The 116,140-nt window shown below is 45.3% G+C and overlaps 2 protein-coding genes across 5 annotated transcripts; one reads left to right on the top strand and one right to left on the bottom strand.

The window, feature by feature from the left end:
- Positions 1-31,591: 31,591 nt before the first annotated feature.
- Positions 31,592-37,320, top strand: LOC310671962 (exendin-3-like). The gene is made up of 6 exons (XM_083428383.1): positions 31,592-31,649; positions 32,301-32,342; positions 32,907-33,015; positions 34,209-34,361; positions 35,500-35,553; positions 36,881-37,320. Exons 3-6 carry the CDS (start codon positions 32,915-32,917, stop codon positions 36,888-36,890), a joined length of 318 nt encoding a protein of 105 aa, XP_083284509.1. The 5' UTR covers positions 31,592-31,649; positions 32,301-32,342; positions 32,907-32,914; the 3' UTR covers positions 36,891-37,320.
- Positions 37,321-49,076: 11,756 nt separating this feature from the next.
- Positions 49,077-115,732, bottom strand: SLC4A8 (solute carrier family 4 member 8). Of its 4 annotated transcripts, none has more exons than XR_014507990.1 (25): positions 115,539-115,721; positions 108,473-108,554; positions 99,775-99,903; positions 98,877-99,012; positions 95,794-95,954; positions 88,193-88,378; positions 83,278-83,366; positions 80,965-81,122; positions 77,401-77,488; positions 76,109-76,255; positions 74,802-74,905; positions 72,590-72,764; positions 71,311-71,444; positions 69,573-69,818; positions 67,413-67,518; positions 63,663-63,824; positions 61,777-61,890; positions 58,670-58,831; positions 56,516-56,767; positions 55,630-55,698; positions 55,095-55,268; positions 52,330-52,485; positions 51,001-51,116; positions 50,222-50,405; positions 49,077-49,362 (listed from the first exon to the last, which is right to left on the bottom strand). XR_014507990.1 is itself a non-coding variant. In XM_083427356.1 (25 exons), exons 1-24 carry the CDS (start codon positions 115,590-115,592, stop codon positions 50,330-50,332), a joined length of 3,276 nt encoding a protein of 1,091 aa, XP_083283482.1. In that variant the 5' UTR covers positions 115,593-115,732; the 3' UTR covers positions 49,077-49,362; positions 50,308-50,329. The 4 variants fall into 4 exon arrangements, 2 of the variants coding, with proteins under 2 accessions (XP_083283482.1, XP_083283483.1); XR_014507991.1 differs by lacking the exon at positions 115,539-115,721 and adding an exon at positions 113,853-114,169; XM_083427356.1 differs by having other exon boundaries at positions 50,308-50,405; positions 115,539-115,732.
- Positions 115,733-116,140: the final 408 nt, after the last annotated feature.

Here is a 116,140-nt window from a genome sequence, read left to right as displayed (position 1 = left end):
GGTCCAGGAATCAGCGTGTTTTTACATGAGTAGAATGTGTCCTTTTGTTTAAAATGCATCTCTGTGTTATTTGTGGGGCAGAGGAATTCGTTCATATATATTTTTCAAAATATAGTCTGGCCCACCACATGGTCTGAGGGATGGTGGACCATCCCATGACCAAAAAAGGTTTCTGACCCCTGATGTAAACCATTATAAAGATGATAATGACATTTGCAAATTAAAAGTGTTTAAGATATATAAGACACTTGGGCTGATTAAAGAAATCTCAGTTTATTAACCATACAAGTTTTTGGTCAACTAGTCAATTAATTCATCATGCAAATCTGCATAAATTTACGTATTAGTGAACCCACATAGAAGAAGAACAAGAAGAGCAGCAGACTTTTACTTGTTTTTGGATCAAAAGCGAGGAATCTTTTTAAGACCAAGGGCCACATTTCCTCATGGGGCCCCTTCCAGGCCAGTAGTGGGTGGGGCCAGAAGCAAAAGTGGGTGGGTCAATGGATATGACTGTTTCCTTCACACAGTAAACTAAACTATGGCCATGTAGAAACATAGGTTTCTATGCTCTCCACTCTACATACGTACTCACATATCTTCCACCAAGCCATGCTAAAGGTCTAATAAGAATTCATACAGGATTTATACAGTCCAGCCAGGCAAAAGCACTCACATGGGGCATGTCTGGTTTGTCTCCTGAGGGCCAAACAGAAAGGCTGGGAGGGCAAAATTTATGGTAGCTCCCAGTCCTGGAGTTCCCCAAACACACAACATCTTAGAAGCACACAACATCTTAGAAGAAGTCTTCCATTACGTGTGCCAGAGAAATGGAAATACATTTTTCTTAGGGTGGCAACTTACCATTTAGGTAAGTTCCTGTATTAAAATAAGAAACCATTGTCTTAACCTCTGCTTCCTGATTAACCAAGGGCACCTGTTTAGTCAATCAGAAGTATTTTAATCCATTATCTTGTCTGATTAATCAGTTATAGTTTGAAGCCACAAACAGATGGGCAGATACAGAAAGAGGTATGTAAGGCCTATGGCTGTGGAGAAAGACAGTCTATATTATACACACATGTGGAGAATGCCTGTCATATGGGACAGGCTGGAGGGGTATGGATCTCTGTATCTTCTGAGCTCACCGCTGCATTGCACTGTTCTGTATCAGGGATTCTTAACACTCCTTTTCACACAATCCAGAAGTGTGCCATTTTCTGTGCTACACACATTCATGCAGGGAGCATCACTGTTATATTTTTTTCTGACACAAACAAAGTACATGGGTGATTTAGTGTTGTAGAAGACAACTGGGATGTACTGAGCACACTGTGAGCTGTTAAACTGGGAGGTGTCAAGGAGCAATTTTGTGGGACTGAATTCTGTCCAGCAGGATCTGAGCTCAAGAGTACTCTCTCTCCCTCGGCAGTTTCTGGCAATTCGTATTCAGAAGCATACTGGCCATAATATGGGGAGAATATTCAACTCTAATGATTGAAGGTTGAGCATGGACTCAGCTGGAAAGACTGGCTTACTATAGCAACAGCAGAGAGGTGTCTTGCAACATCTTGGCCTGATGTCAAATGTAATAATGCTGTTCACATATCTTTTCAGGCCAAATAGAGTTATGCACCTGCTCTGGGCTATCTGTATTAATTAAAATCCCTGGAAAGGACACATAAATCAAAAGCAGTTGAATTGAATCATATATGGTACAACATCATTCATTGTGGGTTCAGGCACAGTTGAGCCATGCGTGGCGGGACTAAGGCATGGTGAAATTGCAATGAACACAATACAACACAATACAACTCCCATTGTTCAGCCCAGACACTGAGGTCCAACGCCGAGGGCCTTCTGGCGGTTCCCTCCCTACAAGAAGTGAGGTTACAGGGAACAAGGCAGAGGGCCTTCTTGGTGGTGGCACCCACCTTGTGGAATGCCCTTCCATCAGATGTCAAGGATATAAACAACTATCTGACTTTTAGAAGACATCTGAAGGCAGCCCTGTTTGGGGAAGTTTTTAATGTTTGAAGTTTTATTTTGTTTTTAGTCCTCTGTTGGGAGCTGCCCAGAGTGGCTGGGGAAACCCAGCCAGATGGGTGGGGTATAAATAAATTATTATTATTATTATTATTATTATTATTATTATTATTATTATTATTTACAGATGTCAGCAGGTTTTGGCACAGGCATTGGGTGTATATCCAGAATCAACCAACCCGCTGCTGGTTGATTATCTGGCAGATTAATCAAGGTTAAAAACCACCCTATGACGTTCATCAAATTAGGGCAACTCCCCAAGATCACCATTTTGTGAGTGCTTTAGCCCATAAGCCCCTGTCTGGGCATCTGGACAGAAGCTCCTCCCCCTGAATCCCCTTAACAGGATACCTTGATTCCTTGGTACAGCGCCCCATTATCAAATATGATTCCAGGGTGCTAAATCACCCAGCCTCCCAGTTGCAAAATCATGTGCTGCATTGCCCTGTGAAGTTTCTTCCATACACGGTTGACTTGTACTAGTTCCGTGGCTCCCCAACAGTTCTGCCCTACCAAACATTCTGACCGCACCATTGTCACTAGTGAGTGTGCTACGTGCAGTGCCTAAAGGTCCACTGCTGCTGCAATGGTGAGGTCAATGCCTTTCCGGCACTCCTGACTGAACGATCTGAGCATCCAGCAGGCCCACCACTGTGATGTGAGATGTCAGAAAAAGGCATCAAGCTGTCCCACATCATACCACTCCAGCCAAGCCATGTTAAATGTCCAAACCAGCGTGTTGGCCCCACCATGTCAATTTACAACATAGCAGTGCCCAATGCCCAATGCTGTGGCCTCAGATCCACACTCCCTTGTGTGCCGCACCAGAAACAAGGCCATCAACAGGAAGGATTAAGCATTGAGGCTATTTCAGGTCTAATCTAACTCTTGTAGGTGGAGGAACGCCAACAGCCTCCATCTGAAAGCTGTGGTGGTTGCCCCACTGTGGAACAAATGGGCAGCATAATCCATGGGGTTATCACTGCAAGTGAGGAGAGCCTTCCTTAGAACTCCTGTGAATTGACTCTTTGTTAAACGAGCTCCATTGGTGTGGATGAGGCAGGGCCTGTGGGCCTTCTGGCCAGAAACCACTTGGTGTTGACCACAGGGCAAGCTTCAGCATGAGGAGAGGCTTTCATAGACAGCATGCCCCCCCTTGCCAAACTGGTTGGCCTTAGAAACCTGGATCCACACCCTCAGGGAAGTCTTAGCAAGCTGTAGGTCACTTAGTAGGAGTAGGGACAGCAGAAGAGCTGGCCATGGAGAGCCCACCAAAATGAGAGGGAGCAGGCCACACAAAAAAGCTTGGTCTCATATTCTGACCAGCAGATGGTGTCCAGTATTCCCCTTATGTCCCTAAAGAGGTCACATGTAATTGGTCTCCTAGTGTCTGAGGCTGGAGAGTGGTACCACTGCCAACCCTTGAGCAGCCTGACTACATGGAAGTTGTTTCAGAGGGCAGGTCTTGATGGCTAACCCTAGTTCCTTAAGAGAGACAAGGTATTGCAGAACATCCTCAGTGTGGTGTAGTGGTTAAGAGCGGTAGTCTCGTAATCTGGGGAACCGGGTTCGCATCTCCGCTCCTCCACATGCAGCTGCTGGGTGACCTTGGGCCAGTCACACTTCTCTGAAGTCTCTCAGCCCCACTCACCTCACAGAGTGTTTGTTGTGGGGGAGGAAGGGAAAGGAGAATGTTAGCCGCTTTGAGACTCCTTAAAGGGAGTGAAAGGCGGGATATCAAATCCAAACTCTTCTTCTTCTTCTTCTCATCCTATGTGACCCAGGCCTGCCCCACGTGCAGCCTAAATGTTTCAAAGGAAGCCCAAGCCCTGGATTATGGATTGCAATACTCCCTGCATCGTGGTGTGCTTCCAAGTGCCCACAGATCCACGGGAAAAGGCTTTGGCTCCAGCTGAGCCCTGAGTGCCAGAGCCCAAAAGTGATCCTTCTGAAACTGCTATGCTGTTGTGGAGGCCTGGAACAAAACTGGCTGAAAAGGAGATGTTAGCCAGCGAACACTGAACCCCTTGAATCTAGTCAAGCGCGGTGTGCGCCCAAAACATCACCATTAGCATTTCGAGAGCCAGTGTGGTGTAGTGGTTAAGAGCGGTAGACTTGTAATCTGGTGAACCGGGTTCGCGTCTCCGCTCCTCCACATGCAGCTGCTGGGTGACCTTGGGCCAGTCACACTTCTTTGAAGTCTCTCAGCCCCACTCACCTCACAGGGTGTTTGTTGTGGGGGAGGAAGGGAAAGGAGATTGTTAGCCGCTTTGAGACTCCTGAAGGGGAGTGAAAGGCGGGATATCAAATCCAAACTCTTCTTCTTCTTCTTCATGTGTTGCCCTCTATAAAACCTATTGACACATACTTTCCTGCACACTAATCAGGCTATCGTGCCTATAAAAATTAATAATGCAATAAACGTTAAGTGGTTATGAGTCAGACCAGACTCTAAGAACGAGAAATGCTTAGTAGTTCTGTGTTTCCTGCTCCATAACAAGTCACTTAGGCTGCACTCCTGTACACAATTACCCGGGAATAAGCACCATGGAAATTAAAGGGGCTTACTTCCGAGTAGACAGGTATAGGATTGTTATAGTGTTGTCCTGCTCAGCACATTGAGCCCCCGTCAAATGACATTGCTGCAATGGCATTCCTCATCCCGATCCCCTGTAATTCACATCTTACATCCAGCTATTTTAAACTTACTTAAAATCATGACGCATTCCATATCCTATCATCATGAAATGGTGGACTCACATTATTTGTGTTTACATTCACCAAATGTAATAAACCTATATCACTCTTTAATAAATTTATCTGATTTTGGCACAGTGTGCTACTCTGATTTCATGAGTTGATTTTTCCATATATGTTATATGCCATATCTGATCATACTAATAGCTTAAGGTTGCTTGCTTCAAATCTTTCCAAAACCAAAGATCACTGTCTGCTTCTTCCTCTTTAACCAGTTACAATTCTATAACAGGAGCTGTGCTCCCATGACTGCTAAATTTGCTCAGGAACCTTCAACAAGAAACTATGTCAAAAGCTGTTTTGAGAGTCCAAGTTGATCATGTCTATGAGTTCAGCCTTATCCACATGCTTGACATCATTTTCTATGAACTATGAAAGGTTACTAGGGAACGGCTTGGCTTTGCGGAAGCCGTAATGATGATTCTTCTTCATTATTCATTTATTTATTTGTGTGTCACTTCCCGAAGACACTAACAGCAATAACAATAATTACAAAATAATAACTCAGTTTCCAAAACGTTATACCAAAATGAAACCCTCACCTCCAACTGACCTGAGTTAGATATAAGTTGGGACCTTTTCAATCATAGCAATCAGTTGTACGTGCCAATTCATCTCTACCCACAACTTTGGTAAAATAATATGCAAGTTCATTTATTTAAAACATTTATACCCTGCCTTGCATAAGTGAGCCCAAGGCAACTGACAACCTAAGTTAAAACAATGACTTAAATGCATCTACGTGTAGGCATGTAAATGCGTCACGCCGCAATTTGGCAATGCCAGCTGAGCAGCAGGAATGACTCCTTTGTCACAGAGAGGCCATGACTAGTGAAGTATCAGGTCTTCTAACCTCTGCAGGGATGTGGAATGGTTTGATTAGGATGTCCAGCTTGCAGAGCCTGGTTTCCAGAATGCCTTTGAGGGGTTTTCTGCTGGCTGTCCTGTTAAAGCCCCAGCTGGCTTCAGACAGGGGAAATGAGTCAAACCATAATAATCATGAGAGCCCTCAGTAGCACGTTCCTGCCTCCGGAGCTCCACGCTGACTCTTTCTCTGTGATATGCTGGTCTTAGGTAGCCATGTGCAGGAAGTTATTTTGGTTTTTAACTTTAATGTAAGGGAGCACATCCCACAATATTTATTGGTTTGTTTTATTCACCCAGTGCTTTTCAAGCTGCACTGGCTCCCGATAGAGTACAGGGTCAGATTTAAGGTGCTGCTTTTGACCTTTAAAGCCCTTCACGGCCTAGGACCCTCGTACCTACGGGACCGCCTCTCCTGGTATGCCCCACGGAGAGCCTCAAGGTCCATAAATAACAACACCCTAGTGGTCCCAGGCCCTAAGGAAGTTAGATTGGCTTCAACCAGAGCCAGGGCCTTTTCAACTCTGGCCCCGGCCTGGTGGAACGCTCTGCCTCATGAGACCAGGGCCCTGCAGGATCTGATTTCTTTCCGCAGGGCCTGTAAGACAGAGTTGTTCCGCCTGGCCTTTGGCTTGGAGCCAATTTGATTCCCTCCCTCCCTCTCTTTCTTTTTTCTTTCCTTTACCTCCTGCGATGAGGCTACATTTTAATATTTTAATGTTCCATTATTTTAATGTTGTATTTTACTTTTGTTTTTAAGTTGTAATCATTCATCTTGTTTTTATTATTGCTTGTAAGCCGCTCTGAGCCTGGCCTTGGCTGGGGAGGGCGGGGTATAAATAAAAAATTATTATTATTATTATTATTATTATTATTATATCCTGCCCTTGAACCTGAAGGTTCCCAGTGTGGCTTGCAACATATCAGAAAAACGCATCATCAGCATAATAAGTTTTCATTAAAAATAAACCCTTTCTAAATAAATAAAACAGTGATTCAACATTCCAAGAGAGAGAGAGAGAGAGAGAGAGAGATGAGTACTTTTAATCAGTTGCCCCTATAAGCCTGAAGTAACAGAAACAGCTTACCCGGCTCTTAGCCGGATGTCTGGAACTTTTTTTTGTTTTTATTTTTTTTAAAGAATGGCAAACTGCCACATGCAGTGCCTTACTTGGATGTGTCTGGAGTCTTGGAAGCTTGACTACCCTACGTTCTCCTACAAATGGACCTTGAGCTTGTTTGGAGGTTCTAGCAGGGGAGTGCAGCTATCGTATACCCTTGACCGAAGAACGGTACACCAGTGGCGTAGCGTGGGTTGTTAGCACCCGGGGCAAGGCAAGTAATTTGCACTCCCTAACCCGTGGATTTGCGCCCCTTAACCCTAACCCCCAGATGTTGCGCCCGGTGCGGCCGGGCCCCCCTGCACCCCCCACGCTACGCCACTGCGGTACACTCCTTCTATCTGGGATGGTCGTCCTCTTCCACCGAGCGTGCAGCTTCAGGAGGGACACACATGGAGCGGTGAGGGAGGTAGGGGACACCCGCCTAGCCAGCCAGATCAGCCGAATCAACCCTGGCTATCAATGGGGTGACAGATGTCGCAGCCAGATCGCCCTCACATCCCGGATGTCTGGAACTTATTAATGTAGGGAGCAGCAGTGTTTCCAGTGGGAGGGATTTCACATCTAATAAAGAAGGAACTACTGTAGTGAACTACAGATGCTGATGGAACCACAAGCAGATCTCAAGGTAGAGATTGACAATAGTGGAAAAGAAGCCCTTCAATGCTTGGGACCCAAGTCATGTACGGGTTTTATACATGATAACTGGCACCTGAAATAGGGCCGAGTAGTGAACAGGCATCCAGTGACACATACATGCCATGAGGCCTGAAGTGCTAGTAGATTCTAAAATTCTGCTACTTCATTAAACTGTCTCATTTGACATTCCTTTCTATACAATTTCAGTGGGGTTAGGCACATTACCTGTCTTATGAGAACTTTTGTTGTTTAGTCGTTCAGTCGTGTCCAATGTTTCTGCATCTTTGTTGGCAAAATATCTGCTTCAACCACATTGATTTTGATGGCTCAGCTGATTTATTTTAAGAGATGGAAACTTCTAAACAAATCAAGAGGGGATTTTTTAAAAAAAATTGCTTTAACTACTTACACAGCTGATCCGAAAAATAAAAAACATGTTCATACCTGCATATAGATGTTGTCTTCTCCTGCTGCCACCTGGCAGAATATAATATGGAATGGTTCTTTTACAGCAGAATCACTGGAGTTCACATTAGCCTCCTAGAATTTAAAAGCAATCAACACACCTTCTTTTGTTTTTACAGATCTCGGCGCAAGTGCTTTCCCAGGCTTCTCTGTAGAAATGGCATCCCACAAATCCACAATTCCTTCCCTGATTGGCTAGGGGTTTCAAATCCTTTGTCTGTTGGTCCACAATGGGCTACCATCATGAAAGAGGGTTCACATGACCACCACCACCCAAAAGTGCATGTCATGGTGGTCCTCAGAGGCAGGACTACTGGTGTGGGACATCTGAGGCAGGACATCATGTGACATCACCCGTCAAACCCTAGGAGACCAATCAAACCCTAGAGGGAGTGTGATTATGTTTTATTACTTCACCACCAGCTTGAGGAAGTAGTAAATAAACTGGGCTGTGACATGACATGACATCACTGCATCATGTATTCCTTTGCCCTGTTTTGCTATTGGCTACCACATGGCGATGTCATATCCCTTGTTTCCACTACTGTATGTCCCATGAACAGTGGCCAAGAAAGCTGCTCAGGTGCCTGGGGCAGGACACCAAGGGACAGGCTGAACCGCCCGGTGACACACGTGTGATATCCGTACGGACTGCGCATGTGCGGCATCCCATATGGAGTGTGCATGCGCAGCAACCATACGAGCTGCCAAGCGTGTGCACTCCATATGGGATGCTGCACATGCACACTCTGTATGGACTGCCGCTCCCTTGTGGCGGTCGTATGGACTGTTGCTTGCCCACGTCCGTACGGGCTGCCGCTTGCACATGTGTGGCATGTGTGGCATCCCGTACGGACTGCGCACGCGGAACAGCCTGTATGGATGGTGCATGAGAGTGGTGCCCATACGGACTGCGCACGCACTCAGCCGCTCTACAGCTGGGGAGAGGCAGGGGCCATCTTGTCACACACACCCCGACTGGCACCAGGGGTGGCCTGCCTCTTCTGCCCCCCACTTTTTATGCCCCTGGTGGGGCGCACCAAAAGTCCTCCAGAGTCTGCCTGCCTCCCTACTCAGCCGCCCTACAGCTGGGGGAGAGGCAGCGGGTGGACTGTTTGGGCAGCGTGGAGCCTGTGCGTGCCCAAGCCACCGTGTCTGTCCCAGGAGAGACGTGTGGCTCGGGTGCACCGCAGGCCCCACAGTGAGTGCCGCCCGGCATTTTGTCACCCCCTCAGTGGTGACACCCGGGCCGGCCTGCACCTATCGCACCCCCTTCCTCCGCCCCTGTTCATGCAGAGAAAGGAGAACAACATGCATGAACCTGCATTTTTGGTCATGTCTAATCCCAGCCTTCGTAACAAAGAACAGTCCAAACACTTCTTGTGAGTGATGAAAGGCAAAGGGGGTAAAAATATGTTCCCATCAGGGCAACCCCTCCAAAACTAATACACAATTGTGGCAGCTTAATCCTTTCAGAGACCACACTACTGTGTAGCCTGCACTTGAGTTTCGATAGCACAGCTTCTATCACCTCTTTGTGTTATGTTTACTTTAAAGGGGACCCAAACACCTGCGTTTTGAATGAATCAATTGTGCTAACGTGCGGAGAGTGCTTTTGCCTTTTAATCGCATCACGCTGCCTAATGACATCAAGCTCTGATAAAAATTGTGAAATCGCTGCTTCCTCATGTGTTATTTTCATGGTTCAGGCTAACCTGTTCCCTTCACTCCCTCTCAGGCAACCTGATATGTGAACAAACACTTATCTCTGATGTTGTTTTTGCCTCGTAGCAACAAATATCCAAGACACAAAAAAAGGAGGCCTATGTACGATATTGAAATTGCTTTAATCTAATTTGATTATTGGGCATTAGATGACTTGCACTCCATCTGCTCTATACAATTAAAGCAGTATCATACCACTTTAAATAGCTTCTGCCAAAGAACCCTGGGAATTGTAGTTTGCTAAGGGTGCTGAGGAGGGACGCGGGTGGCGCTGTGGGTTAAAGCCTCAGCGCCTAGGGCTTGCCGATCAAAAGGTCGGCGGTTCGAATCCCCGCGGCGGGGTGCGCTCCCGCTGTTCGGTCCCAGCACCTGCCAACCTAGCAGTTCGAAAGCACTCTCGGGTGCAAGTAGATAAATAGGGACTGCTTACTAGCGGGAAGGTAAACGGCGTTTCCGTGTGCGGCTCTGGCTCGCCAGAGCAGCGATGTCACGCTGGCCACGTGACCCGGAAGTGTCTTCGGACAGCGCTGGCCCCTGGCCTCTTTGAGTGAGATGGGCGCACAACCCTAGAGTCTGTCAAGACTGGCCCGTATGGGCAGGGGTACCTTTACCTTTACCTTTTAAGAGTGCTGAGACTTGTTAGGAAACCCCTATTCCTCTCACAGAGCGGCAATTCCCAGAGTGGTTTAACCATCAATACCTCTTTCCCAGGACGCAGGTGGCACTGTGGGTTAAACCACAGAGCCTAGGACTTGCCGATCAGAAGGTCAGCGGTTTGAATCCCTGCGACAGGGTGAGCTCCCATTGCTCGGTCCCAGCTCCTGCCCACCTAGCAGTTCAAAAGTAGTCAAAGTGCAAGTAGATAAATAGGTACTGCTCCGGCGGGAAGGTAAACGGCGTTTCCGTGCGCTGCTCTGGTTCGCCAGAAGCGGCTTCATCATGCTGGCCACATGACCCGGAAGCTGTACACCAGCTCCCTCAGCCAATAAAGCGAGATGAGCGCCGCAACCCCAGAGTTGGTCACGACTGGACCTAATGGTCAGGGGTCCCTTTACCTTTACCTCTTTCCCAAGAACTCTTGGAACTGAGTACCAGCAACTCATTCTTTACCAAATTGGGTCCTCCCTTAAAGAGGGCAGGTATTGTAGTGAGACCTGGAAAACCGACACCCTGTGTTGTGGGTGGGTATGATTGGTCAGCCACAACACCTGATTGGTAAGTCCCTCAAAGCTGGGTGCAATCTGGCCAATGGGACACAGTCCAAACAGTTTGAGGGACCTATTTATGCCCATGCACGTGACCTAGAGCTTCCTCTTTCGGCACGTGCATTCGGAATACCCGCCTACCTCTCCCTATTTTTAGGGCTTTGCACTAGACCTTGCTATGCCATCATGTGTTGTCTTTTGTTGGGACAGGGGCATGGCAGGAATATCCCCCAATTGGCTGATTGGCTGTTGCCATTTGGGTTTCGCCTGCCATGTAGCAAATGGTCAAAACTTGTAAGGTTGTGGATAGGCTCTGGTTCAGGTGATGGGGTGGGAGAACGCTCTCACCATCCCTATGTGAAGGGTATTCCATTAAAGGAACACAGGGACTTGATGGTTTGGTCAACCCCTGAGAGGGGGTTATGCCCGTGCCTGAGTCCAGGGGGACATTTGGGTGGCGGAGTTAGCCTGTTCCCGGCTTCCCGCTTATCCCGGTGTTCACCCTTGGCTGACTTATGCTGGAACCCTGGGTCAGCGCTACCTGCATGGCAGAGAGCTAGTCGAACCAGAGCCTATGCAACCAGTCACTTTCTGTAATCAATAAAGTTGTGGCCTAAATGCTGCCAAAAACCAAAACCAAAATTTGAGTCAAGTGTGAATTTATTTAGGGGGGCGGTTTCTGGGTCTGAACACGCAAAAAGACAAAAGCAACAAAACCAAAAAAGCACACTGCTGTAGGCTGCCTATCACGTAGCAAAATGAAGTATAGTTACTACCCACTAAAGAGGTTGTGTTTATGTAATGCAAAAATTGTTAGGTCAGATAATGTGAAACAGAGTCATCGCCCGCTCTGTTTGGAACAGAATATACCAATTAGTAGTCAACCCTAGATGAGTACTGGCACTTGGTATTCAAATTAATTTCAATCTGCCAACACAAGCGCGGAAATCGTAATGGACCAGTGACGTGGGGCCAAATAAAATCACTCTCCTCTCAAGCTGAACAACTTATGAAGGACAAACAGCTAGAATCAACCCCCGATAACGTGCTTCTCTGTCTTATCTCCTGCCTTAATATGAATTCCATGTTTGTTCTCATTTTCTGCCTCTCCTTTTTTCCCCTCTCGGCCACCGCCCCCATTGGCGGTGCTGCAACAACAACATCAAATCTATGGGAATCCTTTGCAAAAACCCTCAATGTTTCTTCCTTTTGTTTATCACAGCAGGTATCTGTGGGTGAAATTCTTGGCTCTTGCCTTATCCCTGTGTGCCATGACCCATCTGATATACAAAATGATACCTGGTTTTACTCTTCCCTACCTCAAAATGATTCTCTTCGCACTCTTGGCTACTCCGCTTACTCCACTTGGGGTACTCAGGTGCGCAAGCGCCCCACCATGGCCGTGGACCTATTAACCCCGTACGTTGCGACATATAACATGACATGCGCACGTATGGTGAACTGCACTAAGAATAACTGTGTAAGAATGAGCAAGGATAACTTTAACTGCTCTTCTTATGTAAATATTTCCTATGTATATAAATACACTGAGTTGCCTGCAGGATGGTTCTGGTCCTGCCCAGGTTACACATTCAATTACATTCCAGCAAACATTACCCATGGAACTCCCTGCTGCTTGAGTCGGTTGTCCATCATTTTACCAAAGAAACAACATCTATCCCGCCCTAGACATCGCCGCTCTGTTGAATTGACTAATGATTGTGATGATTCTGTTTCTCTTCCCAGTAGATCTGAATATATTTCTTTAGCCGTATCCCTCCTAGGTGTTCCAGGCTTGGCGGTACGGAACAGCCAGAACATTAATGCACTGGCCTGTTCTGCAGCAAAAATTATTAATTTCACATCAAACGCTCTCCACCTACTAAATACAGAACAGAGCGAGATACAACACGGACTATTGAAAAATCGTGCTGCTATTGACTATCTCCTGATGCTTCATCATTATGGCTGTGAACAAGTTGATGCGATGTGCTGTTTCAATATTTCTGACAATTCTAAGGCCGTCAGACAGCAAATCTCTCACCTGCAAAACCTCACTCACCACATTAAACAGGACGTTGGATTCTCCAGCCTCTGGGATTCATTCACCCAGTGGCTCACCAGCTGGCTGCCAAACTTAGACTGGCTCCGCAAACTCTTTCAATACGCTATTGTTATTATATGCATTTTAATTTTGTTATGCTGCTTCATTCAATGCATTCCTAGTCTCATACGTCTCTGGTTTCAACTCTTCTCCCCCCCTCTACCTCCGCAAAAACTCATTGCCGCCCACTTTACTAAGTGGCAGCAACAACAGTAGCTCTTGGAAGTAAATAGGAGCAAACTTATTTTGGGCATGCGTCGGCAAACCACGTATCCCGAAATATTTTTGTTTTCTTACCTCCACTAGTGAAACAAATACCTTCTATATAATAAAAGAAAGGGGGAGATGTAGAGTGGGTTTTCTTGATCCCTGTGTATGCCTAGAAAGGGATTCCTTCCCCCCCCCCCCTTTTGGTCTGTGTCTGTCTGTTCCCTTGCATATCTCAGAGACGCTGCGTAGGTGAAAAGCCCCACTTTGTGCCTTCTGTGTCCGGCCCTGGTACGGAAAGATCCTTAAGCTTAGCTGATGTCATGACCCCCTAATCTAACTATAAACTTCCCATGTTTATTACCACAGACTAGAAGAATGTTAAGTGCACTCTTATAATCCCTGCGTAAGACATCCCTATCTATCTTAGGTTGTTATCTTAGGTTGTTATGTTCTTGTGCTCTCTCTCTCTGTATCCATATTGATGCGTATGTTCTATGTATGTAATATGTGCGACGCTTGAACGTTACCCACGTTGCTCGCTGCATCCAATCAGCACCTAGCATATATGGTGCAATTGACCCAATATACAATAAAAGGGACACTCTTAGCCTCCGGCTTTGAGACGCCTCCCAGATGTACACCTCCGACTCTGCTGCCAGTTATTTCCAACCCAACAATATATCAACTAATTCTAAGAATCAGAATACATATTTATGCTTTTACTGTTTTATATTAACATAACATACACCATGTACTGTAACATTTCTGACTATGGACGACAGGGCACAATACACACACCCTTCACCATTCTGAGAAAACCCCTTAATCCCAATTATATTTCATTTTACAAAAAGAAAAACATACACCAATAAATAAATTTTAGAAAGGGGGCACACAGACACACAAAGCGTTTTAAAAATAAAAACCAAGACTCCTTGCGCTCCACATTACGCCCCCTTTCTGCCCTCTGCCTGCCCCTCAGAGCTGTAACCGCCAGTACGTTTGTAAAAATAAGATATACTATTCATTGTATTGAATTGTAGATTTCAACAAAAGTAGCTCATAAAGTTCAACGGAAAAAGTAGAAGACCCTGTTGATTGCCAACACCTGTTACTCGAATCAGTATTGTGCTTGTCCATATAACTCCACTCTGTAAAAGTTGGTGCTTACAGCAGCTACTACTATGCTATAAGATCCACTGTCCTGTGATATCATATATGGTATGTATGGTTGTTGACGGTTTTTATATTAATTTTGCTGTAAAAATGTGTGAGATTACGATATTGTATTGTTTTGCATTACCTAGAGTTTGTACTACTGATGAAGCCTAGAATGGCGAAACAAGGCTAGTATTCCGGAAATCCTTGTCTTAGACTCTGTGAAAGGATTCTGTGGAACTGCAACAACCTTTCGTGTGGATTGTTGGACTCTATGAACAGACAGGTGGAATAGACATTTTCACATACATGGACCTTATGCATAAACTGGTTAGAGAATGAACTGATCCACTGGGTCTTCTACTTTTTTCATTGAACTTTATGAGCTACTTCTGTTGAAATCTACCATTCAGTACAATGAATAGTACCGTATTTTTTGCTCTATAAGACTCACTTTTTCCCTCCTAAAAAGTAAGGGGGAATGTGTGTGACTCTTATGGAGTGAATGCAGGCTGCACAGCTATCCCAGAAGCCAGAACAGCAAGAGGGATTGCTGCTTTCACTGTGAAGCGATCCCTGTTGCTGTTCTGGCTTCTGAGATTCAGAATATTTTTTTTCTTGTTTTCCTCCTCCAAAAACTAGGTGCATCTTGCGGTCTGGTGCGTCTTATAGAGCAAAAAATACGGTATATATTATTTTTTCAAACGTAGTGCCAGTAACGCCTTGTGTGTTTATTGAATGTTTCACGTAACCAGAGGTTTGTTGTTGTTTTGCCCCTCAGAGCTGGCACATCACACAGGGCTGGACCTCAGCGGCTGCAGCCTTTCCTCCTCCTTCTCCTCCTCCTCCTCCTTGCCCGCTCTCCAGCAGCTGCTACAAGCTGCCCAAGGGAGGAGGCCAGTAGTGGCAGCCATGGAAAAGCCATGGAGAAGCAACAGGACGTTCTCTCGCAGCAACCCCTGCAGCTGCTGTCACCTCATCCTCCTCCCTGAACTCGGCAGAAGCAGCACCGGCAAGGGAAACTGAGGCACACCGTGATCAAATCAAAAGCCGGGATGGCTCTTGCAATTCTGGGACTCTCCCTGGAAAATTGCCCCACACGAATGATGAGTGTGCCATAAAATGTTCCCAGAATCCTCTGCAACGTGGGAGAATTTATGTGGCAGGAGTTCCTTGGCGAATTAATTGATTTGGGAAGGATTCTGAAATCCCTGTTCTAAGAAATGAGTCACCTCTGTGTACATAGCAAAATACTGTTTTGCTGGGCAGTTCTAGTAAACTTTCCAGTCCAAGGTTTTAACATAAAAGACCTTTTGTATGCGAGGAAAATATAGTGAGACAGACCCAAGGGTCTCCACACATTTTGGGCGGATGGAATATATTTCCAGTCATCTTTTCCTGATGCTATTGAATATTAGATGTTTTGCCTTCATTTTAGCATTCCAGGCATGAATAGATATGGGGGGCATATTGGGTGATCATACGTTCCTTCTTCCTGATTATCTTTGTTCCTCAGCTCCCAACACGTGACCTTTGCTGGCAGCAACCAAAAGCTTCGGCCTTCTGCCTACATTAAATTTCACTGTGTTTCTGCCCTCAGGCCTTGCCTGCTGTAAGGCTCCTTTGTTCAGCTGGCACATAAAGGCCTGGGAGGTAAATCTAGCTGGGGCTGAACAGGTCTTTCAAGGAGATGTATTAACCTGAGTTGGGGCCAAAAAGAAAATAACAATCCTTACTGGACATTCCAGCTGAGCTGAGCTGGTTTTTGCAGCAAGCATTACACAACAGTGACGCAGAGTGATTTTAGGGGAATCACAAAGTCCTATCACATACCGCATTGCGGGGTGGGGCAGGGAGCACACAAAATGTTTCATGGGTATACCTTAGCTCTTAAATGAGGACTGATGCAATATCTTTCACCCCATCAGAGAAAGAGGATGAGGAGCACAGAGAAAGCTGAAAAATGAGTGGACCATTACAAAGGATGAAAGATGGGAGGATCCATGCAGGTCCAAGGAGAGACACATGTGGATGTGCTGTGTGAGGATGAAGGTTGAAGAAGTTTCCCTGAGAATCCATTGCAATGTTCGCTGTGTCGTCTGATATGTTCACCCACAACACATAGGGATGGGGAGGAAACAGGAAAGCAAATAAATTCGGGCATCCATTCTTTATGAAGTTAGACAAATGCTGAGACCCTATCTGCCCGCGGATTGTCTAGCCAGAGTGGTGCATGCTCTGGTTATCTCCCGCTTGGACTACTGCAATGCACTCTACGTGGGGCTACCTTTGAAGGTGACCCGGAAACTACAACTAATCCAGAATGAGGCAGCTAGACTGGTGACTGGGGGCGGCCGCCGAGACCACATAACACCAGTCTTGAAAGACCTACATTGGCTCCCAATACGTTTCCGAGCACAATTCAAAGTGTTGGTGTTGACATTTAAAGCCCTAAATGGCCTCAGCCCAATATACCTGAAGGATCGTCTCCACCCCCATTGTTCTGCCCGGATGCTGAGGTCCAGCGCTGAGGGCCTTCTGGCGGTTCCTTCACTGCGAGAAGCAAAGCTACAGGGAACCAGGCAGAGGGCCTTCTCGGTAGTTGTGCCCGCCCTGTGGAACGCCCTCCCACCAGATGTCAAAGGAAAAAACAACTACCAGACTTTTAGGAGACATCTGAAGGCAGCCCTGTTCAGGGAAGTTTTTAATGTGTGACATTTTAATGTTTTTTTAATCTTTGTTGGAAACCGCCCGGAGTGGCTGGGGAAACCCAGCCAGATGGGTGGGGTACAAATAATAAATTTCTATTTTTATTTTTATATTTATTTTTAATCAGGAAGAATGGACACCAAGAAGCCAACTCTGGGAGATGAGGGCAGTTGGTCCTAGCCATGCTAGATCACACACACACACCCTCTTTCCAGCAGTCAAATGGAACAGGTGCTAAAAGCACCTGCCACATATTCTGTGAAATAGTTCTAAATTCTGGGATCTGGTTTCCAGCTTCCTGTCAAGACTTAACTCCAAGGGATTCCAGCTGAGATTTGGGGCAGCTGTATGGATTTAAATCAACGCATTTAATTAATTGCTTAATCAACTAACAGGATTTATACACTGCTTAATTGAACCTCTAAGCAGTTTGCAAAAATAGGTAAAACATACATTAAAACTATCAGTAAAAGTTAAAAAATAAGTTTTTGAAAAATATAAATATAAATAAAATCAACAGATTAAAAACTTAACTTACAAACCAAAGGGACAGTTTTAAAAAATAAATCCATAATGGCTGGGTCTGAAAGGGTCTGAACAGCTGGGTAAGATTGCCTTTGAGTAAGACTGTGCTGTGTGTATGTTTGACCAGCATGTCTATTTTTTCAGTGCCTGGAATTGACATGTCAACTGTCAGCGAAGGAACTTCTCTGACATCAGCACTGTGACAGTAGCAGCAGGTAACACCCATCACAATGCTGATTTTTCTGGATAGTAGGTGTGAAAGGAATCATAGAATCATAGAATCATAGAGTTGGAAGAGACCACAAGGGTCATCGAGTCCAACCCCCTGCCAAGCAGGAAACACCATCAGAGCACTCCTGACATATGGTTGTCAAGCCTCTGCTTAAAGACCTCCAAAGAAGGAGACTCCACCACACTCCTTGGCAGCAAATTCCACTGTCAAACAGCTCTTACTGTCAGGAAGTTCTTCCTAATGTTTAGGTGGAATCTTCTTTCTTCCACCTAAATGGAAATGTTGTCTTAATCCCAGTGCTGCACACTTGCTGCTGCTAGGGAAGTATTGTCCAAGAACTGCAACCTCCTGTGTCCAACAGAGAGGATTATCATCTAACTGCATTGTTCTGACCAACTGTTGGTCCTGAACAAGAAAAATGTGAAACCATTGGCTTTGTTTTGGGAGGCCATCCTTCAGTCTGGTGGTATGTGAGGAAGCACAAGACAGCCATGTGTTATCTGGGGATGCTGAAACCACCACCATCTCCAGACCCTCCACCACCCCAGTAAATAGCAGCAGGGACAACCCATCCTCTTTCACTGCCTGAGACAAAAGGTGCCTTCCCACCACCCCACCTCCAGAAGCCTCGCTTACTCACAAGACCTCACCAGAAGCCACTGCCACTATTCAGCAGGCAACTATTTCCACTCAGTCACATCACAGCAAATTCTGCCCTCAAACTCAGGCATTGTCCTTCTAACTATCTAAGAAATAGAGGAGGGGCCCCACTCATTTGCTCTCTTAATGGCCCATCACCTTTCCTTTGTTCTCTTAATGGCCTATCGCCCAAGTGATCACCTGAACACAGAAAGCTAGCCTGGCCTGTTTAGCTTTTAACACTTGCTGGAGCCAGGGATTAGAATTGTCTGGCACACACAAACTCATAACAATATATGCATAACGAGTGGGTGTGGGCATGTTTAGAGAGAGTATATACTATATACTGTGTGCGTGCGTGCGCATGTATTTAGAGTATATATTATATATTCAGTGTGTGTGCGTGTACTGTGGAGTGTGTATATATATCATATATACACAGTGTGTGTATCTGTGTATTTAGAGTATATATTATATATTCATTTTGTGTGTGTGTGTGTGTAATTTTCCTGTATAAATAAAAATATAAGGTGTCATCATGCTCTGCCAAGTTCTGTCATCTTTGCTGTTGAAAATTATACCTAACACGACACCACACCCACTTAAAACTCCTGCCAAAAATCTTGGGCTCCACACTATGACCAGGCATGGGATTCAGGTTTGCTCTAGTAACAGCCCTGTGTTAATGCACAAAGGAGTGACAAGTGGGTACTCGCCGCTCCTCTGTCTTGCTTGCACAGTCCATCTGCATATCAGGGACTGGACTCAAGAGGGCGAGAGGGAGGGGGAATGGTGGAAATCACACGCACCCTTCTCCTGACGCTGCAGGAGAAGAGGAATGCAGCATTGATTTACAGCAGGAGTTTGAGGCAAGTCACTGTTTGGATACTGCCGGGGAGACAGGGGGCATCAGGCAGGCATTAGGGGGCGCTAGGGCTCTCCTGAAGCCTGGAGAGCGAGAGGGGTTGGTGCGCACCGACTCCCCTCGCTCTCCAGGCTTCAGCGAAAGCCTGCATTCGCCCCATAGGACGCACACACATTTCCCCTATAGGGCGAAAAATACGGTATATCCTACAAGTCACAGCTCAGAGATAGGCGAACAGAAGAGTTGGGAAGTGTTAGAAGAAGGGGGGGGGAGGAACTGCAGCAGGGCAGCCAGTTGACACGTTGTCACTGGAAAGTATTTCTGATCCCCCTTCTCCCAGCACTCGACGTTCGTTAAGAGTGCAGGAACAACAGAATCTAAGACATTTGACCACCAGCGGCCACCATAAAGGGAGATGCTGTTGCTAGGAAGGGGGGGAGGAGCCCAGCTTGGAGCACCCCCATAATTAGGGCAGACAGCATTCCTTTGTCTCTCATTGTTATGATTGATTAAACTACTGTATTTTTTGCTCTATAAGACTCACTTTTTCCCTCCTAAAAAGTAAGGGGAAATGTGTGTGCTTCTTATGGAGCAAATGCTCCATGCGCAGCTATCCCAGAAACCAGAACAGTAAGAGGGATTGCTGCTTGTTGTTCTGGCATCTGAGATTCAGAATATTTTTTCCTTGTTTTTCTCCTCCAAAAACTAGGTGCGTCTTATGGTCTGGTGCGTCCTATAGAGCGAAAAATACGGCAATTAAAAAGGACTTTTATCTTGTTTCTCTGCTTCTTGCTGCCACCGGGGAAGGAACAGCATTGCAGTTCCCATCAGCCACTCTGGGAAATACTCTGAAAGGGTGTGAGTTGTAGCGTAGCCACATCTGGAGGGCCAACGCTTCCCCACCCCTGTTTCATACCCATAAAAGTTGTAAAGGGAACTCCACGAGCCATTTACAGACCCAGACTTTTTTGTGCCCTGAAGTCCACATTCACTTTTGACCAAACCTCTGGGAGCCACAGGGCAGCAGCTGGTGTAGTCACCCCAGACTCCCGTGCACACTCTCACTAGCACACACAATAGGCACACATCCTCAGGGCACAAACAGGATGCACACTGGCAGACACACAATGGCACACAGCCTCCCCTTCTCAGCTGATCCATGCAGATGTCAGTGCCGGATTTACGTATAAGCTAAACAAGCTATAGCTTAGGGCCACAAAAAAAGTTAAAGGGGGAAAAACTGGATGTACATTTCCAAAATATAAGATGAAAAACAAATAAAATAAAACCTACATACAGCAACAGTGTTTTGTGTTGTGTAACCTCCTATGATATAAGAATTGGACCCCGCCTGCTAGCCTGCTCCGTAAAATATCACTGGTTTGCTCATTTCTATATTATTATTATTATTATTATTATTATTATTATTATTATTATTTATACCCCGCCCTCCTGAGCCAAGGCCGGGCTTAGGGTGGCTAACAAGCAATAATAAAAACAAGTTGAATGAATACAACTTAAAAACAAGATTAAAATAGAACATTAAAATATTGAAACATTAAAATATTAAAAATGCAGCCTCATCACAGGAGGAGAAAGGAAAGCCAAAAGCCAAAAGCCAGGTGGAACAACTCTGTCTTACAGGCCCTGTGGAAAGAAATCAGATGCTGCAGGGCCCTCATGAGGCAGAGCATTCCACCAGGCCGGGGCTAGTGTTGAAAAGGCCCTGGCCCTGGCTGAGGCTAATTGACTTCCTTAGGGCCCGGGACCTCTAGGGTGTTGCTATTTATGGACCTTGAGGCTCTCCGTGGGGCATACCGGGAGAGGCAGTCCCATAGGTACGAGGGTCCCAGGCCGTATATAGTATATATATAGGGTGCCTACATTCTGCATGGACTGGCTGAACGACAACATGTGCAAATGGTTTTAGATACCTATTTAGGTCCATAAATTACCATATAGCATATATTCAACACAAAAAACAGTGACAATTTGTTGTTGACAAAGGACAGCTGGACATATAAAGGGCCCCGTTGCCTTCAGTAGCTTAGGGCCTCATCAAACCTAAATCTGGCCCTGTGCAGGCCAACTCATTAGTCTCATGAGTGGGGAGGAGGCTATTTGCATCCTTACAGGGATGCTGAGCTCTGCACACACCACAGCTGGGTCTACTTTTTCATTTTTTTAATGCCAGCCCCACCAAAATAGAGAGGGTATCGTTGGGCTAGGGGAAAAACCTTGGGTTAAGCTTCTGTGCAAGGGCCACACCTGCTCTAGATCAAGAATGACAGTTGTCCAAAACATACCAGAAAACTCGTGGTGTAAGGTTGCCAGATTTTTTTCAATGAATCCAGGGACACTTTTCAACTTCCTACTAAATAGATCTGGACCATAAAGAAGGCTGATCGCCGAAGAATTGACGCTTTTGAATTATGGTGCTGGAGGAAACTCTTGAGAGTCCCATGGACTGCAAGAAGATCAAATGCATCCATTCTTAAGGAAATCAGCCCTGAGTGCTCACTGGAAGGACAGATCGTGAAGCTGAGGCTCCAATACTTTGGCCACCTCATGAGAAGAGAAGACTCACTGGAAAAGACCCTGATGTTGGGAAAGATGGAGGGCACAAGGAGAAGGGGACGACAGAGGACGAGATGGTTAGACAGTGTTCTCGAAGCTACAAACATGAATCTGACCAAACTGCGGGTGGCAGTGGAAGACAGGAGTGCCTGGGTGCTCTTGTCCATGGGGTCACGAAGAGTCGGACACGACTGAACGACTAAACAACAACAACTAAATAGATGGAATTTGTCAGGGGACTGATTTGTAAATCCAGGGATGGTCCCTGGGAAACAGGGACACCTGGTAACCATATACTGGTGTGTCATATAATGCAAATAAATTTAATCTTCACCTTCATGGATCACTGCCTTGCCGTGGCGAAGGGGCTTGAATAACTCAGAGAAGCTATGAGCTATGCCGTGCAAGGCCACCCAAGATGGACAGGTCATAGTGGAGACTTTTGACCAAACGTGATCCACCTGGAGCAGGAACCGGCAAGCCACTCCAGTATCCCTGCCAAGAAAACTCCATGGACAAAGTCAACAGGCATATAAAAGTTATGATGCTGGATGCTGGAAGATGAGCCCCTCAGGTCGGAAGGCGTCCAACATGCTACTGAGGAAGAGCGGAGGGCAAGTACAAGTAGATCCAGAGCTGATGAAGCGGCTGGGCCAAAGCCGAAAGGACGCTCAGTTGCAGATATGCATGGAAGCGAAAGGAAAGTCCAATGCTGTAAAGAAAAATATTGCATAGGAACCTGGAATGTAAGAACCATGAACCTTAGTACTACTTGGTACTTTTGAAGACAGGAGTGCCTGGCGTGCTCTGGTCCACGGGGTCACGAAGAGTCGGACACGACTATACGACTAAACAACAACAAATTAAACGTTTTAAAACCTCTGAGGATCTGAAAGCACTTACCGTATTTTTTGCACCATAACACTCACTTTTTTCCTCCTAGAAAGTAAGGGGAAATGTCTGTGCGTGTTATGGAGCAAATGCCTGCGGGTGGCGGGGGGATCTGCTGCAGTCGTGAGCAGAGGATCCATAGTTCCCCTTCCTTCCCTCCTCCATGGTTACAAAGCATGGATCCACATGGATCCTCAGGATTTTTGTATTGGGCTACTCCAAACTCACTGTCAGATCACATGTCTGTGGCCACAGCATGAACCACAAAAATCATATATCTACTATTTCATTTAGAATATTTTTTTTCTTGTTTTCCTCTAAAAACTACGTGTGTGTTATGGTCTGGTGCGTGTTATAGAGCGAAAAATACGTTAGCTCTAGAGGAAGCTGCCCGCCGCATCTCTGCATGATTTACTGTTCAGGCCTTCCAACCAGCCTCACCCGGGCATGGAGCCTTTTGCCCCCTCTCCGTTGCAGATGCGACGGAGAGACAAACGACACATGGCATTAAATGTGTCACTTGGAGCTGCATGAATCATCATTAATCTGTAAATAGCAGATGCCAAGGGGCTGTGACTGATCGAGACTGGGACCACAGCGCACTGGGAAGGGGGATTAACCCTTTCCTCCCTTATCAAAGCCCCAACAACTCTACCACCACAAAAGCCTTTATTTGGTATAGGACGGCGGCTTCCACTGGGGCCAACACCAGCTTTCTTCCTCCCACTAATTACCAGCTTCCTTCGGAGAGATGGATTTTCACCGGGGTCATGATGCACAGGAAAACTATTCAATCTGTGTCATTTCCCTGCTGCCATAATACCACCCCTCTGGCTCAGAACACCCCATGGCTGCATTTTGCTCTTTAGAATAAAGACAGGCATGTGCCAATGTATTTTTCTTCTATATTCTCTTTTTCCAACTCCGTACAGAGGTCTGCTCTGTGTTTTGGCTGTACTGTGGAGACACCTTGTGGAGAAAGAATAATATTTTTCCTTAGCACACCTACAGCATGAAAGCAATTTGGATGGTTGCTTTGTTTTGTTTTAATGCTTTGTAAAATCTGCTTTAGAAGGGATGATTCCCCCCTTTCTATTTGTTATAATAGCATTCTCTCTCTCTCTCTCTCTCTCTCTCTCTCTCTCTCTCTGTCTCTCTCTCTCTCTCTCTCACACACACACACACACACACACACAGAGAGAGAGAGAGAGAGAGAGAGAGAGAGAGAGATTCAAATGACTTTTTAATTGAATTTATATACTGCCCAATACCCAGGAGTCTCAGAGCAGTTCACAGAATAAAATCAAGATATAAAACCACAAAATGTCCTTGAATTTATATACTGCCCAATACCCAGGAGTCTCAGAGCAGTTCACAAAATAAAATCAAGATATAAAACCACAAAATACATAATAAAAATGAAAACAACAACCCAATCGCCCCGCCCCCCCCAAAAAACCCCACATTTTAAAAGGGCATAGGATGTAAATCAGATCAACCAAAGTCCTGGTTAAAAAGGAATGTTTTTGCCTGGCGCCGAAAGGTGTATAATGAAGGCGCCAGGCGAACTTCCCCAGGGAAAGCATTCCACAGATGGGGAGCCACTGCAGAGAAGGCCCATTCTTGTGTCGCCACCCTCCGCACCTCTCAAGAAGACACACGAAGGAGGGCCTCAGAAGATGATCTCAGGGTCTGGGCAGGTTCATCTGGAAAGAGGTGGTCCTGGGGGTATTGTGGTCCTGAACCATTTAAGGCTTTATAGGTCAAAACCAGCACTTTGAATTGGGCCCGGAAACTAATTGGTAGCCAGTGCAGTTGGGCCAGGATCAGTGTAGTATGCTCAAACCGTCTTGCCCCGGTGAAAAACCTGGCCGCTGAATTCTGCAGCAGCTGAATTTTCTGATCCGCCTTCAGAGGCAGCCCTATGTATTTGCTTGAATGTTCAGAAACAATGCTCAAAAGCTGAACTTCTTCTCCACCAACCCTCATTTCTTTCTCAATCCACCAGCGTATCTGGGACGTAGAATTACAATGCCACATGAGCAAAATGATCAAACATCCAGCAATAAGGGACCATGGGAGAGGTTTCTCTCCAGCTAACTATCTGTCAGGTCTACAGATACCCAAATATAGACGGTCTTTTACCCTCGCCAGATTTAACGTTCTCCCTTCTGCCTTTCTTCAGGGCAGATTTGAGGGTAAACCATACACAACACGGGTCTGTCCTTGTGGCTCGTTGGAAGTTGAAACTGCTTCACATGTACTATTACGTTGTCGTCTTTATGAGGATATACGTTTGACTTTTATTACACCTGTTTTGCAAAAGTTTAGGAAAGAATCAGAATACCATAGTCTAAAACTACTGCTAGAGGACAAGAAGCCCAAGATTACATTAAATGTAGCTAAATTCTGTGCGTCTGCAATCAATCGCAGGAAGCAAGTGGTATCCCACAATGCCCAACCCCCTAAATGTTAGTTACAGGGGGCACGTTAACAATTAATTTTAATTTTTATATTTAAATCCTTGTCATTGTCATATTGTCCCTTGCATTTCTGATATTTTTATGATTTGTGATATTGTGTGTGTTGAAGCTGGTCTGTGACCGTATTAATAAATTCAATTCAATTCAATTTCTCAAAGGAAGAAGAAGAAAAAGGAAGAAACAGCAGCAACAGCTTAACTCTGGTGAAGGGGACAAATGTAGTGCAATCCCACATATTGATCTTGCATTTTTCGACCATCAGTATATGGGAAAAGAAACCACATTCAAAAATTATGAAAAGTCAAAGGAAATTTCAGTATTTTCCCTAATATGACCATCTTGGCAGATGTATTTTCCCCAGCACAATAGATTCTCATATATTAATCTCACTTGGCTGGTGTCTTTTTTGTAAAGTTTTAAATTTTATTTCATTTTATAATGTATATAAAACAGAGGGGACAGACAAAAATTAGAAGACAAAAAACAAAATTATAAAATAGGCACATAGAATGAGTAGTTGCCCATGAGTTAAAACAACAAAGTCCAAGTATGGAATAACAACATTATCAGATCATAAAGTCTAGTTCCAGGCTTGTGACGAGGGCTGTCTGAAAATGATGCTTCTGCTGTATATGTCATAATGGAATGCCAAAACATTTAAAAAGTGTCAGGAGGGTCTAGTCCTTGCCAAAATCTCAAATTCAGAGTAATTTTCTCCATTACAGTGGTACATCGGGTTAAGTACTTAATTCGTTCTGGAGGTCCGTTCTTAACCCGAAACTGTTCTTAACCTGAAGCACCACTTTAGCTATTGGGCCTGCCATTGCGCAATTTCTGTTCTCATCCTGAAGCAAAGTTCTTAACCCGAGGTACTATTTCTGGGTTAGCGGAGTCTGTAACCTGAAGCATCTGTAACCTGAAGTGTATGTAACCTGAGGTACCACTGTATAGCTATATTCCACAGTAAGTGTAAGATCTAGGACTGTTTTCCATTGAGCTGTAATTACTATTTGCGCTGCCAGGGTCATATATAAGGTCAATTCTTTTGACAATATCAGATGCATCTTACTGCACATTTTACCCTAATATTTGCATTTTTGTACACATGACTTGGCTGGAGAACTGTACTGCAAAATTCAGATAAGTGCAAATTTCAAAACGGTTGTCTTTCAGTTTACATAGTGTTTCGTAAAGTAGGTAGATTTGCTTTAAAATGCAAACTGAATGTAAATTTTCACCCATCCCTACAACTGGCTGGCTGGTCCTGTCCCTAAACAGCAGCTCTTATTTGAGAGTAATGAAGAGAGCTTTATTGAGTCAAATAATAGTAAAGGCCCAGCAACAAGCACTGGGTACACAAGCCAGGATTCCAAGGTAAGCAGGAAAGGCAAGCAAAGCAGAACTGAACAGAGGCAATGAAGATGTCCCAACAAGTTATCATACTCCTCTCTCTATGCTTACAGAGGTGGAGTGAAGTGAGCTAACTGACAGAATTCTCACACAGGTGCACATTCAAGTGTGTGTTTCACCTGAGTGGGTGCATCTAATTCCACCTACATAGGTGGCATTGCTGCTCCTCTGACTCCAGTTCTGCCACCTCCTCCTCCTCCTGCACAGCCCCTCCCACTGGCTGGTCAAAGTCCTCCCCTCTCCCCAATGAGGTTCTGCACTCCACAGCAGGGGCAATGGAGACAACTTCCCCCTCTCGGGCATCTGGTGTCACAAGGATGCCTGCATCCCTGGGTACCAAGCTTCCAGCCCCCCCCCCCACCCTGCTTCTTCTCCTTCAGTGTCATCCTCTTCCATCTGGGGCCACCAAAGCAGGCCAGATCCTGGCAGAACCAAGAGGTCCATGATAGAGAAGCATGTGTTCTACTACTGAGCTACAGCCATTTCCCTAAGACTTATTTACATTCAGAATTTCTGGATGCGATCTGAATTCAAATCCTGCTTGGCAAAAAGAAAGAATGAATGTATGGAGCCCAAAATCACAACGCTTCGAAATTTGCTTTGATTGCTCCTTAATCTCCAAGGGTTACCCATGTTTCCAAAAGGGGTGTTGGTTAACTTTCATTTATCTGAGCTACATGAACTTTCATTTATCTGAGACACATGAATGTCAAAAATCAGTTCTGACCCATGAATGTACGTCAACATATCTTTGCCACATACCTAGTCAGTACATTCCTAATACCTGCAAGGACCCAGAATCAAGGCACTATGTTACATCAGAGCACGTTCAACCTTATCTGGCAGCATTAATAAACAGAGAAGCTTAATCATGTCCTAAAAGATCAACACAGTTGAAAGCCCAGTTCACCAAAGGTAGTGCTAATGAACCTGTTATCCAAGTTATTTGCAATGGAAAGCTTCTTCTCATCCCACACCAGATACCCAATTAGCAGGGGTTTCTTGTACCCCACCTGGAAAGTGGTATTTTGAAAAGGGTATTAAAATAAACTCAGTGCTAGAGAGAAAAGTCTAATTACTTGGCGAGAATGGAAGCATGTCTAGCATGAAAAGTGCAGACTGCAAATGTCAGGGGAGTTCAGAATCAGAACGGCTGTCTCTGGGCTAGGACTGAAGGTGGCAACACTCAGGATGCAATGCCCAGGAGCAGAGCAAGGAACAACAGGTAAATTGCCACCTTGTGATAATTAATGGCAACACAATACCTTTTTTAAACAAACAAACAAAAAAGCTCGTGACCCGCTCTTCCCTCATTTCCCCTTGCTATGAGCTCTGGGCTCACAACGGCATTAACTCTGGACACCACAAAATGGCCGCCTTTCTTTGTTGACTGTTCTTCGCATTCTCGCTTGCTGCACTCTATGCCTGGGTCTACCTTCCATAACCAACATGGACGACTTCTTCACTTACCTTCTTTCTCTTTTTTTTGGCATAATTTTTATTAAGTGTTTCTATTTTTCATTTTAGAATATTCATTTAAACAACCTTAACATATCAATGACTCCCCAGTGTGGTGTAGTGGTTAAGAGCGGTAGACTCGTAATCTGGGGAACCGGGTTCGCTTCCCCGCTCCTCCACATACAGCTGCTGGGTGACCTTTGTCCAGTCACACTTCTTTGAAGTCTCTCAGCCCCACTCACCTCACAGAGTGTTTGTTGTGGGGGAGGAAGGGAAAGGAGAATGTTAGCCACTTTGAGACTCTTTCGGGTAGTGATAAAGCGGGATATCAAATCCAACTCTTCTTCTTCTTCTTCTTCTTCTTCTTCTTCTTCTTCTTCTTCTTCTTCTCTTTCCATGGTTCAGTTTGCATGCCATAGATCCCTGCATATTTTACATAAACTGAACCATTCAGTATTCCATTGTCACATCCATCAAAACTTATTTACACTGTTGAACTTATCTGAATGCTGCCAACGTTTTCAAGTATACACAATTCCCCCCCCCCATATATTGAATAAACATTTTCCAGTCTTCTTTAAACTTGTTCTTCTTGTTCTCTTATTCTATATGTTAGGCCCGCAAGCTGCCCATATTCCATCAGTTTAAGTTGCCATTCTTCTTTAGTTGGGACCTCACTCATTTTACATTTAGGGGCTAACAAAACACAGGCTGCAATAGTGGCATACATAAATAAGCCTTTTTTGACACCTAGGACTTTCCATCTGAATTATCCCCAACAAAAAGGATTTTGTGTTGTTTTTTGGAAAAGTAATTTTAAACATTTTTTTCAGTTCATTATAAATTATTTCCCAATACTCTTTTACCAAGTCCACCACATATGATAGAACGTACCCTCAGCCTCATTGCATCTCCAGCTTCACTTATCCTCTTAATCTTCAAGGATGGCCCAAAACATTTTGCTGCCTAAGGCAGAGCAGCAAATGGCTCCCCCCCCCTCCACTTCACACACATAAATCAAGGTGCGTATGTTACCCAAGACTAGCCAGGCAACTAGCCTACAAGGGTTATCCTACACCAGGGGTCAGAAAACTTTTTCAGCAGGGGGCCAGTCCACTGTCCCTCAGACCTTGTGGGGGGCCGGACTATATTTTGAAAAAAAAGATGATTCCTATGCCCTACAAATAACCCAGAGATGCATTTTAAATAAAAGCACACATTCTACTCATGTAAAAACACGCTGATTCCTGGACTGTCCATGGGCCAGATTGAGAAGACAATTGGGCCGGATCCGAACCCTGGGCCTTAGTTTTCCTACCCCTGTCATACACTTACCCTTCCTTGGTGGTAACATAACCATGTGTGCCTCTTGCTGACATCAGCCACCTGAGGTGATCACCTTACTTTGCCCAATGTTACGGCTGGACCTGCACATACCACGGTCAACATGAAGCTGAAGGAACTCCATTTGTTCATATTCCCGGTTATTTTCTAAGTGGGCTAGGAAAAGCTTCCATTATTGGTTTGCAGTCATTCCCTGTTATAGAGGGAACGGCACTGGCGGTGGCATCCTCCCTGTGGCAACCATGTCAGGAAGGGACCAGGTAATGAAGCTGAGAGAGCTCCAGGCTGGTGGCAGTAACCCTGCAGGTGGTGAACGTTGTCTCTCCCTGTCTTCTTTTCTGTTCCATTCTTTCACTGTCCTTCTTGTTGCTTATGTTTTGCTGGAAGAGAAACTGAAGGAATGTGCACTTACCTCTCTCACTTTCTCAGTATATGGGTGTGGTGGGAAGAGGAAGAGGAGACAGTTCACGGGCAACTGGCAACTAGAGTGGCCTAAAGCACTTCCAAGACTAAACTGACCACTCTTTGAAATTAGTTGGTTGATCAAATATAAGTTTCATGCTTATAATACATGGACAGCATCTTTTCCAGAGCATACAAAAGACACTGTCATTGGAAAGTACCTTCGACTGAAAGAATCTTCAAGTTACAGTAACAGGAACAGTGGAGGCAGTGGAAGCAGTGAGAGATTTTACTTTCTTGGGCTCCATGATCACTACAGATGGTGACAGTAGTCACGAAATTAAAAGACGCCTGCTCCTTGGGAGAGAGGCGATGGCAAACCTAGACAGCATCTTAAAAAGCAGAGACATCACCTTACCAACAAAGGTCCATATAGTTAAAGCCATGGTTTTCCCAGTAGTGATGTATAGAAGTGAGAGCTGGACCATGAAGAAGGCTGATCGCCGAAGAATTGATGCTTTGGAATTCTGGTGCTGGAGGAGACTCTTGAGAGTCCCGTGGACTGCAAGAAGATCAAACGTATCCATTCTGAAGGAAATCAGCCCTGAGTGCTCACTGGAAGGACAGATTGTGAAGCTGAGGCTCCAATACTTTGTCCACCTCATGAGAAGAGAAGACTCCCTGGAAAAGATCCTGATGTTGGGAAAGATTGAGGGCACAAGAAGAAGGGGATGACAGAGGATGAGATGGCTGGACAGTGTTCTCGAAGCTACAAACATGAGTCTGACCAAACTGCGGGAGGCAGTGGAAGACAGGAGTGCCTGGCATGCTCTGGTCCATGGGGTCACGAAGAGTCGGACACGACTGAACGACTAAACAACAACAGGAACCAAGATTCCTATGGTAGCTTCAAGCCTAACACATTTATTATGGGTAAACTCTCTAGACGAGAGCCCATTTAATCCATCGGGTATTGCATAAATCTTTGTTGTCAAGGGGTATATGCAGTTTGGTATAGAGCGTGGGGGAAGTTTATGGACAGTGGGGCCCAAAGGTCTCAAAATGCAAAGGTAAGCCTATCACATCTCTGTATAAATTCCAAATGAATACAAACCAAGACACTCATTCCCAACCAGTTGCCGCTAAGATCATTTCCCTTGCTTTGCTATTTTTGCACCTGAAGAATTACCTTCTGTGGTAGAAACGATGTTCCAATCTAGACTGAGTCCAAATGCAGTCACTTTGAATTTGCTAATGAATTCTCCTTTATTACCTTCATGCTGGAACCTTAGATGTTAGTAGCAGAATCCTGAGAGACAGAAATGTCTCCCCAGTAGTCTCTGAATGTTGCGGATTGGTGTTGTGGTGTGTGTTCTTTTATCTCTCTTTCCCTCTTCTTGTTGTTTTTGAAGAGAAAGGTGTTTGTAACATCACTCCTTCAGGCTCACACAGGATGTGGCCCTGCAACAATGAGACACACACACATACACACACTCCTCCAGTAAGGAAGAAGCGTGCTGTTGACTTGATCTACCTCAGCATCGTGGTGAAAACCTTGCTGAAGGCACTGCTAAGGAGTCCTGCAATGGTCACATCTTCTCTATGGACCCACTTAAAAATAGAAAAGGAAAGAAAGATCCGGTAATGATTCATAACTGGCCCATCCAACCAAAATCATGAACACCAATGACCTACCTGTCATCTTTTAGCATTCCACTAACAAGCTTAAAAACCCTGGTAAGGAATAGCATTAAGCCACAAAATCAGCTCACAAAGAGAAAGGACTCGGGATTTAAAGAGAATCTTGCGTCTTTCGGAAGGTAAGCAATATTCTCTTCAGCAGCAGCATCCGTCTGTATACGACTCAATCTATAGCACTTTAAATTAACTAATTAAATTAACTAATGACAGAGGGGTAGGAAGTCTCTATTACATTCAAAGTAGTGGAGAGAAAGGCAGATATCGGGTTTTCTAAGCTAAGTCATGAAGGAATGTGATTGCTTGCAGTTTATCCAAAGTGAGACATCTTCCTAGGTGCAAACAGCCATTCTTTTAAAGGAAATAGATTGGGGAAAGCAAGGCATTTCTGAAATGTCATTGTATAGTTGCCACTTTGGCTGGGAATGGCTTGCAAAAGCACGCATCAATAAGTTCCACTAAAATGAAAAAGGCACACATGCAAATAACAAACTCACTAAGCACTGAAATGGATGTTGTGGTCTTAAGCGTGCTTAGCTGCAAGCAAGGCTGGAGGAACAAGCGGCAGCTTTTAAGAGCACTGAAGGTGGAACGACAGAGCCACAATTTACACAGTGTACACATACATTTTCTCATTATGCTTACTTGCTCGATTTGTTAGACTCCTTTCCAAAGAGATCGAGGCAATGTGCAGCACCTCATATTGTAAAACATGTTTTTGAAAACTCCCCCCCCCCCTTTTTATTATAAAAAAGCCTGTTTTCTCCAATCAGGTTTCTGAAGAATTACAAAAACTTGTGAACAAAGGCAATAAGGTGAGTCTCTGCACAGCATGGACAATGATGCTCTCTCTCTCTCTCTCTCTCTCTCTCTCTCTCTCTCTCTCTCATACCACTTTCATTATCTAGAGAGGAAAGACTCCTCTGTCTCCATGAGTTTGGGATTGCTATGTCAGCCTCATTTGACTGAACAACATGAAATCGACTTCACATCAGCTTCTTTAGCTTCTTTAGCTTAGCTGGTGTGTGCCAACTGCAAGTTCAAATGTTCAAAATCAGAAGGCTGTGGCTAAATAAGTTCTATTCAGAGCAGACCCATCGAAATTTATGGACTTAAGTTAGTCACATATGCTAAATAAATAAATATGAAAAAAATAATAATTCCTATCGATCTACTACTCTGAGTGTGGCTAACATTAAATACAGCATAGAATCATGATTTGGATGTTTACAAACTCATTTTAAGAGTCGGGGGAGTCATCCTTTCCTTTGAACCCTTAAAAATGCATCATTGTGCCATCTCCTAAACTGGTAGGTAAATGTAACTTTTAACAACAATGATCCGATTTCTGGTTCATTTATTTGCTTGTTTTGGTGCAGAAGACCTGATGAAGAACACACAGTGGCTTTGCCTTTGTGGGCTGGTTGTTGCAGCTTTTCTGCCCGTTAGCTGGCAAATGGTCCTGAAAGATTCGACCGATGAGTCCAGGTAAGAAGCATTTAAGAATGATCGACAGAATGGAGTTGAATCACAGGGACGCAGATACTTGATGAATCCTTGTGGAAATCTGCAGAATATATTTTCAGCACTGTCACACTGACTCCTAGAAATTTGAACCCTTTTCCCAATCCTGTAACGGAGGAAATAGGACGGTCAGTTTAAGATAATATGAGGAGATTAACTGGCAACCTCTGTCCACACCCCAGTTAAAGCAGAATTTAGGAATGTATGCCAGCTGAACTATATATTACTACATACTACTGCGTTTTTCCATGTATAAGACTAGGTTTTTCCCCTAAAAAATAATGTCAAAAATTAGGGGGCATCTTATACACGATAGTGTCTCCTTCCATTTTCTTAAATCTGAGTTCCCAAAAATAGGGGGTGTCTTATACATGGGAGCATCTTATAGACGGAAAGATACGGTTTATATATACTGTGTGTTTACTTAAAACACAAGGAGATGGTACAAGTTGGTGTCCTTTGTAAGCTGCATGTGAGCCTTATTTGTGTATATAAGTTCAGGGTATGCATATGGAGGTCAAGCTCATGCCCCAGTCTGAACCCACGCAGCTTATGCACATTCAGTTTAAATTGTGAGCAGACACAAATGTAACATGCATGGGTTGTGCATGCACAATCCTTACAAACAGCAGAGTCCTGTATCGTGCAAACTAGCCTACATGGGTACTGTTTGCTTGTATGTATATCAGGTGTGTTCACAAGACCTACTGATCATGAATGTTGGGGTGGGGCCAGCAGGCATGACTATTACCACCCTGAAGATATGTGTTCTCTTGTCATGTGACGTCTGCTGTGCAGGGCTTGTGGTGGCCAGTGTTTTAAAAAACATGATGGGTGTTACTCAGAGTGGACCTCTTGAAATTAAAGGACCTAACTTAGTCTTGTTCATTAATTTCCGTAGGTTCTACTCTGTGTAAAATTAATTTTTTTGATGAGGTGTGATGTGCTATGAAGACACTCTTACTATGGTTAAAAGCAGGCATAGGCAAACTCAGCCCTCCAGATGTTTTGGGACTACAACTCCCATCATCCCTGACCACAGGCCCTGTTAGCTAGGGATGATGGGAGTTGTAGTCCCAAAATATCTGGAGGGCTGAGTTTGCCTATGCCTGGTTAATAGGTTATATAATTCTGTCCATTCTTGATTTTGGATACAGGTGGCAGTCTTATGAAACAGAAAGTGCCCATAGCTTTACATCTAATGTCAAAAGACATTCTGAAGGCACCTTTACCAGTGATTTTACTCAATATTTGGATAAAATGAAGGCCAAGGATTTTGTACACTGGCTCATCAATGCCAAACAGTACAGGTATGTGGTAGACTGCAGATCAGTTTTCCAGTCAGAGTAAAGACAAGAGGGCCAGCAGAAAGAAAGACAAAGAAGAATCAAAACCAAGGTGATTCCTGCATAACTATAAAAATACTTTCTTATGCAAGAGCAGGCAGACACAAGACTGTTCTTTGCTTTCTGCAGTAGATCAGCATAGGTTTCAGAGTCCCAGTTGTTTGACAAAAGCAAAACAGTGATTATAGTTTATTGTTCAAAGGTTTTATTCTGCTTTATTATGTTTTGTGCTTTTAAATTATGCCCTGCTTTGGGATTAGAGAGTAGTGAAAAGTAGGTAGGAAATGTTTTAATAACTTTTAAATAAAGAAAAAAGAAAACACAACTTATAATTGAATAAGCAAAAGCTTGCAATCATGATTAGAAGGAAAGTTGATTTTTCAACCTCAGTATGGTAACACTCCAGAATCAAATAAATGAGGGCGTTCTTAATCCTAAACCTGTTTATTTAACCCTACTCTTCATTGATTGAGCCTCAATTTAGCAAAATTGAATTAAATAATCTACTGGTTGAAATGTAAAAGGTTCATTTGTTGTTGTTATTATTGCTATTAATATCATCGACAATACTACTACAGCTTGATTGATAATTATTCCCAATTCAGGAACGCTCAGCAATGGGGTTATTTATCTAGCTGGTCTAATCACAATAAAATAGCTGCAGGAAAGCCAGGCTTTAGATCACGTGTAGGGAACTTTTGTTGCTGGACTACAACTCCCACCATCCCATGCTTGCTGGGACTGATGGGAGTTGTAGTTCAGCAACATCTGGATGGTCAAAGGTTATTTCCACCTACTTTTAGATGTTTGGTGATTTGGGATTGGTTTGGCTCTGTTAGGCTCCAGTCCTATGCAACAGGGGTGGAGAACACACAGTCCTTCAGATTTTATAGGATTTCAACTCCACGCTTAGTACCAGCCAGTATGGCCAATGGTCAAGGATTATGGGAGTTGTAGTCCAGTTACATCTGGAGGGCCAAAGTTTCCCCGTGTCTTACCTAAGAACAGTTCCTATTGAATTCAGAGTTCTTTCTAAGTAGTTATGCACAGGATTACACTGTTACTGTTGTTTTCATAACTGTTGCCTTATTCCTATTCACAGCTATAAAAAGAGGTTCATCAAGGAAAGTTACCCACCTGGCTTTCTCTCATTCAGGTAAGTCTTACTGCATTTGAAAACAGAACTGTTTCCGTATGACTCACATCCTCAAGACAGATAAGCTTCAAGGGTTCTGACTTTCCCTATTTCTGGAAAGAGAAGGAGAAACCAGTGCCATGCACTAGAAGTGGTCACATTTGACTGATTCAAATCCTTGTGTAATAGTAAATACTTCCCTGGAAAAATCAGACACTATGAAATACAGCCATACCTTGGTTGACGAACGCCTTAGCAGTCAATCGTTTTGGGTCCCGAATGCTGCAAACCCAGAAGTGAGTGTTCCGGTTTGCAAACGTTCTTTTGGAAGCTGAATGTCCAGTAGGGCTTCCACAGCTTCCGATTGGCTGCAGGAAGCTTCTGCAGCCTACTGGAAGCCTCGCCTTGGAAGTCGAACGAACTACCAGAACAGATTCCATTCAGCTTCCAAGGTACGACTCTACAAGTGATTTTTACCAGTCTCAGAGATGCCACTTCAAACACAGTAAACCCACGACTCACAAACATTTAATTCGTGCACATTCAGCTTTACATTCATGGCAAAAAAATTAAAAAAGAGCATGGTTCCAGGAAAAATAACAATCCCACCCACCCTTGAACCCAGTGTGTTTTGGTTTTAGACGTGATCCCCAGAACATAACCCCTGTTTAAGTTGCAGTCTTACTGTATTGGATTGTATGAGTTCATTGAATAATCTTAGGACAGTCACTGTCTGTCCACCCAACCTACCTCACAGGGCTGTTCTGTACTTGAGATTCTTACAGAAAATAGGAAACACCGTATTTTTCGCTCTATAAGACGCACCAGACCATAAGACGCACCTAGTTTTTGGAAGAGGAAAACAAGGGGGGGGGGAATATTCTGAATCCCAGAAGCCAGGACAGCCAGCGGGATCGCAGCGCAGTGATCCTGCTGGCTGTCCTGGCTTATGGGATAGCCGCTTGCAGCTTCTCCTGGGCGGGGGGGCCTTCATCCCCCTGCCTAGGAGAGGCTGCACATAGCTAAGGCTTCCCCAAGAGCCACGCTCCCTTTAAAAGCCCCAAAGAGCCGCACACACACTCCATGTGGCTCTTTAAAGGGAGTGCTGAGCAGAGCCTCCCGCCTACATTCGCTCCATAAGACTCACACACATTTCCCCTTACTTTTGAGGAGAGGAAAAGTGCATCTTATAGAGTGAAAAATACAGTAGTTCAAAACTATTTTTCTGGAAGCGGGAGGTGTGCAGCCCCCACCCGTAATTGGCCCAGGCAGCTGCTAAGGCACCCCTAAATTCCTTCTGACCTGAACTCAGTTCATCTCCTTATTCCATGATCTATCACTTTTACAGATATGCGTAAAAGGAAAAGTCAAAATACAAGAATCCCAAGTTCCCCTGCTTTGATGTCCAGCTTCAGCCGACACTGGAGTCTTTTGCTCGACATGGTCTTACCATCATTCTTTAACTCTTCATTGTTTCCAAGTTGGTGAGCTACAGGCACTTATGAAACTTGCTGCTAAAGCTGTCTGCACTAAATAATGTCACATTAAAAGTGGTTTCTTCCAGCCTCTCTCTTTTGATTTCCCCTGTGTTCCTTGGAGGTGTTTGATGTTAAAGGCGGGATTTATGGGTCAAAACAGACCAATGTAAAGGTTCTGTTTTTATAATGATGTAGATTCTAAACAGCCTGGCCTCCAATAGTTCCAACAGTCTACAACTCCAGGTTAAAGGAATGCAGTAGCAGCAGCATAATTGCAGGTGAAAGATTTAAATGATTGCTAGCTACTCATCGCCTAAGATACCCAAGCCATGGTCCATCAAAATGGGAAGCTGTGCAGGCACAGAACCTCAGCTCTGCTTCCCTATTGTACTTTGCATGTTGATAGCAGCATCTGGACTTGAGGAGGCATGTGGTCCTCACCTGTCCTGAGATTAATCCAGCTGAGGAATCACACACCTCCTTCCAGATCCAACCAGCCCCACCTGGCCAGTTAGTGAGCTGTGCTGTGTGCCTTTGCCTGTCTCAGCTTCCTAGAGTGTTCCTCCCATTCCTCCCTATGCCTTGGCGCCTGCTGTGTTTGTGGAGATGGGGACATTACCAGCTCTGGTAATTGGTCCTGCTTCTCTGGTGCCTGTGCACTGATCCCCTCGCCATCCTCTGACACCCTGTGAGTACTTTCTACGCCCCCAACCTCCTCCTCCTCCATCTGCAGCTTGTTCTAATGTGTACCAGTGGAGATGGCAGTACTGAATCGGTAGCTTGTGTCCTTCTGGCTTGCACTCTTTATAAAGATTTGAAGAGTGAGGTTACAGTGTGACGCGGCAGCTAAAAAAGCCAATGCAATTCTGGGCTGCATCAATAGGAGTATAGCATCTAGATCAAGGGAAGTAATAGTGCCACTGTATTTTGCTCTGGTCAGACCTCACCTGGAGTACTGTGTCCAGTTCTGGGCACCACAGTTCAAGGAGGACACTGACAAACTGGAACGTGTCCAGAGGAGGGCAACCAAAATGGCCAAAGGCCTGGAAACGATGCCTTATGAGGAACGGCTAAGGGAGCTGGGCATGTTTAGCCTGGAGAAGAGGAGGTTAAGGGGTGATATGATAGCCATGTTCAAATATGTAAAAGGACGTCACATAGAGGAGGGAGAAAGGTTGTTTTCTGCTGCTCCAGAGAAGCGGACACGGAGCAATGGATCCAAACTACAAGAAAGAAGATTCCACCTAAACATTAGGAAGAACTTCCTGACAGTAAGAGCTGTTTGACAGTGGAATTTGCTGCCAGGGAGAGTGGTGGAGTCTCCTTCTTTGGAGGTCTTTAACAGAGGCTTGACAACCATATGTCAGGAGTGCTCTGATGGTGTTTCCTGCTTGGCAGGGGGTTGGACTCGATGGCCCTTGTGGTCTCTTCCAACTCTATGATTCTATGATTCTATGAACCCCTCACCATCCTCTGATACCCTGTGAGTACTTTCTACGCCTCCCCAACTTCCTCCTCCTCCATCTGCAGCTTGTTCTAATGTGTACCAGTGGAGATGGCAGTACTGAATCGGTAGCTTGTGTCCTTCTGGCTTGCACTCTTTATAAAGATTTGAAGAGTGAGGTTATCACCCTTCCATTCCAGGTCACCCAACCACTGTTACAGTGTCCTTTCTCTTGGCAGATGAGCAGGTGACAGCAAAGGTTGCAAGGTTTTTAGTCGGGGCAATTAGAATAAGCTCCACTATTTGACTATTGATCCAAAACCCCAAAATGTATTTTATATAATTGACTTTTTACCTTTATCCTCTGTATACCGCATTTTGTTTGTTTTATTGCTATGGCTGGTGGCTGATGTAAATAAAGATTCATTCATTCATGTGTACCAGTTGTTGCTACACCCACCAGTGGGATCCATTTCCTCCTCCGCATTGTCCTGGCAGCTCATGACATGAATTTTCATATTGTCCCCATCTTCCTCGCTGCTGAATTGCACAAGGAATAACATTGAGACAAGGGAGGTGGGAACCGGCAGGCTGTGAGTGCCACACTTGGTCTGGCTATAGATAAGACGGCAGGGAAGTGGGGGGTGGCAGAGACCAGACTGCGTTTGGTGGGGCACAGCCCCACTCACCTACGCAGACTATCTTCCAATGTTGCATGCTTCTTCATGTATAAAGGCTTCTCCAGGGGACATAAGGCCTCTGTCTTATGCTGGGTTTCCACCCTGGGACATTTGAAAGAATATCAGAGACAAGAGTGCCTTCCAGCATATGCAGAATGCATATATCTCACCAATGAGCAACCACAGAAGGCAAGGGCTTTCACTTCTGAGGGCTTGAATCAAGGGTACAACTGACTCCAGAACTCTCTTAGTTATAAGCTATGCACACTTACCGTATTTTTCGCTCTAGAAGATGCACCCGACCATAAGACGCACCTAGTTTTTAGGGGAGGAAAACAAGAAATAAGAAGCCTCCTGAGCAAAGAGGGGGCACTCCTCCCTCTTCACTCAGGAGGCTTTGCGGGGCTATCCCTGAAGCCAAAAGAGCAAGCGGGATTGGTGCGCTTTCTCCCGACCTCCTGCAAGAGCCATGCACTCTTTAAAGGGAGCGCGGCTCTTGGGGGCTTTTCTGGGAGGTGGGGGGAGGGACAGAGCATGTGCTCTGTCCCTTCCCCCACCTCCCGCAAAAGCCAGGGATAGCTGTGTGAAGCCTCCGCAGGGCAGGGCTGCGCAGCGCTCCCTCTCACTGTTCTGACTTCTGGGATAGCCCACGAAGCCTGCATTCACTCCATAAGACACACACACATCCCCCCTTACTTTTTAGGAGGGGGAAAGTGCATCTTATAGAGCGAAAAATATGGTGCATTGAAATACGTGGGACTTGCAATGTGACATTGGGCTGGGCAGACATTTTGAACTGCAGCTCCCATCAGCCCCAGCTAGCATGACCATACTGTGTTATGGTCCAAAACATCTGGAATGTATTGAGTTAGGGACGGCTGCTGTGGATGATACATTCAGATGAAGCCTGGTGCACATCTACTTCGTTTGTGAAGTTCAATGGAAGTTGGTTTTGAGCTGCAGTGTGGATCCCCATATATTTTTAAAAGAGCAGTACCTCCTTTCAGCATTGAGGTGCTCAGTAGTTTCATGGGGGGGGGGGAGGTTACTCAGGCTCAGAGCATGCCAAAAGAGAAAGGGAAAGAGAGGGACAGTAGCAAGGAGCAATTTCAGCCAGAAGCAAAGAGGGATGCTGACAAAAATATATGAAGACAGCTCAGCCTGGCCTCTAGCATCTTCTTAATATCTATGTCTCAAGATGTTTTCTGTTGCACACAGAATCTGGCCTCTGGTAGTTCTTGTGCACTCCCAACTAAAATTGAAAGGATTGTGATGACATCACTCCTGGCAAAGTTCTCGATTTCCTGTTAAGACATCTTTGCTACGAATCCTATTGCATCACTTTTCTCAATATTCATATGGGATACATAATGCAACATTGCATCCTTGGGCTTTGCATTAATTAACCTGGAAGAGGCTTCCACTACTGGTGACTCACTAAGTGACAACCCACCTGTCATGTGCAGTGGCCTGCTGGGGTTCAATAAGCTCCCTGTTTTTACTGGTGGCCTGAGTGCGCAAACAGGAAGAGATGGATGCATCTAGCAGGGTGCCCCACATGGCTGCTGGGAGTACATCTGGCTTGGTAGGTCACAAGTTGCACAGGCATGATCTGAAAGTCCTCCGCCTGCCCAGGGACCAGGGAACTGTAAATACTGTAAATACTTTCCTTTGTGATGGAGTAAGTGTCTTATTCAACATCTTTATCAACGACTTGGATGATGGACTCAAGGGCATCCTGATCAAATTTGCAGATGACACCAAACTGGGAGGGGTGGCTAACACCCCAGAGGACAGGATCACACTTCAAAACGACCTTGACAGATTAGAGAACTGGGCCAAAACAAACAAGATGAACTTTAACAGGGAGAAATGTAAAGTATTGCACTTGGGCAAAAGAAATGAGAGGCACAAATACAAGATGGGTGACACCTGGCTTGAGAGCAGTACATGTGAAAAGGATCTAGAAGTCTTGGTTGACCACAAACTTGACATGAGCCAACAGTGTGACACGGCAGCTAAAAAAGCCAATGCAATTCTGGGCTGCATCAATAGGAGTATAGCATCTAGATCAAGGGAAGTAATAGTGCCACTGTATTCTGCTCTGGTCAGACCTCACCTGGAGTACTGTGTCCAGTTCTGGGCACCACAGTTCAAGAAGGACACTGACAAACTGGAACGTGTCCAGAGGAGGGCAACCAAAATGGTCAAAGGCCTGGAAATGATGCCTTATGAGGAACGGCTAAGGGAGCTGGGCATGTTTAGCCTGGAGAAGAGGAGGTTAAGGGGTGATATGATAGCCATGTTCAAATATATAAAAGGATGTCACATAGAGGAGGGAGAAAGGTTGTTTTCTGCTGCTCCAGAGAAGCGGACACGGAGCAATGGATCCAAACTACAAGAAAGAAGATTCCACCTAAACATTAGGAGGAACTTCCTGACAGTAAGAGCTGTTCGACAGTGGAATTTGCTGCCAAGGAGTGTGGTGGAGTCTCCTTCTTTGGAGGTCTTTAAGCAGAGGCTTGACAACCATATGTCAGGAGTGCTCTGATGGTGTTTCCTGCTTGGCAGGGGGTTGGACTCGATGGCCCTTGTGGTCTCTATGATTCTATGATTCTATGATTCTATGACTATATTTGATTGACAGGGGCAAGCCTGGATCTCAGGTTCTACCAGAGACCACACCTTTTCAGTGATATATCTATGATGTCTTGATGATGCACCCTGAGGTGTATTATGGGAAACTTTAAAATACTGAAATACTTTATTAAAATAAAGACATTGAGCATATACTGTGTGTTAATATATCCGTTTCCAGATAGTGTTTTGAAAAGGCCTTTAAAAATCCAACATCCTTTCCCAACAGAAACCATTGTCTTCTGAAAGTACACTGTAGAGAGAGTGCTTAGACAAATAAGGGCAGCTTTTATTTTCTATTTCTCCTTGTTATTTTGGGTGAATATGTAGATGACAGGCACAATCCTGACTGTCAGAATTTCATCATCAGTGACAGTCATAAACCACAAGGCAGAAGCCTGTTACTATAGAAGCAAACAGAAACTATACTATAATACTGTATATACTTGAGTATAAGCCGACCTGAATATAAGCCGAGGCACCTAATTTAAGAAGAAGAAGAAGAAGAAGAAGAAGAAGAAGAAGAAGAAGAGGAGGAGGAGGAGGAGGAGTTTGGATTTGATATCCCGCCTTTCACTCCCCTTCAGGAGTCTCAAAGCGGCTCACATTCTCCTTTCCCTTCCTCCCCCACAACAAACACTCTGTGAGGTGAGTGGGGCTGAGAGACTTCAAAGAAGTGTGACTGGCCCAAGGTCACCCAGCAGCTGCATGTGGAGGAGCGGAGACGCGAACCCGGTTCCCCAGATTACGAGACTACCGCTCTTAACCACTACACCACACTGGCTCCCTTTTAGCACAAAAAACTGGGAAAACTTATTGACTCGAGTATAAGCCAATTCACCACACCACAAACCTGGTGGTGGTGGTGGCGGCGGCAGAGGAAGAAGAACATTGGAGGAAGAAAGGGCTGCTTTTGGGCTTCTCGTTCCTCCGCCACCAACAGCGGCAAAGGCAGAGGAGGAGGAAGGAGCAGCCCGAAAGGATCCTCACTCAAGTATAAGCCGAGGGGGGCTTTTTAAGCATAAAAAATGTGCTGAAAAAGTTGGCTTATACTTGAATATATATGGTAAATAATGGTGATGGTGATTTATTTATTTATATTCTGGCCATCTAACTGTACATGCCAATAATACTTGTTTCTTATGTGAATTTAGCAAAAACCCTTTTTATCGTGCAGAAAACAAGTAGCCAGAGCCAATCTTCCAATTTTCATATTTTATTTACAACATGGAGGTTTTTTTTTTAAATTACATCTCTTACAACAAAATAAATATTTTTTTTTCTTTTATTTCTAAAAAGAAAATAATCTCTCTATTTCTACATGTAGCGATTATAGGAGGAAGGAAATACGCCAGAAAAAATGTGCCAGCACCTTTTCTTTATTTGATTCCCCTCCTTCTTCAGTAAGGATTATGAAGCACTTCATGTGGGTTGTGATTTTCAAAGAAGACAGACCCTGCCTTAAGGACTTACACAGATTCTGTTATCTAAAGCCTTTCAGACAACAAGCTTGTTGGGAGATACTGTGGAACCTGGAGTCTAGCTTATACCCCACCCCGAAACATTTGTCATCCCTGTCAGCTATGAGCCATTTCTCTCCTCCCCATCAATACTGGGGATTGCTTGGGATAAAGGCAAGGTAGTTGGCCCAACTACTTTGTGGTTTCTCTTATGAATGGCGCTAGGAAGGAACAGCTGTGTGCTCAAAGATTCTTTCCTACCAAATAATCCTAGCCAGCTGACTACCCTCCACATCGAAAGAAAGAAAGAAAGAGAGAAAGAAAGAAAGAAAGAAAGAAAGAAAGAAAGAAAGAAAGCTCTGCACCAGTGGCGTAGCGTGGGGGGTGCAGGGGGTGCCGGCCGCACCGGCCGCAACATCTGGGGGGCGCGCTCGCACTTGCAGCTCTCTGCCCCTACCTGGCTCACTCACTCTCTCTCACTGCAGTGCTGGCTGTGCGAATCCGATCCAAGCCGCCGGGTCGCCGCCCACTGTGGAGGGGAGGGTGCCAGACGTGTGGTGCGCGGTGCGGAGAGAGAGCAAGGGACTATGTGGGGGAGGGACAGTGCAGCGGGGGGGGTGCAAATTACTTGCCTTGCCCCAGGTGCTGACAACCCACGCTACGCCACTGCTCTGCACTACTCTGCCTTAGGTTGCAAAAGTTCATGTTCTAAGACTCATGTAAATCTTGACAAATTCCCCAAACTTTGAGCTAGGAAGCTATAGGAGAAGTTCAATGTAGCACTAAGCAGATAACTCCATCTACTTGCCCAATGGAACAACCAGCCTTGTCATCCCCCACAAGCTGTTCTGGCAATTCTCTGAACCCCATTATCCTAGTAGAAGTCCTTGCATGGGCCTCCACTGGCAGGGCCACGTAACTGAATGGGTGGCATTCAACAAAGTTTTACTCACCCATTGAAATTAATGGACCTAACTTAGTAATCTTTATGAATTTCAGTAGCACTACTCTGAGTGAAACATAGGTGCATACCATCCTATACATTTCAATTTTTGCAAGCAGAATCGCCAGGCTACGCCCAGCCATGCTTCGTGTTTTTCTCCTTTCCTTCTAAATTCCCATAGACAACTGCTCTTTGTTAAAAGTCTTCACTTCTTAGAGCTGGGACCTGCTTCAAGTCCAGGTTCCCCCCCCACACACACACTTTTCTTTAGTCCAGAATAATCCCCAACCACTCTGAACTATGGCTCCAGATAACTCCACAGATCCATCATACAGCAACACCTTTCTACATTAGACCAAATGAGATTGTTTCTGTCACTTTCTACTCAGTGCCCATCCACCACTCTATGATTTGGTCTTCAGATATTGTAGGGGTACCTAAAAGTTCGTGCTGCTTTCCTTAGATGCCCCTAGAGTCGAAAGAAGCTACATATCTTGGCCTCCTATCAAGATTGCCAAGCAAATATTGCAAGGTCCTTTTGCAGGGACAAGCAGGAGGTGCTTAGGGTAGAATTGAAAGGAAAGCTGCTGATTATTCATGGCATGAAAATGGAAATTTTTGTCTCTTGGCATACAAGGAGAACCATGAATAGAATGAATGCAAATGTTAACGTAGATACTCTGGTTTTTCTCGGCTTAACTTTCATGGCAGGTCAAGTGGTGGAGATTTTGAAATTCAAGTCAGAGAGGAAATTCAAAACTGCGTTTCAATAAAGTGGTGCTTGGTAGGTATAGCTCCATCCATTATTTGACCTGCAATCCAGTTAAGTTCAAGTCGCTGACACCTAGACCTTAAACCTAACATTTATTGGGAGTTCCTCTGACTTCAGTGAAATGGGCGAGCAAATGGGAATGCAACAGTGGCCCAAAACAATACAGTGGTACCCCGCAAGACGAATGCCTCGGAAGACGAAAAACTCGCTAGACGAAAGGGTTTTTCGTTTTCTGAGGTGCTTCGCAAGACGGATTTTCCTAAGGGCTTGCTTCGCTAGATGAAACGGCCCTGCCTCTCGTGTCATGGCGATGGTCACTGCACGCACACACGCTTGCTTCCCCGCTCCTCCGGCTCCCTCCCACCTTCCGGCTGACGGCCGACCTTCCGGCTGCCTCGCGCCACTGCCCACCCACCTCGTGCACTCTTCTCAGTGAGCCGTTGCCGCCAGCAGCCAGTGTTGCAGCCGGAGTCACGCTCCTGAGCCCCGCCACCCTCCAGCAGCCGCATCACGCGGTGGCCACAACGCGCGGGTGAGTCTGAGGTACCGGCTGCGGCAGCTGTCCTGCTTCTCCCCCCCCCCTCCCCGCCGTTGTCAGTGTTTAAATGCAGTGGTGCTTCGCAAGACAAAAAAACTCGCACAACGAAAAAACTCGCACAACGAAATAATTTCGTCTTGCGAGGCACCACTGTATTTCATCGGTGACAAAGGAGAAACCTGATTCTGCTACACACTATTTTCTGCCTCTGCTTTACCCTGACCAGCCAAATCCCATCACACTTATGTTCCTAATTCACCAAACTCTGCCTTGGCTCAATCCTTTACCTGGTAGGTATCATCTCGCAACCACTTGCCTTAGGTCTACTCACTAATGCTACCTGGGCATGGGACAGAATTTTTGAAATCCTAACTAGCAAATCCTAATGCTAAATGTTCTCACCAATGAAGTATCTTAAAACAATCTCAATTTTGCTTCAGAAAAAAAAAAATCACCCCAAGGTTCAGAGTGACTTGCAAACGATTTGCATCCTGTCTCCCAAACCTGCCCCCAGGTTAGAATTGGTAGGTTTACCTTGACCAATTCAGCATGCCCATTCCTGCAGGGCATTTAATGCTCTCTGTTCCCAAGGACAACAGGTGTAACCTAACAGACCTCTTGCCCACTTTCCCCCATGAAATATACCGTATTTTTTGCTCTATAAGACTCACTTTTTCTCTCCTAAAAAGTAAGGGGAAATGTGTGTGCGTCTTATGGAGCGAATGCAGGCTGCGCAGCTATCCCAGAAGCCAGAACAGCAAGAGGGATTGCTGCTTTCACTGCGCAGTGATCTCTCTTGCTGTTCTGGCTTCTGAGATTCAGAATATTTTTTTTCTTGTTTTCGTCCTCCAAAAACTAGGTGCGTCTTGTGGTCTGGTGTGTCTTATAGAGCGAAAAATATGGTACGCCTCTATTCCAGTTGTATAATCTCGTAAACCACTCTCAGCATAAGGAATTAAGCCCAGATATGGAATGTGCGCCTTTGATTTCCTGCCAGTCTTAAAGGCTGCTTACTTAAAGCATGGAATCCCTACAATTACAGCCACTTTAAAAGGGCAATACCACCACTTTGACTACCCCTCCACAGCTCCTTGTGTGCTTGTGAATGAGATGGCTTTGCTCACACCCTTGGAACACAAGACTGCAATGCAGATCTGGCAAGGATGGCAGTCAATAGTGGGAAGTGGGATTTAAGTATGTATGTAAGTGCTTGCTTCTCCCTTGCTTGCCTCTGTGTGCCATAAAAGGGCCAGCAATGCAGCACAAGAATCTGAGCCAGGGTACTGTCACCCAAAGGAAGCAGACTGTGGAAGACAGTACCTCCTGGCTCTCACCTTATCACCAAGAACTCATACTCTGAAAGAGGGATAAGGAGAGAGGACTTTTGCTCATTGCCGATCATGTTGTCTATCAATAAAAGTTGTGCTCTTCTTTTCAGTCCAGCTCTTGAGTCTCATGTCTTCATTCTGGGTCTTGATAATAATAATTTTAATATTTGTACCCCGCCCATCCAGCTGGGTTTCCCCAGCCACTCTTGAGGCAAACATTTACAAGGAAAATAAACCACTCACAACTCTATCCACCATGCTGGTTTTCTTCACATAGCCAAGAGATGAAGGAATATTGATAAGGAGAGAATTGGAGAAATGAGCAATGTAGTTTGGCTTAAGTGTCATGGAAGGGTAACAGATCTAAATTGCACTTAGATCTAGGTGGAATGAAACTGCTAAAGGTTTTCAGAATAAACTGCCACCGCTTCCTCCAAAAAAATATTGGGAGCAAGAATCGCTGCTAAGCGTCTCCATCACAGAACTTCTGTTCCAGGGTTTTCTACTGTGAAGGAATAGCTTTAAATGAGTTTTAAGCATGTGGTATTGTTGTTCCCAGCTTAGTACCCTCTTTCCCAATGAGTCCTCAATAAACACATGTCCAGCTTCTGAAAAATATCAATTTACTTGGTACAGAAAAACCTACAGGAAGAACTTGAGAAAAGACAACAGTGTTCTGTCTAGGTTGGAGAATCCTGACCTACTCACCTGGCCTATCATCCCTGCCTTGTCCCTCAAAGGTTTTGACAAAGTATGGATTGGCCAATGCAGAGAACTGCTTTATGAGGAAATCAACACACACACACAATCTGGCTCTTGGGTACAAAAAGGCAGCAGAAGTCAGGACAGATATTATTGATTTGTTCTGAAAAGTCAGCAGGCCATGCCCATCTCTTTCTTGTCTATTTAAATTTTTTAACTTCTCTGAATTTTGAGGGGCCCAGGATGGTCAGAATGCTATGCAACCAATTCTTTTGAGGTGCCAGCAGCTTTGGAAGCATAAACTACTTATGCTACCATCAGCCGCCCTGCCACATAGTCAAAGCACCAGATTGGATGGGCGAGGAAGCAGAGTGAGTCTCTGCTCTGTAGTACAGTTATGTCTCCCTCCCAGTTGCAGTAGCGGATAATGCACAGGGCCCCAATGGAGCAAACTGGTTGGTTGGCTTCCTTGAAACCTGCCCTTGGGGCACCTGAAATCATGCCATCAATTCAAATGACCAAGCATCACTTGGGGCAATAGCATTGGTCCTAGTCATCATTTCTTGGCCAATTAACACTTGGGGAGGTGATGGGAAGTTTTGTTGACCTGAAAAGGCACACAAGAACCATGCTTCTTGACCTGAAAAGGCACACAAGAACCATGCTTGAGAACCCCAATGTTCCCCAACGATAATAGAAAACAGAATAATCAAGAACCAAATTTCTGTCTAGTAGATCAATTAGCTCTGATGTTATTAATTTCAAAGGGGTAGAAGAATATCATGAACTAAGTTTCCATGCCCTGAGGCACTGCGACTCCTGGCCCAACCACCTCAAAGGCAACTTTTGATGCCTGTTGTTTTGTTCTCAATCTATGAACTCAACATTTCTGATCACATTTCTGGGCTCAACTGCTGCTCTCCCCATATCAGTCCACTTTTGCCCTCATAATACATTGGGCTGCAGGGATTTGTCAAGAGAGTGCCGATTGTGATATCAATAGCTGTTGACACAATTGCCCTTCTCTAACCTGCTAGCTCATTTACATTGCTATGGTCAATGGCTTGGTTGCTTTTACCTAGACCATGAAGATCACACACACAGACAAATCAACACAGATATGTTTGGCCCATGTCTATATTGTGACTGAAACATGTAAATGTTCTGATGAATTAGGGTTTCATCATAAAGTAGCTAAAAAAACAAAGGAATTAAAATAATGTGACTTAATTTTTTCTAAAATGAGCATTTCAGAAGGCCATTCCCCGCCCCACCTTTTCTTGTAAATTATCTCTTATCAGTTGCTTCTGTGATTCAGTGTAGAAACTCAGGCAAACCCTAATTGAACTATTTCTGCAAAGAATAAGTAAATACAAAGAATAAAAAAAGAAAATCCAAACATAGTGGTGGTGTTGTACATTCAAAGTTTAAAAGGTTAAAAAAAACAGACACTGAAGAGGGAGACTTTAAGTATGCAGAGACAGCAGTCTCTCTATAGCTAAGAAACTGCAACACGGCAAATGTACACACACATACACACACACACACACACACACACAGGCTTTAACACTGAATTTTCATTGTTTCATGTGCGTCTTGATTTGCTGGTCTGAAGATAATTAGGATGCCCACTGAAGCACACTAAAGGATATTCAAAACACTTCTGAATGGCTTTTTAATATGAACCCAGTTACTTGTGTGAAGGAAGTACTGGGGCAGTTTGTTTGCTTGCACCCTTTTCTATTGCAAAAGCATTTTTCTTCCTTGCCTGCATGTCTTGGCTCTTCCCTGAGTCATCTTCGTGTGCTGCTGCTCCTCGTCCAAAGCAGAGGGGCATGAATGGCAAAGCTGTGAACCAAAACATGCTATTAGAGATAGATTAATTCTGGACATTCTGAAGGTAGGAATCAATGCGGTTTCTTCTCCAAGCTCCATCTTCTTCTATCAAAGATGATTTAGGGTAACACAAGAGGCGAAGGGACACTGGGTGCACAACCAAGGAGGGTGACTTCTCAGAGCCCAGTAAGCACTTGCCTGGCTTGAAGGAGGAGGCATGAGGGCTCTTACAGGGTTCTAGAGTCTTCCTGTCTCCTTTGCAAAGCCAGGCAAGTGTTTACCAGGCTTTGGGAAGGAGGAGGGAGGGCTCTAGGAACTTGCCAGAGCCTTATGCCTCCTTCCCAAAGCCTTGTTTACCTGGCTTAAGCCAGAGGGTAGCTAACAGGACCAGTGGTCAGGGATGATGAGAACTGTAATCCCAAAACAGCTGGAGATACAAGTTTGGAAACCTTGGACTAGATGATCCTCACGGTCCCTTCCAGCTCTATGAATCTATGGTTCTATGACTCTAAGTCCGAGAGCATGAGAAACAGTGTCAGTTTGCCTATCAGTGACTGTCAAATGCTTGTATCCTTTGCACACAGAAATACAGTGCAAAATAGATTAGATGTGCTACCAGACAGGGAGCTCCTAGCACTACCTAATGATTGCTCCACTGTTGTAATCGAAGTGTAGCATTGCAATAGACTTTCCACAGTCCAGACGGCATAATGGTTTGTGTCTGCATGCACACTCTGCTATGTTCTGTCCACCTTAGTGAATGTGGAATAGCTGTTTGGGTAGGCTGTGTTCCAGCATGCTATTTTTAAAACACTTTATTTTGCAGGGTGGGTGTGGGTGAAATTGTTTAATGCTCTGCTCTCGCCAGTACCTTAAATTAACCACTCTAGCTGGCTGGCTTGAAGATTGCATGGGTAAGTACAGGTCCAGGGTCACTGTACAGCGAAATCTCCATACCTCTACTCTTGATTTAGAGCATTTATTGATTCACGATGTTCTTCCACAAGATTGTTTTAGCCATTTCGTCAGTGATGTTGATATCTAAAGGATCAGGCCTGCAATAATCATTTTAGTTAGAGATTAACTCCTAGGACAGTGAAATTAAAAGCACTGCAAAATAATGCAAAGTCAAATAAGAGTTTTGTAGTACCTGAAAGACTAACAAGTATGGCCATCTTTAGATCAGTTGCAGAGCGTCCTGGTAGACTCTCTGCTATTGATCATAAAAGACTCTCTGCTATTGATCATAAAAGTGGCGATTCTTGAGGAAATCAGTTTCAAAGGGAAGCTCCAGTGTGAAACTGCTGAATTGCAATTCACCAAGAAGTTCAGCTCTGTTTATCTGTAACTGAATAGAGACAATGGTCTCCTTGCCCACTACAGATGTTAATTAACACAGCATTGCCAAGTTGAATTTCTCTCCCTGCTATTGTAAAAGGCCACTGGAACACAAAATAAGAGATATTCAAAAATAAAAGAGGAAACATGCAATTTCTGGATATCTGGAATTCACCAAAATTATAGCAAGCATTGATCACTCATTTAGTGCCATTGAATGCCCTTTTTGTGTTGATTTTACGACCTCCCCAAAGACTAATATTTTCTTTTTGACTTCACAATTTTGTGTTTTTACCCGTTTTGTGTTTTTACCTGTTGGTATTTTTTTTGGGAAGTTTTGGTGGTGGAGTTCCAGCTCCTGGTACAGTAAGAAAATTTGGCATTTGAACTACAGCTTCTTCTGAAGATTCTTTCATCCCTTCAGACTCCTGTTTGACACATAAAACTGGCGTAAGGCTGATTTGAGAAACAACACATCGAAAAGTAACATTTTATAACAACGCACGGTGAACAGGAATGTGAACTAAGCCTTAGTCTCTATGCATTCCTCTGAACATGTGAACAAAGCATACAAATATATAAAGTGTGTGTGTGTACACAGGGACCCCACTTTTTGCAAGGTTGTGCAAAGAAAGCCTGTGTGCAGTTATACAGATCCAGGGGCGGAGGAAGGGGGTGCGGTGGGTGCGGGCCACAATTCAAGGACAATTACAGTACAGTACACAGCCAGATCATCTCCCATTTAAATTCCTTGCACCGTAACTGGAATTGTGAGGCATTGACTGTCATGGTCCTGACCAAGCTGAGAGTCTGGAGGATGGATCTGGGACGGCTGAAAAAGTGACTCAGAACAAAGTTCCTGAAGATTGGAAAAACATTGCCCAGCAGAGGGCAGAACAGTTGGATATTAATTTAGATTGAACATTTGACCACTTTGAAGAATTATTGTATCGTACCTTGGTTGTCAAACGGAATCCGTTCCGGAAGTCCGTTTACTTCTGAAAATGTTCAACAACCAAGGCGCGGCTTCCTATTGGCTGCAGGAGCATTCTGCACTCAATTGGAAGCCGCAGAAGCCGAGTCAGATATTTGGCTTCCAAATAACGTTTGCAAACTGGAACCCTCACTTCCGGGTTTGCGGCGTTCAGGAGCCAAAACGTTCGACTCCCAAAGCATTGGGGAACCAAGGTATGACTGTATATACAACTGAGAGATGGCTAGCTGGAAGTCATTTGACCTTTTATCTATTTCTTTCTCATTTCCTTTCTCTTTATTCCTTTATTCCAGCGGTTTGAATCCCCACGACGGGGTGAGCTCCCTTTGCTTGGTCCCTGCTCCTGCCAACCTAGCAGTTCGAAAGCATGTTAAAGTGCAAGTAGATAAATAGGTACCGCTCCGGTGGGAAGTTTAACGGCATTTCCGTGCGCTGCTCTGGTTCTCCAGAAGCGGCTTAGTCATGCTGGCCACATGACCCAGAAGCTGTACGCCGGCTCCCTCGGCCAATAAATGAGCACCGCAACCCCAGAGTCGGTCACGACTGGACCTAATGGTCAGGGGTCCCTTTACCTTTACCTAACTTTGCTACAGCATAATCAGGTTCTGAAGGGTGGACACATACATGCAATAAATAAACCTGCTTACCTCTCCTTGCTCTGCTTGCTCTGCTTGCTCTGCCACAATCTGTGCATCGTCCAATCTTTTCTTCTTGCTCTCTGGCATAAGGTCATCAAGCCAACTGAGTTCCCGCTTTGAAAAGCAGACATCCATGAGCTTCCGTACAAAGACCAACGCCAAAACCTTGTTGTAGTAAGGAGAAGAGAAATGGGAAGGTGGGAAAAGGTAAAGAGTAATCACACTCTTAATGAGAGGATTCACCAACTGGAACAATACACAGATGAAGACAAAGGGGATAAAGGGTACCAGACAGGGGGAGAAAGACACAATTTTCTTTACTCTCCTCTTCGATGATCAAATGTTATGCAAAGATTGCCATTCTTGCTGCAGAGTTTTGTTTGTGGCAAGGAGGCCAACAGGAGAGCAAGAGAACTTCATTAATGTGTAATCCCCAAATCCCTCCAAACTAATGCCAAAGTTTTGCGTCCTTTTTGTGCCATTTTGTTTGGGGGAATACCTCTGGCTCTCAGTCTATTAACTACAGTGGTGCCTCGCAAGATGAAAAGAATCCGTTCCGCGAGTCTCTTCGTCTTGCGGTTTTTTTCATCTTGCGAAGCAAGCCCATTAGCGGCTTAGCGGATTAGCGTTATTAGCGGCTTAGCAGGCTTAGCGGTTCAGCTGATAAGCGGCTTAGCGGATCAGCTGATAAGCGGCTTAGCGGATCAGCTGATAAGCGGCTTAGCGGATCAGCTGTTAAGCGGCTTAGCGGCTTGAGAAAAAGGGGGGGGAGGAAAAAAAAACCCGCAGGAACTCGCAAGACATTTTCGTCTTGCGAAGCAAGCCCATAGCAAATTCGTTTTGCGAAGCACCTCCAAAACGGAAAACCCTTTCGTCTAGCGGGTTTTCTGTCTTGCGAGGCATTCGTCTTGCGGGGCACCACTGTACGCAGTTCTGAGTGGGGTGGAGGTACCAAACATGGGCTTTTCAGGACCAAATGGCACAAAATGAACACAAAACTTTGGCATCAGTTTGGAGGTGATTAGACAATGCCGGATTTGGGGGTGTTAACTTGGAACCCTGGTTTGCTGTGTCAATTATTCAGCTGGTGGGGAACACAAAACACAGGGTCTGTAGCACAAAAGGAAAACATCAGTTTAGTATCAGCTTGGAGGGGATCCAAAATTTTGGGGGTTACATGTTAATGAAAATCCAGCATGTTTGTAACCCAGCTCAGGCAATCAAACAATAGCAATAGTCAGCTATTATGAAGGGGTGAGGGACGCGGGTGGCGCTGTGGGTAAAACCTCAGTGCCTAGGACCTGCCGATCACATGGTTGGCGGTTCTAATCCCCGTGGCGGGGTGAGCTCCCGTCGTTCAGTCCCAGCTCCTGCCCACCTAGCAGTTCGAAAGCACCCCTAAGTGCAAGTAGATAAATAGGGACCGCTTTATAGCGGGAAGGTAAACGGCGTTTCCGTGCGCTGCGCTGGTGCTGGCTCACCAGCTGCAGCTTCGTCACGCTGGCCACATGACCTGGAAGTGTCTTCGGACAGCGCTGGCCCCCGGCCTCTTAAGTGAGATGGGCGCCCAACCCTAGAGTCGGACACGACTGGCCAGTATGGGCAGGGGTACCTTTACCTTTACCTTTATGAAGGGGAAGCCAGGGCTGCCTCTACCATGCAGCAGAGCAAAGCAACTTGCTTTAGACAACACCATGGGGACAGATGAAGGATAGATGAAGGCAGGAATTGGTGTTGCAGCAAAACTTTCAAAAGTGTTGGCCCTAGTGGGGAGGGAACCATTTAAGCTCTGCTTCAGGGATCAAAATATACTGGGCCAGCACAGGGGACAGCGAGGAACTGAATTGAATCTCCCCCCCCCAAAAAAAAATAAGGCTGATTGGAACTACTGCCAACTATTGAACTGGACTGCACACAGATGTTAGATCAGAGTCCATGTTTACATTTGTGGTGGTACTACTGACACGTTAGGGACACGGGTGGCACTGTGGGTTTAACCACAGAGCCTAGGACTTGCCGATCAGAAGGTCGGTGTTTCGAAACCCCGTGACAGGGTGAGCTCCCGTTCCTCGGTCCCTGCTCCTGCCAACCTGGCAGCTTAGTCATGCTGGCCACATGACCCAGAAGCTGTACGCTGACTCCCTCGGCCAATAAAGCGAGATGAGCACCACAACCCCAGAGTCAGTCACAACAGGACCTAATGGTCAGGGGTCCCTTTACCTTTTTACTGACACCTTCCATCCCTTCCAATTTGGTTAAACTGTGGATGGCTAAACTGCCTTCGCTCACTGGAAGGACAGATTGTGAAGCTGAGGCTCCAATACTTTGGCCACCTCATGAGAAGAGAAGACTTCCTGGAAAAGACCCTGATGTTGGGAAAGATTGAGGGCACAAGGAGAAGGGGATGACAGAGGACGAGATGGTTGGACAGTGTTCTCAAAGCTACCAGCATGAGTCTGACCAAGCTGCGGGAGGCAGTGGAAGACAGGAGTGCCTGGTGTGCTCTGGTCCATTGGGTCATGAAGAGTCGGACACGACTAAACAACAACAAACCTGTCTTCTGGTTCGACTTCTGTTATCCACTTTTCTACACTGGCTTATAAATACTGTGTAACCAAAGAAATATGCTGAGGATACAAAAGCCATTTGGGGAACAGAATTCCCATTAATAAACGGGAAAGTAAGACACAAAACACAGGCCAATTTTTACAGATGCAATCTCGGTCCACGTGATAACATTATGGCCTGTTCAGCATTTTGTTATAGGTTTTTACCATCATGGGAAAGACAATAGCAGCACGAGATGCCTTGATAGCCCAGAGAATAATGAGGCAGCTCAGCTGGATGGCAGTGAAGAGGTGCACTTTTCGCAATGGAACGTGTCGAAGATAGATGAAGTCCGGCTGGTGTTTGGTTGGCATTCCAATGAGCTTCAGGCGATCAAAGAACTAGGAAGAGCATACAACAGAATAAATCAAGCATTTGAAACAAGGCATAAATTACTATAAAGTGCCTACTTCATGAACTACCTTACACAAACCCGCATAAAATAGCTAAGGGCATTTGTTGGGAAAGATGGAGGGCACAAGGAGAAGGGGACGACAGAGGATGAGATGGTTGGATAGTGTTCTCGAAGCTACCAGCATGAGTTTGACCAAACTGTGGGAGGCAGTGGAAGACAGAAGTGCCTGGCGTGCTCTGGTCCATGGGGTCACGAAGTGTCGGACAGGACTAAACGACTAAACAACAACAACATTGTGTTGATCTGCCTCTTTTTGGCAATTCCTTGTAGTCAGTAAAATTGCATACCTGAATTCCGTCCAGGGAAGAAACACCCATGTACAGGAACACTCCATAGAGGACAGGCATAGGTATAAACTGGAAAAGGAGTACACACATCATTCCACTATTCATTTATTCATTCACTTCAAGCACTTATAAATCATACCTTCTGCCAAAATAACACTCCAAACAGCATCCAAGAACAGTAAAAACAGCATTTAAAAGCATAGTACAAAATTCATAAAGCATAAAGGCTTGGTTGTAAAAAGTCAATAGAGACAACTATAACTAATAAGCAGCAAACTTTGCATTACAAACAGATGAGTTATATATTTATTTGTGGGGCACACTTAATAGGATGCATCAACCTCTTGAAGCACAGTTCCTAGCTGTCATTCTATTGGCAAATAATATTAAATGACCCACCAAGAAAGCCTAAATCTGCCTTCTCAGCCTCTCCTCCCTGCCTCTGTGATATCTCCTGGCAACTCTTCCAACCCTTATCTTGTCAATGAAATGCAGACTGAGCAAAGACTTAGGCCGCAATCCTAACATTAGGGTCTAACTGTGCAATTGTCTACATGTCAATTTAGTAGCACATGGGAGCCGAGAGAAAGGATATTTTTGCTATTTTGAGTATAAGACAATTATCTGGCTTCAACTTAATGCAGAAAAAACTGTGCTCTAGGTACCTATAGTCTGAGGAGCAGAAGGATATAAAGCCCCCATTTAATGAGGTCATCTCTCCAAAACACCTTCTGCAAATACCATAAGTGCACTTTTGGAACAGAAATCCAGGGTTAATTGCTATTGCCAAAGCTGGTTTCTCATATTAAAACCAACACCATCTAATTTCAGTGCTTTCCCCAAAATGGGGTTATTGTCATATTGTAACCTTGAATGTTCCCTTTACCTGCAACGCACTAGTGATGAAAACCGAGAGGCCCATTAGTATAAAAATCATCAATCCAGTAGCTCTTTGCTCACGTATGCCCAGGAATTTAGGTTGCTCTCCAGGAGCTGCCACAGTGGACTCCAGTTTGAGGCTGTTCACATGACTGATGGAAAGAACAGTGGCAGCAACAAACCAAGGCAACCCCATCACTGAACACACACCAATCATGACGCCCACCGTTAGAAGGTCCAAGTGGTAGCCGCCCCCTTTCTGTGGAGATATAAGTCATTAGCAGATGGCAGCTAGAAGCTTATATATTCAGAGAGCTATCAAACACTAACAAGTTCTAGAGAAAGGCTTATCACATGTTTGAAATGCAACAGAGGTCACAGGACACCTGATGGCAAAGGTCAGGCCCTAATTCTTCATACCATGGAAGATGGTAGTAGGTAAGAAGCAGATTATCCAACCTCTGTCAGATGCAAGATTCTTTCAGTACTTTGAACTAGTTAAAACCACACACACACACAATCTCTTAGAGAGCCCACTTTCTCCCATATGTAATTTCCCATACCCTGAGATCTGCTGGGAGGTGCGGTTGGGTTTTGCAAGTTGTTTTAAAAGCAGAAAGAAATCTACTTATTTACTAAGCAGACCTATTTCAAGAAAGGCAATAAAGCTGATAAGTAAGTTTGCTAGTAAGTTTGTGGACAAACAAAAGAGGAACATTACCACCTTGATTAATTTAGAACAGGGAAAGAGATTATTAAAAAAAAAAAAGAAAGAAATTGTAACTTTGCCTTTTGAATTTTATAAAGCCGTTTATTCATCAGATAAGGTAAAGGTAAAGGTACCCCTGCCCGTATGGGCCAGTCTTGCCAGACTCTAGGGTTGTGCGCTCATCTCACTCTAGAGGCCGGGAGCCAGCGCTGTCCGCAGACACTTCCGGGTCACGTGGCCAGCGTGACAAGCTGCATCTGGCGAGCCAGCGTAGCACACGGAACGCCGTTTACCTTCCCGCTGGTAAGCGGTCCCTATTTATCTACTTGCACCCAAGGGTGCTTTTGAACTGCTAGGTTGGCAGGCGCTGGGACCAAACGACGGGAGCGCACCCCGCCGCGGGGATTCGAACCGCCGACCATGAGATCGGCAAGTCCTACGCACTGAGGTTTTACCCACAGCGCCACCCGCGTCCCACAATTCATCAGATAACCTAGATCTAATGAGGGCATTATGTGTGATCTGGATATACCTAAGATTAGCAGTGCAGATGAGGATATGTTAAGAAGTGGATATGGAAGAAAATGTGAGACAGGTTATCTGTTTATTGGAACAACCCAATAAACTGTTGGTTTCCAAGCAATTTTATAACAGATTTTTGTAAGACTAATACTTATCACAGAATTCTTAAATAATTATCAGACACATTCCCATTTTTCAAACACTTGAAAAAATGAAAATTCACTCTTATTTTTAAAATAAAATAAGTGGTCATATTGGCCACTTGTGGAATTTTTCTAAATATATTAATCACCACCAGAGTTTAGAAGCAGTTGGGCTTCAGTTCACAATATGAGAAAAGGAATAAATGTAATTGCTGAAAGTGAATATCAGCAGAAACAAGCATGAATTATGTGTTCCTGTGTGTCAGGAAGGCATTTGATTGAGTCGAAGGACAGTTTTTATTCATTACATTGTAAAAATGTAGCAGCATGAGATGTGCACTTCCCCAAACCTGAAGATTAGGATGACAAAGAATATATATATATATATAATACCTGCAAGCAAGAGGTTGCATCCAGTTGTACATTGCAATCCTAAACATGCCTACTCAGAAGCAAGGCCCATTGAGATTAATGAGATTTACTCTCAGCTAAGGATGGGAGTAGTAATGTTTTAGTCCCATTAAAATCACTGAGGCTTACATTAGTCTAATGTGCTACTAACTGCAATGGGACCAAAGCACTGATTAAAACCAGTGGGTGGCATTCAACTAAGTTTTACTCAGAGCAGTCCCACGGAAATGAAAGAACACGACTAAGTATCTTTCATCTGAGCCTTTTAATGCCATCACAATGCTGCTGTCCTAGTAGGCAGCATGATTATACATCTCATATCATAGTAATATAAATAAAAGTATTGCAGACTTCAACAAGCAAAGTATACCATTACCTTAAGCTTATGTTCCTTCCTGTTCACAATAACTGCAGTGATCTGCTGGTCCATAAATATCAGTATGGTGCACAGCAGAGCTGGGATGATAGCTGCTGCTACTGTCCACCCGGGATTGTCACCAACTGGACTAATGAGCCACCCACGGTCGTCTCTTGTTGGCTGCAGAATAATACACAGTGTTGGTGCACTGCACACTCTCAGCTGCTATTCTTCTTGGTGTCCTGAAAATTCTAGGATGTCACAGCACGCTGCACAACAGCCTCGCCTATGGCTCCCCATCCTAAATTTAAAAATGCTCTCCATATGCTTGGGGTGTCAGACATTTGGATATGACCCTAAGGATTCACAGTTTTGAGACACTCATCAGATCAGATACACATATCCTGGCAATAGGCCTATGCCCTATAAAATACAGTGGTAGCTCGGAACTCGAACGGCTCCATTGCAGAACGTTTCGGTTCCCGATAGCCGAAAACCCGGAAGTGCTCCAGTTTTTGAATGTCCCTCGGAACTCAAACATCCGACGCAGCTTCCACTGAGAGCAAGAACCAATCAGAAGCTGTGGCTTGGAACCTGAACGTTTCGGAGGTCGAATGGTCTTCCGGAACAGATTACATTCGAGTTCCAAGGTACCACTGTAACTACTTCTCGTGTCAATATAGTGACCAACTTGATCCATGCAATACAGCACTCTTCCTCAATCCATCGCCTTCCACATGCTGTTGAGTTCCAGCTCCCATCAGCCCCTTCCAGCATGGCCAATAGCCAGAGATTATGGAAGTTCCATCTTAATTGGGCAATGTGCATTTTATACTGGAGTCAACATAAAAAGGTAAAGGTAAAGGACTCCTGACAGTTAAGTCCAGTCGCGAATGACTCTGGGGTTGCAGTGATCATCTCGCTTTACTGGCTGAGAGACATGTGGCCAGTATGACTAAGCCGCTTCTGGCGAAACCAGAGCAGCGCATGGAAATGCAGCTTACCTTCCTGCCAGAGCGGTACCTATTTATCTACTTGCACTTTGGCGTGCTTTCGAACTGCTAGGTTGGCAGGAGCAGGGACCGAGCAACGGGAGCTCACCCCGTCGTGGGGATTCGAACCGCCGACCTTCCAATCGGCAAGCCCTAGGCTCAGTGGTTTAGACCACAGCACCACCCGCATCCCGTAGTCAATATAGAAGAGATCAATTGTCAACCTTGGATGTACTAAATACGATAACAGACACAATATTATTGGTAAATACTGTATGATATAATATAAAATAAATAAAATAAGGAAGTTGCCATCAAAAACATATGGAGGGCACCTGGCTGAAGAAGGCTACAATACAACAAGAGGCCTGGGTGACCAGAGAGAGGTATGGGAAGAAAAAGAGAGGACAGAAGACATACTCTGGTGCTGTATTTTATAAGCCATGCAGCAACCCCTGCAGTCAGTAATCCTGACCGGTTACTTTTGTCTAGTAACAATACTCATAGGCAGTGGTTTTCAAACTTTGATCCTAGCAACAATGGGAAACCCTCAGAAAATTGGTGGAGGTTCTCACTGATAAGGTGGGTAACAGAAGCCAAACGACCCAAAAGACAGCCAATTTGCCATCTTTCCCTATAACACACACCTGGAGAGGATTCTTGATCTGTGTACTCTAGAATAAGCTGAAGATTCATCCGCAACATGTAGGGATCCCACAGCTGGCCATGCTGTGGTTCCTTAGCACTGTGGTGGGGAGGACATTTGAATACCACCACTTTAGGGAATGTGGGGTGGAGCCACATGCCAAGTTCAGCAGAGGGCTTTAGGTTTCGCAAAACAAAACGTTAATTGCAGAGAAGAATAAACATGGTCCCCTGAATCCACCCTTGGGGTGTTTTTCTTAAGGTGGCAAGACACAAATATTTTACCATGCACAAGCATCTTTCAAGCATTTTCAGTTATGATGGGACCGTCTGCAACCTTTGCTTGTTTCCACAGTGTCGCTTCTGCCTTGGCTGGACGACAGAGCCACCAACTTCTAATTCCACAATTCTTTAGCACTTTCATCTTTCTGCTTTCCACTCTGCTTTTAAACACCCACCTGCTTATTTCAAGCCTGGAATTCTTCTCACCTCCTGTACTCTACACCTTGCCTCATTGTCCGGTAATCTACCTATGCCCAATCGGGGCAGATGTCCAGGGCCCCTCTCAGGAAAAGGTATAGGAATACTGCAGGGATGACTTACCAAATTTTGAAGTAGTAATAATAATAATAATAATAATAATATTTATACCCCGCCCTCCCCAGCCAAGGCCGGGCTCAGAGCAGCTTACAAGCAATAATAAAAACAAGTTGAATGATTACAACTTAAAAACAAAATTAAAATACAACATTGAAATATTGAAACATTAAAATCTGACCCTGTACTCTACCGGGAGCCAGTGCAGTTTAAAAAGCACTGGGTGAATATGCTCCCATGGCAGAGACCCCGTGAGGAGCCTCACTGCAGCATTCTGCACCCGCTGGAGTTTCTGGGTCAGCTTCAAGGGCAGCCCCGTGTAGAGCGAATTACAGTAGTCAAGCCTGGAGATGACCGTCGCATGGATCACTGTGGCCAGGTCAGGGCGGGAAAGGTAAGGGACCAACTGCTTGATGCGGCGAAGTTGGAAAAATGTCGCCTTGGCTGTTGCTGTAACTTGCGCCTCCATGGAAAGGGAGGCGTCAAGGATTACACCCAAACTCTTAACGGAAGGCAATGGCACTAATTGGGCCCCCGCTAGAGAAGGGAGTTGGTCCCTCATCCCCATGCCATCCCAACCCAGCCATAGGACCTAAGTGTAGTAATACACATTACTATCCTGGTGATGTCTAAGACATTTAAGCCCAGAGTCTAAAATTACCTAGCTGCATCTCTCTGCCCCATCCACTGCAAATAGTAGACACAACTCCCAAACCTCAGTTTCCCCCTATGCACATTTAGCTATGAAATATCACTTGTCCCCCAGAAGAGAGACAGAACCTTGTATGGTGCTGTCCTCTTCTGCCCCAATCACATAGACATACCTTATTTTCCATACCAAAAAGCGCTTAAGAAACCACATCAAATCTATCATCAAAAAAAGGTGCCTACCTTGAAGACCCTGGGAACATGTAGCTTCGGTGATGGGATTCCAACTAAGTAGTCAATTAGAACCATGATAGCAATGGTAATGAAAATAGCAAAATCACCTACTGTTGAACGAATCTATCGCAAAAAAACAAAAACAAGAGAGGGCTCAGCAAGAGGATATATGTTGGTTATCAGAGCACTTAGCAGGCTAATTAGTATGCTGATGGCTGAGACAGGGGCTGAAAAGGACTGCAGGCCAGAAAGCCTTGAGTTAAGCCGCCTCACCGCAATGCAGGACTGTTTGCACACTATCCTATTTGCAAATTAATGCACATAATCCAGAACACAGTGCAGTATGAGAGGCACTGTGGCGTAGTGGATAGAGTGTCAGACTGAGACCTTGGAGGAAGGGTTCAAATTCCCACTCAGCCATGAAGCTCCCTGGATGATGACTGTAATGGTTCTAGGGGTTGCTCGTGCGTAAGTTGCCACCACTCCTGGCTAGGTTACCTGGTTGAACCCTTTCTGTCTGGACAGCCTCAAGTTTCGTGGCTGCCTCAGTCGCTGGCAGGATCCGTCAATGGGCATTTCTTGAACCTCTTCCAGCATAAAAGCTGTTTGACGCCCAGTCTTCTCCTACTCTCCCTGCGCCGAAGTCTTCTGCGCAGGGAGGGTGTGGGCAGCGGAGTACCCGTACTCTCTCCGCTGGTCTCCGGCGAGGAGTCCTGGAGCCACCTCTCCGATTCCCCCATCTGCCCCCCTTCTCCACTGGTGTTACGCTGATTTCCTTCCCCAGCGGATGGGCTGCCTCTCTCTTTGCTGGGACCCTCTCCGGCATCCCTCTGGAGCCTTCTCTCCGCCTCCAGCTCCGATGGCAGTTCCCTGACAATGACTTTCTCTCAGCTTAACCCACCTCACAGGAGGCAGAGAATTATGCACACCACCTCGGAAGACGGGTGGGGTGTAAATGCATAAATAAAATAATTAAATAAGTTAGCAGAAGGCAAGACTAGGTGGATGCTCAAAAATGCCCTAAAAGCAGGAGGGCCAAGCCACATACTGCAAATGCAGATGGGGAGGTTACAAAACCAGCCTAGGTGGGGCAACATTCACAGAAGATGCTTTGTCTATCTGAATCCCGATTACAGCTCAAAATGCAGGAAAAAGCTGAGCACATAACCCAAGCCAGTAAAATGTCTCGTTTAGTTCATTAGTTCCTTCATGCAGCCCAAAGTCTCTGCACTCAGTAGCAAATGGCATAGTGAGGTGATGTGCCTCTGTTCACCTGGTCTCCTGTCAGTCACAGTTCTGTTGCTGACCAGGAAATAGAAGAGGAAGGGAGGTGGTGACAAGGTCATCATGCCAACCTCACTGCCGCTTTGTCACATGTCCCCTTTTTCCAGGACACACCCTCTTTCTCATGGGCATGTAAAATGAGAGTCGCCATAGCGATCCACAGCTAAAAGTAGAAGTTGGCAAATGTGTCCTCTGTTTTGCTCTTCGTAATATGGCAACCCTAACGTTGCCCCTGATACCTGACCCTCACCTGCTGCTGCTGCTGCTTATTGTATCTGCTATAACTCTGTACTCTGCCATTGTGAAAGAGAGAGAAGCAATGTCCCTCCTTTGCCATTGCTCCAGATACTGGCCACAAACAGGGCCACCTTTTGGCCCTCCCCATGGTAAAAGCCAGGTGCCTTAATTTACCCGACAGGGTAGAGGTGAAGATAAGCAGAAAGCCCACCCCCCCCCCAAAAAAAAAAATCCAGCCTGTCCATGTGACCAGGGTAATGTGGTAATTATGCAGAACAGAGAAAAATAATTCAGCCAGTCATTGTTACACAGGGTAGACAGCGTACATTTGCCAGGGTTTGAATTTGCTGTGCTCACTGCTGCTATCTACTTACTCTTTTTGGGAAATAGCTACTGGTCTTAAATTTCTTCAGCGTACTCGACAGGATAAAGGTGGTAAAAAACAAAATGCAGCACCAGAAATGAACATCCGGGGTGAAAGGGCCATCAACGCCACATGAAGGTCCTGTGAATTCTCCAAGCATCTTCCGGCATTTCTGAACAAACAAGTGTAATCAAAGCATTGAAAAGAAAGCCCAGGCAGCAGGCATGGTAACATCAGTGATTATTAGATGCAATGAACATTTGAATAAATTAAAGGTAAAGGTAAAGGGACCCCTAACCATTAGGTCCAGTCGTGGCTGACTCTGGGGTTGCAGCACTCATCTCACTTTATTGGCCGAGGGAGCCGGCGTACAGCTTCCGGGTCATGTGGCCAGCATGACTAAGCCGCTTCTGGCAAACCAGAGAAGCGCACGGAAATGCCGTTTACTTTCCCGCCAGAGTGGTACCTATTTATCTACTTGTACTTTGACGTGCTTTCGAACTGCTAGGTGGGCAGGAGCTGGGACCGAACAACGGGAGCTCACCCCGTCACAGGGACTCAAACCGCCAACCTTCTGATCGGCAAGCCCTAGGCTCTGTGGTTTAACCCACAGCGCCACCCGTGTCCCCTTGAATAAATTAGGGCTGCTCAATTTGAATACTAAACTTGCAGCAGGGGGGAGATGTGGCTCTCCGGATTGCTGGGCTCCCAACTCCACTCATCCTCAACCAGCATGGCCAAGGGCCAAGGATTGTGGGAGCTGTAGTCCAACAATCAAGGTGGGCATAGGTTGGCAATCCCTACCAGGTAAGAATGGGCAGAATGAAGTTGAAATAAAGCCTCCATTTGGGCTAAATGTGATACTCTACTATTCAACATTTCTTGGGTGGGAGAATCCCAAGCCCACAATCCTTAAATGTGCAGAACATGTTTGGCATTTAATACCATGATAAAGTTGGGCCATGATCAAGTTTGTAATGGTTCAGATCCTTACTTTAAAAAAGTAAGGGCAAGGGAGGGGTGAGGACATTAAATATAATAAGGAACACTGGTGTGGACACTTCCTAAGCATTAAAGCTGGATGCCAAAGAATCAGTAGAGTAGCCCACAACAGCTCTTCCAAAAGACGAGCCTTTCCCAAATATTAAAACTGTTGTATGAACAGGCAAATGGTCTGCATGGGTCCAATCAAGCACACTATTAGCTCATAGAACTTTAAATGGACTATTACGATTCCACCGTACAAAAGGGGGCAACTTGGTTCAGCCCATTTTAGAACTTTATAAGACCAGAGCATTGCCAAAGTTGTTATATGAAGCACCACTGCGGGCCATGGCCAATTTAGACTCACTGCAGAGAGCTCAAAATAATTATTCGCGCAGGCTCCTGTCAGTCCTTGTTTCTACAAAAATAGCACTACTCCATGCAGAACTGGGTGTAATGCCTATTAAAGCTAAAGCCATTAGACTAGCTCTGATTTTTAAGCAGATATCAGAATATTTCATAAAAACGTTTGAAGATATGGCTCCCAACTTGTGGAAACGTGAAATTCAGCTTGCTGCCACAAGCTTGGGACTCTCTGCCCCCTTTCTTGAGAGAGCTAAATAATGCTCCAAAGGCTGGGAGACACTGAGATGCAATCTCAAGTGGTTGAGATCAACATCTGTCAATCGAATAAATTCTATGCTTCTTTTATCCCATTGCACCCATCCCTGCCAAGATATCTGGCAGATTTACCAAATGTTAAAATGAGGACAGCCTTCACACAGGCAAGACTAAATGTCGTTCCTTTAGCAGAGAGGTTAAGAATTCCTAAGAAAGGTAGAATTTGTGGCTGCAACTCTGTATCAATGGAAGGCATAACTCATGTACTCCTTGAGAGCCCTTTCTATGATGATCTCAGAAACAATTACAGTAGTACCTCGCAAGACGAATGCCTTGCAAGACGAAAAACTCACAAGACGAAAGAGTTTTTTGTTTTTTGAGTTGCTTCACAAGACGAATTCCCCTACGGGCTTGCTTCGCAAAACGAAAAAGTCTTGCGCCTTTTCCTTAAAACCGTCAATGCATTCCTATGGGAAACCGTGCTTCTCAAGACGAAAAATTCACAAGACGAAAAAACTCGCAGAATGAATTAATTTCGTCTTGCGAGGCACCACTGTACATCCACCCATTGACATAGCTGTCAACTTTCGGATTTGAAAATAAGGGATCAGCAGCCTCACCTGTCCCAGAGACAGTCTACGGGATATCTAACCATCCGGGATAGCAGCGGGAAGCAGCAGGAAACAGCGCTGAAATAAGGGAATTTCCCACAAAAAAAGGGAAGGTTGACAGCTATGCCCATTGCCAAGATCGCAGAAGGGAAGGTCGTCTCTTTCAAAGACCTGTTTTTTGCTGTCAGGTGTTGAGAGATATACAGTGGTACCTCATTTTAAGTACTTAATTCGTTCCGGAGGTCCATTCTTAACCTAAAACTGTTCTTAACCTGAAGCACCACTTTAGCTAATGGGGCCTCCTGCTGCCACTGCGCCGCCAGAGCACGATTTCTGTTCTTATCCTGAAGCAAAGTTCTTAACCCGAGGTAATATTTCTGGGTTAGCAGAGTCTGTAACCTGAAGCGTATGTAACCTGAAGCGTATGTAACCCGAGGTACCACTGTATATCCTTTAGAACATTTAAATTTCTTGTTAAGGCTTTGCAGATTTGTGTAACAAAGCTTGAGGGGGGAACGGGAAGTGATTTATCCATTAGGGGTCAGGGAGTAGAAATGTAAACCATTATTAGTAGCAGTATTCCTGTTATTATTATTATTATTTTATGTGTGTGAAGGCTGCTTGCTAAACACAATAAACCAAACTGACTAACATAGGTTGGAAATTGTTGAAACAAATAAATAAAACAGTGGCTTAAACAAGGTTCAGACAGGTTCCGTCAGCAGTTCATCAAACTTAATTGTCTTGTAATATGTGAACAAAAAGCCAAAACCATTTTTTTCTCAAACAGTTCTTTTCCAGCAATGAAGGAACATGCTTTTTATTTTTAAAATGCTATGTTTCCATATTTTCTTTTTGCAAATACAGTGGTACCTCAGTTTATGTCCTGTTTACGAACGATTCAGTTTACGAACTCCGCAAAACCGGAAGTAGTGTCCCAGTTTGCAAACTTTACCTCGGTCTAAGAATGGAATCCGAACGGTGGAAGGGCACTGGCGGTGGGAGGCCTCATTAGGGAAAGTGCACCGTGGTTTAACAATGGTTTTGGTTTAAGAACAGACTTCCGGAACGTATTAAGTTCGTAAACCAAGGTACCAGTGTACATATTTTACTACAACAGTTCTGCTGCAACCCACTGAAAGCTAATGTAGTGCAGGCATCCCTTCCAGATGTTTTGGCCTACAACTCCCATTATCCCTAGCTAACAGGACCAGTGGTCAGGGATGATGGGAACTGTAGTCCAAAACATCTGGAGGGCCGAAGGTTGGGGATGCCTGACGTAGTGAATTAGTGGGAGTGTCAGACAAGGATCAGAGAAGCCTGGCTTCAAATTAGCACATAGCCATGAAGTTCCTTGGAAAAGTTCCTTGGAGGAAAGACAGGATTGTAGTAACTGTAGACAAGAACTTTAAGGGTACACATGTAAAAAAAAAAGTGCTAAGATTATTGGTTTAATAAATGCTGATCTAATCAATTGGTAATGCTGTGCTACAGACATCAACCCATCTCCAATGGGGGCGGGTTTGCAAAGACCAGAGACTTACGGAGACTGTAAGATTAGCCCATGTGACAGCTGAAGGAATGATGTTGTTTTCTTTCCAGTACTTCAGGGTCTCATTGCTGGGATTCACTGGGGCTGAACACCTGCAGCTGACAGGCAAAGGAAACGGTTAATAAAGCACCCTGAGAATGTCTCAAAAGACAGCCTTGTTTACATCCCAAAGCAAAATGGCATATCCATTGGGGATGGAGTGGGGAAAAACACAAAGACCGTATTGTTCCATTTGTGGTAAGCACCTCCATTCGGAAAACATTTACTGTACTTGGGAATCATTCCCACAATTGAGACTTAGTTCTGCCCAAATCCTTCGTGAGAGGAGAAACTCAACGGAACTGCCTTTAACTACATGGCCTGAACTGGTGGCTCTGCCTTCCCTCTTCGATTTTACTTCCATGTCTGGATGGATCACGTGACCACTTTACAAACCGGTAGCTCCTCATTAGTACAGTCATACCTTGGGTTACAGACGCTTCAGGTTGCGTTTTTTCAGGTTATGGACCGCCGAAACCCAGAAGTATCAGAACGGGTTACTTCCGGGTTTCAGCAGCCGCGCATGCGCAGAAGTGCTAAGTCACACTTTTCGCATGTGCATAAGCACTGAATCACAACCTGCGTGTCCACTGTACAAAGCTTCAGTTAGCTCCAGACCACTGCTGGAGCAATATTCTAGTCTCCTGGTCATGGCTGCTGCCTTTATGCAGCCAGAATGGTCCTAATTCCCTGTCTGAACTCTAGTTTCACTTTCTTGATCCTCCCTGCAGACTCCACCTGCAACAGAAGTGCTGGCAGGTATAACAATCAGTAAATAAATGGGACACACAAGAACCCCCTTGAGAAATAGGTTGAGGAATGCACCCTATGCCACAGTATGGGTAGCAGAATTCAAAGTGTTGCTGCTGACCTTTAAACAGCCTTGGCCCAGTATACCTCCACCCCCATCATTCAGCCCGGACACTGAAGTCCAGCTGCGAGGACCTTCTGGTGGTTCCCTCACTGTGAGAAGTGAGTTTACAGGGAACCAGGCAGAGGGCCTTCTCAGTAGTGGTACCCGCCCTGTGGAATGCCCTCCCATCAGATGTCAAGGAAATAAACAACTATCTGACTTTTAGAAGACATCTGAAGGCAGCCCTGCATTGGAAAGTTTTTAATGTTTGATGGTTTATTATGTTTTTATATTTGTTGGAAGCAGCACAGAGTGGCTGGGGCAACCCAGCTAGGTGGGCGGGTATGAAAATAACAACAACAAGCAGCAGACTCCACCTGGAACAGATGTGCTGGCAGATATAGGTAAAGGTAAAGGTACCCCTACCCGTTCGGGCCAGTCTTGACAGACTCTAGGGTTGTGCGCCCATCTCACTTAAGAGGCCGGGGGCCAGCGCTGTCCGGAGACACTTCCGGGTCCCGTGGCCAGCGTGACAAAGCCGCATCTGGCAAGCCAGCGCAGCACACGGAAACGCCGTTTACCTTCCCGCCAGTAAGCAGTCCCTATTTATCTACTTGCACCTGGGGGTGCTTTCAAACTGCTAGGTTGACAGGCGCTGGGACCGAACGACGGGAGCGCACCCCACTGCGGGGATTCAAACCACCAACCTTTCAATCGGCAAGCCCTAGGCGCTGAGGCTTTTACCCACAGCACCACCCGCGTCCCGCTGGCAGATATAACAACCATTAAATAAACAGCACACACAACAACCCCCTTGAGAAATAGGTCAAGGAATGCACCCTTTGCTACAGTATGGGCCATGGCTAATAAGTCCCCAAAATGCTTATAAATTAACCTTTATAAATTGAAAATGCCACTATCCATACCAGAGAGAGAAAGTGTGGGTCTGTGTATATGTGTAACTGTACAGCATAAAAATCCCTTGAATGACCTCTGTTATCGTCTTCACTAAATGAGCTCCATCCAACTAAAATTTCCTCCACTGCCTCCAATATATGAATGGACTGATATAGGTGTGTTTTTATTATGGTGTGTCATTTCAGTGAATCTATCCTGCACTTGAACTTGAACTTGCTGGGGGCAATGCCTTTGCTTCCCAGTTCTGTGCAGCAGACATTCTCGGAGCACTCAGTGAATTCAAAGAAACTAAATGAAAAATCAATAGGTCACATTTAAACAAGAAGAGCAACAGTAACTCACTAATACAAGCTCAGTTGATCAAGATCCGTGTGCATATGAAATGGGTAAGTTCTCCCCAACTTAATCAGTTTCTCTAGAGACTCATAGATGAAAATGATACAGATCAAAGAGGCAAACGCTTCTTCTGTAAAGCGAGTTATGTGGCACACAAGGCAGCTGGCATCGGTTGCTACAAGGAGGACGCACATGAATGTAGTCCACAGGCCAATGCAAGTTCGCAGAGAGAGATAATTTAGGTTATAGTCTCTGCAAAAAAGAAAAAAAGAAAAAAGATCAATTTAGACTCTCTCCATTGCAGAACGTATTTAATTCAAACCCATAATCAGAACAGAAAAAAGCTGCGATGCAATATAGAGTTAAGTAAATGATCCTAAAATGCTAGTGACTCTGTTTTGCTTTGTGGCCAAACTCTACCATCCTTAAACGGTAAAGGTAAAGGACCCTTGAACAGTTAAGTCCAGTTGAATTCAACTATTGATTACACAGGTAATAAATATTATCTCAAGCCACAATGAACCCTTTTCAGTGGCGTAGCGTGGGTTGTCAGCACCCGGGGCAAGGCAAGTAATTTGCGCCCCCTAACCCGTGGATTTGCGCCCCCTAACCCTAACCCCCAGATGTTGCACCCGGTGCGGCCGGCCCCCCCTGCACCCCCCACGCTACGCCACTGACCCTTTTAATCACAGATGACATCGCTTTATCTTCTGCCACTTTTTGAAAGTTTAGAGGCCCAACGCAATGTGAATAGGGCTCTCCGCGTGTGTCTTTTCCACTGGATGTGGACCACATTGTATGATGAAGGACTGGAAACAAATTAATTTAATTAAATAATTGAACTTCCAAAGTTCAGCATCTTGGTTGATGGCATTCAACCATTTCTGTGAGAGTAAAGAGGAGGGGGGCATTGTCCCTCTCCAGTTGTTATTGTTATTATTATTATTATTAGTGGTTGTTGTTGTTGTTTAGTCATTTAGTCGTGTCCGACTCTTCATGACTCCATGGACCAAAGCACGCCAGGCCCTCCTGTCTTCCACTGCCTCCCGCAGTTTGGTCAAACTCATGCTGGTAGCTTCGAGAACACTGTCCAACCATCTTGTCCTCTGTCGTCCCCTTCTCCTTGTGCCCTCCATCTTTCCCAACATCAGGGTCATTTCCAGGGAGTCTTCTCTTCTCATGAGGTGGCCAAAGTCTTGGAGCCTCAGCTTCACGATCTGTCCTTCCAGTGAGCACTCAGGGCTGATTGCCTTCACAATGGATGCGTTTGATCTTCTTGCAATCCATGGGACTCTCAAGAGTCTCCTCCAGCACCAGAATTCAAAAGCATCAATTCTTCGGCGATCAGCCTTCTTTATGGTACAGCTCTCAATTTAATAAAATAATAATAATAATAATAATAATAATAATAATAATAATAATAATTTATTAAATTCATTCACAGATATCAGGGCAATTCACAACATAAAACTTAGGGGACAACATAGCAAATCATGAGTAGCAAAATCATGGCAGGTTGCCATTTTCCATTTCCCACATCACTTGCCCCCCTGGCTTGCTATGCATCACGATTAGCCCCAGATCACACCAAAGCAGGGAAGTGGGGTAAGGGGAGAAACATTAGGTTCATTCACCAGACCAACCGACCGCCCTCTCTCTGTCTCTGTCTATCTCTGTCTCTCCTCCACGTCCTTTTGTCAAACTATAAAAATTGTTTGCCCCTTAAGAGAGCACACAGCCTTACTTGCAGAACTTGAATAAAATCTTCTCGAAGACCAGTACCGGCCCAGTACTTCCCAAGATGGTGAGAGGTTGACCAGCAAAGAGGGAATACACCACCCCAGTCATCGAGGCTCCAAGCAAGGATTCTATTGCACTCTGCAGGTGTGAACAGGTAAAAACAGAAGGGTGGCCATGTTGAGTCAGATTATTGGTCCATTCAGCTCACCTAACTAACTCCAGATTCTACAGCGGAGGCGAAGTTAGAACTTTCAGAGATTCAGATACCTATAGAACAGCCTCCGTGTTTTGGCGTCTTCGGCATTCTCTTTGCAATGATTGCTTGATTGTCTCACCACCACCACATGTTTCTTTTAACAGAGTTTGCGGTGAGTGGGGGAGTAACAGCAGTATAAAGAAAAATCACCCTTTCCCTAGAAATACCGTATTTTTTGCTCTATAAGACTAACTTTTTCCCTCCTAAAAAGTAAGGGGAAATATGTGTGCGTCTTATGGAGCGAATGCAGGCTGCGCAGCTATCCCAGAAGCCAGAACAGCAAAAGGGATTGCTGCTTTCACTGTGCAGCAATCCCTCTTGCTGTTCTGGCTTCTGAAATTCAGAATATTTTTTTTCTTGTTTTCCTCCTCCAAAAACTAGGTGCATCTTGTGGTCTGGTGCGTCTTATAGAGCGAAAAATACGGTAGGCTAACTGTGTGGAGATAGATAGCTCAAGAAGCAATTTCAAATAGCACCAGTTTTCAGGTTCAATAGCCCTCAGCCTCTGCTTCCTCACACTCCTTATTATTATGGATCAACTTACTGTCACCCTTTAATTTATATTCGGACTCATGAATGTCCTTTAAGTATTGCATTCTGTCTATAAGTCTAGTAAATCAATTAAAAAGGAAGTCCGACCACTGAGCATTTTCTGACTGAATACAAAGCATGGTTGGAAAGTGTTCAGAGGCCATCTGTCAAGGTGTGGAATCCTAAGTACATACCCTCACCCTCTGTTCTAAAAGAGATTATGGAGAATGTGTCTTCTGTAAAAAATGAACACCTGAAGGGCCACATTCTCCTGGGGGTATAAAATTCCATAACTTCAGAGATGTGTCACTGGCCACACAAACTGAGTGATGAAGTCTGTCACAGTGAGATAAAAACATTGGCTCTATTAATGCTGAACAGCACACAGACCTGAAATGTAGAAGAGCAGCAGTTAAGTTAAATGCTTGCTGCTTTTTTGCAATGCTACCTAGGAATTATCCGTAACACATGAAAGGAGAGGGGGAAACTTTCTTACTATTTCTCCCTCTGTTGCTTCTCCAAGCAACCCCCCAAAGGTGATCACAGGAGACATGCAGGCACAGTACAGGAAGAGGAAGGAAGCTAAGCACTGCAAACTCATAGCATCTTTATAGTCGCTCCAGTACCAAGGAACCTTCCGTTTCACATCCAAGATCAAGCCACCAAACAGCCTGCAAAGAAAATACAGGGAGATCAGCTGATGGACTATATGGAATTGGCGGAAATGACTGGCAGAATCCGAGACCAGGGAGAAGAGTCGGTGGAAGAAGATTGGAAAAAAATTCAAAGTATATTTACAGAAATATTGCAAAATTAATGAATGTTAGAAGAATGCTGGAACGAAGTTATATGGTTTTAGCAGAAATGTTATAAAGAATTAAGTAAAAACTGACTGTTAAGGGGTTAAAGTGGAAAATTTAAAGTTAGATTGTGTTAAGATAAATTTTAGAACAAAAAATTGAAAAAGATGGAAAGGATTTGCTGAAATAGCTAATTGAACTAGAATACAAAAAAGGGAGGTGTGAGGAGGTCGATGAAACTAGTAAATGAAAGGTAAAGATATGGAATATTGGATGTGTTTTTAAATTTTATTTTGTTTTTCTTGTTTTTTCTGTTGTTTTTTTCTTATTTTTGATGTATTGCTTGTTAATTTTTTTACTGGTTTTTTATTGTTTTTTTTTTCTTTCTTTTCTTACTTTCTCTTTTTCTGTAACTATTAAACTTTTAATAAATACTAGTTTTTTTAAAAAAAGAAAATACAGGGAGATCAACAAGAAAAAGGTGGGCAGATACATCATTTGATTTCCACAAAGGAAGTTAACAAAAGAGGGACAGAGGCATAGTTGAAAGTGGTATGATTGTAGTGTTAGTCGTGCCCATCCAATTATCATGTCAGGTTCTGTAAAAATCTTATTTCACCCCAAATGAGTGTGGGGTGAAAGGTGTAGGTGTGTGGGTGTGTTTTCACACGCACACACATGCAGATAGTGGGGGATGATATCTTCATCACACCACCTTAATCCTCTATAAAATTGTTGTCTATTGGCAACCAGATGACCAATTCACAAAACGAGAGTGTGAATTGTGGCTAATTTGGGCATTACTCATAAATGGGCACCTGCACTTGCTAGAATCATTTGGACTTCTGAATCTCCACTTAAAAAAAGTAATGAGGTTTACTGCTGGGCCACTTAATACTTCTAACTAGCCTCCTGACTGGGGCCCTCCATGCTATGAAAGCCACCTGGACCAATGTTTCAAAAACAGAAGTTGTACTTGTGCACCACCAACTTGTGTTGCAGTGAAGGTCATACTTTAAATTACCTGTTGTGTGACGAATTGTGGTTTATTTTGTCTGCCTTGAATCTACTGACAATTTTGTTGGGCGACGATAAACACTCTGCAAGCTCTAGTGCTATGGAAGAGGGAAGGTGGCCTTCAGCAGAAACCATTTGAGGCACCTAGAACATAGGCCTTTAGCAGAAACCATTTGAGGCACCTAGAACATAGCTTCGAATATGGAGTATGGGCAAACTTGTCGAGATGGAATCAAGGAGCTGCTAAGAAGGAAGCCCTTTGGGACTTATTTTTTGGCATCAAAAGAAATCTGCAGACAGGACAGGGAGAAGAGTTAAGAGCCTTGGATAGAAGAGCACCAGGTTGATGGACTAAATGGAACTGATAGAAAAGACTGACAAAATCCGAGACAAGGGAGAAGAGACGGTGGAAGAAGATTGGAAATTTTTAAAATTTTATTCAGAGTAATATAGCATAATTAAGGAATGTTGGGAAATGGTGGAATGAAATTATATGACTTTAGTAGAAATATGATAAGGATTTAAGTATAGATAAATTTTAAGATTTTGATGGTAAGATAAGGTTAAAATAAATTAAGATAATTAAACGATAGAAAGCAGTGAAAGATGGAAAGGATTTGCTGATTTAATTATTAACTGGAATACAAAAATGGGAGGTGGGAGGAGGTCGAGGAAATAAGTCATTGAAAGATAAAGATATGAAAAATGGATGTGTTTTTAAATGTTTTTGCTTTTTCTTGTGTGGATGTATTGGTGTGTTTTTTCTTTTATTTTTGATGTATTATCTCTTAATTTCTTTATTTTCTTTTTTTATATACTGTTTTTTTCCTTTTCTTTTGTAACTATAAAACCTTTAATAAATATTTTTTTTAAAAAAAAAAAAGAACATACCTTCCCGTTCGCTGGAGTTCAGGCCCACCATGATCATCTTCTGCGTCTTCTTGGCTTATGCTTCCATTAGGGGCTCGTGGTGTTCCCTGTAACTTTCTCTTTTCCTAATAAAGTGGGAACATTATGAACAATCCCATTAATTTCTATCCAAGGAATCAAGGAATAGTTCATTAACTGAGTGAAAGTAACTGGAGCCAATCCAGACATCAAAACAGCATTTGGGCTTGAATGGAACCAAGAAAGTGAAAATAAGGAAAGAAAGAAGCAATAGACAGTGGATTGAGTCAATCAGTGTTCTGCCGATGAAGGCATGCTATATTTATGGAGGGCTGTCCTCTGTCCTGACACTGAAGCAATCACCCAACGGGTTCATTATCTTTCTGCATAATTTCTGTAGGGTGGGAATCAAGGCGCTTTGAGATGGAATTTGAAAGAAGGAAATGAGATGGGGTTCTAGGCAAAAGGGCAGCAAGGGAGAATGACTGAAATCGTCGAAAGATATATTTGGGTGATGGAGTAGCAAATTTGCAACAAAAGACTACAAATGTGAGCCAAGTCGGCCACATTCTTCCACCATAATATGTGAACACTCCAACTCAACTCAGTGTATTCTGCTCTGACAAGTGCCTACAACTCCCATGATCCCTAGCTAGCAGGAGCAGTGGTCAGGGATGCTGGGAATTGTAGTCTCAAAACATCTGGAGGGCCGACGTTGAAGAAGCCTGGTCTAGACAGTCAGGGATGAAGAAGAAGAAGAAGAAGAAGAAGAAGAAGAAGAAGAAGAAGAAGATGATTACTGAGCCTCTAACAGGCTACATGGCTGATGAGCTGCATTCAGCTTGGCAGGTCACCGATAGTACAACTCCTTCCAGACAAAAGGGTTAGACAAAGCCAGATGCTCTCAATTATTTCAGTTCATGGTGGACAGAAAAAAAGGCCCATCCATACTAGTTCCCTTTTATTTCAGCCTGCAGCAGGTCATTTGTTTCCATTGGACAAACTCTCAAAAAGTGATGTTTACAACAGAGGTACCAAAAGCCACATCCTGTACATCATGTGCAATACCATATGAGAGACAACATGGGCCTTTCCCCTATAGTTCAATGTTCCAAAATGGCTGAACAGACTCTTCTTCAGGGCCCTAGTGTGGACAAACAGGTGGAAAGGCTTAAAATGTAACATGGTTTTGATTACACTATTAACGCTGTCCACCTAATCAAGGGACCAACCTTCAGATTCCAAGGGCGTCGCTTCCAAAAACACAGCCATCGTGTTCTAGTGTACCGGAGAAGAAAGTCATTATTTACCTGGGAAGGGAGATTTTTTGGTGGCTCAATTCTAATTGATGGATCCCATTCTCCAGGTGGTAGCACAGTCGCCTGATCTAGAAATTCATCAATCCCAGCTAAAAGGTCGTTACGGTTCCTAGCTTTATAAGCAACATCATGGAAAATCTGTAGACAGGAGATCAAGACAAAGTCATCAGTCTGTTACATTGCATACAACAACAACAACAACAAAGCCATATGAAATTTGCATGATGTTTTGCCAGATAAGTAATTTGCAATCTCAGCTATTGGTTTGTTTGTCCTGAAAAATAGGTAACAAGATATTTGTCATTGCATTATATTTTTCATTACATATTTTTCATTGCATTATCTTATAAGCGGGAGCAATATGCTGGCTCTTGGGGTATAAAGTTTTCTACCAGGCCATGAAAGGCTTCTCCCTCAAAAAAAGAGTACGGTTCAATATAGAATGGGTTGGATGACCATTGAAGTATACAGTGGTACCTCGCAAGACGAAATTAATTCGTTCCGCGAGTTTTCTCGTAGAGCGAGTTTTTTCGTCTTGCGAAGCACCACTGCATTTAAACACTAACAACGGCGGGGAGGGGCGGGGAGAAGCAGGACAGCTGCCGCAGCCGGTAGCTCGGACTCACCCGCGCGTTGTGGCCACCACGTGACGCGGCTGCTGGAGGGCGGCGGGGCTCAGGAGCGCGACTCCAGCTGCAGCGCTGGCTGCTGGCGGCAACGGCTCCTGAGGGGAGCGCGCGAGGGCGGTGGGCAGCGGCGCGAGGCAGCCGGAAGGTCGGAAGGTCAGCCGGAAGGTGGGAGGGAGCCGGAGGAGCCGTCAGCAGGAAGGTGGGAGGGAGCCGGAGGAGCGGGGAAGCAAGCGTGCGACCATCGCCATGACAGGAGAGGCAGGGCTGTTTCGTCTAGCGAAGCAAGCCCTTAGAAAAATCCGTCTTGCGAAGCACCTCAGAAAACGAAAAACCCTTTCGTCTAGCGTGTTTTTCGTCTTCCGAGGCATTCGTCTTGCGGGGTACCACTGTATATGCTTTCAATAATCTGTTGCAAACAATGCTCATATAGTTTATTCTAATGTATAATGTTAATGTATCTGCTTCTTTCTTGTTTTAAAAATTGAATTTCACAAAATGGGTAGCAGCCTGAGCAAAATGTCTCATATTTCTAGCAACAGTTTTGCATTCCTATTCTCTTATCATTGTGACATTCTTTCTGAAGCTTGAATTATGGCAGAAAGGCAAAGCAATGCAAACAAAAGGGGTGAAAATATATTTTGTATTTTACTGTACCTCATCAGTCATTAGGGTAGCCATTGACCTTCCAATCTCATGATACTGTTGTCCTTTCCCTAATGGACCCAGCAAGATAAACATGAACCTAGGGAGAAATGGGGCAGACGGTTTTTAAGGCTTTGAGAAGTTAGCATTCCTTTAAGGCAGGCATCCCCAAACTCGGCCCTCCAGCCATTTTGGGACTACAATTCCCATCATCCCTTTTTAAAAAAAAAAAAAAATATTAGAAGTTTGGAAATTACAGAAAGAAAAAAAAGAAAGAAAAGGAAACAATATAAAGTTAACAGAGCATACATTACAATTACAATAAAGAAAAAACACTACAACAATACAAAAAAAACAAGAAAAAAAACGAAGGGGAAAAAACCAACACACACATCCAATATTCCATATCTTTACCTTTCATTAACTTGATTCATTGACCTCCTCACACCTCCCTTTTTTGTATTCTATTTCAATTAACTATTTCAGCAAATTCTTTCCATCTTACTCAATTTTTGTTCTATAATTTATCTTAACAGTCTAATCTTAAATTTTCCATTTTATCCCGTTATCAATCCATTTTTACTTAAGTCTTTATTACATTTCTGCTAAAACCATATTACAATTCCCATCATCCCTGACCACTGGTCCTGATAGCTAGGGATGATGGGAGTTGTAGTCCCAAAACAGCTGGAGGGCCGAGTTTGGAGATGCCTGCTTTTAGCCAAGTATTGACATGTAACATTTCACAAGTATGGGAAGAGAAACTGGGCTCAAGTGAAGCCTGTCTTCCACGACCTCCCCACCACCTACATCCATGATGCTGTGATGCAGTTTAATGTAGAGTTACCAGACATCCCCAGATTTGCAAATCTGTCCCCGGGAAACGTGGCAGTGGCAGCCTCGGCAGCCCAGAGCCAGCCTGGTAGCGCGGTTGGCTCTGGCTGGCTTCAGGAGCTGCTCTCTGCCGCCGCCACTGCCGAAAAGGAACCAGGGATGTCCGGCAGTGCAGATCTCCTGCTCAGTGGCGTAGCGTGGGGTGCAGGGGGGGGCGGCCGCACCGGTGGCAACATCTGGGGGGGGCGCTCGCACTTGCAGCTCTCTGCCCCTACCTGGCTCACTCACTCTCTCTCACTGCAGTGCTGGCTGTGCGAATCCGATCCGAGCCGCCGGGTCGCCGCCCACTGTGGAGGGGGGGTGCCAGGCGTGCGGTGCGGTGCGGAGAGAGAGCGAGGGACTATCTGGGGGAGGGACAGTGCAGCGGGGGGGGGCGCAAATTACTTGCCTTGCCCCTGGTTAGGGGGCGCAAATTACTTGCCTTGCCCCGGGTGCTGACAACCCACACTATGCCACTGCTCCTGCTCCCTTCCCCCTTTGTTTTGACAGATCGGAGGAGGTTCAGGAGGCATGGGCAGGCAACGCAACACTGCCCAATTTTTAAAAACACTGTGCATTTCTGTTTCACAGGGTGCAATAGAAGGCCTTTGCACCTTTATACAATATGCATGTGTGCTTGGTTGGGCCCAGGCTCTTTTGCCTCACCATCCCCACTACTGACTCCCAGTTGCTACCATCGATTCCAGAGTATTAGGCGACTGGGCATATTAGACGACCACCAACTTTTCCTGTAGAAATATAAAGTAAGGGATGTACTCGCCATATAAGACCACCCCCGCCTGCAGCCAACTAGCAGCAGCCCGAGGCGAGGTGAGCGAGCCCCGATCGGCCATCCAGCAAAGCGGCAGGCTGTGCTTACCGGCTGGTGGTTCTGGCAGTTATGGCGATGCCCAGCTCCTTGGAGCTCTGGCTGAAGCCACGCACCACCTCGCCGTGGGAAGAGGAGGCTGCCGCAGTTGCTGCTGCTTCGGGATAGCTGCCTGCTATCCGGCGGTCCCCATGGTGGCAGGATGGGCGAGCGAGCGAGAGGGCAAGGGCTTGCAATGGGGTGGGTGGGAAGAGTCGCTGTTGGGTCTTCTCTCCAGCCCGCAGCCACTGCCTGGCTGCCTCCCGCGCAGCCGTCGCCACCTGCCACAACCATACCTGGCGTATAAGGCGACGCCGACTTTGGAGAAGATTTCCTGGGGTTCAAAAGTCGCCTTATACGCCGGAATCTACAGTACTCAGCTTTTTTAAAAAAAGTGTCCCCGGATTCATTGAAAAAAATCTGGTAACCGTAGTTTAATGAACACAGTGAGGAGAGGACTGGGATTCCCAGATATACACACTGTCAGAGTCAAGTTCCCTCTCCAACCCATTGGGGCACCAAGCTGAATTGGCAGGCTCACTTTCCTCCCAGCCCCAGCCAACTGGGGCTAGTTCATGCTTGCAGGCTTCCTTTGGCTCTCATTCATTTTGGGGAAGTTGGGGTGGGAGATAACATCAACCTCTCTTCCAATTCAGGCATTGCAACTTCTTCCTGTCCTGTGACAACAATGGTTTCAATGGCGGCAGCATGAAACATACCAAGTGGGAACAGAAGGGAAGGAACATTCTGGATTTCCCTACTCACTAGCCTAGAGGTTCCTAAATTATTAATCTGGGTCGGTTCCCCAGAGGAAGACCATCTCCACACTTTATGCAGCAAATGTTATATCCTGGAGTAAATATAGAACATTATCAATATACATCTTCAATCTCCCAAGTACAAGCACCCAAGACTTCTGGTTTCCAAATATATCATAACGGTACAAAACATAAATGCTTGCTTTATATAGGTTTTCTGCTGTGTAGAAACACTTGCTTTCTACTCTCTTTGGGGTTTTTTTGCTCAATCAGCAAGTTTCAATTATCCTAATTTGAAGAAAAGCAGGGGGGAAATGACTGGCAATTTTGCCTCAAAGTGTGGAAAGGCAGATATCATTTAAGAAACTTGGTCAGTCCCTCAATCAGAAATTTGGAGCCTTTCTCCCATAATAAAGGGGTTATTAATATCAATGCCTGCCCTCAAATCACAATCTGCCTCCCCCCGCCAAGACAAATAATAATAATTAAGCACAATATTCCAAATTCTGCAAAAATAAAAATGCAAATGACAGCTGGGCAAATTACAGGCATGCATACAAGTTCTCATTATCACAAATTGTTGTTGTTGTTGTTAAGCCTACAACACCAACAAAACATAGTGATGTATGGAAGGGAGAGCTGGTCCATAAAGAAGGCTGATCGCCAAAGAATTGATGCTTTTGAATTATGGTGCTGGAGGAGACTCTTGAGAGTCCCATGGACTGCAAGAAGATCAAACGTATCCATTCTTAAGGAAATCAGTCCTGAGTGCTCACTGGAAGGACAGATCGTGAAGCTGAGGCTCCAAGACTTTGGCCACCTCATGAGAAGAGAAGACTCCCTGGAAAAGACCCTGATGTTGGGAAAGATGGAGGACACAAGGAGAAGGGGATGACAGAGGACGAGATGGTTGGCCAGTGTTCTCGAAGCTACCAGCATGAGTTTGACCCAACTGCGGGAGGCAGTGGAAGACAGGAGTGCCTGGCATGCTCTGGTCCATGGGGTCACGAAGAATCGGACATGACTAAACGACTAAACAACAACAACCAACAAAACAACAGTAACAACAACTCTTACCTGGTAGGAAGAGGAATTTCAGTCATGCCTGGGAGAAGAACAGCTGGTGATAAGCGCACAAAGGCAATAACCGGTCGAGAAAGAAAATCCAGCTCTCCCACGAGAACATTTGAGGCTTCTGCTCCAGTGGGAATCTTCTTCATAAAATGAAGCTCTGCCTAATTCCAAAGAACAGGGCATAATTTCTAGGGCTGTGATACAATTTGACCAGCATTTTCGCCCACCCAGACAAGGCACTTCTCCTTTTCACGCAAAACAAACCCCTGTGTTGCAATAAGAACCAAACCCAACAATACAAACCCAACATGCAGGCTAATAGTTAGTAGAGAATACATAACAGAATAATGATATCATTCAAATTGTAGGAATAACAGAAGACGTCTCAAAAGTTTCAAAAGTAAATTCTATCAATACGTCTTCTGTTGAAACTTTTGAAAGACTATTGTGAGACTGTCCTTAGACATCTGTTTTGAACACACGGCTTGACAGTCCTCGCTACCACTCTGTTATATTGTATATATGAACTTTGATTGGCTTATTCCACCTTTTCAAACATAATTTTGGGGATACTCCCTCTTCACTGACTTTGACTTTTTTCTTTTTTGCAGAGTAACAAGGGATCAGATAAACCATCAAGACTTTACATCAAATGTATTCATTAAAAAACAAATAAACAATTGCACCTTCATAATAAATATTCCTGTTACAGGAAACCACAGATCTGCCTGCCTTTACCTAACTGACCATTCCACACTGGTCAATTGATCAAGAACAAACAGCAAATTGAGAGGGCAGAGATATTTCTTGCAAGGAAAACCTGAGTCCACTTGTCATAGTAAAACAGGGGCAGAAAGGACAATTGCAGGGAAGAACTGGCAAGCAGTGAGGAATCATCAAACCTTCTCTCACCTATTGTCTCTCCCGCGAAAATGCCCATGCCATAAGTGTACGGCTGTGCATTTACCATACATTTAAAACACTATGGACCAGGACTATGTGTCAACAATCTAGCAAGAGACAGTCTATAATGGCCATCTGCTTCCAGGCAGCAATTTGCTTTTACAGTTCTACTCTACATACCTCTACAGCAGGCATGGCCAAACTTGGCCCTCCAGATGTTTTGGGACTACAACTCCTAACATCCCTAGCTAACAGGACCAGGGGTCAGGGATGGTGGGAACTGTAGTCTCAAAACATCTGGAGGGCCAAGTTTAGCAATGCCTGCACTACAGCAATATATGGTATTGCTTTATTATATATAATACAAAATAAAGTTCTACTATGATAAATAAAAAATATAAAAATCTGCTGTGTACTCTTTGAAACTGTTTTGCATATCCCTAGGGGTACACGCTATCACACTGCTCTCTTAAAAAAAAAAAAAAGATTCTTCTGCAATCCAAACAACACAATTTTATTGTTTTAATTTTGAACTGAATCTTATTGGGGGATTCATGTATCTTATTAGCAACATAAGTAAACCGAGAGTCAAGCAACAGTGTTTACCGTATTTTTCGCTCGATAACACGCACCCGAACATAACACACATGTAGTTTTTAGAGGAGGAAAACAAGGGGAAAAAAATCTAAACGAAACAGTGGATGTATGATTTTGGTGGTTCATGCTGTGGCCACAGACATGTGATCTGACGGTGAGTTTGGGGTAGCCCAATGCAAAAATCCTGAGGATCCATGTGGATCCATGTTTGTAACCATGTTTTTGCACCACTGCAGCCCCAGGTAACAGTGGGTGCGTGATTTTTTTGGTGCAAACTGTAGCCATGGACATGCTATGTGATCTGATGGTGAATTTGGGGTGACAGGGCAAAAATCCTGAGGATCCATGTGGCTCTGTGCTTTGTAACCATGTTTTAAGTGGGGAGGGAAGGAAAAGCACTCAAGGGACAAGGAGCACGCATGAAGCAGGTTCTGCTTCTCTCCCTCTCCCCCCCCCCCCCTTAGCGAGCTGAAAATCTTTCCTGCTATTTCCAGCAAAGCGGGAGAAGAGCCGCTGAGTGGGGAGGAGGGAGAGAAGAAGAACCTGCTTGCTTTAAAGGAGCCAACCGGACAGGAGCCGCTTACACGAGTGTAAGCGGCTCCTCTCCCCTCCCGCTTTGCTCCTTTAAAGAAGCAGGCACTCTGTCCCTCTCTCCTCCCCATTCAGTGGCTCTTCTCCCGCTGGGAACCACGGAGGAGGGAAGCATTCGCTCCGTAACACGCACAGACATTTCCCCTTACTTTCTAGGAGGGAAAAAACGTGTGTTATGGAGCGAAAACTACGGTAAGTTGAATAGACGAGCAAAGAAGATTGCACCTTAGTTAAGTCTGTTGGGGTGGTATCATGGATTATTCCATTCTTAGCGTCCAAGCCTGGAGGAGGTGGGGCACTAGGTGAGCTCACTCCTAGGAAGAAATGAAGAGAAATAATTCTAGATGAAATTGTATGTTAATGCTTAGTTTCAGAATATCACCGTCTATAGATACATTTTCGCCAAGTGCACATTTATATGCATGAAATCTCTCTCGCGCACGCACACACACACATACTTTTCTCAGCAAAAATTACATGAAGCATTTGTTTTCACCCACCTATCCAATTTTATGTGGATGGTGTTTCTTCATTAAGAGTATTGCTACTCTGGAAAAAATGAAGGGTATCTTTTTATACGCTACAGTTGCAGCAAGAGTTCTTATTGCTGTAAAATGGAAGAGTGATGAAATCCCCTCTATTCATGAATGGACTCAAAAATTGACAGAATATGCGGAGTTAGATAGTCTATCGGGGGAAAAATAAAGAACAAACCGAAACAGGAATTTGTCTCAAAATGGGAGGTCTTTAAAGTATATTGAAAAATAATTACAGCAGTTTAAACTCTGTCACAGCATTCGAATAATTTCAGTAGTAGCTTTAAGAAAGACGTGAGACCTAAGACAAATTAAGGATTAGTTAAATTATGATAAAAATGTATATTGGCAACAAGTAATATATAACTGAAGTAAGGAATAGACGGGAGGTCGGGCCTATAGTTCAAAGACCAAATCTTGCTTTATGGTTTTGTAAATAATTTTGTGTTCATTATTATTTTCATTTGTATTTTTGCTTTTCTTCCTTTTTTTTCTTGGTGTATCAACAAAAAAGGAATTTAAAAAATTAAATTTAAAAAAAGAGTACAGTGGTACCTCAGGTTAAGTACTTAATTCGTTCCGGAGGTCCGTTCTTAACCTGAAACTGTTCTTAACCTGAAGCACCACTTTAGCTAATGGGGCCTCCTGCTGCTGCTGCACTGCCGGAGCCCGATTTCTGTTCTCATCCTGAAGCAAAGTTCTTAACCTGAAGCACTATTTCTGGGTTAGCCGAGTCTGTAACCTGAAGCGTATGTAACCTGAAGCGTATGTAACCTGAGGTACCACTGTATTGCTACTGTAATTACAATTATTCTAAACCACCACCTTGATGCGATTTACCCACAAAGTAGATAAAAACAGTTAGAAACACAAGAACAGTAAACACATTTTACTGAACAGTAAACACAAGAACAGTAAACACAAGACCAAAACAAGACCAAAACTATAGCAAGTGGACACTTGTGGGAAAGACCCATTTATCCACTGTAAGCCTGGATAGCTCTGTTGGTTAGAGTGTGGTGCTCATAATGCCAAGGTTGCAGGTTCAATTCCCGTATGGGACAGCTGCATATTCCTGCATTGCAGGGGTTGGACTAGATGATCCTCAGAGTCCCTTCCAACTCTATAATTCTATGTTTCTATGATTCTACTCGGCGTGGCAAAAATGTTTTCGTCTATTTCCATGAAGCACAGAACAGGGGCAGCCACACCAGAGTGGGCTTCTGAGGTCTCTGGCATTTGCAAGAGATGCTCTCCCGCAGACCACAGATATTGACTGGGTGTATAAGGCAAGTTAGTGCCAACACCGGTTTGGACAACAATCCCACCAACCCAACATACCGTATTTTTCGCCCTATAGGACGCACTTTTTCCCCTCCAAAAATGAAGCGGAAATGTGTGTGCATCCTATGGGGCGAATGCAGGCTTCAGGAAGCTCTGCGCAACCCTCGGGAGACCGGATCCGAGGGTTGCACAGAGCTTCCTCCAGTCCCGGGCTCAGCGCAGCTCTGCGCGGCCATCGGGAGCCAGGCGCGAAGTCCCGCCCGCCTCCCGCTGGCTGCGCAGAGCTGCCTGCAGTCCCGGGCTCAGCGCAGCTCTGCACGGCCATCGGGAGCCGGGCGCGAAGTCCCGCCCGCCTCCCGATGGCCGTGCAGAACTGCCTCCAGTCCCGGGCTCAGCGCAGCTCTGCGCGGCCATCGGGAGCGGGGCGCGAAGTCCCGCCCGGCTCCCGCTGGCTGCGCAGAGCTGCCTGCAGTCCCGGTCTCCTGCTGGCTGCGCAGAGCTGCCTCCAGTCCCGGGCTCAGCGCACTTCTCCCCATCGCCAGCCCCACAAGCTCGGGGGACAGTGGGGAGGCGGAGTACGCCTTCCCGCTGTTCCCGGACCTGGTTCTTCCAGCCCCGCACCTGGGGGGGGGGGAATAAAATATTTTTTCTTTATTTCCCCCCCCAAAAAAACTAGGTGCGTCCTATGGGCCGGTGCGTCCTGTGGTGTGCAAAATACGGTACATAAGGAAACAAGTGCTGTCAGGGGTTCAGGAGCAGAGGCACAGGAGAGGGAGGAAATGGAGAGCGAAGGGGAGGAGTCCGAAGGAAATGTCAGCGATGACAGCGATCCGAGGTCTCTGAGTCTGTCCAGTGAATCAGAGGATTCACAAAAAGGGGCTCCCATGGTCAGGGCAAGGGGAGTACCCAGGGGGGCACTTCAGGGAGAAGGGGCCAGAGGGGACTCAGAGAGCAGCAGCTGGAAATCTGGACCAGCGTCCACACCAGAGGGAAGTAGGGGGGAGGAGTCCCAGGCATCGGGATCAGGCGGCGCGCTACCAGCGGGAGAACATGAGGCAGGATTGACCACGCCTCCGTCAGGGAGCGAGGAAACGGTTAAGAGGAAGGTTAAACGCGCACGCGCGCCAAGTTCAAATGTACAGGAAGGCGGCACAGTTGGCAGCCCGGGTAGGGAGCCAAGTCCTAAAGCCCGCCGAAGAGAGAGGGAGGAGTCAGGAGGGTCAACGTCTGCGTCAGAGGAGTCCAGGAGGGAGGAGACCCCGGGGGGCAGCAGGACCCAGAGGAGAAAGGAGAGAAGGGAGAGGTGGAGTAAGATTAGAGTCTTAAACTGGTGCACAGGGGGCGGAGACTCAGACGGAGCTTCGCCGGTCTAGACTCCAGACGTAGAGCTGGGGCGCTGAGGTTTGGAGATGGAAACTATTCTTCAATAAAGACTTTGATACTTTACTACCGGCTAGCGTTGGTCCTTTGTGAGCTGGGACCAAGAGCCAGCTCTGACAAGTGCGCATAGCTCCTTCCTTGCCACTTTGTATGCTGTCCCCTTCTCTGCCTGAACACTTGCAACAGATCTTCTGATTTAATCCCGCTCTCATGCAAATCAGAAGGCTGATTTTCATTTACACAATTTGCACACAATATGCAGGATTACTGTATTTTTCGCTCCATAAGAAGCACCTGACCATAAGACGCACCTAGTTTTTAGAGGGGGAATGCAAGGGGGAAAAAATCTTTAAAGGGAGCGCTGAGCAGAGCCTGTATGCATCCCAGGCTCTGCTCAGCGCTCCCTTTCACGAGCCGCGTGGAGCGTGTGCGTGGCGCTTGCGGGCCTTTCCCCGAGGAGGGAGAAGGGCAGCCCATCACTGACAGGCTGCCCTTCTCCCTCCTCGGGGAAAAGCCCCCAAGAGCTGCACACACGCTCCGCGCAGCTCTTTAAAGGGAGCACGGCTCTTGGGGACTTTTCCAGGAGGTGGGGGAAGGGACTGAGGGGCTAAGCCAGAAGCTAGAACAGCAAGAGGGAGCACTGCGCAGCAATCCCTCTCACTGTTCTGGCTTCTGGGATAGCCGCACAGCCTGCATTCACTCCATAAGACTCCCCTTACTTTTTAGGAGGGGAAAAGTGTGTCTTATAGAGCGAAAAATACGGTAGATCAGATGACCAGTCTCTGCATTTTCAAGCAACGACAGCAGAGGCAGTGCAGGAGAGTTGTATGCACTCACTTCTGCTCCATGTGCTAGGTTAAGTTGGGGACAGGGGGTGGTGAGTATTGCCCAAATGAGCCAATGACCTCCCTAGGTAAAGCTAAAGGTACCCCTGCCCGTATGGGGCAGTCTTGCCAGACGCTAGGGTTGTGCGCTCATCTCACTCTATAGGCCGGGAGCCAGCGCTGTCCGCAGACACTTCCGGGTCACGTGGCCAGCGTGACAAGCTGCATCTGGCGAGCCAGAGCCACACACGGAAACGCTGTTTACCTTCCCGCTGGTAAGCGGTCCCTATTTATCTACTTGCACCCGGGGGTGCTTTCGAACTGCTAGGTGGGCAGGCGCTGGGACTGAACGACAGGAGCGCACCCCGCCGCGGGGATTCGAACCGCCAACCATGCGATCGGCAAGTCCTAGGCGCTGAGGTTTTACCCACAGCGCCACCCGTGTCCTCCCTAGTGCCCTTTAATATTAGAACCCAGGTAGTGCTGGTGGGTAGGGACATGGGTAGCAGTGTGGTGTAAACCACAGAGCCTAGGACTTGCCGATCAGAAGGTCGGTGGTTCAAATCTCCGCGATGGGGTGAGCTCCTGTTGCTCGGTCCCTGCTCCTGCCAACCTAGCAGTTCGAAAGCACGTCAAAGTGCAAGTAGATAAATAGGTACCGCTCCAGCGGGAAGGTAAATGCCGTAAATGTGCTGCACTGGTTTTGCCAGAAGTGGCTTAGTCATGCTGGCCACATGACCCGGAAAAACTGTCTGCAGACAAACACCAGCTCCCTCGGCCAGTAAAGCGGGATGAGCACCGCAACCCCAGGGACGTTCGCAACTGGACTTAACTGTCAGGGGCCCTTTACCTTTTTAGTGCTGGAGGACAAATTAGCCAGAATAAGGGTCCCAGAGTAGCACCTGAAGGCAAACAAGTGCACCAACTTGCTAAAGCTAAGCAGGTCTATGTCGGGATGCGAGACCTCCTGGGAACCATGTGTATGCTGCCCTGGACTCCATAACAGAACAAAGGTGGCACTGAGAAGACTGGTTGGATGCTAGGGAGGCATGATAGGAGATGCACAGGTTATTGTGCTGATTCAACCAGACGGTACAGACCTCCAGGGACTCTCACCTGCTTTATCTGTCGAGGGAGGTTCAGTTTTTTTCTGGGAGACATCAGCTAAAGAGCGGACAATTGGGAGGATGTTTTTCTTCTTTCCATTCTGATGGTGATGACTCCTCAAAAGGGCTTCCCAGATTTTTTTACGGGTTTTCTTATCAATCTCCTCAGCAGGTTCATATTGATCCAGAACCATGTCTGAAAGGGAGAAACTCCAAGTCATTAAAATTTTTAGCACCATTCATTTATTGCAATTCATAAAATTCATAAACCACTTGATTGCTTTATATATATACCATATATATATATATACATAAAACCTCAAAGAAGTTCAACAAAGACAATAAACAATAAAATTCGCAGTGAAAACAGTTATAAACATCAATTGATAATATATTTTTTTATGGCAGTCAAATAAATACAGATTAAAGCATACATCAACATTGTCCAGGTCTGGGTAGGCTTGTCTAAGGAAAAATGTTTTTAGCAGGTGCCCCAAAGAGTGCAGTGAAGGTACCTGCCTAGTGTCAATAGGAAGGAGTTTCAGAGTGTAGATACTGCCACATTTCATAGAATCATAGAATCATAGAATCATAGAGTTGGAAGAGACCACAAGGGCCATCGAGTCCAACCCCCTGCCAAGCAGGAAACACCATCAGAGCACTCCTGACATATGGTTGTCAAGCCTCTGCTTAAAGACCTCCAAAGAAGGAGACTCCACCACACTCCTTGGCAGCAAATTCCACTGTCGAACAGCTCTTACTGTCAGGAAGTTCTTCCTAATGTTTAGGTGGAATCTTCTTTCTTGTAGTTTGGATCCATTGCTCCGTGTCCGCTTGTCTGGAGCAGCAGAAAACAACCTTTCTCCCTCCTCTAGGTGACATCCTTTTATATATTTGAACATGGCTATCATATCACCCCTTAACCTCCTCTTCTCCAGGCTAAACATGCCCAGCTCCCTTAGCCGTTCCTCATAAGGCATCGTTTCCAGGCCTTTGACCATTTAAAGACTGGTTTCTTACAAATGCCAGTTCCACAGACTGAAGTGGCTGAGTGGTCATATATGAGTTAAGGCAATCTTGTGCGTAAACTGGTTCCAAGTGGTTAAGGTTATTAGTGGTCATTTACTAATAATAACACCTTAAATTTGGTCCAGTGGCAAATTGGCAACCAATGCAGACCTCTCAGCACAGGTCTTACAAGGTCTCACTCCTGTCACCAATGGTGCCACAGCATTTTGCACTAACTGCAGCTTCCAGATCAAGCACAAGGGAAGCCCCACATACAGCGTGTTTTCAGGGAATGGTCTGGATCTGAAGATTGAGGAATGCAGTCGCAGGCAGATCAGCTCCTCTCAGAAGAGGAGGGGGAATATTCGGGGGGGGGGGCTCACCTCTAGTATTTTCAGAAGCAGAGAGAGAGGCAGCCCCAGAAGCTAAACAGATTAAGGAGGAGTAAGCCAGCTACGCGGGTGGTGCTGTGGTGTAAACGACAGAGCCTAGGGCTTGCCGATCAGAAGGTCGGTGGTTTGAATCCCTGCGACAGGATGAGCTCCCGTTGCTCGGTCCCTGCTCCTGCCAACCTAGCAGTTTGAAAGCATGTCAAATGCAAGTAGATAAATAGGTACCATTCTGGTGGGAAGGTAAACGGCATCTCTGTGCGCTGCTCTGGTTTTGCCAGAAGCGGCTTAGTCATGCTGGCCACATGACCCGGAAAAACTGTCTGCGGACAAATGCCGGCTCCCTCGGCCAGTAAAGCGAGATGAGCGCCGCAACCCCAGAGTCGTCCGCAACTGGACTTAACTATCAGGGGTCCTTTACCTTTACCTTTTTACCCAGCTACAAGATAATGCTAAGAGATCCAGAAGGGAGGGGGCAGCTGGAAGACACATCAACTGAGAGTGGGGGAGATCCACCCTCCCCATGGACTCTGAGGTCCGAACATATCAGAGAACAAAGGAGGCAAAGAGGGGGCGGAACTTCCCATTGACACCCCCTTGTTGAGGAGGTCAGAAGGAGGATTCAGATTAGGCAACTGATCTCCTGGGTTCTCTGTTTGTGCTTGCAACATGATGCTGTAATAAAAGGACTATAAATCTATCAACTGCTCGTTAATTCTTATCTGTGAGCTACCGAAGAGAAAGGGGAGCTCTCACACTTGACAGCATTGCAGGAATCCAGTCTTGAATTAACCCATGTATGAACTACTGTGGCCAAGCTTTCTTGGTCCAGGAATGGTCACAGCTGTCAGACCAGTTGCAAGAGCCAATGAGAGCTTTCCTTTCAACAGCAGCTCGGGAGGACCAAATTTTCTCAGGATTGCAAAAATGGAGAAGAGGCTTGCACTCTCCCATCAGCTGCGATCCCAATACAGTAAGTCCTCCACTTACATGCATTTAACTTGTGCACATTCAGCTTTATGTGTGTAGCAAAAAATAATAATAATTCATTTAAAAGGGAGTGAAAAGGAGGTGGGGTTCTGGGGAGGGAAACCTGCCTGCCGTTGAACCCAATAGATTTTGACTACACATAATTTTGGCTTTAGGCATGATCCCCAGAATGAAACCCAGAGTAAATTGAGGGCTTACCGCAATTTTCAATGTACACACATAGCAGCTGCTACTGGCATCTTTTAATGCAACAGTAAAATTAATATAACATCTAGCTTGGCCCTTAGTAATAATAATAATAATAATAATTTTTTATTTATACCCCGCCCTCCCCAGCCAAGGCCGGGCTCAGAGCAGCTTACAAGCAATAATAAAAACAAGATGATTACAACTTAAAAACAAAAGTAAAGTACAACATTAAAATAATGGAACATTAAAATATTAAAATGTAGCCTCATTGCAGGAGGAGAAGGAAAAGAAAAAAGAAAGAGAGGGAGGGAGGGAATCAAATTGGCTCCAAGCCAAAGGCCAGGCGGAACAACTCTGTCTTACAGGCCCTGCGGAAAGAAATCAGATCCTGCAGGGCCCTGGTCTCATGAGGCAGAGCGTTCCACCAGGCCGGAGCCAGAGTTGAAAAGGCCCTGGCTCTGGTTGAAGCCAATCTAACTTCCTTAGGGCCTGGGACCACTAGGGGGTTGTTATTTATGGACCTTGAGGCTCTCTGTGGGGCATACCAGGAGAGGCGGTCCCGTAGGTACGAGGGTCCTAGGCCGTGAAGGGCTTTAAAGGTCAAAAGCAGCACCTTAAATCTGACCCTGTACTCTACCGGGAGCCAGTGAAAGAATGTCAAAAATACCCTTACCGGATCACACTCAGTTCCACTGGGTTTGTCTCACTGTTTTTAAGTGGAGCCAGATATATGTGGGAAGCTCACAAGCAAGCCATTCCTCTGCTCTGTCCCCAGCATGTGTTATGCAGAGAGAAACTGCCTCTAAACATGGAGGTTCCCTTTAGCTATCATGACTAATGGCCAACAGCAACCCTACTCTCCAAGAATTTGTCCAGACCTTTTGAAAAACCCATCTAAACCATTGAAGAATGGAGGATGAAGATAATGAACTATGCAGAATTAGATAAACTAACAGGAAGGATCCGAAACCGGCGGGACCAGAAATTTACCAAAGACTGGAGTAAATTTACGAATTAATTGAAAAGTATTTGTGATGACCAGACGACGTTTGTAGGTTTGCAAGAAGTTCTGTGTGGAGTAATATTGGAAGTATTGTAAAAATGGAGAAGGGGAGATGTTATGTTAAGAGATGTAAAGACAATACAAAGTTAAGAAATGCATAAGAAATGGTTAAGACAGAGGATCATCAGAGGTGCTGATGGAAGTCCAATAAGATTGTATCTGTAATAAATTGTGTGGTACGTTTTATAATTTGAATGTTAAAATTAATAAAAATGTATTTTAAAAACCCCATCTAAACCAAGAAAGGAAAATAACTATTGGTGGCCCTAGAGCCAGCATGGAAAGCAAAATACAGCCAGAGGAATGACAAGATGGAACTGACAGGAGACGAAGGAATATTGTGTGAGAGTAGGGGATGGGTGGGGTTGTGTGCAATTTTCACGAGATTTTTAAGTGTAAGAAAAGAAAGCATACCATGTGCAGCCTTATGTTCATAGACCACTGCTCCACTGAACCCAGGACCACCTAGCGACCCTGAATAGAGCAGCTCTCCATGGTCCTGAACAGAGACCTTTCTTAGCCCTGACTTCCGGTATTTCCTACATCAGAGGTATGGAACATGTGGGAGTCCATTCATTGTTGGACTGCCAACTCCTAATTAGTCTCAGCCAGGAATTATGGGAGTTGGAGGTTCTTTACTCTTTGTAGAGATCACAGGGAGTCAACCCAAGACCAGTGATCTACCACTGAGCTACGGGAACAACTTGTAAGGGGACTTGAGGGGAAAGGCCATGGCACAATGGCAGAACATCTGGTTTCCATGCAGAAGGTCCCAGGTTCAATCCCCACCATCCCCAGGCAGAGTTTGGAAGAGACCCCTGTCAGAAACCCCAGAGGGCCTGTGGTCCTTTGTGGTCCTGTGGTCCTTTGCCTGCAGGATCCTTTGTTCCTGAGTTAGAACAGACTGGTAGTAATCATGTTGTAGGTGCTTAAGGATGTGAGAGCTCCAGACTGTGACCATCCAGTCATCAGGTTAGTTCAGCACTGATGCTCTCTACCCTGAATTTCCTGGAGAATAACAACAAATTGCCTTAATTCATGGCCTATGACAGTCTCTGTGCTTTAACAGCTATTGTGTAGGATATCCATTTCCACCCTCCAAGTGTGGCAGGCATGTAATCTTTTCCCCAATAATGCTGAAGATAAAACAGTGAAAATATAACATAGCACGTGGTGGACTTGCTCCAAGATTAAAGCCTTTTGGGATACTATATATAATGAATCAAAAAACGTATTTAAGTATAATTTCAGTAAAAAAAACACCAGGGGCTTCCCTGTTGGGGTTAATTGAGGAAATTCAAGTGAAAGATGTAAATTTGTTCATGTATGCAACAACGGCCGCAAGAATACTCCTGGCCCAGAAATGGAAGCAACAAGAACTCCCCACATTGGAAGATTGGCAAGTAAAGATGGTCGAATATGTGGAGCTGGCGAAGCTGACGGGGAAGATTCGAAATCGCAGTGTTGATTTGTTTCAAAAGGACTGGGGCAAATTTGTACTCTATATGAAAGAAAGTTGTAAACAGTTGAATACGTTTGTAGGTTTAAGTTGAAATGTTTGGTAATGGGAAATTAAGGAGCTGATTTACTTATAAGGAGGTGATTTTTAAAAGATTGATTTAAGGTAAAAAAGTGAATTTGGGAATGTGGAGAAATCGGTAATGAGATATGGAAGTCTGTTAGAGGGAAGGAAAGAGGTTGATGCTTTATTTAAGTAATGTTTTAAGTCATGAATTATTATTATTATTTTTATTTTCTCTAATTCTTTGATACTGAAATGTAAAAAAATATGAAAAACTTAATAAAAATTAATAAAAATTAAACAATCCCTGGCAGCTTCAGGTAAGGCAAGCAAAGACTCCTGCCTAAAACCCTGGACAGCTGCTTCCAGTCAGTGCAGACAATACTGAGCTAAATGGGCCCATGGTTTGACTCTGTGTTCCTATGTGCCAACAAAGCCAGAGAAACATCACTCGAACACAAGCTATTCCTCATCTGTATAAACAGTCTAAGTCCTTGGCTCTCTAAAACATATACCATATTTTTCACTCCATAGGACGCACTTCTTCCCCTCCAAAAATGAAGGGGAAATGTGTGTGCGTCCTATGGAGCGAATGCAGGCTTTCGCTGAAGCCTGGAGAGCGAGAGGAGTTCCCGCCGGGCTCAGAAGGCTTGCGGATAGCTGCCTGTTCTGGGGGCTGGGGTCAGGGGAAGCTCGGGCTTCCCTTGTCCCAGCCCCATGGCTACAAGCCCCGGGAACGGTGGTGAAGTTGCGCGCAATCTCGCCGCTGCTCCTGGACCTGTTTTGGGAACTGGGGTCCCAGCCCCGCGGCTAAAAACAAAGCTGCACACAGCTTCTCCCGGCTGGAGAGGTTGCGCGTGGCTAAAGAGGAAGCCAAGACAGCAATTTTTCTTTATTTACCCCCCTAAAAACTATGGTCCGGTGCGCCCTATGGAGCAAAAAATACGGTATATGCCAGATGTAAAGCCACAGAAGCCAAGTCCATGTGCAGGTTTGTGATGCAGAAGGCTGCAGTATAGACAATCCCTCTTTGTCTCTGCTGAGAAAGCAGGCATTTTCCTTCAGTTAATAAACTTTGCTGAAACACTAAAGCACCGTCTAAATAATGCATCTGCAACCCCATTCAATATAATGCAGTTCGCTTCCACAATCTGAGTCAGTTTTATTTCTCTGCGCATCTAATCAAATAAAAAGCAATCTGCAGCACAATGCCTCATTGAAATATCTTGCGTAATTGACTGATATCGGTAAGCCTTGTGGGAAGGAAATGTGCTCAGAATTATCAGATACCAGAGGGCTTGAATGGAATCTTGTCAATCCAGAGCCCATTTCTACAAAGCTACTTTCCTGGAAGGAAAAAATTAAGAAAGCTCCATTAAGTTTTCCACTGACTCTTCCATTAAGACATGACTTTGGTTATCAGGCAAAAGAGCAACTGAAAACGAATGCTACAAAAATGTCTGAAGCAACTTTCTATTTTCCAGGCAGCCATGGAAGCTTGAAGTTCACAGAGTTCCAAAACGTGCAGATTTTCAGCTCGGGGCAGTTTCTCCATCACTCACAAGTGTATGTACCGTATTTTTTCGCCCTATAGGATGCACTTTTTCCCCTTCAAAAATGAAGGGAAATGCACTAACTGCAGCTTCCAGATCAAGCACAAGGGAAGCCCCACATACAGCGCGTTTGTCAGGGAATGGTCTGGATCTGAAGATTGAGGAATGCAGTCGCAGGCAGATCAGCTCCTCTCAGAAGAGGAGGGGGAATATTCAGGGGGGGGGCTCACCTCTAGTATTTTCAGAAGCAGAGAGAGAGGCAGACACAGAAGCTAAACAGATTAAGGAGGAGTAAGCCAGCTACGCGGGTGGTGCTGTGGTGTAAACCACAGAGCCTAGGGCTTGCCGATCAGAAGGTCAGTGGTTTGAATCCCTGCGACAGGATGAGCTCCCATTGCTCGGTCCCAGCTCCTGCCAACCTAGCAGTTCAAAAGCACGTCAAAGTGCAAGTAGATAAATAGGCACCGCTCCAGCGGGAAGGTAAACGGTGTTTCTGTGCACTGGTTCACCAGAAGCAGCTTAGTCATGCTGGCCATATGACCCGGAAGCTGTATGCCAGCTCCCTCGGCCAGTAAAGCGAGATGAGCGCCACAACCCCAGAGTCGGCCACGACTGGATCTAGTGGTCAGGGGTCCCTTTACCTTTAATATGAATGTATGAAGTTGCCTTTTACCCTTGGCCCATATACGGCTCAGAACTGCCTGCTTGACTGCTGACAGCCCTCCAGGGTCTCTGGCAAAAACATCCTTCTAATCTCCATCCCACTACTAAGAAAAGGTGCCGGGCAGTGAAATTGGGGTCTGCAAAGAAGGATGCCTTTTGGATTTTCTGCCCTGGGCTCCACTCCACCTTAAGCTGACTCTGTTCCTTTCCTTTTTAATCATCCTTAACGGGCACCTGCAATTTCTTCGATGGTGCTTGCGTTCATATCCAGAAGGACAATCCCATTGATGATACAGCTCCTCAGCTCAAAGATACTGTGCAATGAGAGGGTTGCAACGTAGGGTTTGCTCCAACGCTCTCCTCCATCTTCCACATCTTCTTCAAACTTCACCCACCTGCAAGTGATGGACACCAACACAATCCAAATCAATAGGAACAGTTTAACCCAAGGTGGAGGCAGTCTCTTACCCAATCACTAGACCTGCTTAGCTTCAGCAAGGTGGTGGCCTGAAGGGCCTTTTTATTTTTATTTTAAGTATTTCTACACCACCTTCCACTTGTTACCCATAATCCTTTAATTTGTGATGTCAATGACTGAACATGGGAGCTTCTGCAAGCACTGCTTGTACTCTGCCTATAAATTATTGCCCCTGCCCAAACCCAAGTATGGACACAGGTGGCACTGTGGGCTAAACCACAGAGCCTAGCACTTGCCGATCGGAAGGTTGGCAGTTCGAATCCCCACGATGGGATGCGCTCCCATTGGTTGGTCCCTGCTCCTGCCCACCTAGCAGTTCGAAAGCACATCAAAGTGCAAGTAGATAAATAGGTACCCCTCTGGCAGGAAGGTAAATGGTGTTTCCGTGCGCTGCTCTGGTTCGCCAGAAGTGGCTTAGTCATGCTGGCCACATGACCTGGAAGCTGTCTGTGGACAAACGCCGGCTCCCTCGGCCAATAAAGATGAGCGCGCAACCCCAGAGTCGTTCGCGACTGGACCTAACGGTCAGGGGTACTTTTACCTTTACCTAAAGCCAAGTATTCTCAAAATATGAGAAGTATCTTTCAAGGAAAGTACAATCAGCTGCTATGGGAAACTGTCAGTAGAACATAAATGAGGCAATTTGTAAGACACTTAGAGTCTTACATTTTGCCACTTCAGGGGGCTCAAAATAGCAGTTCCCTGCTTTGTAGTGGCTCTGAGAAACCAAGGCTTATGAATCATAGAATCATAGAGTTGGAAGAGACCACAAGGGTCATCGAGTCCAACCCCCTGCCAAGCAGGAAACACCATCAGAGCACTCCTGACATATGGTTGTCAAGCCTCTGCTTAAAGACCTCCAAAGAAGGAGACTCCACCACACTCCTTGGCAGCAAATTCCACTGTCGAACAGCTCTTACTGTCAGGAAGTTCTTCCTAATGTTTAGGTGGAATCTTCTTTCTTGTAGTTTGTATCCATTGCTCCGTGTCCGCTTCTCTGGAGCAGCAGAAAACAACCTTTCTCCCTCCTCTATGTGACATCCTTTTATATATTTGAACATGGCTATCATATCACCCCTTAACCTCCTCTTCTCCAGGCTAAACATGCCCAGCTCCCTTAGCCGATCCTCATAAGGCATTGTTTCCAGGCCTTTGACCATTTTGGTTGCCCTCCTCTGTACACGTTCTAGTTTGTCAGTGTCCTTCTTGAACTGTGGTGCCCAGAACTGGACACAGTACTCCAGGTGAGGTCTGACCAGAGCAGAATACAGTGGCACTATAACTTCCCTTGATCTAGATGCTATACTCCTATTGATGCAGCCCAGAATTGCATTGGCTTTTTTAGCTGCCGCGTCACACTGTTGGCTCATGTTAAGTTTGTGGTCAACCAAGACTCCTAGATCCTTTTCACATGTACTGCTCTCAAGCCAGGTGTCACCCATCTTGTATTTGTGCCTCTCATTTTTTTTGCCCAAGTGCAATACTTTACATTTCTCCCTGTTAAAATTCATCTTGTTTGTTTTGGCCCAGTTCTCTAATCTGTCAAGGTCGTTTTGAAGTGTGATCCTGTCTTCTGGGGTGTTAGCCACCCCTCCCAGTTTGGTGTCATCTGCAAATTTGATCAGGATGCCCTTGAGTCCATCATCCAAGTCGTTGATAAAGATGTTGAATAAGACCGGGCCCAAGACAGAACCCTGTGGCACCCCACTAGTCACTCTTCTCCAGGATGAAGAGGAACCATTGATGAGCACCCTTTGGGTCCGGTCAGTCAGCCAGTTACAAATCCACTGAGTGGTAGCATAGTCAAGACCGCATTTTACCAGCTTCTTTACAAGAATATCATGGGGCACCTTGTCAAATGCCTTGCTGAAATCAAGGTAGACTACATCCACTGCTGTGATCTACCCAAATTACTAGAATGAATTCTCCCAGTGTTCACAAACACACTGGTACAGAAGGAGTTACCAGTCACTTGCTTTGTTTATTTTGAAAATGAACACCTATGGAAACATCTGGAGCTACCAAGGCTGAATGTAGAAAACACTGGCTGGTAGCAACAACATGTCTTCTGCCAGTAGATGTCACCACTGGGCAAAGCAACAGTGAATGTGCTTTGGTTTGTGTGAGCTTGGCAGGTACATTAGCACATGTATTTTGAATAGGTTTGGAAGTGCATTTAAGGCACTTATGAACTAGAGACGCAAAGTGGCATTTGGCAGCAGCTTAGTAGCTCTTTGCTCAGCAGAAACAAAACAGCCTAGAGACTGGATTTCCTGGAATCCAGAAGGTCCCGCTGCAAAGCCTGGAAGCCTTCTCCAGTGTTGTTGGCTTAGCAGCCAGTGATGAAAAGCCTCCTCAATTGGACTGATGTGATGGCACTACCATCTCATGCTGACTCAGGAAGCTTGTGTGCATGTTCAAAGCAGCCCATATATAACATTAGTAAAACCTCTGGAGTCAGCAGTACCCACCAGATACCATTAGAACTGGGACATCTGGAACTGATTCTGGAACAGGAGCAGAAAGCAAAATCCTGGCCTGCCAGACTGTCCTGAATGAAACTGGGTGCTACTATCCATTCTTCATTCAAGACTTACAGTAATCCCACACAGATATGCTAGTGTCCTGACAATTCCCTTGTACATCTCTGTCAACCCACGTAACAGAAGGCCATCTGTTCAGCATCAGCACTCACGATGCAGTCTGCCCATTTAACTTTCTGGTCCCATAAGCAGGGGAAAGGGTTACTTGTTTCTTTAAGAATGCTTCTGGCTTAATCCTTTGGAGCTAAACTGACCACACGGGAAGCTGGCGTACAGCTGTTGTCCTTCATTTTTACCTTGCTGTTTCCTTCCACTCTGAATCTTCATCCTCCTTCACGCAGATTTCATCCATCTCTGTGAACAGGTCATGGGGGACATGTTCCTCATCCTCCTCCAAGCCAATGATAAACTGAACCCTCCGAGATGGGGAATCTAAGAAAACGGAGCAATAAATAAATAACAAACAAACAGGGAGATGAGCTTTGAGAGCACGATTAATTGCTTTTCCCCCCCTCTTTTGAATATCCTGCAAGAGGGAGAAGCCTTGCAAAGTTTCTAGACAATGGACTTGTAGCTTACAGGAGCAGCACCTCAGCAGAAGAACACAACATGCAAAAGAATAATATGCAGTACCACAGATAATGAAGATTTGTGCAAAGGCAGCAACTTCCTGCATTACTAGCCACTTACCGTATTTTTTGCTCTATAAGACTCACTTTTTCCCTCCTAAAAATTAAGGGGAAATGTGTGTGCGTCTTATGGAGCAAATGCAGGCTGCGCAGCTATCCCAGAAGCCAGAACAGCAAGAGGGATTGCTGCTTTCACTGCGCAGAGATCCCTCTTGCTGTTCTGGCTTCTGAGATTCAGAATATTTTTTTTCTTGTTTTCCTCCTCCAAAAACTAGGTGCGTCTTGTGGTCTGGTATGTCTTATAGAGCAAAAAATACGGTACTACACTTACTACCTAGTAAATGTACCTAGTAAATACATTTACTACCTAGTAAATACATTTACTACCTAGCCAGAAGTGTACAGCAAAAAAAGTTACTCTACAGCTCTATGATTCTAATGGTAGCCATGTTGGGAAAGTTTCTGTCTCTGAGGTACTGGAAATCTATATGGAACACTGGCCCATGAAGTTGCTTGCCCTACTGTCATGTTCGCATCACGTAGTAACCCAGCATTGCACACTCACCATTAGACCCAGGCTCTTCTTGAATTTGCCGCGCCCGATCTCGCTTCCTGTGCTTCTGGCCATGTCTGTGATGTCTGTGGGTCTGTCTCACTAAAGGCATCCGCACCCCAACATACAGAGTCCTGTGCCCTGGAATCAAAGCAGAGAAGCTTAAGTTTTGTATTGGGTGTAATTGATACAAACCATATCCTGTGCAAATTTCTCCCCTTCTCATCCCAACCCTAGCCATTCTTCAGAAGCAGAACAGCCCAAACAGTGACAGCATCTTGAATGGTTCTGGAGCAACCTTCCTGGAAAAACTAGGAATCACAGCATCAAAGCCTTTCCACATGTCCATCCTATTGATATATAAAATAGGGGTGGGGGCACTGAGTTCACTCTCTTTCCCCTCATGCAATTGCATCAGCCATGTTTCTCTGCTTATGGCTCACTTCTGTCAATCATGGACAGGAACAGAGAAAAGCAGGTAGAGCAATGGACTGCAGGGAAGTAAGGCTCAGAAGGAAGGGTGGAAGATTCAATGCCCATTTCCTATGCACTCCCTTCGAAGATATTCCAAAAAAATGGCCTCCAGTCTTCTACAAAAAGTGAACCTTTGAATTGCAGGCACCTTCAGGCCCTGGACAAGACAACATCTACCCAAGTTGGCCATTCCTTGGCAGGTGGGAAGTATAAGAGGGCTTCCTCTTCCAGTCCAACTTTGCTTGAGAAACAAGGTCTTCCTGAGCTGTGGTGTGTTCCTGTTTTCATGGTTATTTTTTGGGTCCTGACTTCTGGCTTGCTCATTGACCCCTAGTTTTTCCACTGACTTCTGACTTGATTTCTACCTTGCTTCTTGGCCGCCCTGTGGCTCTGGATTATTCATTGGCCCTGCTGGCTGGCTGGTCCCACAGCCACTAGTAATCCCCAGACTGTTGATCACGGCCCATTCCTGATGGGCATACACTACAATGATTAGCCCAATGGTTTAGTTCAGAAGCATGGCCTGCTGGAACACATGATGAATATATATAGCCCAGGTTGTTTTGGGCATTGTGGTTCATGAATGGCCCGACGGCTATATGGAGCCACTGAAGACCCTGGAATGTCAGTTTACCCATCTTTTTCTGGAAGCTGAGACCATGTGCTGCATTACTTCTGAGTAGTCTCTTCAAGCCCCATGTAGACCTAATTGCAGTAAGTCTAGCCTTCAAGCTACAAAAATGAGAATGAATACTGCCTGTTCAGCATCTGAAAAAGAAGCAGCTGCAGCTTTCTAACGAATGTATGAATTGTAGGGGGTTTGGGGGGGGGGACTTTTCAATTTAGCCATTTGGAAACCTGCTAAAGGTAAAGGGACCCCTGACCGTTAGGTCCAGGTCATGGCCGACTCTGGGGTTGCGGCGCTCATCTCGCTTTATTGGCCGAGGGAGCCGGCGTACAGCTTCCGGGTCATGTGGCCAACATGACTAAGCCGCTTCTGGCAAACCAGAGGTGCGCACGGAAATGCTGTTTACCGTCCCGCCGGAGTGGTACCTATTTATCTACTTGCACTTTGACGTACTTTCAAACTGCTAGGTTGGCAGGAGCTGGGACCGAGCAACGGGAGCTCACCCTGTTGCGGGGATTCGAACCGCCAACCTTCCAATCGGCAAGCCCAAGGGGCTCAGTGGTTTAGACCACAGCGCCACCCATGTCCCTGCTACCAATATTTTAATATTGGGAGTTTGAGAAGGGCCATAGCTCGTGGGCAGAGCATTGGCTTTGCATGCAGAACATTCAGCGTTTGATCCCTGAGGTTTTTATGAGTTTTTCACCCCATCACTTAACTTTTTCTCTTTTTTTAGGCTTCAAGGATGCAGTTCTACTTGGAAGCTCAGGCCGTGGATACACGGCAATGCAGAAAATGTACTCCGCTCTCGTTCAGAGCACCCCCGTCCTTGTTGTTACTGTACACCTTCCAAGAAAACAGGTACCTTCTGTTTTTGGGTCTGAGTTCCAAGAAACCATGAGCTTTATTTATATAAAACTGAGAGGGTGAAAAGATTTGTGACATTTTGCTGCTGCGCAATTTATTACTAATTCAAGCACACTGTGCCATGCTGAATACAAAGAGAGAATAAAAGGAACAAGGAATAAAAAGAACAGCGGAAGGAGCTGCAGAGATTCCCTCTCCTCCACCTTTGGACTTAGAGGGGCTTCCTCTTAAGGGTGACTTCCCTTTGATATAAAAGGGAATTATTTATAGGTATTGACACCCTGCTTGCTTTATGTGGGATTTTGACAGAGATGAGAATTCACCCTTCGTTTCCAAATCCTGTTAGGAAGATTAGTGCCGTAAGCCACCTTAAGGGTCTGTTTGAAGCTGATGTGAAAGACTGTGCAATCCTGTGCATATTTACTCAGGTCAAAGTCCCACAAAGGTCCGTATAGTAAACGCTATGGTTTCCCCAGCAGTGATGTATGGAAGTGAGAGCTGGACCATAAAGAAGGCTGATTGCCGAAGAATTGATGCTTTTGAATTATGGTGCTGGAGGAGACTCTTGAGAGTCCCATGGACTGCAAGAAGATCAAACCTCTCCATTCTGAAGGAAATCAGCCCTGAGTGCTCACTGGAAGGACAGATCATGAAGCTGAGGCTCCAAGACTTTGGCCACCTCATGAGAAGAGAAGACTTCCTGGAAAAGACCCTGATGTTGGGAAAGATGGAGGGCACAAGGAGAAGGGGACGACAAAGGACAAGATGGTTGGATAGTGTTCTCAAAGCTACCAGCATGAGTTTGTCCAAACTGCGGGAGGCAGTGGAAGACAGGAGTGCCTGGCGTGCTCTGGTCCATGGGGTCACGAAGAGTCGGACACGTCTAAACGACTAAACAACAACAACAAGTCCCACTGTTCAATGGGCTTACCTTCTCCCACTGCAGTGCTGCAGCCTGAGATAAGATGAAGTTTCAGATGCAAATCTCAGTATATCAGTAATAGTGAATGTAACAAATCTCAGAATACAAAGTGCAGCATATTGAGGATTTGGTATTGTGACCCCTATGTTTTACTCTAAGAAGAGCCATTAAAATTAAAGATATGACTAACTTAGGTCCATTAACTTCAGTGGCTCTACTTAGAGAATGGTCAACAATGGATACAACCCAGAATCCTTTAAAATCTGGTTTTCATCTCCAGCACCTTTTCTATTTCCTGTTGTGATTCTTGCCCTTTAGAATTCCTGTTTGGAGAGTCCTTTGCCGTGTTCTTTCTTGCAGGAATACAAGACGCAAAGGGGGGGGGACTTTCGTTTCAGTCCACCCTAGGAGGATGTGTTTGAAGTGAAAAAATAATTGGTGTGCTGCATTTATGACTGCAATTCTTGTTGGCATCTTTTACTAGTTTTTATCACCTGTCACAGGTAACAGAGCTTTCCCCTGCTGGAACGTTTCAAAGTTATGAAGGACAATTTATTGTATAGATTTATTATTATTAATTTATATACCACCTACATGCCAAAGTGGCTTCTAAGAGGTTTACCAGTATGAAATCAATACATTATTAAAATACACAATTAAACAATTCCATCAAAGTATTGAAAGTATCCATAATTTACATATAATGAGGTGAAATGTTAAAGGAAGATAGAAAGTAAAAAGGGGGGGTATAGAGATGCTAAGAATTTAGTAAAGATGTTCAGAAAGAGGGATAGAAGGAGGTTAGTGCTCAGTCGAGCAACGTTTAAGGTTATTGTTGTATGTAACAAAATGTGACTATGATAAATATTGAAAACTCAATAAAAATTATTAATAAAATAAAAAATAAAAATGCAATAAAACAAGCCAGTCAAAAAGCATAACCGCTAAAACATGTAAAACAACAACTGAAACAATTAGAAAACAACTTGCGATCCACACAGAGAGAGAGAGAATCTTGCTTTGCAAGGAAGCTCTATCTTTGCTCATGTCGAAAATTTGCATGAAGGCTTGGAACAGTCTGTGCTAAGGAACAATTTCATTCAGAGGGATATTTGGTAGCAGAAGAAGCAGCAGGCTGTGTTTGTTGGGCAAATATTTGCTAGTCATAGTGGGAGGTACTCACACTGTCACATAACACAAGCTACTTTAAACACGCGTGTGCATCTGAGTGCCCACATAGCAGCAGCTGCTCGACCCAAAGGACGATAGTGCCTATCACAGAGTTCCAGCATTCTCTTCACCCAGCATTTGGGAATCCTCAGCCTCAGCACCACTGCGAAAGGAATTACAGAGTTCTCTGTGGCACCACCGCCCAAGATTCTTTGGCTTCTCAGATTCCAAGTGTAAGAGCGGCTTGCACAAAATCCAATCCCACATTTCAAGTTCCTGAAGGACATCGGTTGTCCTTCTTATATGACAGTCAAGTTTCTAGTCCCTGTGGTTTTGAAAGTGTTGTGGATGCGTAATCAACAGGCAGCTGTCCAACGTAAGTCAGGAGCCAGGAAGCAGCAGCTGAGCCAGGGAGGTGGAACCAGGGAAGGAGCAGGCAAGAATGACAAAAGCAGGAATTGGATCCAAGGAGCAAAGCAGAAGTTAGAGCAGATGACAAAGCCAGGAATCAGGACCAAAGGGTAAGACAAAGAGTGTTCTCCCTAAACAAGAGCACGTGTTGCGGTTGGGGGATACAAGCCACCCTGTTGTTACTGGGCAGTTTTGGTTAAACCCATGCCTTTAAGTGGTTAATTGGGTTACTGGGGAGTTTTGAATGTTGCCAGATTTGGAGGAGGGGTCAGAGGCTTTAAATACAGGACGCACGAGCTGGGCGTCCTCTTGGCTTTTTGCACCGGATCACCCGCCCACCCTCCCTTTAAGGGGGGGTTTCTTGATCGCTTGACCTTGCGATGCCTGTCATGGGGTCGTCCGCCTTGGTGCGGGGGCCTGGTAGGAATTTTGCCAATTGGCTGATTGGCTGGTGCCATTTGGCTTTTGCCTACTGTGTAGCAACTCGTCACAACTTGTAAGGTTGGCGGTTAGGCATTGGTTAAATTGGTTGGTGGAGGGGTAAGTGCCTACCCCTCCAATGGTGGTGAGAAAAAGGGAATTCCGTTAAAGGAATCCAGGGGCTTGCCATTCTTTTCGTCCTTGTCCCTGGTATCGGACTTGGGCCGTGCAAGCCCCACCGGAACATGAGGGTGAGAAGTGAGGGACTGATGCCCAGCTTCATTTCTCACCCAATACTTGTTTCCCACGCTGACTTCCGCAGGAATCCGGAAGTCAGTTCTGTCCCTGGGGCAAGGACAGATAGTCATAACCAATGCCTAAGCAACCACTCACATTTTTTGTATTTTGAATAAAGTTGTGGCCAAAATTATGCCAAAACCTTAAACAAAAATTGATGTGTGATGTGTGACTTTTTTGGTGGGGGTGGCATTGTGGGACTCAACACGCAAGGAACACACCAGAGTCAGGCATATCCTGTGCTCGTGCCAACTGGAAGCCTTTTTATAGTCCTTCCTGCCCAGGAGGAGCCAGAGACCAGTATGCCTGGATGAGGCCAGTTCAGGCCTGAAGGTTCTTAACTACTTGGTGCAGCAGATATTCCAGACTTACAATTCACCAGATGGAACAGCCACATGCAAACAGAAGGTCTCAAGTTTGAGCCCAGCAGCTCCTGAGAGAATATTTTTGAATTCCACCATATTACAGGGGGCAGAGCTTGATTTGGCAGGTTTCCTGCCTCTCCTTCCTGGAATCCTGTCACATTCCACTGTCCACAGACTTCTACTGCCCCTCCACTAGGGCGCATATGGAAGGTAGCATTCTGCACGCTTCGTTCAGTGCTTTATACATTAGCATTGCTAAGCCTCTCCTCTCTCATACGATGCACCTGTTGAGTTTTCCTCTATTCCTTAACATCTGTTTCAGTGCTGGCCGTGAAAAGAGTGAAAGAAGTGTCTCTAAAGCGAAACTGTGTGTGCATACATTGTCAGAGCCAGAATCTGAGGTGAAACAGGAATGCGCTGCCCCACACTGCCACCCTGAAGATTCCCTTACCAGGTTCCAGTGTGATCTCAGGAGACAAATACAAGATGGGTGACACCTGGCTTGAGAGCAGTACATGTGAAAAGGATCTAGGAGTCTTGGTTGACCGCAAACTTGACATGAGCCAACAGTGTGACGCGGCAGCTAAAAAAGCCAATGCAATTCTGGGCTGCATCAATAGGAGTATAGCATCTAGATCAAGGGAAGTAATAGTGCCACTGTATTCTGCTCTGGTCAGACCTCACCTGGAGTACTGTGTCCAGTTCTGGGCACCACAGTTCAAGAAGGACACTGACCAACTGGAAAATGTCCAGAGTAGGGCAACCAAAATGGTCAAAGGCCTGGAAACGATGCCTTATGAGGAACGGCTAAGGGAGCTGGGCATGTTTAGCCCGGAGAAGAGGAGGTTAAGGGGTGATATGATAGCCATGTTCAAATATATAAAAGGATGTCACATAGAGGAGGGAGAAAGGTTGTTTTCTGCTGCTCCAGAGAAGCGGACACGGAGCAATGGATCCAAACTACAAGAAAGAAGATTCCACCTAAACATTAGGAAGAACTTCCTGACAGTAAGAGCTGTTCGACAGTGGAATTTGCTGCCAAGGAGTGTGGTGGAGTCTCCTTCTTTGGAGGTCTTTAAGCGGAGGCTTGACAACCATATGTCAGGAGTGCTCTGATGGTGTTTCCTGCTTGGCAGGGGGTTGGACTCGATGGCCCTTGTGGTCTCTTCCAACTCTATGATTCTATGATTCTATGACTTCTACAAGATCTCACAAAATCTTGCTGGAAGCTACTGCTGCTGCCTCCACTTCTCTGCCAGCAGCAAAGGGGGCATCACCTCTTTGGGTTTTGCTGCCCGAGGCAGCTCTCTCAGTCTGCATCATGGGCAGACTGGCCCTGGTCAGACCAATAGCTCTAGGGATGGCACCATCGTGGGTGCAATGGCACCATCTTGAAACAGCCATGCTCAGGGCTCCAGCATACAATGCACTGAACTTCTCAGATGCCTTCTCATATGCCTTGAGGGCTTTGATGTGTACGGGTTGAATATTTTCAACATTTCCCAAAAACTCACAACCTATAGTGCTGTGTTGTTCTAAGAGGCAAGCACAAAGGGCTTCAGGTCAAACAAGCAGTATGAAAAGGAACAAGAGAGGATGTTCTCACTTTCTGGTGCAAAGTCTGAGAGATTGGCTGGGTTGGGGGGGGGGGAGCCTGGGCAATGAAGAAGAAGAAGAAGAAGAGTTTGGATTTGATATCCCACTTTATCAGTACCCGAAGGAGTCTCAAAGCGGCTAACAATCTCCTTTCCCTTCCTCCCCCACAACAAACACTCTGTGAGGTGAGTGGGGCTGAGAGACTTCAGAGAAGTGTGACTGGCCCAAGGTCACCCAGCAGCTGCATGTGGAGGAGCGGGGAAGCGAACCCAGTTCCCCAGATTACGAGTCCACCGCTCTTAACCACTACACCACACTGGCTCTCAATGCTAGCCACAATAAACTTTATTCAATTACACTGTTTATGGTAATGTCAAACAATGTTGCCCGGTGTTCTGTATGTTTTAATAAATCATTGCTGAGTGTGAAGACGTCTTGGTGGGGCTTGCTGATTCCCATATAGAAAACAAAGGATGCCACCATGAGAGGAAGCATGTTGAGGCAGCCTCATGATTTGATACACCAAAGTATAGGAAATAGGACAACGAAAGTGTGTGTGTTTTTGTTTCCATTTTAAAGCTGGTCTTTTTGTTCCCATGAGATGAAATGTAACTCAAAATATGCCATCTACCCTGCAAGGACAAAATGCATCTCTTGCAAGAACACACACACACACACACACTCACCGTAACATGGGAAAAGAAAAGGGATCAATACAGGCAGAAGACAGCATCTGGTATGGATTGGAGGAAAATATATGTAATAGATAAAACTAAGGATGGCTGAATAGTTCAGATCTGGTCACTCCCATTTTTCTGATTCCGTATTAGTTTGCAATTAAAAAAAGTTCTCGCGAAAATTCATCAGCATTTTACTACTAATTTCTCATTTTTGTATACAATTTTCCCTAGTATTTTGTGAAGCAGTTTCCCATAATATAACACAATTTTCTATGTCATTTTCACCAGTATATATATTTTTTCTACATTTGGGGACAGTATATGTATTTTTGTACACATTACATGGCCAGAGAACCATATTGCAAAATCTGGAGAAGGGGAAATTTCAAAGGAGGGTTGTGTTTCAGTATTCTTATTGATTTGGAAAGTGTGGGTTTAGTAGGTTTGCCTTTAAATGAGAACTGAATCAATTTTGTCCCCCATCCCTATCTCCTACACACTTTTAAAACCACAATACTTGTATAACTCCTGTACATGTGCCACCACATGTAACTCAGTTTTTTTAAAAAAATCAAGATATATTGAATTTTTCACACTTGAAATAAAGCAGAAAGGAAGCAGTCATGCAAAATAATCAAGTTTCCCAAATCCTGCCTGCAGAATTTGCATTTTCTTGCTAAAGAAATTGGATTTTCACCAGAGTCTTGTTTTATGAGATGCAGTATAAGCAGTTTTGGTTCTGTGGTATACAAGACACTGTATCTGGAACCTTCTCAGATAGAAAGCATATTTACTTCACTTTCCGAATAGTTAATGATGATTAATGGCCTGCCAGAGAAATGGGGGGAGAAGGGGGGAGCCCAGGAAGAAACAGTCTCACCTTCCAGCTCTTCGGGTTCATAACGAATGTTGACAACATTTCTGGTACCTCCCAGATCCACAACAGCCTCATCCTCCGGTCTCTGGTAGAGAAACAATGAGGGTGCGTCACACATATTAACAACACACAAATCTATGCATCTACCCCATGAACCAGATTAAAGAACAGTGAAGGTCAATGCTGATTCCTGTTCAAGAATACTGTAGATTTCTGACACATACAAATATTCTTTCCCCTCTGTTGAACAGTCACATGTAAACATTGGCCTACCCCAGGGGTCTGCAACCTTTAAGACAAAAAAGAGCCACTTGGACCCGTTTCCGAAGAAAAAAAAGTGGGAGCCGCAAAACTCGTCATTATAAAAACAATTTTTTTGTCACTTTTTTATTATTTCTTTGTTTGACCCCTCAGAATTACTCCTCCTCATAGAAATAAACGTTAAATTAACAAGTTACCTTTTTTGTGTGTGTTCTTCACTCCCCTTCAAAACAGTGACCAGCGTACATGCCCCCTTTCAATGCGGTGACCAGCGTACATGCCCCTTACAATGTAGCGGGCGGGCGGGAAGGTGACGTCGGGACGGTGCGTGACTAACGCACGCACCTCCCCCATGCGACGTCACAGCCAGTACAGCGCCCGCCACAGTGGGGAGTGTTGGGGCGCACAATGCGCCTCCTCCCCTCGCTAGTATCCGTCCCGGAGCTGCGGCAAAGGTGTAAAAGAGCCACATGCGGCTCCGGAGCCGCGGGTTGCAGACCCCTGGCCTACCCAAATATAGCCAGATGTTTGTACATACACAATCACATACAGTTCCTCTCACACACATTTTGGGATACCTTTGGAAATATCTGCAATATAAACAGCATTATATGAACTCTAATATTCTATGGCTTTGTGGCAATGTTTGCTATAGAAATATGGAAGCAAGCAGCCAATACGTGGTCTTACCACTATTCAATAAAATTGTGCAGTCCTTTAAGATTGGTTTAATGGCTGCTGATATCAGAAAACTAAAGCACTGAGTTAGGGAGTGCTGTTCCTTTATGCATTTCCTAGAGGGAAGAGGTTGCAGGTTGTCTAAGCACCAGTCAATTGCTTTACCCTACTTCTCAAATTTTCATCAATACTTCTCCTACCAGTGCTGACCCAAAACATCGTGTGGCCTCACAGGGCCCCCACCCCACCCCATAGGCTAAGGTCAGTGGCGTAGCATCAGTTTCCGAGCACAATTCAAAGTGTTGGTGCTGACCTTTAAAGACCAAAACAGCCTCGGCCCAGTATACCTGAAGGAGCGTCTCCACCCCCATCGTTCTGCCCGGACGCTGAAGTCCAGCGCCGAGGGCCTTCTGGCGGTTCCCTCATTGTGAGAAGAAAAGCTACAGGGAACCAGGCAGAGGGCCTTCTCAGTGGTGGCCCCTGCCCTTTGGAACGCCCTCCCACCAGATGTCAAAGAGATAAACAACTACCTGACATTTAGAAGACATCTTAAGGCAGCCCTGTTTAGGGAAGTTTTTAATGTATGACATATTAGTGTATTTTTGGTATTTGTGGAAGCCGCCCAGCGTGGCTGGGGAAACCCAGCCAGATGGGTGGGGTACAAATAATAAATTGGTGGTGGTGCCTGGGACAGGTGCACATGTGCCAGGCAGGCAGCACATAGACTGGGAGGGGGTGCCAGCCCAGCCCTTGCCACCACCACTGGAGTGACCTCACTCCCACCAAAGCCAAGCATGGCCATGCTGAGCTGCCTGCCTGCCCGTGCAGGGAACAGCCTGGGCGACCAACACGGCCCTTGGCGGGTGAAGAGGAGCATCACGCCAGGCTGTGCTGGGGACACCTGCATGGGGGCATCTGGTTCAAACCAACTCAAAAACTGTGTGTCTGGGGCCACAGCCCCCTGGCACCCTCCACACGATGCCCCTGGCTATGGTAATGCATTGCTGCACCAAAGACCCCTTTTGGTCTTTTTCCCCAAAGAAAAAGGGGCACATCTATTTCCCTACGTTCGCATACTTCATGATGTCTGAAGCAAATCCCTTCCTTCTGCTGCCTAGCAAAGCCAGCCTTTCCTGCTGCCCCAATTCAAAAGTAGGAGAAGAGGCAGAGATGTGTGACATTATAGAAGCTTACTTGCCCTTTGTGCCAAGGGGACTCACAATCCAAATTTAGATGTGGGGGATGGGAAACATTCAAGTTAAAATTCGGATCATGCATCAACCCTCATTTTTCAAGTCCTAAAGAAAATTAAGACTATTAAAGCTTAGCAGTACGGAGAAGCAACAATCTTGTTTAGTCCTTCTCTGTTTCCTGACATAGAAGCTTGGCTGGGGAAAAGGATTATTTCTCTCTCATCAAAGTGGAAACTGGATGCATTTCAGACTTGTCGCACTTACTATGTTGCCTGATAAAGCTCTTCCTCACAGGACACAGTGATTCCATACATCATTTTAATAATTAGATAGATAGAGGAGAAAGGACACTTTGCTAATAGCAAGCTCCAGTACCACTCTTTTATTTATTTTTCTTCCCTCAACCTAGAGAGATAAATAATGCATAGCTCTGCTGAAGGCAGAATTTCCCATAGGGAAAAGCAAAAGCATTCTTTCCACCCGTAATGAGCAACAACAGGGGAACCAACTGTAGGGGCCAGAAAGGGCTTCTGCACCCTCAATATTTGTGAGCAGGGGGCTGAGCCACCCCAATATTGAGGGGCCCCAAAACAGATCAGCCTCCCTGCAAACCTGCCCTCTGTGTTCCCCATTCCCCGGCCGATGGGCGAATACTCGTGTCCTGGGCAGGGATGGAGGGCGGAGGTTGATATTTACTCAACGTGCTCTCCAGCCCCTGTCACTGGCAGAGAGCAATGGGGGCTCCTGGTTCACGCCCCCCCCCTTGTTTGCACACCCAGGGCAACAGCCCCCATGGCACCCTCCACCCGGTGCATGACATTGTGCATATAACATCACACAACGCTGGGTCCCCTCAATGTGGGAGGCAAACTGGCAGCCCTGAGCAACAGCAAAACTACAAGATCCAAAAATTCATGAAGAGACAGAGTTGCTGCCAGGATTTGCCCAAACTGGAGTTCAAACTGGGCGTATTGTATTCTCGGTTGCTCTTAGGTTTTCCTCCCCATTGTATCTTCATTTTATTTTTTCTGTTCCTGCAAGAATACTGCACGTCGGAAGCTAGCACAACAGAAAAGGGGGCTGAACAAGAACCTCTCACTTTTCCCGCCTAGTTTTCCACCAGCAGAGAATCTTTTACATAGAGGATCATTTAAAATAAATAAATCCGTGCCTCCAGTTGCAGTCTGAAATGACAGCGCACTCTAACACCACACCACCATCATCTCCTTCTCATAGAACTCATTCTGCTGCCTCCAGACTCGTGCCTGCAGAATGCACTGTGAGCAATATGATTATTTATTATATTTATTCGTTGTTGTTTTTCCCAAGATAGGTGAAACTTGAAGCAACTTGCAAATATGAACATCAAAAACAAGGATAAAACAACTTAAAATGACACACACACATAATAATGTTTTTGCCTGACTTGTAAAAGCACATAATAAGAGTGTCCTCCCTGGAGCACATATTCCATAAACAGGGAGCCACCACTGAGAAGGCCTGTTCTCAAGTTGCCACCCCCTGCATCTCCTTTGGAAGGGGCACACACAAAAAGGGCCTCAGATGAAGCATGTGAATTGCACTACCATGTTCTAAATGCCTATACCTGGAGCTTTTATCGTTGGATTAGAATGCCAACTTCAAGGAAATCCCAGAATGGCCAATTCCCCCCAGTTATGCTAGGGCTGAGGCTGATTTGTTTATATTTTAGTACAGAATTGTGACCATATACAGCAGTATAGAAGAATGACAGCAACAAATTCTGAGGTCCTTCAGAGAGATATAACCTCTTTCCCTGGCATCCTAGGAAGTCACAGAGTAAGCCATTTTAATCGGGCTTTGGGTTGTCCCTGTTTCATGTCTAGGATCAGTGCTTTTTTCTAAAAATAATGTTTAGGGGTACTCTCATTTTCCTACTCATATTGAAATACTGCCCTTCAATGAGGCCAAACTTGGATTCACAAAATGTTTAGGGGTATGCATACCCCTGTGTACCCCCAGAAAAAAGCACTGTCTAAGATTAAAGGTAAAGGTAAAGGGACCTCTGACCGTTAGGTCCAGTCGTGACCGACTCTGGGGTTGCGGTGCTCATCTCGCTTTATTGGCCGAGGGAGCCGGCGTACAGCTTCCGGGTCATGTGGCCAGCATGATTAGCCGCTTCTGGTGAACCAGAGCAGCGCACGGAAATGCCGTTTACCTTCCCGCCGGAGCGGTACCTATTTATCTACTTGCACTTTGAGGTTCTTTCGAACTACTAGGTTGGCAGGAGCAGGGTCCGAACAACGGGAGTTCACCCCGTCATGGGGATTCGAACCGCCAACCTTCTGATCGGCAAGTCCTAGGCTCTGTGGTTTATCCCACAGCACCACCCGCGTCCCTTGTCTAGGATTAAACCACCCTAAAACAGTAAAAGGCACAGGACAAGGGCTATTAAAAAAAGAAAGAGCTGGCAACTCTAATTCAGTTATATCACTAGAGCAAGGTATTGGCTTTATTTGACATTAACCTTTATTTTAATGTTGTTGCTCTTTGGAGCCTGGTTTCCTGTAAGGTGATTAAGTAAGTGCTTCTACTATGGTAACATTAACACCATCTACTCATGGTGTGAAGTTAACACTACAATTACACCATAATTGATTTAGGCTGCAATCCTATACCCACTTACCTGGGAGTAAGACTCACATGAATTACATAGTTCTCACGTCTGAAAGGAAGGCTATAGCCTTACCACTGTTAACCAATGCTCTAAGTAATTATGGTCACCCAAACTGCCTGTTCTAAAGGAAACAGAAAATGCCAGATACAAGTCCTAAGGGTTTTAACCGGGGACGCGGGTGGCGCTGTGGAGCCTAAGGCTTGCTGATCAGAAGGTCGGCAGTTCGAATCCCCATGACGGGGTGAGCTCCTGTTACTCAGTCCCAGCTCCTGCCAACCTAGCAGTTTGAAAGCACGTCAAAGTGCAAGTAGATAAATAGTAGATAAAACCTTCTGGCAGGAAGGTAAACAGCGTTTCTGTGCACTGCTCTGGTTCGCCAGAAGCGGCTTAGTCATGCTGGCCACATGACCCGGAAAAACCATCTGTGGACAAATGCTGGCTCCATCGGCCTATAGAGCAAGATGAGCGCTGCAACCCCAGAGTCGTCCATGACTGGACCTAATGGTCAGGGGTCCCTTTACCTTTACCTTTAAGGGTTTTAACCATTTGCAGGGCTTCCAGTGGGGACTCATCCATCCTCATAAAAGCGCTTTACCTGCAAGTTCCTGAATGATGTCATGGTTATCTTCCGAAGCCGTGCAAGGTCAGAAAGAAAGAAGAATCAATCTTCTTCTACAATTATGTTCAAGAATCCAGGTCCTGGGCTAAGTTCCATTCCATACACCCATTTAGCTGACTAGGTATTGACCCCCAACAGAAGCCACTTGCTCCTTCTTAAAGCATCTCTTTTAGACAATCTTTTTCAATGGGCAGGTGGGGAGGGGAGGGGGAAAGGTTGAACCATTGAAGATGCTGCTTCAGCTGGGTTTCCTCGCTAACTCTGTTCCCAGAGCCACCTGACCTTCATTACTATGACAGCATGGAACACGGCAGCATGAATATTCCAAATGGTACCCATCCTTCTGTCTCATCAAATCCATTCTTAAGGAGCTTTCTTGGAAAGTAAGGGGAGTGGGAGGGAAGGAACTAAAGCTTGAGGTCCTGTTCCCACCACAACTTCCCTGACACTGGAAGTCAGTCAGTGGCGTAGCGTGGGTTGTCAGCACCCGGGGCAAGGCAAGTAATTTGGACCCCCTAACCCGTGGATTTGCGCCCCCTAACCTGTGGATTTGCGCCCCCTAACCTGTGGATTTGCGCCCCCTAACCCTAACCCCCAGATGTTTCGCCCGGTGCGGCCAGCCCCCCCCTGCACCCCCCCCCCACGCTACGCCACTGAAGTCAGTACAAAATGCACCGGACTTCATCAGATTGGCCATCTGGTAAGAAGGCAGCATTCTTTTGTTTATAGGCTAGCCATGTGAAGAAATAAGAGAGCAGGACAGCTTTCTTTAAGAGAAAGTTGTGTAGAGGAGGGGGTTGGGAGCAGATGTAGGTGTCATGGCAACAGGGGCCTATAAATATTTATCTTGGGTTGGGGTCCATTCCAGTTCTCTGAGGGGAGAGAACTACCGTATTTTTTGCTATATAAGACGCACCAGACCACAAGACGCACCTAGTTTTTGGAGGAGGAAAACAAGAAAAAAAATATTCTGAATCTCAGAAGCCAGAACAGCAAGAGGGATCACTGCGCAGTGAAAGCAGTTCTTGCTGTTCTGGCTTCTGGGATAGCTGCGCAGCCTGCATTCGCTCCATAAGACGCACGCACATCTCCCCTTACTTTTTAAGAGGGGAAAAGTGAGTCTTATAGAGCAAAAAATACGGTAAATTATTCCCATCACATTTCAAGGTGTATTTTAATGAGAAATCCTTTAAAATCCACCCAAAGCACTTTAAAAAACAGTATTTATGAGGGGGTTCATTCCTCCCCTCCAAGAAAAACCCAAACTTTTATAACTTCTAAAACAGGGCATCCAGCCACCTGCAGCCTGAGCAGCTAATACAACAAGGCTCCCTGCACATCACACACACAGTTAAGTCCTCTTAGGAGGGAGGAGACTTAATGGCAAGATGCACTAGCTGCTGAAACTGTGGGTGGCTAGATGATGCCCTGTTTAGGTTTAAAAGGGGAGTTGGGGTGGGGGTACAGAGGTAGGCACTGTCCTCTGTAGGAACCTCTGGCCCTACAGATGCTGCTGAACTGCACCCAGCAAAAAAAATGTGGGCCATTACCAGGGCCAGATACAAGAAAATAGGGTGTCTATCACAAGAAAAGGGGAGCCATTCATGCATATGTACGTTATCTGCACATTCTAACACTGGCTGCAGTCCTAAGCACACTTACCTGCGTATAAGGTCCCTTGAACACAGTAGGACGAACTTCTGAATAAACATGCATAAGGTTGCACTATTGGTTTTTTTAGGATATAGTTCCCTCCTTCTGAAACTCATGAGTGAGCTCTATGTTGAAAATTCTCTTTCCTACAGCAGACAAGCTTTCACGAGGACTATGCCTGTTAACAGGCAAGCTCTGCTTGAAATGTGATCATTGACGTAATAGGGCATCCAAAATGAAAAACGACACCAATCAGTTAAAATTAGATGGTGACCGTGGCCTTCAGCCCTGTGCCCCATGGATTACTGTTTAACAATGGGGAAAACACAAAAGTAAACATCTGGAGAAAACAGAATACGCATCCCAAGGAAAATGCAAAATCAGTTTCCTTCTGGGCACACTTTTGAGCTGATCTACATGGTAGAGTTATTAATCTACATGTTAAGTTGGGAAGCGCATACAGTACTGGCTGTTGCGACTGCATCACTTTAGACTGCAGGTGGAGAATTGCTTGTTTGAATGGTCCCTAATGTAAGTAGCCTTCCAGAATAAAACAAACTAGTAGCTTGGGGAGAAGCTAGGCTTTTTAAGTGACAGCGAAATTCTCAAAA

This window comes from Podarcis tiliguerta (genome assembly GCF_965153285.1).
Source record: "Podarcis tiliguerta genome assembly, chromosome: 2".
Classification (NCBI taxonomy): Eukaryota; Metazoa; Chordata; class Lepidosauria; order Squamata; family Lacertidae; genus Podarcis; species Podarcis tiliguerta.
Note: the sequence above shows the minus strand (reverse complement) of the source record. Positions and strands in the feature narration are given on the sequence as shown.

Coding starts and splice junctions, on each gene's coding strand:
- SLC4A8 (XM_083427356.1), bottom strand. CDS start 115,592: ATGCATGTTTATTCAGAAGTTCGTCCTACTGTGTTCAAGGGACCTTAT. Junction 83,367..88,192: donor TCCCTCGACAGATAAAGCAG/GTGAGAGTCCCT, acceptor ATTTCTTCCTAG/GAGTGAGCTCACCTAGTGCC. Junction 51,117..52,329: donor AGCAAGCAGAGCAAGGAGAG/GTAAGCAGGTTT, acceptor TGTGTCAAACAG/GAGTCTGAAGGGATGAAAGA.
- LOC310671962 (XM_083428383.1), top strand. CDS start 32,915: ATGAAGAACACACAGTGGCTTTGCCTTTGTGGGCTGGTTGTTGCAGCT. Junction 33,016..34,208: donor GATTCGACCGATGAGTCCAG/GTAAGAAGCATT, acceptor TTTTGGATACAG/GTGGCAGTCTTATGAAACAG. Junction 34,362..35,499: donor ATCAATGCCAAACAGTACAG/GTATGTGGTAGA, acceptor TCCTATTCACAG/CTATAAAAAGAGGTTCATCA.